At 41.3% G+C, this 144,179-nt stretch overlaps 5 protein-coding genes across 8 annotated transcripts; 1 reads left to right on the top strand and 4 right to left on the bottom strand.

The window, feature by feature from the left end:
- Positions 1-27,877: 27,877 nt before the first annotated feature.
- On the bottom strand, positions 27,878-57,811 carry LOC111140613 (protein phosphatase 1 regulatory subunit 36). The gene is given in 12 exon segments (XM_022492808.1): positions 27,878-28,444; positions 29,013-29,204; positions 29,296-29,474; positions 29,785-29,827; positions 37,514-37,648; positions 41,215-41,313; positions 43,757-43,823; positions 43,914-44,011; positions 44,573-44,659; positions 57,194-57,258; positions 57,670-57,720; positions 57,722-57,811. Coding segments are annotated over 12 exon segments (1,293 nt in total). The 3' UTR covers positions 27,878-28,257.
- Positions 57,812-63,536: 5,725 nt separating this feature from the next.
- On the bottom strand, positions 63,537-66,173 carry LOC111160407 (heat shock protein family A (Hsp70) member 2). The gene has a single exon (XM_022523511.1). The coding sequence runs from the start codon at positions 65,934-65,936 to the stop codon at positions 64,029-64,031; it is 1,908 nt and encodes a 635-aa protein (XP_022379219.1). The 5' UTR covers positions 65,937-66,173; the 3' UTR covers positions 63,537-64,028.
- Positions 66,174-72,642: 6,469 nt separating this feature from the next.
- LOC111158514 (zinc finger and BTB domain containing 1) lies at positions 72,643-99,886 on the bottom strand. 2 transcript variants are annotated; one of them, XM_022520598.1, is made up of 3 exons: positions 99,267-99,884; positions 81,093-83,008; positions 72,643-73,826 (listed from the first exon to the last, which is right to left on the bottom strand). In XM_022520598.1, exons 2-3 carry the CDS (start codon positions 82,988-82,990, stop codon positions 73,790-73,792), a joined length of 1,935 nt encoding a protein of 644 aa, XP_022376306.1. In that variant the 5' UTR covers positions 82,991-83,008; positions 99,267-99,884; the 3' UTR covers positions 72,643-73,789. The 2 variants fall into 2 exon arrangements, with proteins under 2 accessions (XP_022376306.1, XP_022376298.1); XM_022520590.1 differs by lacking the exon at positions 72,643-73,826 and having other exon boundaries at positions 79,493-83,008; positions 99,267-99,886.
- A 639-nt stretch (positions 99,887-100,525) lies between these two features.
- On the top strand, positions 100,526-119,061 carry LOC111140002 (zinc finger and BTB domain containing 25). 2 transcript variants are annotated; one of them, XM_022492394.1, is made up of 4 exons: positions 101,007-101,264; positions 101,349-101,497; positions 114,305-114,484; positions 117,335-119,061. In XM_022492394.1, exons 3-4 carry the CDS (start codon positions 114,312-114,314, stop codon positions 118,467-118,469), a joined length of 1,308 nt encoding a protein of 435 aa, XP_022348102.1. In that variant the 5' UTR covers positions 101,007-101,264; positions 101,349-101,497; positions 114,305-114,311; the 3' UTR covers positions 118,470-119,061. The 2 variants fall into 2 exon arrangements, with proteins under 2 accessions (XP_022348111.1, XP_022348102.1); XM_022492403.1 differs by lacking the exons at positions 101,007-101,264; positions 101,349-101,497 and adding an exon at positions 100,526-100,544.
- An 11,829-nt stretch (positions 119,062-130,890) lies between these two features.
- On the bottom strand, positions 130,891-140,877 carry LOC111140014 (A-kinase anchoring protein 5). Of its 2 annotated transcripts, none has more exons than XM_022492410.1 (2): positions 140,576-140,877; positions 130,891-136,747 (listed from the first exon to the last, which is right to left on the bottom strand). In XM_022492410.1, the coding sequence occupies exon 2, from the start codon at positions 136,485-136,487 to the stop codon at positions 135,198-135,200; it is 1,290 nt and encodes a 429-aa protein (XP_022348118.1). In that variant the 5' UTR covers positions 136,488-136,747; positions 140,576-140,877; the 3' UTR covers positions 130,891-135,197. The 2 variants fall into 2 exon arrangements, with proteins under 2 accessions (XP_022348118.1, XP_022348116.1); XM_022492408.1 differs by lacking the exon at positions 140,576-140,877 and adding an exon at positions 139,461-139,625.
- Positions 140,878-144,179: the final 3,302 nt, after the last annotated feature.

Here is a 144,179-nt window from a genome sequence, read left to right as displayed (position 1 = left end):
AAGAGGCTGAAATGTACAAAACTAGGAACCAAAACAACAGGCTCTTTCTTTCAGCCAGCCTCCTCCCTCTCTGCCAAATGTACGCACTCTACAAAGCATTCTCATAGAATCCTCCTGTTTTTGGGCTTTGGAAAGAATGTGTTGCTCGACACACCCTCTCTGGATCCAGGGAGGAACTTCCTAAAAGCTGGGTGGTGTGTGTTAAAAGCAAAGAGAGGCTCTGAGCTGGACTGTGAGGACAGGTCCTGACAAGCAAATGTCTCGAAGCCCCGGGCTGTTGAGCACCTGAGGAAGACATACAGGTAGAAAGCATCACTCTCAAGGTAAAGAAAGGAAGAGAAAAACAGGTTTTTGTTTGTTTTTTTTCATCCAGAGATCATAGTCAGAGACATGTACTCTCAAGCAATTCCTAAGCAGACTCAAGAAGCCACGCTTAGAAAACGTGTGCTTGCCACCGGATTGGGTGCTGGGTGTGCATAGACTTAACAGTGACTCCACGAGGTTATTAGTATCATCATCCCAATTTTGTGGGCAAGGAAATAGAGGCTTAGAGAGATGAAGTAATTTGCTCGAGGTCACACAGCTCATAATTGTGACCTGAGCCTCTCTGACTAGATCCATATTCTCTGGACCCACAGAGCCCAGCAATTCTCAGTCCTTTCCCTCTTCCGGACACCAAGGAGCTCTCAGAACAGTGCTCCATAATACTACGTCTGCTCTGTTCTTTATATTCACATCCACATCTACAACAGGTCACACAGGTGCTTTGGAAAGTATATACATCAGGATGTACGAAACATGAGTGATTCTCATGGGGGATCCTGGGAAACAGCCCTGTGGAGAACAAAGTGCGCGGGCCTGGGGATCAAGAAGGGCTGAGTCCTACCTCGAGATTTGCCATCAAGAGCCTAACAACCATGGATAACTTGTTTGACCTTTCTGGGTCCCTGTTGGTTCCTCTGTACAAGCCCTGACGTCCCCCCACCATCCTTCTCCCCATATTACTATGAGGCTCCCTCAGGGCTCCTCGTGATGGCTGAGACTGGGTACATCAGTATAAAGCCTCCAGAGCTACTCAGCTACTAGAGCAAACAGCCTGGATGGAATCTTAGCTCTACCACTTGCCAGCTGTGGGACCTTAAGAATTTATTAACTCACTATGCCTCAGTTTCTCCGCTGCAGCATGGACCTGCCCCATGGGGTTGCTGGAAGGCTTAAAGGAATAAGGCCTGGGACAGAGGAAGCAGTTCATACTTATTATGATCGGGATTAGTGACAGGCAATGTATACATCCTGGTAACTCAGGTGGTTTTCCGTGGTGTCTAAGCCCCATTCATCAGCTCCTCAGATGAAGGAATGAACTTCACATGGGCCTCCAGTTCTCTTCAGAAGGTTGCAGCAGGGCAAGACGCATGCTTGGTGCTGTTATTTAAAGGTGTTTAAACCCAGAGCCAGTCAGACAGTGGACTCCTGCTTACTGAAGAGAGAGCGTCCCGCCTCTTGGTTCACAGCTCAGTGATTGTATCCTGGCAAGACGCTCCCCTGGAGCATCTTGCATACACACACTGGTATGGTGTCCGGAGTCAAATTCCACTGGGGATGCGTTCACTTGTGACCCAAAACCAGGGCAGACGGAGCCAGGAGTACAGGAAGAGGGGAAGGCATTCTGTAGACATTACCTGTCTGCTTTCCATTTTAGAGACTGATGAGAGCCCCGTGTCCTTGCTCCTGTATTTTAATAAAATTGCCCCAGTGGCACATTGCCTTAAAACCTGCAGGCAAACCACGCTAATTCAGCCCAGGTGGATTTTGTAAAATGTCACCACCTTAGACTATTTCATGCAATTCAAAATATTTTCTAATTTCCTTTGTGATCTCTTCTTTGACCCGTGGGATATTTCAAAGCGTGTTGTTTCATTTCTAAATATTAAGGGATTTTCCAGATAGCTTTCTTTTATTGGTTTCTGGTTTAATTCCATTGTGGTCAGAAAACATACTTCGATTTTGATTCTTTTAAATTTGCTAAGGTTTGTTTTATGGTCCAGGTTATAGTGGGGCACAGTTTGTGTGTACTTGAAAAGACTGGATAGTTACTGTCAGGTGGAATGTCCTATAAATATCAATTAGGTCAAGTTGGTTAATAGTGCCATTCAAGTCTTCTCTATCCTTAGTGTTCTACCCTCTGCTTTATCCACTGGCTCCATCTTGTTACTGAGAGAAGAGTGTTGAAATCTCCAACTTTAATTATGAGTTTCTCCATTTCTTCTTCCATTTCTATCAGATTTTATCTTAGAAATTTTGTAGCTCTGTTATTGGGTACACATATGTTTAGAATTGTTATGTCTTCTTGGTGAAATTATTCTTTTATCATTATATAATGAACTTCCTTATTACTGGTAGTATTCCTTGTTATCAAAGGCCATTCCAGCATTCTTTTGATTACCATGATATATCCTTCTTCATCTTTCTACTTTTATTTATATCTTTATATTTTGAGTGTGTTTCTTACAGACAGCATATAGCTGGGTCTAGCCTTTTTGTTCAGTTCGATAATCTCTCCCTCTTATTAGGGGTGGTTCAGACTGTTTACATTAAATGTAGTTATACATATGTTGGATTTATTCTACCTCATTGCTAGCTGTTTTCCATTCATCACATCTCTTCTTTGCTTCTTTTTTCTCTTTTGCTGTCTTCTTTTAATTCATTTGGTATTTCTTAATTATTCTGTTTGACCTCCACTTAAACTTTTTATTTATTTATTTACTTTCTTTTTTTTTTAAGTAAACTCTACCCCCAATGTGGGGCTCACACTCACGACCCCAAGATCAAGAGTTGCACCAGCCAGGTGCACCCCCCCAATATAAACTCTTTAATCTGAAAGTGTTCCCATATAGAGGTACCTGGGCAGCTCAGTCGGTTAAGTGGCCAACTTTTGATTTCAGCTCAGATCATGATTTCACGGTCGTGGGAGGTTGTGGGATTGAGCCCCGAGAGAGGCTCCGCACTCAGTGGGAAGTCTGCTTGAGATTCTCTCTCTCCCTCTCCTTCTGCCCCTCCCCCCATGCTCTTTCTCAATCTTCCTCTAAAATAAATAAACAAAAGTCTTTAAAAAATGTGAAAGTGTTCCCAAACATACTGAAACCTTTCATTATTTGATTTATTTGATTCTTTTTTGATTGATTTATTTGATTCTTTTAATGTATTGTTAACTAGAGGTCCTTTTTATTTTAATTGAAAGAGTGCAGACTTTGGAGTCAACCAAACCTTCAGCTGTAACCTGGCTCTGCCACTAACTGGCTGTGTGATCTTTGTCAACTCAGTATCTTAAGATTCAACTTCCCCACTTGTTGTTGTTGTTGTTGTTGTTGTTTTAAGTTTTATTTATTTAAGTAATCTCTACTTGACCTCATGACCCTAAGATCAAGGTCACAATGCTCTTCCGACTGAGCCAGACAGACACCCCTTTCCTTCCCCACTGGTAAAATCATTACTACTTTCCAGAGTACAAGGAGAATGAAATGAAAAAAATTAATTATAGTATCTAGCATAGGTCTAGAACATAACATAGAATTAATGTTACTTGCTTACATTACAAACAAACATTTTGTTTGTTACAAACAAAATGAAAGCTCATTTTGTTTGTTTTCTTCAGACAGCTCTGTTTCTAAAAGAGGTTTGAACACTATCAAGGAAGCAAATACCTGGCCTATTTATTACCGCTTCTGATCATCCTTCATGAGCCCAGAGCAGATATGGCTAATCCACCACAGCACTGCTTTTTTCTTTTTTTCCTTAAGATTTAGGGTTTTTTTGTTTTTTTTTTTTTAATTTTGTAAAAGATTTTATTTATTTGTCAGAGAGAGAGAATGCACAAGCAGGGTGAGTGGCAGGCAGAGGGAGAAGCAGACTCCCCACTGAGCAAGGAACCTGATATGGACCTCAATTCCAGGACTCCGGGATCATGACCCAAGCCAAAGGGAGCCACTCAACAGACTGAGCCACCCAGGCCTCCCTTAAGATTTATTTTTATTTATTTGAGAGAGAGAGAGAGAGTGCACATTTGGGTGCAGTGGGGGAGGGGAAGGGCTGAGCAATAGGGAAAGAGAGAATCTTAAACAGATTCCCTGCTGAGCACTGAGCCCAACGTGGGGCTCTATCTCACAACCCTGAGATCACAACCTGAGCCAAAACCAAGAGTCAGATGTTTAACCAACTACGCCACCCAGGTGCTCCAACCACAGCACTGTTTTAAATAAACTCAGATACAACATCGCGCCAACCAAATGGAGATGAGCGAAGATATGAAACCCATCAACTACCAAGGGCTAACACAACCCTACTGAAAGTCTTCTTAATTCATTTATTATTGTAATTGGGTCAAATCCCCCTTTTCTCTAACAACTTTTTACCTCGTTCATTTAATCAAACCCTTCCCTAAGGGTGTTGCAAAGGAAAACTCCCATTTGTTCGGCTCCAGTGATCCTAAATGCTGAATCAATGAGGTTCTTATTTGGCATCTGTGAAACCAGACACCAGAGAAGAGAACAGGGTGAAAGGAGAGTCGTTGGCCGGAGGTCAGGGGCAGCCCCTCTGGGCCGGCTCATCGCCTCTCATTTTAGAGTCTGACACAAGCATGTGATGAGAGCCTGGCGTCTCATGATGGGCACCAACTATTCCTCCTGGGGCCTCGGGTGTCACTGCGCTATGGATGGACAAAGGATGATCTGTCATCTGCTTTCAAAAAAGCCTTGACCTTGTACCATAGCAAAGCACTGAACACTGCTTGTCCAGCTGCTCATTCCCTGCCAGCCCTGAAAATAAAGACTTCCTGTTAGTGGTGCTGGAGCCATTGGCCATGTCCAGAGATAAGTTGGGGCTCAGGAGCATATATACCGCTTTGTCTCCTCAGGATCCTGAGCCTGCTGGGTGGGGACTGGCTAGGGCAGTGACACCCATGCTGCCCTCTTTGTAACCCCAGGATGGACTGATTTATAACAGGACTGGCTTCTCATTATTTAGGGAAACATCAGTGAGAAATCAATCCTGCTGCCTGAAGGGACTTTAAAAATGGTCCCCTAGGCTATTCTCGGCCTGGATCTGCAGGGACCCCTGTGTTCTTTGCCACCACTCTCCTTGCTCTCCCTTTTTACTGTGCCTCCCTATTGTTCCTGTTGTGGAAAGTTCCATAATGACATGGTCGGGGGGGGGCCTCTTGAATATTCCCACATGACTGGTAGAGTATTCTAGACTTGAACCAGTTTGGAACATAGAAATAAACTGAATGAGGGCCTCCTTCTAACATACTTCTATGATTCGGGCGGATATTACCAGAATCCTTAGAAACAGGGTTGGAGGAAAGAGTTCCTTCTACCCTATTTATCACAGATACGGTTTCTTGTTCTGGCATTCACTTTTTATTTTATTTTATTTTATTTTATTTTTTTTAAAGATTTTATTTATTTATTTGACAGAGAGCGATCACAAGTAGGCACAGAGGCAGGCAGAGAGAGAGGAAGGGAAGCAGGCTTCCTGCTGAGCAGAGAGCCCAATGTGGGACTCGATCCCAGGACCCTGGGATCATGACCTGAGCCGAAGGCAGTGGCTTAACCCACTGAGCCACCCAGGCGCCCCATGGCATTCACTTTTTAGAGAGTGGTTTTGGTCCAAATGTGTTAAGAATGGTTAAAAAAGAGATATATAGATAGATAGATAGATAGATAGATATAAACACACAGGATTCCCCCCCCCCCAACAGGATTCCTACTCTGAATTTTCAGTGGTGCTTTTCAAATCTTTCTGAAAGGAGATGTAGCTTCTACCCATGGCCTCTGAGTTCTGTGGCCCCTAAGACTGTTTCATGTTCATGATCATTTGGGGATGTCATAGCTCTATGCCAATAACATCACTTAGGCAAAATAATAATGGTAACAAGAACAAAAATCACTCAAATATCTATGGAGCATCTGCTTTAAGTCGGCTGCTTTTGTATGCAACCCCCCATTTCATCCTTATATCAGGGTCTTCTGAGCTGAACATATGAAACCCTTGTCTAAAAACCTTGAGTGCTAATGAACAGCCTTTCTAGAGTAGTGCAGCTAGGTGGCAGAGCTGGAATTATTTTTTTAAGGTTTTATTAAAAAAAAAAAAGAAAAATAGTGGTGCCTGGGTGGCTCAGTGGGTTAAAGCCTCTGCCTTAGTCTTCATATTTTTCAGGGCACACTTGATTTCTTCTAGATAATTCTTCCCAAATTCGGAAGGCCCTAACTGGGTAAGAGTGTTGTCTAGCTAAGGCCCAATCAAGGCCATATGTGGGAAAGTATTCAGGAGCTTTGCTTATCTTTTCCTCATTAACATTCCAGCATCATGTTCTTTTGTTTTCCCAATAGTTTCCCTCTTTGCTGACTAATTTTGCAGTCATGACACACTTGTTAACTTTGAAAACTTTGTAATGTTTAATTTTTTGACTATAGGGCTGCGAGCCGTTTCTCATCTTGTATTTATGGTTATTTATGACAAAAATTTGTCAAGACCAATCTAAAAGCGTCATATTGAGTTTAGTTCTTGCTGTTGGGATGTTGGCAACTCCACCTAATTTGGTAACATCCACCAAAAGCAAGATACTTATTCTCAACTCTATCATGTGGGTCACTGAAGAAAAGTATTTATATAAACCTCTTTTCCCATAAATATACTTTTCTGGCTTCCAGATAGTCTGGGAGTGGTGAACTGAGTTCACATTTAATCTTTTCCAAGAACTGCAGTTGATAATCCAATCCTTATGCCGATTTATGAAGAAACAATCACAATTCATTTCCAAATCTGAAGAAATACTGATGTTTGGCCACTGCTCAGTTCCTGGAGGACAATCAAAGTTGAATTTATTCTAAATACAGGAGGGTCAGCAATGTTCTTTGGAAGCAAAATCTTGGCCTAGATATCTGGAACTTACTGAGAGGACTCTGCCCCTCCTCATCTTGCTTCTCGACTGCCATTCCTTTTGGTTATTGCTAAATGGAGCAAATTTACAATCTGGGAGCAAGCCAGGGCAATTATGAACTGAAGTCTTGGAAGTCTTTAAATACAGGTTTTTATATTGTTTATTTTATATCTTCTGTCCTAGAAAGGAGAAGACAAACTTTTTTTTTTTTTTTTAAGGAAGTTTCCTAGCCTCCTGTGTGCTTTCATATTTGTGAGGGGAACTGAGGCATTGCCTCTGCCAAAGAATCCCAGACCTCGCTGATAGTTGGAGGAAGGTCTGGAAGGTCTAGAAAATTCTCAGGGTCAACCCCTCCCTCGATTTCCTGAATCTTCATCTTGAAGTTAGTGTTAAGAAATGGGGGCAGGGCATCTCTATCTTTTGAAACCTCCCCCAATCGATTACATTACTTCTGGATAAATCCATGTGATGGAACACCAAACAGTCATTTGAAAGGGGAGGTAAAACCACATGTGCTGATATGGAAAGATCTCACCTTAGGCACACAGAACGTGTGGGAAGTTCCCATTGAGATGAACTTGTCATGAATACATACTTACATCCCTCCACTTACATGTGTGTACTATATACAGTCAGGCGCTTCACCAGAGCTTCCTCTGTCAATCAGATACCTATGACCCTGCAATTGCACTACTGGGTATTTACCCCAAAGATACAGATGTGGTGAAAAGAAAGGCCATCTGTACCCCAATGTTCATAGCAGCCATGGCCACAATCGCTAAACTGTGAAGAGAGCCAAGATGCCCTTCAGCAGATGAATGGATAAAGAAGATACGGTCTGTATAGACAAGGGAATATTACGCCTCCAGCAGAAAGGATGAATACCCAACTTTTGTATCAACATGGACGGGATTGGAAGAGATTATGCTGAGTGAAATAAGTCAAGCAGAGAAAGTCAATTATATGGTTTCACTTATTTGTGGAGCATAAGGAATAACATGGAGGACATTAGGAGAAGGAAAGGAAAAGTGAATTGGGGGAAATCGGAGGGGAAGACGAAACATGAGAGACTGTGGACTCTGAGAAACAAACTGAAGGTTTTGGAAAGGATGGGGTGGGGGGATGGGTGAGCCTGGTGGTGGGTGTTAAGGAGGGCATGTATTGCCTCTAGAGTGCTGGGTGTGGTGCATAAACAACGAATCTTGGAACACTGAAAAAATAAAATTAAAATAAAATTGAAGAAAGAAAGAAAGAAGGAAGGAAGGAAGGAAGGAAAGAGGGAGAGAGAGAGAAAGAAAGGGAAAAAGAAAGAATGCCACCAGAGCACCTGGGCCTGGTGTAACCCCTTGAGATGATTACAGGGGACAGGGTATGAGATGAGGGACCAGGGAGTCTGGGGTCCCATAGGGGTAGAGGCAGGGTCTATTTACCAACCGACATGGAAGTATTTCAACATGTTTACACCAGGTAAGGCTTAGTCCTGCGTTTACATACATAAAACAATTCCGGAAGTTTTCCTGAGACTAGTGGCCTGTCCATCAACGCTGGTTGATTTAAGCAGACAGATAATTTACTGGGTGCATATTGGGTAGAACAAAGCTTAGAAAACAGCCAAGAGTAAAGGGAGGGTAGACAACTAACCACAACAACAGGCAAGGCCACACTGCTGAACCAGACCAATGTGCCCCCCTGCTACTGCCGTCCCTCCTCCCTGGAGGCTGTTGCTGTCACCACTGCCACTTGCAAACTTTGGTACAGCACTTGGCACATCATCTTGTGATTATTTAGATTCAAAGGGGCACGTGGCTGTTGTTGCTAATGTTGCTATAAACATCAGGGTGCATGGACCCCTTCAAATCTGTATTTTTATATCCTTCGGGTAAATACCTAGCAATGCAATTGCTGGGTCATAGGGTAGCTCTATTTTTAACTTTTTAAGGAACCTCATACTGTTTCCAGAGTGGCTGCACCAGTTTGCATTCCCACCAACAGTGTAAGAGGGTTCCCCTTTCTCCACATTCTCACCAACATCTGTTATTTCCTGTGTTGTAATTTTAGCCGTTCTGAGAGGTGTGAGGTGATATCTCATCATACTTTTGATTTGCATTTCCCTGATGATGAGTGATGATGAGCATCTTTTCATATGTCTGTTAGCCATCTGGATGTCTTTTTTGGAAAAATATCTATTCATGTCTTCTGCCCATTTCTTGACGGGATTATTTGTTTTGGAGGGTATTGAGTTTGATAAGTTCTTTATGGATTTTGATTTTGCATACTAACCCTTTATCAGATATGTCATTTGCAAATATCTTCTCCCATTCCCTACGTTGCCTTTTAGTTGTGTTGATTGTTTCCTTTGCTGTGCAGAAGATTTTTATCTTGATGAAGTCCCAAGAGTTCATTTTTGCTTTTGTTTCCCTTGTCTCTGGCAACATGTTTAGTAAGAAGTTGCTATGGCCAAGGTGGAAGATGTTTCTGCTTGTGTCCCCCTCTAGGGTTCTGATGGATTCCTGTCTCACATTTAGGTCTCTCACCCATTTTGAAATTATTTTTGTGTATGGTGTAAAAATGTGGTCCAGTTTCATTCTTCAACATGTGGTTGTCCAGTTTTCCCAACACTATTTGTTGAAGAGACCATCTTTTTCCATTGGATAATCTTTTGTGTTTTGTCAAAGATTACTTGAGCATAGAGATGAGGGTCCACTTCTGGGTTCTCTATTTTTTTTTAAAGATTTTATTTATTTATTTGACAGAGAGAAAGCAAGCACAGGTAGGGAGAGCAGCAGGCAGAGGGAAAGGGAGATCATGACCTGAGCCAAAGGGAGACACTTAACTACTGAGTCACCCAGGCACCTCTGGGTTCTCTATTCTGTTCCATTGATCTTTGTGTCTGTTTTTGTGCCAGTACCATACTGTCTTGATGACTACAGCTTTGTAATACAGCTTGAAGTCCAGAATCATGATGCTTCCAGCTTTGCTTTTCTTTTTCAGTATTGCTTTGGCTAGTCAGGGTCTTTTGTGGTTCCAAACAAATTCTGGAATTTTTGTTCTAGCTCTGTGAAAAATGCTGGTGATATTTTGATAGGGATTGCATTACATGTGTAGATTGCTTTCAGTAGGATAGGCATTTTCCCAATGTTTGTTCTCCCAATCCACGAGCATAGAATGTTTTTCCATTTCTTTGTGTTCTCTGCTTTTTTTTTTTTTTTCCATAAGTGTTCTATAGTTTTCAGAGTACATATCTTTTACCATTTCAGTTAGGTTTATTCTTAGGTATCTTATGGTTTTTGATGTAATTATAAATGGGATCAATTCTTTGATTTTCTTTTCTGCTGCTTCATTATTGGTATGTAGAAATGCAACAGATTTCTGTACACTGACTTTATATCCTGCGACTTTGCAGAATTCATGTATTAGTTCTAGCAATTTTTGATGGGGTCTTTGGGTTTTCTACACAGAGTATCATATTGTCTGCCAATTGTGAAAGTTTGACTTCTTCCTTGCTGATTTTGCTGACTTTTATTTCTTTTGGTTGTTTCATTACTGAGGCTGAGACTTCCAATACTATGTTAAATAGTAATGGTGAGAGTGGACATCTCCGTCTTGTTCTTGACCATAAAGGAAAAGTTCTCAGTTTTTCCCCATTGAAGATGATATTAGCTGTGAATCTTTCGTATGACAATATGTATTTTGTCAAATGCTTTTTCTGCATCTATTAAGAGGATCATGAGGTTCTTATCCTTTCTTTTATTAATGTGATGTATCACACTGATTGATTTGCAAATATTGAACCACCTCTGCAGCCCAGGAATAAATCCCATTTGATTGTGGAGAATAATTCTTTTTAATGTACTGTTGGATTCAATTTGCTAGTATCTTGTTGAGAATTTTTGTATCCATATAATATCCACAATATCCACTAGGGATAGTGACCTGTAATTCTCCTTTTTAGTGGGGTCTTTGTTTGGTTTTGGAATCAAAGTAATGCTGGCCTTGTAAAATGAGTTTGGAAGTTTTCCTTCCATTTCAAATTTTTGGAACAGTTTGAGAAGAACGGCTATTAACTCTTCTTTAAATATCTGGTAGAATTCCACTGGGAAGCCATCTGGCCCTGGACTTTTGTTTGTTGGGAGATTTTAATTACTGATCCAATTTCTTGGTTGGTTACGGGTCTGTTCAAATTTTCTCTTTCTTCCTGTTTCAGTTTTGGTGGTTTGTATGTTTTGAGGAATTTGTCCATTTCTTCCAGATTGCCCATTTTGTTAGCATATAATTTTTCATATTTTCTTATAATTGTATTTTCATGGTGTTGGTTATGATTTTTCCTCTTTCATTCATGATTTTATTTATTTGGGTTCTTTTTTCTCTCTCTCTTTCTCTTTTATTTTAATAAATATGGCTACGGGTTTATCAATTTTATTAATTCTTTCAAAGAATCAGCTCTTAGTTTTATTGATCTGTTCTACTGGGGTTTTGTTTGTTTGTTTCTGCATCATTTATATCTGCTCTAATATTTATTATTTCTATTTTTCTGCTGGCTTTAGGCTTTATTTGCTATTCCTTTTCTTGCTCCTTTAGGTGTAAGTTTAGGTTATATATTTGAGACTTTTCTTGCTTCTTGAGGTAGGCCTGTATTGCTATATACTTTGCTCTTAGGACCACCTTTGCTGCATCACAAAGGTTTTGAACAGTTATGCTTTCATTTTCATTTGTTTCCATTTATTTTTTAAAATTTCTTCTTTAATTTCCTGGTTAACCCATTCATTCTTTGGTAGGATATCCTTTATTTTATTTTATTTTTAAAAATTTCATTTATTTATTCGAAAGAGAGAGACTGCACACAAGCAGAGGGAATGGCAGGCAGAGGGAGAAGCAGGCTCCCCACTGAGCAGGGAGCCTGAACAGGACTCTATTCCAGGACTCTGGGGTCATGACCTAAGCCGAAGGCAGATGCTTAACCAACTGAGCCACACAAGCACCCAAGAATTGCATGGTTGTCATATAAAAGCCAGGAGTTGAGAACACATACCAGAATTCAGGCTCCACTTGACCCACAAACAAACTATGTAACTCTTCCAAGTTTCATCTGCTTTTTTGCAGGCCACAAGAAGATTCAGAGACTGGGAGGCGGTGAAGATGAAGGGCAATAGCATGCTAACAACAATCCCGAAACAAAGAAAGTACATGGTCTCTTTTAATTGATTATATAATATTCAGTCACAGAAAAGACCTACTACAATTCACTATAAAAGATATAAGCCCAGAGAAATGAAAACATATGCTCACACAAAAATCTGTACATGAATGTTTGCACAACTTTATTAGTAATAGCCTGCAAACTAAAAATGACCCAGATATCCTTCAAAGAATGAGTTAAACAAACTGTGTGGAGCACCTGAGTGGCTCATTCAGTTAAGCGTCCAACTCTTGATTTCGGCTCAGGTCATAATCTCAGGATCATGGGATCGAGCCCCATGTTAGGATCTGTACTCAGCACAGAGTTTTCTTGTCCCCCTCCCTCTGTTCCTACCCCCAATTTCTCTATCTCTAGCTTTAGCTCTAAAATAAATGAATAAAATAAAAAATAAACAAACTGTGTTACATCCACATCACAGAATACTAGTTATTGATAAAAAGGAATAAATTATTAATTCATGCAACAACTTGGATGAATTTCCAGAAAATTGTGTTGAGTGAAAAAAGCCAATCCCAAAAAGTTACATAATGTATATAATATTCTTTTTTTAAAAGATTTTATTTATTTATTTGTCAAAGAGAATGAGAAAGGCAGGCAGAGGGAGATACAGGCTCCCCATTGATCAGGGAGCCCTGTGTGGAACTTGATCCCAGGACCCTGGGATCATGACCTGAGCCAAAGGCAGACGTTTAACCAACTAAGCCACCCAGGCATCCCTGTATATAACTTTCTTGAAATGACAAAATTACAGAAATATGGAACAGATTTGTGGTTACCAGAGGTTAAGAACAGAGTGGGGATAGGAGACAAGTGTGTGGCCATAAAAGGGCAACATGAGGCATTCTTGGATCAGCGGTATGCCCTGTATCTTGATTGGGTCAATATCAATAACTTGGTTGTGAAACTGTCCTATAATTTTGCAAGATGATACCTTTGGGAGAAACCAGATAAAGAGTTCACAGCATGCCTTTGTATAATTTCTTACAACTACATGTGACTCTGCCATTATTTCAAAGTAAAAAAAAAAAATTCTTTTAATTAAAAAGGAAACAAAAGAAAAGGTATAGAAAAGGTATAACCAACACAAAGATGTAAAAATAGAAAATATAAACCTGAGAAACCAGAACTCTGAGTTCTCATGTTTAAGCATTACATTTATTTCTGTGATTTCTTGCAGCAAAAGAAAAAGAAGAAACTGTGATAGGACAAATATTCTTGTTTTCTCGTGAAAGTAATCACAGTAAATTTTTAGGAGAGACAGTCTTTCCCCTGGGAGTCAGTTCTTTTTATTTATTTATTTGAGAGAGAGAGCGAGAGCCGAGTAGGGGGAGGAGAGAGCGAGAAGAAGAAGCAAGCTCTTTCAGAACTGCTGAGTACAGAACCTGCCCAATGCAGGGCTTGATCCTGGAACTCCAGGATCATAACCTGAGCCAAAGGCAGATGCTTAACCAACTGAGCCACCCAGGTGCCCCTGGCAGTAAATTCTAAAAGAGCGATGAACTTAAGTCTTTTTTTTAAAGATTTTTTAAAGATTTTTTTTTTAAGATTAACTTATTTGTTTGAGAGAGAGAGAAAGAGAGCACAAGGTGCGAGGTGCAGAGGGAGAGAGAACTTCAAGCAGACTGCACTGAGTGCAGAGCCCCACACGGGTCTCTATCTCATGACCCTGAGATCACAACTGAGCTGAAACACTGAGTTGGACGCTGAACAGATTGCACCAGCCAAGTGCCCCAAACTTTATATTCTTAAAATACAACCCAGGACACAAAATAAAATCTACAGGGGAGAGACTGGCTCAGGGCTCAGGTGTTATTTTTAATGCTCGAGGACCCATTGACTTGGTTAAGGGATCCTATGGGGAAAAGTGATACAACTTTCACAGCTGGTCTTGTACCTAAATGGAGTAGATGATCACCCAAAAAAGTGTGGCTTCAGGAGAACCAAAAAGACCCTCTTCACAGCCTTGCTATGTCTTGCCTATGTGGTATCTGAAAGTCCATCACTAGCTATGCACTCCTCTGGGCTGAGAATGTTTGCTCTCTGGTTCCTTCTATTGGCAATTCAGAGACTGGGCCTTGCTCAAGTGTTGCACACACAAGGAGTCTCTGGGCATCTAGTAGACTTGGAAGAACTTGGAGAAAAAATGTCATACCCTCTGCTTTCCCTCCTGCAATGACAAATGCCTCTTCCTTGTGCTTCCCATTCCTTAGTTCTCATCTCCTACAAGTATCCCCTCTCCCTCCTAAACTGTCAGTTTTCCTCCCTCTAGGAGATCAGCTGTGTCAGCATACAGAGTGGCTCTGTTATCTCTTATCGCTAAAGCCCAATACCCAAACAACCCAACACTAAAACTCCCCCACCTGCCTTGACCCTACGTCTTCCCCTAGCTCCTGGGCCATTTCTTTCTTTCCCTTCTCGGCAAACCATGCATTGTCCAGGGGCTTGGTCTCCACTTTCTCACCAGCCTTTCTCTGCTTGACTGACATCAAGAGGGCTCCACATTTGGAGCCCGCACAGTTGACCTTTATGTTCCCAAATCTGACAGTCACCTCTCAGTGGTCGTCTTACCATTTCTCTCTGCAGCATTTCCATCCAGCTGCCCACTCCCTACCTCATGACAGACTTTTTTCTCTTATCTGCCATGACTTCTCCCTCTCATGTTTTTTTTCTTCTTCTTCTTCTCCTCCTCCTCCTACTTCTTCTTCTTCTTCTCCTTCTTCTTCTTCTTCGAAAGAGGCTAGATGTCCACTGACAGATGAATGGATAAGGAAGATGTGATACACACACAATGGAGTACAATGCAGCCATCAAAAAATGAAATCTTGCCATTAGCAATGACGTGAATGGAATTAGAGGGTATTATGGTAAGGGAAATAAGTCAATTAGAGAAAGACAATTATCATATGATCTCTCTGATAGGAGGAATTTGAGAGGCAGGGTGGGGGGTCGGGGAGTGGGAAGGGAGGGAAAAATGAAACAAGATGGGACCAGAGAGGGAGATAAACCATAAGAGACTCTTAATCTCAGGAAACAAACTGACGGTTTCTGGAGGGGAGGGGGATGAGAGGGATGGGGTGACTGGCTGATGGACATTGGGGAGGGTATGTGCTATGGTGAGTACTATGAATTGAGTAAGAGTGATGATTCACAGACCTTTACCCATGAAACAAATAATATATGTTCATTAAAAAAGAAAAAAAATTATTCATTTGACAGAGAGAGCACAACAGGGGGGAAAGGTAGAGGGAGAGGGAGAAGCAGACTCCCTGCCAAGCTGGGAGCCCGACATGGGGCTCGATCCCAGCACCTGGAGATCATGATCTGAGCCAAAGGCAGACGCTTAACCATCTGAGCCATCTAGGCACACCTCATGTTTTTCTTCTTGCCTCACTGGCCCGTGGCACATTGTGAAGTTGAGTTGAGCTGTTGGGACACATAAGGGATTTGCCACATTGTGTTTGTTCTTCTTCTGTCCCCTCTTACATGTAGAGTGCCCTATAGCTGGTCCTTTCTCCTCTCTAGTTTCACTCTACTTAGGTCATCTTAACCAGTCCCAGAGCCATTTACTCCCAAATCTGTCCCCAGAACTCCAGATCTCTCTATCTGAAGGCCAACTCCAAAGGGATGACAGATTGATCTCAAACTCAACAGTCCAAAATAGCATTGAACATTTCTCCCTCAACCTGTTTGTCGTCCCTCTATGGAAAATACCAAACATCCAATCGCTCAGGACAAAAAGTTTGGAGGTTCCCTTGCTCTCTCTTTTCTCATCCCCAATAGCTTATCCATCAGCAAATGCCACCTTATCCAGAATACCCTCCCTAGTCCAACTCACCACCTTCCCTGTCCTGGGGCACCTCTGTACCTTCTAATTGACCTCCAGCCTCTGTTCTCCATCCTCCCACCCCCAGCCCCAGCCCATCTTCCACCAGTAGCCAGAACAATCTTTTCAAACATAAATTGGATCATGTCACTCCTTTGCTTAAAATCCTCCATCAGATTCCCAACCAATTAGACAAAATCCAAACTTCATGCTACAATCTACAAAGCACAAACCATCTGGTCCCTGTTAACTCCTTCTCATTCCACCCTCTGCCAGGAGGAACTCCAGCCACATGGAAGGGCACAGACCATGTCTGCCTTGTAATAGGAGTATTCGCAGATGCTAACACCGCAGGTACACAGTAAGGATTTGTGAACCAATAAACGAATGATTTCGTAAGATAAACTCACAGTCCTAGACTGGTAACAACAGCTCTGTGTCTCAGGGTCCTGGGTTGAAAAGCCAGCATCTATAACTACCATTCTTCCTGGTTTGCTGTGAGAGCTAGTGGGGGGAAAATGCTAGCTCTAAAAATCCTCCCAATTGTTCTTTAATGGGTACATGTCCCAGTGTGAGCCCTGTGATGACAGGCGGGGCTCCTCCTCGCTTTCCTCTTTGTATGCAATGACACAACTCTCTTGAGTCCTCAAGCAAATGTTCCGAGTGTGCCTTTTACATCTGCATCAGTGTGTGATTATCGTGGCAAGATAAGGGATGTGTGTGAAGGGAATAGGGTGTGTGTGGAGAAGGAGATAATTATTCCCCAGCTAAGCCACAGTGCTGGGGTAGAAACTGGCATATTTATCCAGTCAGTGGGCTCAGAGAAGCCACACAAAAGAACACAATCTCTGAAGCAGGAAGTGGGCCATGAGCCCACGGCGCGCCCACGTGAGGCCTGACTCACGCGGAGGTGAGCTCCTCCTACCCAGTTCCTCGCTACTTCTGCATGGATGATTATGAGCCGGCTGATGGCTGAGCCCTTACGGTTCCACTTCACAACTGAGCTTATCTGCATGCTTCCCTGTTCTGTGATTGAGCTTTGTCCAGACTCTAGCTCAGCTCTGAGAACAGCCATCTCACCTTGTTCTCCTATTCTCCCAGCAAGGCACTGAGCCAGGCGCGGAGCACTGAGGAGGCTATCGGTCAATGACTGATGTCTGCTTGTAAATTCAGGATGATGAATTAGTTATTCTGTCATGACTATAATCATCCTCACGCCACTTCTGAAGCCTCCATCTCATCAGAGCGTTGGATGAAATGATATAGCTCCCCTGCTCAGTAAGTCCTCAATCGATAACAGACAACACCATCACAGATTGATGGAAGGAGCCACATACTTGAATCAGCCCTAAATGAATTCACGCATACGTATGTTCAAAAAGTGATATGTTACTGCCGAATGGACTTCTAGAACTCACACCAGAGTATATATCCTTGTCAGCCTGTGAGAATGCCTACTTCTCCATCCACTTGCCAACATTAGACATGGTCATTTCTTGGAATCTTTGCCAATTCTATAGGTGAAAATGGAATTGTATGTTCTGATTTATACTTCCAATTAGTAGTGAGAATGAATACCTCCTCATATTGACCATTTGTGTTTCTCCTTTTGTGGCTAATTACCTACTCACGTCTTTTGCTTATAAACATTGAGGTTCCTGTGTGCTGCCAGATGGGCGGTGCAGTGCTAGATGTCTCCAGGATGCAAGAAATCGGGGACACTATTTTCTCAATCTATTGCAAAAAAAAAAAAAGAAAGAAAGAAAGAAAGAAAGGAAGAAAGAAAGAAAGAAAGAAAAAGAAAGAAAGAAAGAAAGAAAGAAAATATGTAAGCAAAAATGTTTAAAGAAAAAATCATTCAAGGAGGTTGGGTGGCTCAGCGGGTTAAGCCTCTGCCTTCGGCTCAGGTCATGATCTCAGGGTCCTGGGATCCTGGGATCGAGCCCCGCATTGGGCTCTCTGCTCAGCAGGGAGCCTGCTTCCCTCCTCCCCGCCTACTTGTGATCCCTCTCTCTGTCAAATAAATAAAATCTTTTTTAAAAAAGGGGGGGGCGCTTGAGTGGCTCAGTGGATTAAAGCCTCTACCTTCAGCTCAGGTCATGATCCCAGGGTCCTGGGATCGAGTCCCAAATCAGGCTCCCTGCTCTTTGGGAAGCCTGCTTCTCCTCCTCCCACTCCCTCTATCTGTGTTCCCTTTCTCTCTATGTCTCTCTCTCCATCAAATAAATGAAATCTTAAAAAAAAAAAAAAAAAAAAAAGGAACAAACGCCCAGAGGCTATTTGCCTATATCCAGAACTTTTGACAAGGGCTCTTACTTTTATTATCTGTGATGCCCTAATATAGTTCCTTGGGTTGGGTAATGCATTTAATCCAGGAAAGAATCATTCCATACATTATACTATTCCTGTGATAGAAAAGGAGAAGCACAAATGACCAATGTGAAGAGGCATTCACCCCTCCTGTTATTTGGAAGTATAAATTAGAATGAACATACAATTCTATTTTTCACTACCATAGAATTTGCAATGATTCAAAGAAAGGATAATGCCCAGATGAGAAAGTAAGGATTCTCATACACAGATGGGGGCAGTGTGCTTTGGAGCTAGCGTTTGGGAAAAAGATTTGGCCATAATAAGGTTTTGAGGATGCGTGTGCTCTTTGATACAGCAATACCATTTGCAGGGACTGATCCTAAGAAAGCAGCCATCAGTTTGAGTGACAATGTGCGTGTAAAGTATTAGCGGATTGGGCAAGGACACTGTGACATATTCATACCATAGAATACTACAGGGCAATTAAAATAATATTTCAGATGAGTACTGGCTATCATAGGAGAATGTTCATCATGCATTACATAGAAAGAAAGGAGGGTGCAGACTACATACAGCTCACTGTGTGACCCAGTTTTTGTTTGTACGTATTTGCACAGAAATGACTGAAAGGGGATTCACAAAACACTAACGATGGTCAATTATTTTTTTTCTTTTTGTGTTTTTCTAAGGTTTTTGTGTTTCTTTGTGTTTTCTAAGGTTTGTTTTTTACACCAAACAAGGTTTACCTATGTAAATGAGGGGGGAGGAGGGATGATGTAATTAAAAAGTATTTCTATCTCCAGGGGAGCCTGGGTAGCTCAGTGGGTTAGGCCTCTGCCTTCGGCTTGGGTCGTGGTCTCGGGGTCCTGGGATCGAGCCCCATGGGATTGAGCCCCATGTCGGGCTTTCTGCTCAGCGGGGAGCCTGTTTTCCCCCTCTCTCTATGCCTTCCTCTCTACCAATTTGCAATCTCTCTCTCTCTGTCAAATAAATAAATAAAATATTTTAAAAATTTAAAAAAAAAGAAGTATTTCTATCTTGATGAAGTCCCAATAGTTCATTTTTGCTTTTGTTTCCCTGGCCTTTGAAGACATGTCTAGCAAGAAGTTGCTGTGGCCAAGGTCACAGAGGTTGCTTCCTGTGTTCTCCTCCAGGATTTTGATGGATTCCTGTTAGGTCTTTTAACCATTTTCAGTTTACCTTTGTGTATGGTCTAAGAAAATGGTCCAGGTTCATTCTTCCCTATGTGGTTGTCAAATTTTTCCAACATCATTTGTTGAAGAGACTACCTTTTTTTCCATTGGACATTCTTTCCTGCCTTGTCAAAGATCAGTTGAGCATAGAGTTGTGGGTCCATTTCTGGGTTCTCTACTCTGTTCCATTGATCCCTGTGTCTGTTTTTGTGTCAGTACCATACTGTCTTGACAATCACAGTTTTATAACAGAGATTAAAGTCGGGTATTGTGATGTCACCAGCTTTGGTTTTCTTTTTCAGCATTCCTGTGGCTATTCAGGGTCTTTTCTGGTTCCTTTTTTTTTTTTTTTTTAAGATTTTATTTATTCATTTGACAGACAGAGATCACAAGTAGGCAGAGAGGCAGGCAGAGAGAGAAGAGGAAGCAGGCTCCCTGCGGAGCAGACAGCCCAATGTGGGGCTCAATCCCAGGACCCTGGGATCATAACCTGAGCCGAAGGCAGAGGCTTTAACCCACTGAGCCACCCAGGCACGCCTCTTTTCTGGTTCCATACAAATTTTAGGATTGTTTGTTCCAGCTCTGTGAAAAATGTCAATGGTATTTTGATAGAGATGGTACTGAATGTGTAGATTGCTGTAGGTAGCATAGACATTTTAACAATATTTATTCTTCCAATCCATGAGCATAGAATATTTTTCCATTTCTTTCTGTTTCCAATTTCTGCAGTTTTTAGAGTGTAAATCCTTTACCTCTTTGGTTAGGTTTATTCCTAGGTACCTTATGGTTTTGGGTGCAATTGTAAATGGGATCGATTCCTTAATTGCTCTTTTCTCCTTTCTCATTGTTAGTGTATAGAAATGCAACTGATTTCTGTGCATTGATTTTATATCCTGCCATGTTGCTGAATTCCTGTATGAGTTATAACAATTTTGGGGTGGAGTCTTTTTGGGTTTTCCACATAAAGTATCATGTCATCTGCAAAGAGTGAGACTTTGACCTCTTCTTTGCCAATCTGAATGCCTTTTACTTCTTTTTGTTGTCAGATTGTTGAGGCTAGGACTTCTAGTACTATGTTTGGATATCCCTGTTGTGTTCCTGACCTTAGGGGAAAAGCTCTCAGTTTTTCCCCACTGAGAAGGATATTCACTCTGGGCTTTTCATAGATGGCTTTTATGATATTGAGGTATGTTCCCTTTATTCCTTCACTGTGGAGAGTTTTAATCAAGAAAGGACACTGTATTTTGTCAAATACATTTTCTCTGCATCAATTGAGAAGATCATATGGTTCTTGTCCTTTCTTTGATTAATGAAGTAATGATTAGTGATGTGACACACTGATTGATTTGTGAATGTTGAACCACCCTCGCAGCCCAGGCTTTTGCACAGCAAAGAAAATAGTCAACAAAACTAAAAGGCAACCTATGGAATGGGAGAAGATATTTGCAAATGACATATCAGATAAAGGGCTAGTATCCACTATCTGTAAAGAACTTATCAAGCTCGACACCCCAGAAAACAAATACTCCAGTCAATAAATGGGTAGAAGGCACGAACAGACATTTTTCTAAAGAAGACATACCGATGGCCAACAGACACACGAAAAAATGTTCAACATCACTTGACATCAGGGAAATACAATTCAAAACCACAATGAGATACCATCTCACACAGGTCAGAATGGCTAAAATTAACAAGTCAGGAAATAACAAATGTTGGTGAGGATGCAGAGAAAGGGGAAGCCTCTTACACTGTTCGTAGGTATGCAAACTGGTACCACCACTCTGGAAGAATGGTATGGAGGTTCCTCAAGAAGTTAAAAACAGAGCTACCCTATGACCCAGCAATTGCACTACTAGGTATTTACCCCAAAGATACAAATGTAATGATCCAAAGGGGCATCTGCACCCCAGTGCTTATAGTAGCAATGTCCACAATAGCCAAACTATGGAAAGATCTAAGGTATCCACTGACAGATGAATGGATAGAGAAGGTGTCATATATATTCGTGTGTGTGTGTGTGTGTGTATACACACACACACACACAATGGGATGTTACTCAGCATCAGAAAGGATGAATACTTAACATTTACACCAGTGTGGATGGAACTGGAGGGTATTGTGCTGAGCGAAATAAGTCAATCAGAGAAAGGCAATAATCATATGGTTTCACTCATATGTGGAATATAAGAAACAGTGCAGAGGATCACAGGGGAAGGGAGGGAAAACAGAATGGAAGGAATCAGAGAGGGAGAAAAACCATGAAAGATTCAACTATAGGAAACAAACTGAGGGTTGCTGGAAGGGAGGTGCGTGAGAGGATGGGGTAACTGGGTGATGGGCATTGGGGAGGGCACATGATGTGATGAGCACTGGCTATTATATGCAACTGATGAATTACTGACCTCTACATCTGAAACTAATGATGTCCTACATGTTGGCTAATTGAATCTAAATTAAAAAAATATATATTTCTAAGAAGTATGGGTTGATATGGGGCATCCACAAATAGGCTTAAAACTTTGATTCTAAATAGCTCTGATGTTCTGACACTGGCCACCAAGGGCAGGAGAGGAGACCCTGACACTGGCCACCAAAGGCAGGAGAGGAGACCCCTGCAAAGGTCCTAGGCTTAGGTGGTCACTCTGGGTCAGGTTTCAGTGTGGCCTGACTTTGCAGGGTGAGGGCTGAGGCCCCTGGCCCCAGGGCATTCTCCTTTGGCTCTGCTGGAACAGAGTTAGAGGCAGGAGAAGTAAAGGAGATGAGAACAAATCATTCGGTACAAGGAGGAGGACAGAGGCCAAGGTGCAAAGGAAGTGATCTAGGACACCAAGTCCCTTGACATGGCTCCCTTAGACTGCCTCAGGCATCACCCCCAGAGGGACAGCCACCAGCCTGTGCCCAAACTCGGAGACAGAGAACAACTGTAGGAGCCTGCTTCCAGACACAGACTGCTCTGGGGACCATCTGCAAAGACTCCAGAGGCCAGTTCACACTGTACGCTCAGTTCCCACTTGCTTCCTGCAACCTGAAGCTGATTCATAGGCAGGAGGGGTGAATGAAAATGGGCCTGGAGTAGTCAAGTTTATTTTCTTTCTTGGAATGAAAATTAGCTGAGGGATCAGAATGCCATACATCAAGTCTGAAATAGGATGACAGGGTTGGGCAGGCTGAATCCTTCAACAGTGATGGTTCAAATGCTCTAGGACCCTGGAGCAGGGAGCCTTAAAGACCAAAGAGAAGAGAGTTCTGCAGTCACCTGCAGAAGGTTAAGGTTAAGCAATAAGACCCCTTGTTTCCTAGAGAAGTTCTCACTCTTGCCGAACCAGCCCCGTGGTTTAGCTCAACTGCATGAGGGCCCCTGGTTTCCAGATGTGCACCCTGTGAAAATCTCTAGAAGCATTCTCTGGTTTGTTCCACCCCATCTCGGCCTACCCAGACCCCTTCCATCTTCAAGAACCATCTCCATGCCCACCTCTCACCCCCTCGACCTGATAGGCTCCCTCCCTTTAGCCCCATTGCATTGTTTGCCCCCCCTTTTTAAGATTATTTATTTGAGAGAGACTGGGGGACCAGAGAGAGAGAGCACACAAGCAGGGGGATGGGCAGAGGGAGAAGCAGACTCCCTGCTGAACAGGGATCTCGAGGCAGGGCTTGATCCCAGGACCCTGGGATCATGACCTGAGCCAAGGACGCTTAACCAACTGAGCCACCCCGGTGTCCCTGCATTGTTTTTCTTGATTTCTGACATCTAGTGTCCTTTTAAAACCTGTATTTGTCTTATCCTTCCCTTATGCCCAGAGAGCAATCTGCATAAAGACTGCATGTTGTCCACATACCAGATTATTGCAGAAGTATCTGCTGAACATTTTTTTAATCAACTTTTTGTTTTAAGACAATTTTAAATGTAAAAAAAAGTTGCAAAGATAATATAGAGAATTCCTGTATACCTTACACCTAATTTCCCCTATTATCAACATCTTACATTAGTATGGTACATTTGCTACAATTAATGAGTCAATATTGATACATTACTATTAACTACAATCCACATCTTATTAAGATTTCCCTAATTTCTTCCTAATGTCTTTTTTTCTATTTCAGGATCCTTTCTAGGATACTATATTACATTTAGTGGTCATGTGGCAGTTTCTCAGAATTTCCCTTTTTTTTTTTAATTATAAAACTTATTCTTTTAAAGTGTACAATTCAGTGATAGTATAGTCACAATGTGTAACCATTAGCACTATCTAATGCACATTTTATCACCCCCCCAAAAGCAAATTCTGTACCTGTTAGCACTCACACCCCATTCCTTCTTCCTCTCCGCCTCTGGCAGCCATTAATCTACCTTGTCTTTATGGATTTCCCTACTTGGCCATCTCATACAATTGAAATCACAGAATATGTGGCCTTTTGTGCCTGGCTTCTTTCATTTAGCATAATGTTTTCAAGTTTGTTCACACTGTAGCATGAATTAGTACTTCATTCTTTTTTTATGGCTGGATAATATTCCATTGTGTGGCTATACCACATTTTGTTTATCCATTCATTAACTGTTGGATATTTGGGTTGTTCCATTTTTTTTTATCTATTATGAATAGTGTTTCTATGAATATTTCTGTACAACTGTTTGTGTAAACATATGCTTTCAGTTCTCTTAGGTATATGTATAAAAGTGGAATTGCTAGGTTATAGGGTAAATCTATACTTAACTTTTTGAGGAATTGACAAATTTTTTTTCCAAAATGGTTGCACCATTTACATTCCTACCAGCAATTTTGTGAACGTTCTGATTATTCTGCATCCTCATCAACACTTGTTCTTGTCTGTCTTTTGTTCATAACCATCCTAGTGGGTATGAAGTGGTATTTCATTGTGGTTTTGGTTTGCGTTTCTGTAATAACTAATGATATTGAGCATCTTTTCATGTGCTTATGGCCAATTTTATATCTTCCTTGGAATAATATCTATTCATATTCTTTGCCCATTTAAAAATTTGATCATGCTTGATTTGAACATGCTTGATAGAATGAACACCAGGCTGGAAGAAGCAGAGAAATGAATTAATGGCTAGAAGACAGAGTAATGGAAAGTAACCAAGTTGAAAAAAGAGAAAAAAGAATTATGCAAAACAAGAACAGACTTGGGGAGCCCAGAGACTCCATCAAATGTAGCAACATTCATATTTTAGGAGTCCCAGAAGAAGAGAAAAAAAAGAGGACAGATAATTTATTTGAAGAAATAATAGTTGCAAACTTCCCAAATCTGGGGAAGGAAACAGATATCTGGATCCAGGAATCACTGAGAACTCTGAAGAAAATCAACAAAAGCAGATCCACACAAGACATATTGTAATCAAAATGGCAAGATATACTGATAAAGAAAAAATGTTAATAGCAGCAAGACAAAAGAAGACAGTTATATACAAAGGAAACCCCATAAGGTTATGAGCAAATTTTTCAGCAAAAACTTTCCAAACCAGAAATGAGGTATGATATATTCAAAGTGCTGAATGCAAAAAACCAGCAGCCAAGAATATTCTATTCAGCAAGGCTATCATTCAGAATGGGAGGAGAGATAAACAGTTTCACAGACAAACAAAAACTAAAGGAGTTCAACCACTAAACTAGCCCTGCAAAAAATATTAAAGGGGACTGTGAGAGGAAAGGAAAGATAAAAAATGACAGTCCGAAAGTAGGAAACACAAAAGCAGTAAAAATGAATATATTTTTTTAAGATTTTATTTATTTATTTGACAGAGAGAGAGAGAGAGATCATGAGTAGGCAGAGAGGCAGGCAGAGAGAGGGGGGAAGCAGGCTTCCTCCTGAGCAAAGAGCCTGATGTGGGGCTTGATCCCAGGACCCTGAGATCATGAGCCAAGCTGAAGTCAGAGGCTTTAACCCACTGAGCACCCAGGTGCCCCTCTTCTAATCTTCTTAGTGGGTCATGATTCCTTATCTCAGCAACTTGAAAAGGCTTTTCTTCCAGCCTCAAGACTTCCATACTATGATGCTCACCTCTTGGTATTCATAACACTATATATAAGATCTCCTCCCATTGAGAGTAGGCTGAACCTTGTGACTTGCTTCTAAAGAACAGAACACAGCAAACTGATGGAATGGCAGTTCCAATATTAGGTAAATGACTTAAATGACTAACTTCTGTCTTGCACACTTTCTCTTCCTTCCTTAGTTGTTCACTCTGACAAATCCTACTGATACACTGTAAGCTACTGAGGCACAGGCTCATATAGCAGAGAACTGAAGGAGGCTTTGGGCCAATAGCTTATGAGGGGCTGGGCCTTACTCCAACAGTCTATGAGGAGCTTAATCCTGCCAACAACCACTGGAGTCATACTGAAAGCAGATGAAACCCCACTTGAGCCTTCAGATGACTTCACCCCGCATTGACACATTGGCTGAAATCTTTTTGAGAGACCAGGAGTTAGAACAGATTCTATCTAAGCTGCACACAGATGCCTGATGCACAGAAACTATAAGACAATAAATGTTACTCTTTTAAGTCACTGTTTTGGGGTAATTTGTTTCACAGCAATAGATTAACTAATACAGTTAGGAGTATTCCCCTCTTCACTTCCTACCACTATACTCCCATGTGTCTTCAAGTCTCAGATTTATTTACTAATTTATTATTTTTTAAGCATGGAGCAATGCGCAGCTTGAACTCACAACCCTGGTATCAGGACCTGAGCTGAGACTGAGTCAGATACTTAATCAACTGAGCCACCCTGGTGCCCCCTATTATTTTTTAAAATTTTTAAAAAAGATTTTTTTTTTTTTAAGTAATTGCTACAACCAGCATGGGGCTTGAACTCACAACCCTGAGATTAAGAGTCGAAGGCTCCACCAACTGAGCCAGCCAGGCGCCCCTCAAGTCTCAAATTTAAATGTCACTTCCTGCAGGGTAAGCTCTCTTCCCCCTGCCCATCCTGCACCAGCAAATCTCTGGTTGCACACTCTTGGTATTCTCTCCTCTTATGCAGACTTCATCACCCCTGCAATTAGTTCATTGTCACGGTATTTGTTTCCTGTCTGTCACTCTCTAAGACTTGTCAGTTCCCAGTCAGAGCTGGCTATAGTTTTTCTACACTGAATTCCTAACACCAAACATGGTGCCCACCGTAGCGTGGGGATATATTAAACTATAAAATGAAAAAAATGAATAAACAAATGAAGGAATTAGTAAATGAAGTATCCCAAGACCTCGCCATTCAGAAAGGAAGTAGGAAAAAGCCCAGTGTCCTAGTAAAGATGGTTACAAAAGTCTCATAATTCTCGGGCTTTATTTTTAAATATCAAAAAATGAAAACAAAAACAAAAAATAAAACCATGTCAACATATTCTAGATTTAAATTTGTTATGACAGAGTGCATTATAACCAAATTCTCTACATAAATTAAAAGATGAGAACTTTGAAATTTTATTTTTTTAAGATTTACTTATTTGAGAGAGAGACAGAGACAGAGCACAAGCAGGGGGAGCAGCAGGCAGAGGGAGAAGCAGACTCCCTGTGGAACAGGAAGCCCGATATGGGACTGAACCCCAGCACCTTGGGATCACGAACTGAGCTGCAGACAGCCATTTAACTGACAGAGCCACCAAGGCACCCCTCTTTAGTGACTCTTAGTCATCACCGCCTGCCAAATAACATCCAGCTCAGTCCCTAGTGGGACAGTCAGCTGTCTTTTCTAGCCTGCTCCTTAAACGCTCCCTCTGCGGGTACCACGATCTTGCCTTTCCTCAAGCACATTTTTTCATCTCTGGGCCTTTGCACGTGTTCTCCTCTGACTGGAATTCTCCCTTTAGTGCCAACCAATCCCCCCAAAGTCAAATTCAAGTTTGAACGCTCCCGGTCCCCCTAGAAGTGCTTGCTCTTCTGCTCTGTCCTCTTAGGGCACTTGGTTTTTACCTCTTTTATGGCCTCTAACATATTCAATATTGTCTTGTGAGCAGGTGCGTGTTTTGTTTATCTTCTCTACTACCCACATAGAAAGATATGGTCTCTGTCTTGGTGACCCCTTTTCCCTACATAACCCAGCACATGGCTTTCGATGGAGCAGAGGCTTAATACATGTTTGTCGTTAAATGAGTAAATGAAAGAATAAATAAAACATATATGCTAAGGGGCACCTGGGTGGCTCAGTGGGTTAAAGCCTCTGCCTTCAGCTCAGGTCACGATCCCAGGGTCCTGGGATTAAGCTCCGCATCAGGCTCTCTGCTCAGCGGGAAGCCTGCTTCTCCCTCTCCCATTCCCCCTACTTGTGCTCCCTCTCTCACTACGTCTCTCTCTGTCAAATTAAAAAAAAAAAATCTTTAAATGAATCAGATATACTTTATATCTCAATGTCAATAATAATAAAGCCACAGAAAAAGATTTCATTTTAAAAATATTTTAATTTCCTTTTTTATAAAATTTAGTTTTCGAATGTCCCAAACATCATCTCTCATATAGTAAAAATGAACGTAGGAACAAATAAACACAGAATGTTTCTTTACTAGTCCACTAGAATACTGGCTAAATGTCCTAATATGTTACTCTAAACAGTCACACAGAAGCCAAGGAAGTAAATAAATAACACAGCAAACTAGTAAATATAGGAAAATGAGCTTTTCAAGAGGTTTCTGAGATTGTCTACTACTGAAATTTTAACAAAATAATTTGAATTAAAATTGTTTGATAACAATAAATATTAGTCCTGTATAAAGTGATTAAGTCAAAGTAGTTTACTTCAAATACGGGGACTGAATTACAGAAATGGAAGGTACCCGATCATTTAGGGAATGCTGTTTGAGACGACTGTGTTCTCAGAACTATGTTCAGTGTATCCTGGATCTTCATGTTATTTCTTTCTATCAGGGAAGAATGTTTCCCATCCGCTTTCGTGTTTTCTTCTGGTTCAAGGGGGAGAAGGGTATGGGGGTTGAACAGACATCGAGGCTCCCCCAAGATGCCAACTCTGTGAAAAGAATTATTGGTATAACTGAAGCGGTGAGGCCAATAAGGTGTATGGTTATGGTTGTGCCTGCGTGTGTGTGTTTGTGTGTATACACCAAAGCTACACACACACACACACATACCCATATATATGCATATACATATACACATACATATACATATACATATACACATATATATTTTTTTTAAGTTTTCCCTATTTCCATGAACCCCCATTGTGGTTTAAGTATGAGTCCAAAATTTCAGCCCACAGTAAGATTTTGTAACTGGCCTTCCCACATTTCCCAGAGATGGTTCTTCTAATGAAGAAACCTCAGCCTTGTAAAGTCGGCTACCCCTTCCTCCGAATTAGAGCTATTTGAAGTCTAGCATAACTTTCTAGCAATGTTTTCTAGTCTGGCTGGGTGTACCAAGAGCTGCTTGGGAAAGGAAATAGGTGGAGAGGTGGAGGGATGGGTAAGAAGCCGGCTTTCATCTTTGTTCAACTTTCTGGACAGGCGTGGTGTCTGCCTTCTGGTCCGACCTAGGACATGCTGAGGCTCTCCTTTCCCTCTCCTTGAGCCACTTACGTTGGCATGGGCACAGACTCCAGATTTTCCGTGTGCTCTTGTATCTGGGCTGGGAGTTTGATGCCTCCTTGATGATTCTTTTTCTCAAAGACATTCTGAGCTTTTTCTCTGAGAGATGGCAGCAGAGTAGACAGGACTGGAGAGCGCATGTTAATGGCTTTTTTAATCGCTGGACGTTTTGCCATCATTCTCCTGGGGGTAGGGGGTGGGAGAGGAGACATTTAGGTTATGTCATCCTGTTTCTAGAAATGTCCCTGAGCTTTGGGAAGTCACAAGGTCGTACCTGAATTGTACAAAAGTCATGCGTTTCTTTTCCCCTCCTGATTCTTCATCCTCACGCTTCCTCCGAGGAATGTTGAACATATTGGTACGAAAGAGCCTCCCTATTTCTTCCTCAATCTCTGTGAAGTGTTGACGTCGGAAGACAATCCAAGCTACGTATGTACAGAAAGTATAAAAGGACTACAACAGAAAACAGACAAGAATCACAACCCACGGCGATGATAGTAAAACTCCCACCTGTCTATGTAACACTGCTAAGCAGACGCAAACCCAGATGACCCCATTTCTCTGCATTCCTGAAAAGCTGTGGAAAATACACAGGTACTCGCCTTTGCAGGAGGAAAACGAGACCAAAAATTTAAGATATAGCATACAGCTTGTTAGCAACCTTTTAAGAAAAGATATTCACTAAAAATAAGTGCCTGACAAATGGCTATTGGTTATTCATGGTTCATAGAAAGAGAAAAGTCCCAAAACATAAGTTACTCACCTCAAAGAATTTCCAGTCTTTTTGTGTATCTGATATTTTCTCCCTGCAATACAACAAATCACAACTATAGGTTGAGAAGGAAGCTCAGTCTTTCAGTGATCTAGGCAAGCCCCTATCTTCAAAGGCCTCTTGGCAAGACCATTACCGTGGCCCCAAGGCTATTTAGCTACATAAATGCTGTCCAAAGGCATTGTGAGTCCCAACATCTTTTTCTTCAATTTCTTAGGTTATCCAGATCAAAACCCTTACCATGTTTGGTCAAAAGTTAATCAATATAAATTCAGGGGGTGCCTGGGTGGCTCAGTGGGTTAAAGCCTCTGCCTTCGGCTCAGGTCATGATCCCAGGGTCCTAGGATTGAGCCCCACATCGGGCTCTCTGCTCTGCGGGGAGCCTGCTTCCCCCTCAATCTCTCTGCCTGCCTCTCTGCCTACTTGTGATCTCTGTCTGTCAAATAAATAAATAAAATCTTTAGAAAAAACATATATATATATATACATGTACATATATATATATATATATATATATATATAAATTCAGGATACACAAGCCAGCAGGAAATGTATTCTTATGAATGTTTTTGGTGATGTGAGAGCTGGGGAGAAAGGAGAGTGGGAAGGTGGTAAAGAGGTAACATGGGGTGTTAATCAGTAGGGAAACAGAGAACTAATGGGAAGTCTAAAGCAGAGAAAAAGACAAAGATCAAACATCTTAATCCTAAAAAGATTTAAAAGATCTTAAAATCTGCAGTTGACTGGAGAAAGTACTAGATGCAATATATACGCTGAGCCACGGCTCTTAAAGGCAGGCATCTGCTCAGGAATCCTTGCAACACAAATTCAGTGTTAAGGACACTGGACCGGCACAGGCACACTTACTGAACTTGGCCTCCCCTCCCCAACAGAGGCCATTCTAGTTCTGATCCCGGCCTGAGGAGAGCAGGCATGGCCTGCAGAGGACCTGAGAACTGATGGAAAAGGCTGTGCACCTGCAATCACTTGATCACTCAAGGGGCCAAGGCTAGACCCAGGCACTGCCAGGCTGATCCTGGACGTACTTGCTTCTGGTTTTGCTTAGGACAACTCCCAGGACTGGCCCTTGCTATCAGGCTTTCAAGAACCTCCTGAACTCCAGTGGTCTGGGGAAGATGACCTAAACCCTCAGGGACTTCATGATCTGTGTGGGCCCAAATTAGCCCTCTGTTCGGGGGACACATGGAAGCACTGGTTCAGTTTTTACTGGGGTGGATCCCTCTCCTCCTGCAGCCTCTGCATTCCTACACCGGTTTCCTCGTGCGCAAGTCTTCAACCAGGAAGTAAGGCCATCAGTACAGTGCGCATTTACTAAGTATGGACCATGTGCCAATACTGTGCTAAGCCCTTTACATGATCATATTTAGTCCTCCTAAGATTTCTATGACGTAGTCAGCATTATTATTCCCACTTTACAGCTGAAGAGACTGAAGCCCAAAGACATATGTAATTAGGGCCTGTCAGCTCTCCACATCTGTCACTGTAACCAGAACTCTAGGGAAACAAGCTTTTCCTCTAGATGAGTCTGTGGATTGAACACATTCAACTACGGAGCCAGCAGAAGCTTTCAGGACAGGCCTCTGCGTCCTTCTGTCCTTCTGCGCCACCTGCAGCCTCCACCCGACAGGAGTGCTTATGTGCCCTTTCTACCCTTCCACGGCCTCTGCCAGTGGACACCGGACACCATGCAGACCTGCCAAGCTGAAGCAAATACCAACCAAACTCGATTTTGGAAAGACTAAGCCAGCCTGCCTTCTGGGAGAAGACGGAGAGTAGCACTTAGGTTTGTGCAACTCAAACTGGCACTGTGTCAGCGAGGTTTTGAAATGACAGAGGGTGCAGGAAACACGCACTTTCTCCTCTTTTTCTTTCTCCTTTTTTTTTTCTTTTAAGATTTTATTTATTTATTTGAGAGAGAGAGAGAGAGAATGAGTGGTGGGGAGGGATAGAGGGAGAGGGAGAAGCAGGATCTCTGCAGAGCAGGGAGCCTGATATGGGGCTGGATTCCAGGATCCTGGGATCATGACCTGAGCTGAAATCAAGAGTCGGATACTAAATTGACTGAGCCACACAGGTGCCCCCCTCTTTTTTCTTTTTTTTTTTTAAGTTTTATTTACATAATCTCTATACCTAACGTAGGGCTTCAACTCATGACCCCGAGATCAAGAGTCACACGCTCTTCCAACTGAGCCAGCCAGGCGTCTCTCTTCTCATTTTTAAACGTTAGAAGAGAAGGTACTATGAACTTCTTCCCCTTCCCCTCAAGTTGCCATAAAACTGGGACTTCTTTCTCCCTTAAAGCCCAAAGCAAACTGATGGAGCCTACCGACAGAAATCAAGTACAGAAAACAGGTTTCTTCTTCCCATTCTGATTTAGCTCCACATATAAACCTGAAATGAGCCCAAGAAATGGAGGCAGAGAAAGCACATTTGGGAACATCCTAGCTTAAATCAGCAAATTCATCTCTGGGTGACTTTTGGGTCAATTTTTCTTCTTTTTAATTTTACTTTATAATTTTTATATTAAGTACCTAATAATTATAAACTGACTATAAATTTAAAAATTTACTGAGCAAAATAACAAATTTAAACACTTCAAATCTTCCGCAAATTGAGTGAGACTTTATACAATAGCAAAATCCAATAGAAATATAATGCAAGCAGGGGCACCTGGGTGGCTCAGTTGTTAAGCATCTGCCTTTGGCTCAGGTCATGATCCCAGGGTCCTGGGATCAAGGCCCACATTGGGGAATCCCTGCTTAGCAGGAGGCCTGCTACTGCCCCTGCCCCCGCTTGTGTTCCCTCTCTCGCTGTGTCTCTGTCAAATAAATGTTTTTTTTTTTTAAAGAGATATAATGCAAGCCACAAATGTAATTTTAAAATTTCTAGTGGCCACGGTAAAAAGAACAGGTGAAATTAATTTTAATAATATACTTATTGTATGCAAACCCTGAAATATTAATATGTAATCAGCATTTTAGAATGATCAATGAGATATTTTGTTCAATTGTAACTTGTTTGTAAAGTGTATATTTTACATTTATAGCACATTTAAATATGGACCAGCTACATTCCAAGTGCTCAACAGACACATGCGGCAAGTGGCTACCATGCTAATGCTAGTCAGCAAAAATGCTGTCCATTTTACCTGTGAGGACAAACTCTGAAGAAAAGGGGAGAAAGCCAGCCTGGCGGAAAACGCAGAGGTGTTCAGTGGCCTGTTATGATGCTTTCTTATTCCTTCTTGCTACCTTAGACTCTCAGCTCTAAACTACAATGAGGAAAGTAACATATTTTTAGTCATTCCTGGGGAGGTGCGGGGAAGCTAGGCCAATGGCATCTCGAGGCCCTAAAGAAAAAAAAGTTTGTTCCCACTTAACCCCTGCTGCTTTGGGTGGGAAATCCAGTTTATTTATTATTATTTTTTTTTATTCATTTGACAGACAGAGATTACAAGTAGACAGAGAGGCAGACAGAGAGAGAGAGGGAGGGGGAAGCAGGCTCTCTGCTCAGCAGAGCCCGATGCGGGGCTTGATCCCAGAACGCGGAGGTCATGACCTGAGCGGAAGGCAGAGGCTTTAACCCACTGAGCCACCCAGGTGCCCCGGGAAATCCAGTTTAAATGAAGGTCAAGGCCTACTCCGCACAAAGGAACAGAATATCAAAGGAATTTGTTTGGGGGAGGGGAAAGAGGCCTTATTGAACTGTGACTTGGAAGGTGGGGTGGGGAGTGGGGCTTAAGGATGATTTATAAACCCGAGCTTCAAAGTATGCTCATCTCTATGCCAGACTCTCTGGTCATCCACCAGGCGACAGCTTGCACTGAGAGCAAAGGAAGAGGTAGAAATCCTAAGACAGAGGTGGGGTTGGAGCCCGAATTGGCCATAAACAAAGAATAGATCTAATTCTACAGTGTATGCCATGAAGAGGTTTTCTTATCTATCCTGGCAAACACAGAGATCTTTTACTGAACACATTCATCAAAATTGTGCCAAAGCTTTTGCATTATCAGGATTTTACAGATGTATTTAGAATAGAAAAGCATGTCCTCCTACTTTTTGAGAAACATGAAAGCACTAAATTAACAGCCCCCAAATTGCTGGTTCTTCTGAAATATCTAATTTAACTCCGGAGACAAATAGCGTAAGGTGTCCTTGTCCAATATTAAGTATGTATATATCAAAAAGTCAGAAAATACACGAGAATGTTCTCAGGGGACTATTAGCTTATTCATACTGGAAGTGAAAGAACAATGTATTAAAATCAGGTAATCACTCCTAACTAGCAAAATAAACTGTCCTCACCTTCTAGATAAAAACAGCCAGAAGAACAATATAAACTCCATTCTAGGACATAATCAAGGCCCGTGGCCAATTAACAACTTTTATTGGCAAAAAACATGCTGTAATCTGTTTTCCTTGCTATCCTTTGTTGGGCTCAATGACCTGTATGGAATTTGTTCTGTGAGTAATGGGTGGTGAACTCTAAACTGATGCTTTTCTAAACTGCGATCCAATAGGCAGGAGAAAAGCAGGTGATGTTGCACACAACCACAAAAAAGACCAGCACCTCCTGGAGAGGAGCCAGTACTAAACCCTGGCAATTCATATCTTTCAAGCATAATGAGTTCTTTAAAAGTCTGTATAAAAATTACATTGTAACAAAAATGTACTGTTAAGAGTATAATAATTTAAGTGTAGGCTCTATATCCAGAGAACTAAAAGATACAATAAAATCTCTAATTATGATATAATTGTTCAGTTTGGGTTTTTTAGTCTCAAAATTAGTCTGTGCTGCACATGTGCTTTTATTTTTAATGTTTTTAAAGATTTATTTATTTGTTTGTTTGAAAGAAAGAGTGTGCACACATGAGTGGGAGGAAGGCACAGAGAGAGGGGGGAGAATTTTAAGCAGACTCCCCGCTGAGCCCAAGGCACTAAATCCCACAGACCCTAGATCATGACCCGAGCCAAAATCAAGAGTCTGACGACACTTGACCAGCAGAGCCACCCAGGTGTCCCTGCACACATGCGTTTAAAGATTAAACATTAAAGGGCACCTGGCTGGCTCAGTCGGTAGAGCACGCAACTCCTGGTCTCAGGGTTGTGAGTTTGAGCCCCACACTGGGTGTAAAGATTACTTAAAAATAAAAATCTTTAAAAATTAAACATTAAATATTGCCAATACAATTATTTTTTTATGTTTTTTTGTATTATTTTATTATGTTTTTTTAGAGTAGGTTTTTTTCATTTATAAATAAAGGTTTTACTTATTTATTTGAGAGAGAGTGTGTAAGAAAGCAAGAGAACAGGAGCAGTGGGGAGGGGTGGAGGGAGAGGGAGAAGGCGGCTCTCTCCTGAGCAGGGAGCCCAACACGGGACTCAGTCCCAGGACTCTGGGATCATGATCTGAGCTGTAGGCAGCTGCTTAACCAAGAGGGCCACCCAGGACCCCTACAGTGTGTTTTTTAACGTTGCTGTGGACTGAATGTTTGTGTCTCCCTAGCCCCACCCCAAGTTCATATGTTGAAGCCTTAAAAACCACTATCATGGTAACATTTGGAGGTAGGGCCTTTGGGGGGGCAATTAGGTTCAGATGAAGTCATGAAAGTGGAGCCCTGTGATGGGATTAGTATCCTTTTAAGAACAGAAAAAGAGATTGGGATTTTCTCTTTCATTCATGGAGAGACTCAGTGAGAAGGTAGCTGTCTACAAGCCCGGAAAAGGGCTCTCACCAGAACTGGACAATGCTGGCCTCCTGATCTCAGACTTCCGGGCTTCAAGACTATGAGAAAATAAAATTCTGCTGTTTAAGCCGTTCAAGCCATTCAGTCTGTGGTAATTTGTTACAGCAGCCCAAGCTGACTAATTCAAACCTCAAATTCTAGTTTTTTCAATCTAAAGTGATACTTAGAAGACAGAAGAAATTAGAGTAATGTGAGAAATTTTTTTTTAATAGGGGAAGGGCAAGGGCAGAGGGAGAAAGAGAATCCCAAGCAGGCTCCATACCCAGCATGGAGCCCAACCTGGGGCTGGATCTCACTACCCTGAGATCATGACCTGAGCCAAAATCAAGGTTAGGGCACTTAACTGACCAAGCCACCTAGGCACCCCTGAGAAAATGTAATTTTAAAGTGATTGAATAGGAAACTGTGAAGCTGATGATGAACCTGCATGTTATTGAACAGCATCAGAAACAAGGCAGAAATAGTCAAATTAACAAAGATTTTTAATATTTTCATAAAGTGTAAAAACATAAACATCAAAGGCAAGCAACAAACTAGAAAAACAAATGGCCAAGCTTTGTTATAGGACACATAAATTACACAAATACCCACTTTCCAGTTGATAGATGGTTAAGTTGATGAGGCAGTAATTAATTTAACAATTAATAATAATAGTAACAGGCAATAAATTATTTTATACAGAAAAACAGCACAGACCCCACAGTCATGAAAGATATTCAAAGTCAAATAAAGTATCTTTAAGCTTTTTCTTTTTCTTTTTTTTTTTAAACTTTAAGCTATCAAAAATGTTAAACTAATAGAGCTAGGTATGCTTATTGCTGATGGTGGTACAAAATGTTCTAGACTCTTTGGAGAACAATCTGGCAGTACGCAACAAGAGCTAGAAAACTACTGATGCCTTCTAGGTAAATACATTCTGGGTTATAAGCCATAAGTAAAGAGCCCAAATAGACAAAGTAATTTATATGAAGATATCTGACGCAGAAACACCATAAAGCAGAAAAACTGAAATCACGTAAGTCTGCACATAAGGAATGGTGAGGCAAACTGGTATGTCACACAGCAGAAGACCTATAGTTGCTATTCAAAGTTGTAGGTGAGGTTCTATAAGCAGAGTAACAGAATGAGGTACACATAAAATGTAGAACATAATCTGTATTTTGAAAATGTGGGAATGCGGAGAGAAACCATGAATTCTGTTCTTTCCTATAAAGTTAAAAGAGTTCTAGCCATGGCCATGGTGTGGCTCTTGAGCCTGTTTTAAAAACCACTCAGAGAAGGGAATTGGGGAGGGGGCATTAAGGATCAGAGCTTTTTCTTGATGCCTCCAAATTCTCCTGTGATATGACTTTTTTTTTTTTAAGATTTTATTTTTAAGTAATCTCTACACCCAATGTGGGGCTTGAACTCACAACTCCAAGATCAAGAGGTGCATGCTGTACTGACTGAGCCAGCCCAGTGCCCCACCAGATACTTAAATTTTAATTGCAGTAATACATAAACTGTCAGTCTAAGGAAAAAAATCATCTCCCCACAAACAAGGTCATCTTCTCTAATCCCCACCCTCCTAGCTTGTACCCATGACTATCTATCGTTGCTGTAAAATGAGCAGCGGGAGGGCAGGAGACACACCCAGTGCCACCTTCAAAACCGGCCTACACCAGGCCTTCTGCCCCTGGCAGCCATGGGGCCCTGGTCAGCAACAGGAAGTCTTCCAGGTTGAGAGCAAGATGCCACTGAGCAAGTATACACTGTAGACTCTGGGACTCTTCCCAAACTCGGTTTTCCCAAACAAGACGGCACCTGTATTTGGGGCTGTCACCCGAGCCCAATTATTTTGTACAATCAAAAAGGAAACTTTCTCAAAGGCACCAAGAGTCAAAGTAAAGGGTCTTCCAGAGAGGACCACACAAGCAAGGAAGGATCTCACAGAACTTGTAAGTGTGTACTTACTTTCCGCAGCACATGTGATGCTTATCAGGCATGGCCAAGCCCAGCACGAGCATGCAGTACTTCTGGGCCAAGTACTTCTGTGCTGCCTCTATTTTACTTCTAACCAGTTCCATCTCTTTTTTCTCCACAAGGCCCCTGAAAAAGAAAATGATCATGTGGGTTCATTTGGGCCAGAAGTATAAATTATTTTGAAAGAAATACACAAGTGAGTCAATGCATCTCACCTCCCCCTTTCATTTACTTGATTTTGAGCTAAGGGAGGGCCTCCAAGCCCTTTGACATTTATCATTATAATCAGTATCTCGAGTTTTTGGTGAATTTTCACTTTTTTATAGATTCTTTATAGTATGTATCCTTAATCTTACATATAGGCCAACCTAATTTATACAGAATAGCTCAACTAACAAATTACCTACACTGGTTTCTGAGGCAACGAGCAGCCCATTTCCCTGCTGTTTTGTTAAAAGAGCGATGGAAGTTCTCTCCCTCCAGCATCCCCTGGGTTCCTGATGTTGCTACTAAGTTTGAAGGCTCAATGTTCAACCTTCTCAATGCTTCCCTTCTCCCAGTTCTGTGTTTGCTGAGGAAGCATGTGTGGAACACTCCTCTGGGAACTTTGGCATCAATTATAATAACCTTACTTCCCTGTGAAAACACTTCCCCAGTTCCAACTGAATTGCAAATGAAAATTTCCAAAAGACAACCTGTTCTTACTTTACAGCATGTCTGAAGCTTAAATAGAGTTGTTGCGGTACAATATAGTAGGAAACTGTATTTCTTTTTTTTTTTTTTTTAAGATTTTATTTATTATTTGACAGAGACAGAGATCATAAGTAGGCAGAGAGGCAGGCAGAGAGAGAAGGGGAAGCAGGCTCCCCGCTGAGCAGAGAGCCGACGTGGGGCTCGATCCCAGGACCCCAGGATCATGACCCAAGCCGAAGGCAGAGGCTTTAACCCACTGAGCCACCCAGGAGCCCCGGAAACTATATTTCTAACAATACACTCCAATGATGGCTATTGAAAAGTGAAGTGTCGGGGCGCCTGGGGGAATCTAATGCATGAAGATACTCAATAATATTCAATTATTACCTATTTGTCTGAAAACCAGCAACTCCTAAAAATATATAAAATGGAGGGGAAAAAGGAGTAGTAATTCAGGCTGTAGTAATACAGCCAAATACTGTTCAAGGACTTGACATTTATTAACATATGAGTCCCTCTAGGATTTATTCCAGCACCAAAGTCCATACCCTTAACCACTATAGGTACTATACTACCTCTTAAAAGTAAGTCAGTCAGTCGATAACACACATTAGCTTGATGGGAAGTTATGCCACCATTAAAAAATTATAATTATGAAGATGTAATAACTTGAAAAATACCGGTTTTTAAAATTGCAGAATTTTGCCTTTGTACAGAAGCTACAAATCGTAATTACAAATGGATAAACTCTGTATAAGAGAGTTCTGCTGACTGGGACGGGTTGGTGGACACACTGCAGAGAGGCTGAGAGGCTGGGGAGTTAGGTAGAGCTGGGCTCCCATCTCAGCTCCATCACTAACTAGGCAAGTCTTCTCCAGCCAGCTCCTTATCCTCTCTGAGCCATAGCTTCTTCATCTGTAAAATGGGGATAAGGATCCTTCTTCTGGAATTGGGGCTTGAATCATCTAAAACCACCAATGTATACCTCGGTACCCCTTCCAACTCTCCTCTCACAGGTTGTAGGCTTTCCTCCCAAGTAGCAACCTCTAAGCTAAAACAATATGAATTATCTCATCTAATCTGGATGATAACTCTGTAAAGTAGATACTACCATTATCCCTGTTCTACCTCACTGGTTTGACTGAAATCAATTTTTTACTTAAAGTTATTTAAGTCCAGATATCTCAATACAGTCTATATTTATTTTATATTTATTTTATTTATATTTATTTATTTTATTATATTTACTCTATAAATAAACTGACTGACTACTGGAAGCCTGAAAGTGAAACGTTAGTCTATTTATTTTAGAATCCCACCATAGAGCCAATCATTTTAAGGCTTGGATTTTTCTGTCATTCTGTAACTGATTCCTTCTAAGAAAGTCTACCTTACACCACTGTGCTCTAATAGTTTTAGTGTATTTCAAAAACAACTAAGAAACATTTTTCTCTGTTGTCTATTCCTATAAATATAGAAATGAAACAAAGGTCTCTGCTAGATTAGCAGTAATCCTCAGAATTAGAAAACACCACATAAAATATAAGTTCATGTGCTGTCAAAGTTTCATCAGGTCTTTTTCATCAGGACTCCTCAAACCTTCTGAGCCTCCAGCTGGCTAAACCCTTTTGCTTGCCACCATTGAAACAGTTCATGAGGGGCTCCTGTGTGGCTTAGTCGTTAAGCATCTGCCTTTGGCACAGGTCATGATTCCACGGTCCTGGGATTGAGCCCTGGGATTAAGCCCCGCATCCAGCTTCCTACTCAAGCCAGAAGCCTGCTTTTCCCTCACCCACTCCCCCCGCTTGTGTTCCATTTCTCGCTGTGCCTCTGCCAAATAAATAAATAAAGTTTAAAAAAACAAAAAAAACCTCCTCATGATCTCTGGCTGCCCTGCTGTGAAGGCAGCCCTGAAATAATGCGGATGTGGTATATTATGATGGCTTCACTGCAGTAGCAGTGTCTGAATTATTTATCTGGTTCTTCACAAAACTGCTGTCCAGATACATTTATCTATCCATAAAATGTTTTTCGAACTGCTTGGTTGTACATACGGATTTTGCGTTTCAAAAACATTCCACAGCAAGGAACTGATGACTCTGACAGCATTTCTAACAGCTAAATCATTGGGTTGGTTCCACATGTACTGGGGAGGGCAGCCTGGGCACTTGGAAAGTTCCATGGATTACAAAAGGTCACCAAGCCTGAGAGGCCTTGTTCTGCTCTGAACTCTGAGTTTCCAGATTCTTGCCCTGTACAGCTCTGAGCCACCTCTGCCTAAAGCACTTAAATTCTTCCTATGTAGCCTAAGAAATCTTGTTTGCTTCTGTGATATGGAATATCATTTGGGTTGTATCTATAATTTTTTTTTAATTTTTAGTTTTTTTCACTAGATGCTTACAAAGGCCTAGCAAGAATCTCATAAGCATAAAAACCAGAGAACCAATATCTATATCTGCAGTGTCCAATATGACAGCCATGAGCCACATGTGGCTATTGTGCACTAACTGTGGTTAGTCTGAACTGAGGTACATTGCAAGTGTAATACAGATATCAGATTTCAAAGACATACTACAAAAAAAAAAGGTAAAGTATGTCATCAGTAACTTTCTAATATTGACTACGTTACAATCACATTTTTGAGTCACTGCATTAAATAAAATACATTATTAAAATTAAATAAAATGTATTTTATTAAAAATAAAATACATTTACTTTTATCTCTTACACTTTTTTTAAATATGGCTACTGAAAAATTTTAAGTTACATACATGGCTCTCATTATATTTCTACTGGGCAGTGCTGGTCTATAGTATCTGGAATATTCTGTTGCTAGAAAAACACTTGAATTATTCAGTTAGTTTTAAGAACGGATGACCTCCTCCCATATAAGATGTTTTTGTATACCCCAAAACTTTAAATATTTCCATCATTTCTTTACCTTGGTTTTAACACTGGCAATAAAACAACTTTAAAGTGCACTACAAAATCCCACTTACACCATATAGCTTTTGGGTTTCTTTTCCAGGGAGATTTTTTCCAAGTAATGAGATAAATAGTACAACAATGCCATGAGGAAATTGTCAAGATTTTTATTCCTATGGGGAGAGTAAAAAAAGAAGAAATGAATGCTAACATATTTATTTTTTTCTTCAAATTTTTATTTAAATTCTAGTTAGTTAACATGTAGTATAAACATATTTCAAACATAAAACTTATCCTAAGAATACATGGGCACACAACAGAAGAATACGCAGAAATACACATTATCACGCCTATCACACAACTAATTCACCATTTAAAATTCTATCCTCTATACTACTGAAGATGTAAGAAATCTGATTTTTATGACCAAACTTTTTAGGGGAGGCGGGTCACACACTAAATTACAATTTTGCTTATCAACTAGTTTTAATTTTTGAGAAGTTTTCATTAATAATATTTTCCATTGTTTAAAAAAATGTACACATGTGTAAAGTAAAAAGTCCTCTCACTCCTTTGCTACCATACTCCTATCCTACTTCCAAGTGACAGCCACTGCTAAGAGTGGAATGAATCCTTCTTGAACTTTTCAAAGCACAGACCATTACATAAGGCCCTCCCCCACCAACACACATACATATGCATGAATATGTGCCTTAAAATTTTCTTTGGTAACGAAGAAGATAATGCTATATATACACAAGTCTTTACAACTTGCTCTTGTCACTTAACTGCTTAGCATGAACCTCCTTCCACAATACCATGTTTCGATTTTCCTCATTCTTTTAAAAGCTGGATAAAGTATTCTAAATCTCATAATTTATTTAACTAGTCCTCAATATGGTGGATATGCAGGTCTTTTAAAAATATTACTGACAGGGGTGCCTGGGTGGCTCAGTGGGTTAAAGCCTCTGCCTTCGGCTCAGGTTATGATCCCAGGGTCCTGGGATTGAGCCCCGCATCGGGCTCTCTGCTCAGCGGGGAGCCTGCTTCCTCCTCTCTCTGCCTGCCTCTCTGCCTACTTGTGATCTCTGTCTGTCAAATAAAATAAATAAAATCTTTAAAAAAAAATATTACTGACATTGCTGCAACAATTATCCTTATGGCCACATCTCTCAGTAACTTCCTAGGAGTGAAATTACTAGGGCATGGTATATATATGGTATATATATGAAATATGCTAGGGCATATTAAAGCTTCACAGTTTTGCTCTAGGAAAAGGTTACACTGATTCATGATCCCATCTCATCTGTTTTAAACCTAGAAGCCTTCTGGGACGCCTGGGTGGCTCAGTGGGTTAAGCCTCTGCCTTCAGGTCAGGTCATGATCTCAGGGTCTTGGGATCGAGCCCCACATCAGGCTCTCTACTCAGCAGGGAGCCTGCTCCCCCCTACCACCTCTGTCTGCTGCTCTTCCTACTTGTGATCTCTCTCTCTCTATCGAATAAATAAACAAAATAAAATTTTAAAAAAACCTAGAAGCCTTTGTCTTCTTTCTAAACATTACAAGATTTTTGCTGCTTCCTTTCTAGCAATTGCAAATTTGTTAGAATTTGCTAGAATTTGGCACTCTTTCTTCAACTATACCTTGACAACCAGACGAAGATGAACACTGCAGATTTTTGTTCCACAACATTAGTAACTACCTGTCCTGGGTTGGGTTCTCCCAGAAACAGACTCTGAGACGAAGATGTGAGAGTTAAGTAGTTTACTTAGGAAGTGCCCACAGGAAACATCGGTATCAGGGTTGGGAAGCCGGACAAGAAAGGGAAGGAAGCCCACACAGCAAGCAGTGTTAACAAGTTCATTATCCCGGTAGACAGATGCAGTTCAGTCCTGTGGGGGGCTCTGGGAGACAGTGCAGAAAATTTCTCAGAGTTATCCTGACAGAAGGAAGCTGGGATATTTTGGTACCAACTCTCCATCTAGCACAACTCTGACTGAAGACTGCTTCTGGGACACTTACTCGCCAGTGCTCCCAGCTTGCCCTGTAGTCAGGCTGAGTGTGCTCCTGCTGCAGAATAAAGCTTCAGGCCCCACAAGCAGCCTTCGCTGAATGCTAAGGGAATGTGGGAGGGCTGCCAATCTTTGGGTACCCAGTTTTCATTGAGCATTGACAAGTATGGCGCCATGAGAAGCACTTTCCACGTACAGCCGGACAAAGACATAATTACTTCTGATTTTGTATCTGAGGAAACAGGCTTAGAAAGGTCAAGAAGCTCACCCAGAATCATGCACCTAGTACCTGCTCGGGCTCCAAACATGTGAGTGAGTTCACTTCAATGAGTGAGTATACCCTCTAACCATTACAGAAATATAACATAGTCTTTATGGGACTTCAACAACGTGCTCTCCATACTCGCCCTGGGGCTTTCTTTTGGGCTCCTGTGACTTCGGCTTTCTGTCTTTGGTCTCATCTCAGAGACTGACTCCTGAGGGCATGGCTGCATAAAGCCAGTCCCATGTCCTTTCTCCAGAATCATATTTGTCATCATTGATCAGTCAGAATTGCTCCAGATTAAAGATAAAAGGTCTAAAATGTCTCACAAGCATTACATACCTCATAAATGTTGTAAAAGAACAGATCCGCTGCATCTCAGTATCTTGCAGCAAAAACAAAGCAACAACTGAAAGGAGAGAAGATGAACAATTGAGAGAGGGACAAAGGGCTGTCACAGAGGTTCAGGATATGTGAAGATGCCGAGACAGTCACTCACATTTAGCATCATGTAGTGTCACGTTGCCCTGCTGACCTCGTTTCTCTAAGGCTTTAGGTGACTTATCCTCTCTTGAAACAAACTTTTTATCTGTCAACCTGTTTTGGAAGAGAACAGTCTCTAATGGTGGTCTGAAAGGTCTCAAGTTGTATTTAATTGATCCTGAGGTACACGAGGCTTTTACTATAAAGGAAGGAGAGCCTGAGTGTCAAAACCCCAAAATGGGTTTTGTTTAATGGAGGAGAATTCTGGAATGCATTTTATTAAACATTACATTTACCAGGAGAGGGGTAGAAGAAATGCACACTACCTGATATAAAATGTAAATACCAATTCCATCCAAAACAGATCATTTAAATCACCTATTACTCATCTCTTTAGACAATCTATTTATGGTGTAGCTACCATTTTCAGATTTAAAAAAAAAGTAAAAATGTTGAAAATTTGCTATGAGCCAAATTATCACAGGGATATATCTGCAGGGACTACTGTAACATCTCCCACAATGGAGAAACAGTGCATGTTCTTTCCTTAATGGGTATCTATACACCAACCGCCGATAACGGAAATGATATTTTCTTAGAATTTGTGACAACTTGAGCCATTCTGCTGAGAGGAGCTATGAGCAGCGCTTGTGACGGTTGGGAAGACGGTTATACCTGTCTGAAGCGGGACCGTCAGTTTCAGCAAAGTGTATTGCTTTGCCTTTCTTTCCTTTCTCCTTGAGTTCCACTGCAGGTGTAAAACTGTAACAGAAGGGAGAAAATTAGGAACGTAACCTTTCCCCAGGAGGAAGACTGATCCTAGCAGGAAAGTAGCTCATGGAATCTCAGGACTCACAGATGTTATGAGTGGCGTCTGAAGAGAATCTGAGCCACTGTAGATATTCGATTCACATATTTACATGTGGGACAACCATCTAGAAAAAGATGAACATTTTAGGCTTTATGTTCAGCCTCTACATATAAGCAGCCTCCAGAACACCACCATACACAAAACATTTCCATCCAAAAATGTTGTAGTAGCTTCACAAGAAAACAGAAAGCTCATGAGAAATCTGGAGAGATGGTTTTATTTATTGAACACTTGTTAACACACCAAGTGCTTTTAGGCACAATCTTACTCAATCACAGCGATTCTGTGAGGAAAATACTACTAGTGTGGCCACTTTTACACATGAAGAAACTGAATCTTAGAAAAAGATAAGTAATGTGACGAAGATCACTGAGGTCGTGTCAGAGCCAGGATCCGGGTCTGGGATCTCTCACCACAGAGCCATGCGTGTACCCACCAGGCAGTCCTGCCTCCTGAGCTGCCATCTCAGTCGTCACTGCTCTGGACTTTTTGACTATCTCACTGAAGGTTTCAGGACCCTTTATTTCACTCAGTCAAATAAACAACTCCGTTCTTAAACTCTAAGGTCACACAAACATTTACTAAGCAGTAACTGGGCTAAGAAGGGACCATGACTGAGCAACAAACACACAGATACTGAGGCCATACTCTGTCACACTTTGCTCTGACAGGAAAAGAAGATGGCGTCTGTTCAAGTCCACACACGGCCTCTTGGGAATATCAGCAAATGCTTAATAGAAAAACCAAGAAAAACATTTTGAAGACCAGCAAAATGTGGTTCCTGCCTTTACAGAGAGTACATTTTCTGGGAGAATTGGGGTGTCTACCAAATACATTGGTTTGGAAGCCCAAAATGGATTATGATTTTCATAATCTGTTTCTGTCTGAAACAATGCCAGAATGATAACACGACCCAGAAGTTTAATCTGCCCACAGTTTCATGTCTCTCAGCTAAGCTTAAGTGCAAGTGTAGTAACAGAAGCACATTCCCCCAGACTTTACTCATTCTCTAAAGATGGACATGAATCATGTCTACTCTCTTCTTCTCCTTGTCAACACAACAGTTTTGTGTATTTTAACAGTTGGTTGGTTTTGTTTTTTTTTGACACAACAGTTTTGAAACAACTTTCTTTGAAAATTTTCTGGGATTGATATTACCCACAAAGTAATCATTTTAGAGAAATACTTTCCTGTGGGCATAGTAAAGCTAATCAGTTTGCCTCTTTCTTCCCCCAGGAGTTTTTGCCAACCTCAGATTGCAGAATAGCTTAGCTCCCAAAAGCATGTACATCATGTCACCACAAGGGAATGACCTTTTGCATTTTTCTCCCCCCCCCTTTTTTTTTTAAAGATTTTATTTATTTATTTGAAAGAGAGGCAGTGAGAGAGAGCATGAGCGAGGAGAAGGTCAGAAGGAGAAGCAGACTCCCCATGGAGCTGGGATCCCGATGCGGGACTCGATCCCGGGACTCCGGGATCATGACCTAAGCCGAAAGCAGTCGTCCAACCAACTGAGCCACACAGGCGTCCCTCCTTCTTTTTTTTTTTTTTTAAAGATCATTGGCACCACGTTGATCAGTGGATGATTTCTAAGCTTTTCATTCTGATGCTCCCCTTATCGCTGGTGCCCAAGGACTGGGTATTTAGTGGGGGAGGGTATGCCGAAATATTGAGGGGGTGGGTGGGAAAAAAAAAGAAACGGATAAATACCAAATGTTGGTGGAGCCTACCACCAAAGAAAGACTGGGGATTAGATGGGGCAGAGAGGTGAAATGGTGATAAAGAGGTCTATCTTCCAAACTGTATATTTTCATTTTATTTGCATTTCTATTAATAACAAGAATATATGGATTTATTTCCTGCATCACTAAGAAAAAGTTGACAGAGTTGACAGAGACACACAGAAAGCATTATATGGTTGATACGTTATATTGACAGACCATTTGGATAGCCTTTAACAAAATAATCTCCCAAACATCTAGACTTTTTTTTTTTTTAAAGTAGGCTCCTACGCAGGGCTCAAACTCACAACCCTGAGACCAAGACCAGAGCTGAGATCAAGAGTCATATGCTTTGGGACGCCTGGGTGGCTCAGTTGGTTAAGCAGCTGCCTTCGGCTCAGGTCATGATCCCAGCGTCCTGGGATCGAGTCCCACATCGGGCTCCTTGCTCATCAGGGAGCCTGCTTCTCCCTCTGCCTCTGCCTGCCATTCTATCTGCCTGTGCTTGCTCTCTCTCCCTCTCTCTCTCTGACAAATAAATAAATAAAATCTTTAAAAAAAAAAAAAAAAAAAAGAGTCATATGCTTAAGTGACTGAGCCACCCATACGCCCCCCAGACATTTTCTAATGGCTCTCTGAAGATTCCTTTACATAGCCATTCTAAATAAGAACACAAAGTTGTTTTCACATTTCTCCTTGCATCATCAAACCCTTTTGGCCACTTACAAGCCACTGGCTATTAACTTTCCTACCCCAGGCTAAGGAAGTAACAGGACACCAGCTCTCCCAGGATTTCTCTTCTCTAGAAGACAAGATAGATACACACAATCTCAGTGACTGTCAACTGAAATTGCTCTCTCCTACCCTTTTCTCAGTCCTATCCCTATAATTCAAGGTGTCTTGCCCTATTTGCCTGAGATGATCTGAGATAAGAGAGCCTTAAAATAAGACACTAAGTGCCTGTCCTTTGCCAGTAGTCTGACATTTACTGCTAAGCTTCTAGTCCTTATTCTCTGAACTTCGGACATGACTTCTCTACTTCACACTTGTTTGAGTGGCTCTTCCCTTGAGTCAAGTTTGCCTGGTGTCAAGTTCGCCTTGGGTCTTTAGCTCGCCTGGTGAGGATTCCTCCCTGCGAGTGCTCTACTGTAGCTCTACAGGCAGACTCCACTCGCAGTGCATCTGAAATCACTAGAAAGTGTCACTAGTAATAACTGAAAGCTGTCCTTAAAATCATACCTCTGATTGGCTCCCAACTATAGTCTGAGCTAGTTCTGTGCCCTCATGGGGTCTCCGCTATCTCCCCCTCCATCTGGCAACCCATTTAGAATCTGGGCCTTTCTTGGACCACGTTTTGTTACATTCCCAGTATTACAATACAATCATGTCGTTTCCCTTTGCCCTGAAATAAATGAGGGAAAAGAATCATATTTTCCCCTAGAACCAACCCATCACTAAAATGCAGAAGGCTGGACCATTCTTGGCTTCCACACAAGTTAGAGCTCCTCAATGGTTATTAAGTCTTCTCTCAGACCATGAGGAAAGACAAGAAGAGCTCGGGACTTATGGCGGTAGTTTCCCAAACTGTATGTCCTCAGGGGAGTCAACGACCTTGGCAAAGACTCAGGAGGGCTGCTGGTTCTCTCCCAGCTGTGAGGAAGGGCTTTTCTTAAAACAAGAAAGGGGGGGCGCCTGGGTGGCTCAGTGGGTTAAGCCGCTGCCTTCGGCTCAGGTCATGATCTCAGGGTCCTGGGATCGAGTCCCGCATCGGGCTCTCTGCTCAGCGGGGAGCCTGCTTCCCTTCCTCTCTCTCTCTGCCTGCCTCTCTGCCTACTTGTGATCTCTGTCTATCAAATAAATAAATAAAATCTTTAAAAAAAACACAAAAAACAAGAAAGGGTAGGACAGCTGACACTGTGTCAGGGGGAAGCCTGCCTCATGAGCCAACCCAGAGGTGGCCTTTGAAGAAAGATATTCCCTCTTTAACAAATAAGAATTGGGCATGCGTGCTGATGGATTATCCAACACCCTCATTTACTCCTCACAAAGCATTATTATTCCATTTCATGGATAAGAAAACTGATCTTCAGCAAGGCTAAGCAACTTGACAACCTAGTCAGTGAGAGACCTGGGATTTGAACCCAGGTCTTCCTTCAAACTACCCTTCAAAGTCTCTTCCTTAATTGCCTATTAAGAAATAATGACGATCCTTTCCCACCCATTATTGTGTGTTCATTCCTGTGTGGAGGTTATGGGTATCTTGTATTCTGATACAGTTATCCCTCTCAGGCTATCATCTGCAAATGTAAGGCAAGATCCGCCTGTGACACAGGGAGCTAGGTCCTCTCTGAAGGGTAGGAGTTCCAAGGTCACTCATTCAGGAAAGATGCCAAGACCTGCAAGGTTAGGAAGAGGAAAGGGATCATCTCTGAGCTCGAGAACACCTACAAGACTGCGAACTCCCATTTGCTAGTGGGTGTAAATGACGGCCTACCCTGTGTGAAAAAGACTAAAATCCCAGACAGGTTTCCCAGGGTCTGAAATTGACAGGTTAAAAACCGAATGCCCTTGAGATCAAGCTTTTACTTTGTGAAAGCAAATTATTTGGATTCATAATACTTCAAATTTTCTCCCCCACTGCTGACTGTTCTTTCTTTCGTCTCCTTCTAAAGCTCCTTTTCCTGGACATGTTCCCTAAATGAGAGCCTTTCTCAGGGTTCCATCTGGTTCCTCTTCTCACTTTCTCTGAGTGATTTCATCTACTCCACTAACATCGGTAACTGACAACTTTATAGTGAAGGTTCAATTCTTTCTGCAGACTTATAAAATTATACATCTGCCTACTGGACACCTTCCCTTGGCCATCCTACAGACACCTCAAACTCAGTATGTCCAACACTGAATTCATTCCGCTTTAACCTGTACTCCCTACTACTTACTCCTCCCTCTCAGCAAATGGGCACCGCCACCTACCAGTGGCCAAGCTGCAAAATAGTGTCATCCCTGATTTCTCTATCACCTGTGGCCCTTGAAGCCCACTGACACTTAATCCTTAAATACATCTCGAGTTTATCTACTTCCCTCTCTTCCCGTTGCCACCTTCTCGATTTTATCTCCCATCACCCGTCAACACAATGTCTGCAACTGCTTCTTACCTGATTTCCTGCCTCTGGCCTTGTTTCCCTCCAAACTAACTTCCACCCTGCAGCCAGTCTTTTTTTCTAAGATGCAGTTCCAAACCCAGTTTAGCTCTCTGTTTAAAACCTTTCAGTGGTGGGGCACCTGGGTGGCTCAGTTAAGCATCTGACTCTTGACTGGGCCCAGGTCATGATCTAAGGGTCCTGGGATCGAGCCCCATGTCAGACTCCATACTCAGTGGGAAGTTTCTTTTTCTTTTCTTTTTTAAGATTTTATTTATTTATTTATTTGACAGAAAGAGAGATCACAAGTAGGCAGAGCAGTAGGCAGATGGGTTGGGGGGGGGAAGCAGGCTCCCTGCTGAGCAGAGAGCCTGACGTCGGACTTGATCCCAGAACCCTGAGATCATGACCTGAGCCAAAGGCAGAGGCCCAACCCACTTGGCCACCCAGGCACCCCTCAGTGGGGAGTTTCTTAAGATTCTCTCTCCCTCTCCTTCTGCCCCTCCCACACACACTCTCTCTCTAAAGTAAATCTTAAAAAAAAATTTTTTAATGTTTTTAAATTAAAAAAAAAAGCAAAACTTCAAGTGGCTCCCCTGTGCCTTCTGAATGAAGATCAGATTCCTCAGCATGGCAGGGAAGACCTTTCATGATCTTACCCTGGTTTAAATCTTCTACTCACACCTGCCTGGAACCCTGTATCCAGCCTCCTGAACTACCTGCAGTTTCAAATATGCCCTAGGTCCTCTGAGGACTGCGCCTTTACCCGTGTTAGGCCTTCTGCCTAGAATCCACTCTCTTCCTCCCCAACCAAATCTCTCTTTGCCTTTAAGTCTTGGCTTGGGAAGCCTTCCCCGTACCCCCCTCTCCTGGGTTTCAGAAGATAGCCCCATCTGGGGACTGGGTCTAGGTACTTGGCTGAATGCAGTCCTTGGCCCTAGCCCAGTGGCAGCAGTAGTTGATAGTAACTAATGAATGGGGCTTAGAGAGAGCAGCAATCTCAGGGGAAAGAGTTAGGGTCGTAGCACTACTACCAACAGACTCTTTCCAACAGGAGCCTGGAAGGGTCTGGTTTATTCTCAGTAAGAAGGGCAACACAGATACCCAGCCCACCCCAATCCCTTCCAACCACCCCAGTCCTGCTGTCCGTTTCACCTCCTTCCCACCACACTCAGGGGCAAGGTGCTCCTATCTTTTCAGTGCTCTTGACCCCACTCCCCACTCCTTCTCTTCTGTTCCATCTCTTCTTTTCTCCAAAACAAACTTGAGACTTTCCTACTTTGAAAACAAAACCAACAAAAATCCCCTTCCCTTAGAACTAGCCCCAAAAGGCTACTATCTCTTTTTTTTCCTTCTTCACAGATACTCTCTCCACTCTCACCACTGGTAAGAGTACTCTATTTTTGCTAGGTTCTTGAATTTATCTCAGATGTTCTCTTCAAACTACTGTTACCTGATTTCTACCTTACTGGCTTCCTGCAATGGCTTCTCACCCAGATCCCCTCCAGCAATCCTAACTTATTAAATGCAAAGCCCTGTTTTTTCTATTTGCCTTACCTTCAACTCTCTTTAGCGTGTGACGCTGCTGACACTCCCCATTCCATCCTCTCATTTTCAAAGGCCTATGTGTCTCAGGGTTTTTTCTCTGACTCTCCTAATTATTCTTCCTCTTCGCTAGCTCCTCTCTCTTTGCCTGTCCACTATTCCTGGGAGCCACGTGAAAATATCCAAGAAAACTTTAAGATCTGTACACTTGATTAAGAGACATATCAAACTTGGAGCGCCTGGGTGCCTCAGTGAGTTGGGCCGCTGCCTTCGGCTCGGGTCATGATCTCAGGGTCCTGGGATCGAGCCCCGCGTCGGGCTCTCTGCTCAGCGGGGAGCCTGCTTCCTCCTCTCTCTCTGCCTGCCTCTCTGCCTGCTTGTGATCTCTCTCTGTCAAATAAATAAATAAAATCTTAAAAAAAAAAAAAAAAAAAGAGACATATCAAACCAATTACAATGTATGGAAATTATCTGGATCCTGATTGGAAGAAACTTATAAAACACTGGACAACAGCAGATACCTGAGTACAAATTGAATATATGATGCTATAAAGAAATTACCATTTATATTTGTAATTACGTAAATAGTAAGTTTTTTTTAAGAGAGCACTTTTTTTTTTTTTAAGATACATATTGAGATATTTATAATGAAATGATATGATGTCTGGGATTTGCTTAAAAATAATCAAGGGGTAGAGCAGATGGGGTGTGGATGAAGTTGATCTTAATTTGGTGACTGTTGATGCTATGTCAAGAAAATGCTGGAATTCATTATATCATTCTCCTACTTTTGTGTATGCTTGAAATCTTCCAGTATAAAAAGTTTTAAATATTTACAATTATTTTAAAAACTTCAATAATGCTGTTAAGAAAAAAACTAGCAAAAAACCAGACCTGCAAGGATTTTAGATATTGGAATTATCAGTCACAGGATATAAAATAAATGTGACCAGTATGTTGAAGACAAATAAAAATAAGGTGGTAACCCTTAACACTGGTGCACTGGCGCTTTTGGGGGTAGAACAATGGCGGAATCACTTTCAACTTTGTACATTTATGTATGTCTTTTCAATACATATGTACAACTTTGCAGTAAGAAAAAAGATACGGAAATGCAGAATGCAGTAAGTTAAAAGCATGTGTGTGTTTGTGTACACATATATAGAAGATTTAGAAGGCTATAGAATAAAATATTATTATGTTAACAGTTACTTTGGGGGTGGAACGGCAAAGTTTTTTTTTGTTTTTGTTTTTTTGTTTTGTTTTGTTTTGTTTTGTTTTGTTTTGCTTACTGGTATTTTCTGATAAAGTAATATGACTTTTAAATGTTTTTTCAAAATTTTTAGAAGTACATATTTCCTAGGGTTCTGGCCTTTGTCATTTCATACCACACTCTAATTCTGCTCAGGCCTCTTTCAGGAGGGTCAAACTCCTTCCTACTGACCTGGGAGTCCTATGGGCAGGCACCTCAAATTCTGCACATCTACAAAAGTCAATTTGTTACCTTTCACCCCTTCAACAAACTTACTGACTCCTCCGTTGTCCTTATCTCACTGGGCAATATCATTATCCAGTGACTGCAACATTTGTGCTTCCTTGTCCCCTCCTCTCACAGCCAGTCTCACCAACTACTGCCTCCTTCAGCAAGGCCAGATTTACCTCCCAGTACCTGTTCTCCTGCCAGTCTTCATCAGGGCCCTAGTCCCATCCCCCTTGGATTGATGCCTGTCTATCTCTCTAGTTTTTTTGTTTGTTTTTTTTTTTTTTAAGATTTTCTTCTAATTTATTTGAGAGAGAGAGAGAGCACACACAGAGGGAGAGGAAGAGGGAGAAGCTGACTCCCTGCTAAGCAGGGAGCCTGATCCCCCTAGGACCCTGAGATCATGACCTGAGCCAAAGGCAGCCGCTTAACCCACTGAGCCACCCAGGTGCCCCTGTCCCCCTGGTTCTCATCTTGCCCCTCCTGGGCTACTGTGGGAGAGGCTTTCTAGAGCACAGATGCAATCCCATCCTGTATGCTCAGTCAAGGTTCATGGAGCGAACTAAACAGAACCCGGTATGAGTACAGTGACTGAACAGGCTTTCCCTCTGTGCCTCCACTGCTCCCGCCTCTACCACCGTCTCCTCTCAACCTCCGCTGCCTCTGCCCTATACCATCACCAGCAACTGGAGTGGCATAAGTCTCTGAAACAGAGTTTATGGAAAAAAAAAAAAAAAGAGCATGTTCTGCTCATGAGTCCTCTTACATCTTAATTTGTGATGGAATATGCTTAGACTCCAAAAGGGAATCAGTACCTGCATTTCCATCAAATCCAAACACTAATTCTGCTCTAAAACTACAAAGGTCTGCTTTCCTCTTCCTTAGTACTGTCCTTAGCAGCAGACTCCCAAGGGAATTCTGATACTCTGAGACCTGCCACGCTGAGCTGCTTAAACACAGAGCAGCTCCACCACAAACGGGCTGTCACCCATCCACTCTTTTCCCTCTCTTTCCTAATGGCTCCCATTTCGTGTACTCCACAGACTGGAGTTCGTGTGTTATTTGGTTTGGTTTTTTCTTTTTAAAATTGCGCTATAATTTAACATGTAGTGAAGTACATGAATCTTAAGGGGCCAGTTTGATGAAATTTTTACTATGTACATACCCGTGTAACCACCACCCAGATCAATAATATAGTCCATTTCCAGCACTAAACCCTCCCCCACCCCCTGCCAGTTGATAATGTCCCAAAGGAAACCACTATTCTGACCTCTATCATCATAGTTCTTTTCTGCCTGTTATTTTAAATTTTTATATAAATGGAATTATAAATTTACATTTTTGTGTCTGGCCTTTCAACATCATGTCATATAATCTACCTTTTAAATCATACCATCACACATATATTCTCCAAAATTAGTGGAAATCAATCAAGCCATTTTTAAAGAATAATTTGGTAATAAGCCAAAAGAAACTAATGAGTATTTTATGAGTAAGAAAGTCAGTATGAAATTGAAAATCTGTAAATTTATTGGTAGGGTTGTACAGGAAACAGTGACACTTGGGGTGGGTTATCATTAAATTAGCACTCAATATTAGCTTGAAAAATACTGCAAATTAATTTCATTTACAAAGGTCAGTAAATAAAAAGCATGGTCCAACTTTCACCATTAGAAGAGAGAATTGAGGGGCACCTGGGTGGCTCAGTCGATTAAGCATCTGACTCTTCATTTTGGCTCAGGTCATGATCTCAGGGTTGTGCGATCGAGCCCTGCATGGGCTGTGCTGGACATGGACCCTGCTTGAGATTCTCCCACTCCCTCTCCCTCTCCCCCTCCCCACACACGCCTGCTTTCTCTCTCTCTCTCTCAAAAACAAAAACAAAGGGGCGCCTGGGTGGCTCAGTGGGTTAAGCCTCTGCCTTCAGCTTGGGTCATGATCCCAGGGTCCTGGGATCGAGTCCCACGTCGAGCTCTCTGCTCTGCAGGGAGCCTGCTTCCGCCTCTCTCTCTGCCTGCCTCTCTGCCTACTTGTGATCTCTGTCTGTTAAATAAATAAATAAAAATATAAACAAAACAAAACAAAAAAGAGAGAGAGAGAGGGGATTGAGATAGTCTTTAAATATACATGAAGATTGAGAAATGAAAATGTTGGCACTTATAATTTATATCCATATTTTCTGGTATTTTAACATATATATATATATATTTTAAGATTTTATTTATTTATTTGACAGACAGAGATCACAAGTAGGCAGAGAAGCAGACAGATAGAGAGAGGTGGAAGCAGGCTCCCTGCAGAGCACAGAGCCCGATGTGGGGCTCGATCCCAGGACATTAGGACCATGACCTGAGTCGAAGGCAGAGGCTTTAACCCACTGAGCCACCCAGGTGCCCCAGTATTTTAACATATATTTAACTTATACTTTGACTCCTGTGATTATCTTGGCTGTCTAATCCCAAAGCTCTTCCTGTCTTTCTCACTGTTGATCTCACATTCACTGAATGTGACCTTTCAGGAGCTACACAACAGAATTCTGTGACACATCTGCAAACAAAAAACTGAAATGAATCACCACTTTGGAAATGACAAACTACTCAGAAATACTGAAACAAGTACTCTATGAAATATAAACTTTTGATTTTGACCCTAACATAATGCTTAGCCTTTAAACTGTTTGACAATTAATATTACTACATTTATAATATAACTATAAAGTACATCTGCTTAGCCTCTCCTGATCTCCAGCCCCATTTATCCAACAGCCTAAGAGACCATTTGGGAACACGTCACAGTTAACCTCAAACACATCACCAGTTCTGTTATTCTGTATACTAGTGAAGGGCAACCCCAGCCATGCAATCACCCGAGCCGGACACTGGGAATCAGCATGAGCACCTCTTTTCTCCCTCTCGCTTCACATCTTATCAATTCTATCCAAAATCATGTCAGTTCAACCTCTGACATATTTCTTAGTCCTGCACCCTTCTCTCTGTTCCTCCAAATACAAGACTTCATTTCGACTCATGGTTTTGTACCTGTATAGCTACCTGTAATTCTCCCACAACTAGCTTTTTAACTGGACCCCTGCCTCTGGCCTTCCTCTACTTGAATCTAGTTGGTTTATTGAAATATTCAGTAAACATCTAGCGAGGGTGTACTCTGCGAAGTTTTGTTTTGTAGACAGCTCCTGGTGACACAAAGATGAGTAAGACAGTTCCTGCCACTGAGGGGCTTACGGTCTATAGGAGGAAGACAGTGTATCTATGTGGGAAGGGCTTTGGCATCAGACAAACCTGGTTCAAAATGTCAGTTTTGGTACTTACTGGCTGACTTTGGGTGGATCACTTAATTTCCCTGAGCCTTGTTTATTCATCTATAATATGGAGGTATTAATTCTCACTTTCCACAGCTGTTTAAGAATCACAAAACATGCAAATGTCTGGCACATGCTAGGTACACAGCAAACAGTGGCTAGTATGGTTTAGTTATGCACTTTTTTTTATTTTTTAAAGATTTTATTTATTTGAGAGAGAGAGACAGAGATAGCAACAGAGAGCACAAGCCAGGAAGAGAGGGAGAAACAGGCTCTCTGACAAGCAGGGGGCCCCATGCAGGGCTCAGTGCAGGGGCTCGATATGGAACTCCATCCCAGGACCCCATCCCAGGACCCTGGGATCATAACCTGAGCCGAAGGCAGACTCTCAACTGACTAAGCCACCCACACATCCCAAGTTACTCACTTTTTCATAGAGTCAGTATTTTCTAAATGGAGATTAAAATCAGTTTTTTCTAATTTAATAATTTTCCCTTGGAGAATTGACTGTCTATTGCACAGCAAGTATAATACAGTCTCATTAATGTAAAACTGTATTTCTGTAACTCCAAGAGGCAATTTTATAAAGTAGTTAAGAATGTGGGCTCTTGGGACACCTGGGTGGCTCAGCCCATTAAGCATTTGCCTTCAGCTATGGTCGTAATCCCAGGGTACTGGGATGGAGCCCGTTGGGCTTCCTGTTCTGCACAGTGTCTACTTCTCTCTCTCCCTCTGCCCCTCCCCACTGCTCGTGCTCTCTCTCAAATATATAAAACCTTTAATATATATATATATATGTATCTATATATACATATATACACACACACACACATATATATATGGACTCTGAGTTAAACAGACCTAGATTTTAATCATCTTAGTCACCTGTGAGCTGTGTGATTTGACCAAGTCACTTAGTTTTCTTTAAATTGTTTAACCCTTTGAGTTCAGTTTCTTCATCTGTAAAAGTGGATGAAAACACAGCTTTTTCAAAGGGTAGGCAAACTGATTAGCACAGTGTGGGTACATAGGAAGCAGTTGATAAATGTTATTAGAAAGTGGTACCTGGAAGGCTGCTCCCCAAAATGGTTTTCTCTAGATGGTGGGATTTCAGCAGATTTTTATTTTGCTCATTATACTCCTGTGTATTGCTTGATGTTCTTTTTTACCCCAAGCACATGTAATTTTTATAAAAGCTATAATAAAGTTTTAATAAAATTTACCTTCTGAATTCAAGAGTTCTGGTTTCATCTTTCCAGTACCACATCCCCAGTCGCAATCCCAACTGCTATAAAATGAAATGTTGCAGCAAATATTAAAAATTCAGTTTACAGTACATACACGTCACAATGAACGTTTAACAATTCCCACTTGTTGCACTTTATTCAGTAAGGATGTAGAGTCTTCAAGTGTCGTGTTGCGGGGGTTTTTTGGTTTAACTGAAGCCAGGATTTTATCCTTTTTTGTGTTCAGGTGTAGTTCAGATGGAAGAGAAGGAGGAAGAGAGGACATTTCAATTAGGCCGCATTAGAAGCCCAAGGCTCATCAGAGCGATTTTCTGATGAACTGGGTCTCAGACCGCAATAAACCGACACCCAGGGAGCCTCCGCGGGGAAGAGGAAATAAGACTGGCCGGCAGAGGAGCGCGCTCTAACACCAACCCCGCCCTTCAGGGGATGTAGGCAAAGGACAAGCTTACCCTTTCAGCAATGGGAGCTACCAAGCCGCCAGCCTTCGCAGGCCGGGGATCGCACCCGGGGCGGGCCGGCTTTCCGCGCGAGAGGGCTATTGACTTTACAGCCAACCAATTCGAGGTGCTGAGGCGGAACTTTCATAAACATCCAAACACCTCGGTAGGGAGCCAGAACTCAGTTCTGACCTTTGGCTGACTACACCTCTCTACGTCTCGGTTTTGTAGGCAAATAAGGCCACGTCCTTCGGAGTGCCGCTCGCCTCGGGGGCTGAGGGCAGGGCGGCGGAGCTAAGGGCCGGGGACGGGACGGCGGGGCAGGAGTGCCCCGGCCTCGGGGGGTGGGAGCGACCAAGGCCGTAACTCACCTCCTGCAGGGAAGCGGTCGGCCGGTCCCACCGCCTTCTCCGGGAGTAAAACTCCGGCACCGGATGCCTGTCCGCTCGCAGCTCCGCAAACATGGTCTCCCAGGGAACCGGCCGGCGCCGGCAACCGCGGCTCCAGGGCTGCCCCGGGGGGCGGGGACCCGGCTTCCGCCGCAGGCGGCGCAGACAGCGCAGGCTGGCGGGTGGGCGCGCTGGTGAACCGCGGGGCTACGGACCCCGCGGCGGCAGACGGCTCCTCCCCGCTCCCAGACCCTCGGGGTTCCGTCCTCCTGGACTACCTCCGGGGGGGCTGTAGGCTTCTGCAGAGTGAAGCTGCCCGGGGGTTATTTCTGTAGAAGTCGATTTTTCATGGCCTTCCCACCGTGAAGTAAACCACTTAATAGGTTTTTGTTCTAAATTGTAATAACAAGTTTCAGTTCCATAGGGAAGATCCCTTTGTCCCAAAATATAATAGCGCTAAATTAATTTCAAATCCTAATTGGGATTAGGTCGGTGGTGGGGAGGGGGGCGGGTCGGTGAGATTTAGGGGAGGATGCGTGGGGAAAAAAAAGTTTTCTTAACTTGGTTCTGCTGCGTAACTTAGATGTGTTACCCAGGGCAAGACTACTTTGATGAAGATACCGAAATCAGGGGTTATGAGGTTTTTTATGGAGTAATGTGTGTAAAGCACCACCCTAAAGTACTCAAGATTAGTGTTGCTTAAAGCAAAGTAACTTGCTTTGTGTCAATGAGTATTCCATTATATTTTTACATTTATGCTTTTCACTTTTCAAATCCTTTGACTTTCTTGCAACTGACTTTCCTTGTCTTTTTCCAACACTGATGTCAGCAATGCTAGATAACACTGCATGATTGAGAAGTCCTGATATATTTTGCCTTTGTTATCCCCACAGCTTAGTTAGGTTAAGAGATGCTCAGTAAATATTAACTATATTCCCATCAATTTTAAAAAGATGGCAATGGCCATCTGGCTGCTTTCCCTTTCTGCACCCCCCCTCCACTACCTAGTAAGAACCAACCACTGGTTACAGTAGTATAAAACATCCGCTGGATTCATGTTCCACTCAGCCCACTGCTGTTCAGATGTATGGAAGCCCACCTATACACTGGCAGTGGGGCTTTGAGGCTGTGGCCTCAGAACGGACTGATTACATGAGATGACTCACTCGAAATAGGAGTTAAGAATATTTCAGTCACCAAGAGTTTTTCACCTCACAATGTATATAACTTGGGTTGAGGAGGACAGGGAAATTATGAGCTAATGCTCCATAAAGACCTGAGAAACACCAAGGACTTCAGAACGAATCCATTTACCTCACCACCAATGTCCCGAAGACCACACTTCAGTCAACTTCTTCAGTTTATCCCAGTGAGTGAAGAAATGCTAATAGAAAACCAAAGATCTTTTTTCACCATTGTTGTCTAATGTACAAAACTAAGAAAGTAAGAGATGAGAACTGAAAACAATGATCTACATAAAAGTTACAGGACAAGTTATTTCACCTGTGCTAGAGGGACATAATATTTATAGGAAAACTTCGGTAGCTCTGAAGGGGCCATCTTATACTTCTATTATTACCAGATCCTAACAAAAAAGGGAATAAAAAAGATTGTTTTTATGGCTCTAAGTCATTATTTATTTTAAAAGTGACCTATTCATTTCTTAGGTGAGATTTTTTACCAGTTAGATTTTTTTAGATGACATCAGAATCTCATCATCTAAAATGGAAATATAATTTTCCCTTTAAGAAAACAATTCATGATGTTATAAAGTAGGGATAAAGGTACTGTCTAAATATTTAATTTTAAGTGTCCTGTAAGAATTTTTTTTTTTTTTTTTTGCCTAAGAGTAACTTCTCAAGGTCATATAACTAAGAGCATATAACATAAAACTAAGTTGCTGGTCTCAGATTTTAGGCCCAAGACATTAACTGAATATAATGTATGTTTATACTATGAAAACAGATTTTCAAAGTATAATTCTACCTTTAAAAAATAACATATTAAGAAAACGGCAATGTCAGTATTTGAATTATCAACTCCATTTATCTAATCTCCACCTAATTATACTGAAAGAGGAAAGAGCCCAAGGCTTCTTGGTGTTTTTTTTTTTTGTTTTTTTTTTTTAAGATTTTATTTATTTGACAGACAGAGATCACAAGTAGGCAGAGAGGCAGGCAGAAAGAGAGGAGGAAGCAGGCTCCCTGCTGAGCAGAGAGGCCAATGTGGGGCTCCATCCCAGGACCCTGGGATCATGACTTGAGCTGGAGGCAGAGGCTTTAACCCACTGAGCCACCCAGGCGCCCCTGATTTGTTTGTTCTAAAGGAAGGACATTTCAACACTATCACCCTATTAAATTTCAGCACTGCATATACCCTAAATTCCAAGGGCTATCTCTAAAGATCCATAATTTTTAAGGAATGTATAATTAATTGTTCTGTATCTAATTGCAGTGCTTAAGGATAATCCTTCAAAACTCATTCCTATTTAGACATTATACAGAAGCAATTGAATATGCCTGTTGTTCCTTAACCGAAACATATATATTGCCTTAGCAATTGTCTTGTGATATATGGATTTGTGATTCTTTGAAACTTCAATTCCAGTGTTCAAAAGCAAAGGGAACATGCCTCACAGCACAACTTTTATAAACTACATTCAATTCATAGGTCAAGAAATTCTCATTAAGTCTCCTTGACATGTTGTGCAGGTGATACATTAAGTATCCAATTATTCATGCTAAATTTAAAGATGTGAACAGCATTAATATCTCCTCATGGACAAATGTTAATGAATTACCACTATATACATCAAACTAATAGCATAAAAAATTTAGAGTAAGCTTGTTTTGAAATTTCATGCATCTCAAATACTATGAACAACCTGTTAGGTCTTATTTTGGCAGGTGTTTGGATTTATTGCCTTAAAACAGAGACAACTATATTAGACATTTAGGTAAAATTTAAGTGCCCATTCTGAAAAATGTTCTTTTCTAATCCCTTAGCATTCTGTATGTATTGGGTTAGCTTTAGTCCAGACCACTAGGCCCTAGTGTAACGTTACTTTCAAGTTCAAGTGATGTTAATTATTCCTTAAGCGGTAATTTAGCCTCATCCTAGTATCAAGTACTTTTTCCATTGTCATTTGACTACGTCTGATCTAGCATCTGTTAAGGAGTTCCCAGGAGTTAATCCAATTACCAGTTTCAACTGACCCCTGGAAACACTGAATGGCTACTTTGGTGGCTTTATCTTCACAAAATTCAGATCTAAATTTGAGAAAACAAAATTAAATTAAAAACACTCAAGAAGGGGCGCCTGGGTGGCTCAGTGGGTTAAAGCCTCTGCCTTCGGCTCGGGTCGTGATCCCAGGGTCCTGGGATCGAGCCCCGCATCGGGCTCTGCTCAGCCGGGAGCCTGCTTCCTCCTCTCTCTCTGCCTGCCTCTCTGCCTACTTGTGATCTCTGTCTGTCAAATAAATAAATAAAATCTTAAAAAAAAAAATCTAAAAAACACTCAAGAAGGCTAGGAGTTTTACAAATTAGTTTTCAGAATAACGGAAAATGAAGTATCTACATAAATTGATATTCCTGTTATAGCAAGTTACCAGAGGCCAGGCCATAGGATAGTCAAAGAGACTACCAGTGGTCATTTTTCTGAGTTTAGAAACTAATCTCTTCTGAATAAAGGTCTAAAATGAATCATACTAATACCAAATTGCACTTGCAGAAAGATTCCATTACATTTTGAAGTTAGAGCAAGAAATAAACACTTTCAACAAATAAAGGACTAATAAAAGGTTACTAGAATGAGCATTGTCTTGGTAAAAATTCATGTTAAAGATCACTCTAAAGCTAGTATTCACTGGATTCTGTTAATACTAAGGTAGTTTGTCAAGTATTTATGTGACATTAATTTATGTTAATTAAACAACCTTAATGATTCCTTGCTGGAAACTCTCTACCAAAGTGGCACTAGCACCAAAAAAACGGAGTTACCATTAGCTTTTCAGAGTGTAAAGAGCAATTACCTTAAAATTTTAAGTTTTGGAACGATTCAAAATTGCCTTTTTATCTCACTCCCACCCACCCAAATGACTCTGCTTAAAAAATAAAATACTTATGTATATTAGAGTCAGCTCTTGTGTGAGAGGGTCATTATAAAGCTCAGTATTTTTAGGCTAATTTGTTCTCTAGTTTTTATATCATTTCAAAAATTAACCTGTCTGCATGATACAGAAAGGTCCACTACTAAAAACAGCATCTATAATGCACTGTTACCTTATGAACAATATGAAGCACATCTACATTGAATAGAGGAATCAAAATGTCCATATGTGGTGAAAACATTAGGCTAACTATGCATTTTCCAATCAGCTTTACTGAATTTCTCCCAAGTTCCCCTTAAAGAGAATAAATCAGACCAAAGTAGAAATGTCATTCCACTAAAAAATACAAATAGGAACCCCCTTCTCCTAAGGATGTGCATTTTAAAGCTTAAACCCAGGACGTTCAACCCAAAAGTTTCCAGTATTCTTATCTGTAACAATTTCAAATCAGATACACAGGAAAATGGACAAGTTGTATATTACAAAATATTGGACTACCTTGCAGTTTTGTCTTTTAGAAAAGAAAATCTGGGGCACCTGGATGGCACAGTTGGTTAAGTGGCTGACTCCCGGTTTCAGCTCCTGTCTGGTCTCAGAGTGATGAGACTGAATCCCACATCCCACATAGGGCTCTGTGCTCAGCACAGACTTCTTGGTTTGTCTCGCCCATTTGCCCCTCCTCCCCCCAAATAAATGTATCTTTAAAACAAATATTTAAAAAAGAAAAAGAAAAAAAAAACACAAAATCTATTCTAGTGATTTAAGGCAAGTATTGCAAAAGCATTGTGATTCTCAGATCAGGAAAAAAAAAATCATTATCTCCCTTTATCCCCAAGTAATTGTAACTGTTGAAAACCTATCCTTATGGAATTTGGATAAGCTCAGAAGTTAAGCTGTTTCACTAGAGAATTAAAACAAGTTTGACTAAATTGGACTCTTAATATAAAGTGACTTTAAAGTTTGCCCTGCTGGCTCTTGTCGCAAGCACTGGCATGCCACAAAAACCAACTTGTTTCATACTGCGTCAGTCTATTTATTATCAGAGGACAACTCCCGCCCCAGCCTTTGTTAGTTTAGAAAAAGAATCATTTCATACTTAACCCCAGAATACGGCTTGCATTTTGCTGGAATATTCAGGTGGATTTTCACTTGGAACACTTAAACCAAGGCTTAGGAGTTTGGGTACACTGGCAGACCTGTCTGGTTTCTTTATTAAAAGGAGGAAAGTTTACCCAGGTCTTCTCCTTTTAAAAGCTGTTGGTAATTCAAAGCAGGAAATCTCATCTGAGAATTAGACAAGACTGAGTTAGATACATTTTGCCTCATACTAATAACATGGGTAAAACTGTGAGAAGGGAAAATTGAAAACTCCAAGACTGTGATTTTGAGATCAATTTCCGCTTTACTTTAACTCTGTATTTATGCATTTGTTAGCAAAAAAAAAAAAAAAAAAAAAAAAGCCTGTCCTTAACATAACTGCAATGTTCATTTTAGTCTTAAAGTAGTACATAAAAATAAACAATTCAAGCTTCTATATATTTTATTGTTACCAAGCTTCCGCAGAACTTATGTGCAAACTTCAGGTTTCCCAGCTCAAACAAATCTCCATGCACAAACTAAGCTACTCAAAAATGCTCAAGTCAGCAAACCCCAAAATGCATTAAAGAGAAACCTCAAATAATGGTTTTAAAAATCAAACTTTAGAACTAACCTTTTATAATTAAACTAAGTTGTTGCAACTTTCCTTTCCCATGCATACACCTAGCAAAAGACTTCCAACAGATCTCATACTTGGCACAAAGGCATTTCAAAGAAACACAAACAAAAGAGAAAGAGAGAAAGGAAAAGAGGTTTACGCTGACTCGAGTGCAAGCTTAGTCCACTTCCTCGATGGTCGGTCCCCCGGAGGCTCCAGAACCGCCGCCGCCAGGGCCACCTTGGTAAAGTTTGCTGATGATGGGGTTGCACACTCTTTCGAGCTCTTTCTGCTTGTGTTCATACTCATCTTTCTCTGCCATCTGGTTTCGGTCGAGCCAGTTGATCACCTCCTGACACTTGTCGAGGATCTTGTTTTTGTCCTGCTCGCTAATCTTGCCCCTCAGCTTCTCGTCTTCCACCGTCTGCTTGATATTGTAGGTATAGGACTCCACCGCGTTTTTGGCAGCGACCCGGTCGCGATTGGCCTCATCTTCCGACTTGTACCGCTCTGCCTCCTGGACCATCCGGTCAATGTCGTCCTTGCTCAGACGACCCTTGTCGTTGGTAATGGTGATTTTGTTTTCTTTACCGGTGCTCTTGTCGGCGGCGGTGACGTTAAGGATGCCATTGGCGTCGATATCAAAGGTGACCTCGATCTGGGGGACCCCGCGGGGCGCCGGGGGAATCCCGGTCAGGTCGAACTTGCCCAGCAGGTTATTGTCCTTGGTCATGGCCCGTTCGCCCTCATACACCTGCACCAGCACGCTGCTCTGGTTGTCCGAGTAGGTGGTGAAGGTCTGCGTCTGCTTGGTAGGGATCGTGGTGTTCCTCTTGATGAGTGGGGTCATGACGCCGCCAGCCGTCTCAATGCCCAGCGACAACGGGGTCACGTCGAGCAGCAGCAGGTCCTGCACGTTCTCTGACTTGTCTCCGATGAGGATTGCCGCCTGCACCGCAGCTCCGTAGGCCACCGCCTCGTCGGGGTTGATGCTCTTGTTCAGCTCCTTGCCGTTGAAGAAATCCTGCAACAGCTTCTGGATCTTGGGGATTCGGGTGGAGCCGCCCACCAGCACGATCTCCTGGATCTGGCCCTTGTCCAGCTTGGCGTCACGCAGCGCCTTCTCCACCGGCTCCAGGGTTCCGCGGAACAGGTCAGCGTTCAGCTCCTCGAAGCGGGCACGGGTGATGGACGTGTAGAAGTCCACGCCCTCGTATAGCGAGTCGATCTCGATGCTCGCCTGCGTAGACGAGCTCAAGGTGCGCTTGGCTCGCTCGCAGGCGGTGCGCAGTCGGCGCACTGCGCGCTTGTTGGGCCCAATGTCCTTCTTGTGCTTGCGCTTGAACTCCTCCGCCAGGTGGCTCACCATGCGGTTGTCGAAATCCTCGCCGCCCAGGTGGGTGTCGCCGGCCGTGGATTTCACCTCGAAGATGCCGTCCTCGATGGTCAGGATGGACACGTCGAAGGTGCCGCCGCCCAGGTCAAAGATGAGCACGTTCTTCTCGCCGCCGGCGCAGCCCTTCTTGTCCAGGCCGTAGGCAATGGCCGCCGCGGTGGGCTCGTTGATGATGCGCAGCACGTTGAGGCCCGTGATGGTGCCCGCGTCCTTGGTGGCCTGGCGCTGCGAGTCATTGAAATAGGCCGGGACCGTGATGACCGCGCTCTGCACCTTGCCGCCCAGGTAGGCTTCGGCGATCTCCTTCATCTTAGTGAGGACCATGGAGGAGATCTCCTCTGGGAAGAAGGTCTTGATCTCTCCCTTGTATTCCACCTGCACCTTGGGCTTCCCTCCCTCGCTCACCACCCGGAACGGCCAGTGTTTCATGTCCGACTGCACCGTGGCGTCCTCGAACTTCCGTCCGATCAGCCTCTTGGCGTCGAAGATGGTATTGGTGGGGTTCATGGCCACCTGGTTCTTGGCGGCGTCGCCGATGAGGCGCTCGGTGTCGGTGAAAGCCACGTAACTGGGGGTGGTGCGGTTGCCCTGGTCGTTGGCGATGATCTCCACCTTGCCATGTTGGAAGACCCCCACGCACGAGTAGGTGGTGCCCAGGTCGATGCCGATAGCCGGGCCGCGGGCAGACATCCTGACTGAAAGATAGGCAGGCGACGTTAGGCGACAGCACCTAGGACCGAAAATCTGCGGCGTCAACTAACGGTCGCCTCGCACCAGACACCGCGAGCACAAACACTATCTCCCGCTCCCCTCGCTTGGCTCCCCGCTCTTATAGCCGCCTCCCTGCCGCCTTCTGGAAACTCCCGGAGCCAATCCGCTCCCAGGACAGCCCGCCACAGGCTTGCCTGGGTCGGAGTGACCCGCCCGTAGCCCAACAGATTTCTAGCTGGGTGAGGGGCGGGACCCCGGCCCGTGCTCAGAGGCGAAGGGCGGCCGTTATGCAAATGAGGGTCCCCTCAAGTCTCCCTGGCAGCCTCCGACCACCCAGCCTCGCGCTCCGCCTGCAGCTAAGGGGCGTTAGGCTCGCGCCCCTCCGCCAGGTGTAAGCGCTTTAGCCCGATCTTTGCCTTTCCTAAGGCGGGATTCGTCAATGTCCGCTGGATTGGCAGAGAAGGCAACCAATGAGCAGCGCGGACTCCCAAGTGGGTGGGGAAGGAAAGGCTGGGGCGTGGTACAGGGAGGAGACGCGGAACGGGAGCTCAGAGAGGGGAACTCAGTTCCTAAGGCCTTAAGTGCAGTTCAAAGCCAAGTGTCCCAACTAACCTAGCACGCAGGGGCGGGGCAGCTCTTTTGGAGTCGGCTGCTCGGAGGAAATAGGGCCAGAGCCAGCTTTTTTCCCTCCGCCCGAACCCTGCCAATGGAAGGAGCTGGATGGAGTTGGCTTTGCCTGGGCGTGAGGGCGGCTCCCCCGCAGGCGGGGACAAAAAGAAACGACTTTGAAGTTCCTGGTCGGCCTCCTGGAACTTTACTTAGCGTGCTTTGCTGCGTCTCTGTGGGTGTGAGCGCCTGATAAAAACTGCGTGGCGGGCGGGGATCACAGGAGCCCGGGGGCGTGCCCAGAGAGGCGGGAGGTGTTTCCGCGCGGTGCGGACGGTCTGCAAAATTGGAGACTGGGAAGCGACTGCGAGTCGTCCTCCCCGGGTTTAAACTTTCTCCACCTCGCTCTCCATTTTCCCTGCTCGTCCTGCCACTCTAAGCTTCCTGATTTCGTCTCCCTGTTGTCTCCACTGCTTTCCTTATTTTCCGTTTCAGGTGCTTTATTCGCCGTTTTGAGTTCTTCACTGGAAAATCTACAAATTAATCAAAACGTGCACGTTGAAGCGCCGTGAAATAACTCAGGCTCACGCCCCACACGGTTCTCTCATTCCCAGCCTGCGCTCACGCGCTCGTGTTTATGACCGAGTCATGTTTTATGACCAAGTTCAACTGGATGGGATTATGTTAACTATGCTGAACTTAGGGCAAAGACATAAACCCTCAGAGTAAAAATATGAAAAGGAGCGTAACGCATTCTATTACGTTTAAGAAGACCCTGAGAATAGGTCTGGAGGTACTATCTGGCACCAGCTGACAGGGCTCCTGCAGGATGACAACAACAAAATTGTTGTGACAAAAACAGCGATAACGCTTCACATTATGGGGGAAAGCTGGGGACATTCACTCAATGAGCTTTAACAGGTACCTATTATGTGAGCGTGAAAAGACAAACGGTCAGTTTTTACGAGGTTAAGACTCTGATAAAAAGATAAAGGTAATTTGAGAGGAGTGCTGTGGGAACACAAAGAAGGGGAACATCCAGACTGGGGAGAGTGTGTTGGTGAAGGCTTCCTGGAAACGAGGGCACATGTGAGCCAGGCGCTGAAGTTTCCAGCGAAGAGGGGAGGCAAGACATTCTTTTTATGGACTGTAGCTTGAGCAAGGATAAGAGCAGTGCGTGCTGAGGCAAATACAAGTTCTGTACAGAAGGTTAGTGTCACTCAGGGAGAAGGACACAAGCAAAAATTAGTCTCTTCAGGTGGACAGGATACACCTAAGAGCTTTAGGTGTCATGATTTTTTCCTGAGGCTAGGGGGGGGGGGGGGGGGGGGGGGGACCCTTTTTTGAAGAAGGCTAACAATAATGTATGGCCTGTATCAGACTTTGTGTGAGACAGTGCTGGAGAAAAGTGGTTGTCTAAGAAACATACAAAGCTGTGTCCAAGAAGTAATGTTGACAGAATCCTGTAAAATCAATCAATGAATAATTTAAGTTTCTTTTATCTAGTGTATGTCATTTCTAATTTTTAAAAACACATTTGCTATTAATTTGTTAATCTCATTGGCTAAATAGTGTTGGTTTCAACCAGGATTCCCATCTCTCTTTCTGTGAATGAAGCTAAAGATAGGGCACCTGGGTGGCTCAGTCCTCTAAGCGTCTGACTTCTGCTCAGGTCAAGATCCCAGGGTCCTGGCTCCCTGCTCATCTAGAAACCTGCTTCTCCCTCTCCCTCTCCCTCTAATCCTCCCTGCTGCACGCGTAGGGGTGCGTGCGTGGTAGCTTGCTCTCTCTCTCTCTCTCTCTCTCTCTAATAAGATCTTTTTAAAAAAAGGGGGAGAGCACAGAGGGAGCAGTAAAGGGAGAGGGAGGAGCAGGCTCAGAGCAAGAAGCCCAAACCTGGGGCTCCATTGTAGGAGCCTGGGATCATGACCTAAGCCCAAGGCAGACACAACCATCTGAGCCACGCAGGTGCCTCAAAAAAAAGACTTAAGAAAAAAAAAAGTTTTAAAAAATTGGACTAGGAAACCTTTTAAAGAAAATATTAGGGAAGCAAAGATAAAACCAAAAAGTTCCTATTAAAGTTGTCTTAAATATTGAGTACCAATCTCTTGATTTTATTCTTGGAAATTTTGCTTTTTATGTAAAAAGGGAAGCGGGATTAGCCCGCTGGAGAGAGCAATACGAATTCTTTGTAGAACTGATGATACAGTGTAATTTAGAGACAGGGTCTCAGCTACAACTGTGAAAGCAAACAGTGAGAAACAAACTCATCAGAACTCCTGTATTCAGACAGCCCTCACACACTTCAAGCAAAGCAAGATTCCATAAAAGCAAATATGCTAGTTCTTACAAATACTAAAACTACAGCTTCAGAACAGAGAGGTTTGTAGAGTAACTGTGTACTAAAAGCATAGTTACTACAGATCTTACAGTCTAACCACCACATTCATCTTTAACACTGCTTTCTGAACTCACCATAGCAATTTTATCTGCATTTTCATTACTTTCATATATATATATATATATATATATATATAAAATCTTTTTACCTAGTAAATTGATACTTCATACTTTTTGAAAAAAGTAAATTCTACCCCAAACATGTGGCTTGAACTCAGGACCAGGATCAAGTGTCACATGCACTACCAACTGAACCAGTCAGGGGCCCCTGTATGTTTTATACTTCATATGGTATCTGAGTTTTTCCCAAAAAGACAGTGTTTGCATTTTTATTTTATACGAAATAAACATTTGCAGCCCTAGAACACTGCCATATACTGACCATTCTTGGCATTTTTTTAAAAAAAGATTTTATTTATTTTGTCAGAGAGAGAGAGAGCACAGGCAGGCAGAGGAAGAGTGACAAGAAGGCTCCCTACAGAGCAAGGAGTCAGATGTGGTACTCAGTCCCAGGACACTGGGATCATGACCTGAGTCTAAGGCAGCTGCTTAAGTGACTGAGCCACCCAGGCGTCCCCATTCTTGGAACTTTTATATTGTTCCTTGTTTATATTAATTTTTTTAAAAAATTTGTTCTTTTCTTTTTGATGATTGTGACTCATAATTCATTTAAAACACAGCCCATTAAAAATGATCAAATTAGCAAATTTATGATCAAATAATATTCATCAACACCAGCAATGGTGCAGCAAAAGAGGGAAATGCTACTGGTGGGAATATAAATTAGTACAGTCTTTCTGAAGGTCAATGGGACAACATTTTTTTCTTTACCTTAAATATGATCATACCCTTCATTTAGCATCAATCTTTGTGGGATTTATTCTAAGGAAATAATAGAACATATGGGTATATTATTTATAATAACAATAACAAAAGGAAAGTGGCTTAAATATCTAGCAATAAGACAATGATTACATAAAGCATAATACATAATACATTCTTATGATGAATTATTGTGTGGCCATAACATTGTGAACAAGAACTTTTAATGACATAGGAAACGTTCCTGGTATAATTAAGTGGGAAAATAAGATATAAGACTTCTGTATCGTATTTTATATGTAGGACAATCTTTCATATATTGAGTGGATCCAAAACCTGGATTAAAATTGATTATCTCTAGATGGTAGGATTATCAGTATTTTTTCTAAATTTTCTTGTACTTTTATAATGATTTTTAAAGCTTGACTATTAACATACAATTGAAACAAAGTTTGCTAATCTACTATTTACATAGAAATTACCACTGACTTTCAACAAGGGAAATCTCTTTGGCAGATTATAAATAGTAGGGTGTTTCAAAATACTTTTAAAATCCAAAGACTGAAGTTCCACACAGTCTGGAAGAAAAAAGAGCTTTAACATATGTCAAACCCTCTAATTAATCCCCAGTACCCAGAAAAGTACGTGGAACACAGTAGTGATTAACTAGCTCAGTGTTTATTAAAAGTGGCCTAGGCACATAATTTAACCAAAAAATTGGAAATAATAATTTCATTTTTTTCCTGTATAAGGGGAAAATTCTCTGCCTACCTCTTCTATTTCTGTATTAAATAATACTTAAGAGACCAAAAATTGAAACAAACTCAAATCTGAAAATATTTTTACTAGAGATACAAAGATGAGTAAAATGAGGTCTAAAACTACATGCCTGGGTAGTCAGGCCTACCGTAAGGGGACTGAGTAAGAATGAATTTTTCCAGAATTACCACGGAAAAAAATGTATGGATTTTCTGGAATTCTCTCAATTCCTACCCAGACACAACTTTTACAAAGGTTGTGGATTAAAAACAAGACAACAATAACAACGAAGGGTTGTGGATTGTTTTGAGGAAGCAGTGTTGGCCTGAGGAGAAGTTAAGTGGCAGCTGTAATTTGAGGACCTTTGAGCAAACTGGAGTTGAAGATCTCTATAAATACTGCCAAGTTCTATTCTTTAGATGTACCCTGTTACGAAATATTTCTCCAGTCACCTGTCACTATGGGAAAAATTTCACCACTGTTTCTTTTCATCTTGAAAAACTCAAGTCTTTAAAAATTACAGTGAAACTGTAGACACACAATGGCCTGCAGGAGGACACTTCCTGGTATGGAAGGCTAAGACCTGAACCTAGAAAAGGCTTTTCCAGAAGCGAACTTGTGAAAATAACACTAATTGTGCCTACTTCAGTTTTGCACAGCACCAACTTCGAGGATAGTCTTGTGGACTAGTCCAACCCAATATTGTTGTAATTGTTAATATTTACTAAATTCTGTGCAATTATCTCAATCATCTTTGGGAACTGGACTGAAATGAAGAAAATACTCTTTGCTGATCACTTTGGAGGGGGGCAACTTATTAAACTCTTAACCTGAAAATAAACAAAATGAATTGTATTGAGAAGGAAGTTATTTCTCTGAATTGTTGTTATTTTGAAAAATAAACCCTCTGAAAGAAATAAATACTATGTCAGTGGATTTTTTTAATATATCTTTTTATATTGTGAGGAAACCTAATTAATTTGTTGCCATCTGTGTTTGTCATGAGATAGTACTTTTCTAATCATTCTATACAGAAGAAACCAGGATTTGGTAATAGGAATTTTAGTTAATTTGTTTTGTGCACTTAAAACAATTTTTTTTTCTTATTTTTAAGTAGGCTCCATACTGTAGTGTGGAGCCCAACATGGCGCTTGAACTCAAAACCCTGAGATCAAAACCCAAGCTGAGATCAAGAGTGGAACACTTAACCAACTGAGCCATCCAGGTACCCCTGTTTTGTGTACTTCTTAAGTTGCTCAGGAACACCAAAATTTGCTGTATCAGATACTTTATTATTTTTGTATCAGAGAATGGAAGGAGTTGATAATAACTTTTCACACAATTTTGTAAAAGAGCCAGGTTGAAAAAAATACAGTATAAATAAAAGTAATATACAGACAGTTTAACTTCTGAACATAGAGGAGGAAATTTTATTAGGTAAAAGCAATGGATTGAAAAAATGTTAACAGAAATTTCCCATGTAACTCAGTAACTCCGTTTTATACTGATATACAGAAAATAATCACATTATAGAATGCACTTATATCACTTATAATTATTGTAATTCATTACATTTTAGTGTAGTCACAATTCAAGTCATGTTCCTTTTCTGAATCTGCTTCTACCAGTCAGTCAAAAATTATTAGTTGAATCTCAACTTATATTGATCTGGCACCTTTAATTAAAAGTAATCTTTAATCTTGTCTGCTTCCTACTTTTTAGAAGTCTGCAGTTTTATATGGTTCCCAGAGATTAGCGATAGTTTTAAATTTTGTTTTATGTTTTTTAGAATGTAACACTTTTCTAAACTTATTTCTCTTGAAGCAGTTGAATTCATATGAATTTCAAGTCTTTAGTGGATTTCTCTGCTCCCTTCAGGCCCCTATACCCACTAATCACATTCTAACTAACTTTATCTAATTTTTTGCTAGTCTAATTAGTAGAATGAATATTCAAGTTATTATCCCACTTTATACCTAGAGATTTTAAATGACTTTACTTCTGCATATACTATTATGTATACTGTTAGGTATCTTTGTGTAACTCTTTATTAAAACATTTGAAGAAACAGGCATAAAAATAAAATAAGCATTTCTGAAAATATATAACATGATATTGCATAAGAAACAAAATAATAATAATGATGAATTAGATAGACAGTTAACCAAAAGTAAAACTACAAGTGTATTCACAATAAGGAAATAATACGGCTATAAGACTCGTAAGGTTCGAGCATGTACATATAAAACAAAATATTTGAAGCCAGGTTAAAATCTCATCAAACATTTCATTTCTAGTGAAAGGTTTTTTTAAAACATAGCAATTATTGTTTCACTCAATACTTAGTTGAAATTTATCTTGAAATTTGAAAGCTGAGAAATATAATGGTATTATACATTAATACCAAGAATATATATTTAACAGAAAGTCATTCTACGTTATTAGATTATATTGATAAATTCAGAGGAAAATAATGTGTCTTAAGATCCATTCTTTTGGCTGTCTGTGTTTTATGAAAATCTACCACTATTGAAGTAATAACCATTTCTGTTTTTCCTTCAACTTAACAGGCTTAAAAGGGAACTTCATTAATCTTAATAATCAAGTTTGTGACTGGTATATACAGTGAAAAAGAGGAAAGGCAAATGTTACATTACAGTGAGTAATAATAACTAGATTATCTTTCCTTTTTAAAATATTGGTCTCACTTTTTTTCCTCTGTACCCACATCTTTTTATTTATACTCTAAACTACAGATTTTGGGGTATAATTTTTTTAACTGTCTAACTATATTTCATAATATATAAACTGTGATTCAAATTATTTTGTTAGGATTATATGTGTTTACACAGATATGTTATTATCTCTTTATAATATATTTATAGTAGCCTAGCAAGCCCTTTGATTTCAGAAGGGACCATGGAAGATAATTAGCATATAAATTTTCATTTTAGTGTAGCTTTAACCATTGATGTCATATGAATATTCTAGTTACTTTTCTTTTAGCAGATTTTCCACAAATACTAGGAGAGTCACCATGAATCAATTTTGTCACAGCAAAGTGATTCCAAAGTGATCTTTACTGAGTTTTCTTGGATCCTTGAAACTGGAACTTTTGGGATTGATGAGGTTTGTCAGGAAGACAGAAAAGATGGTGTCACTTCAGATCTGATATTCCTGGGTCTGGACTTAAAGATTATCTGTTGAAGATTGATTCTTCCCCATGTCCTCTCCAAATTCAGATCTCACTTCTCCAGAGGTTTAGAAGGCCCTATTTCACCACTGCCACACAGAAAAAGACAAAACTCAAGAAAAATAGTATTACAAGTTGACTGCTCTACAAGATACAACATAATTCTTAGGTCAGAATTCTATGGCTTTTGGCACCAGGCCAGCACAACATCACTACAACAAAGAATGGGAATAAAAGCTTAGACTGAGACTTAAGTTTATTTACTTTCTTCCTTAACATAACTCATTGTACCTTTCAAATATAAGGTGTTCTTATTACTAATATAATTCTTCACCTTTAGGGGCATTTTCTTTTTTCTTGCATGAGTCAAGCTAGAATGGGTAGGACACACGCCACATGAAAAGACAGGGGGCCAGCCTGGTAGAGGACAGTAGGGAGGAAGAAAGCAATTAAGAGTCTTCCCTCAAATCAAATAATTTTACAATGTACTTTTTTTTTTTTAAGTTTATCTATTTAAATTATCTCTACGCCCAAGGTAGGGCTCGAACTCATGAGGCTGAGATCAAACACCATATGCTCTACCAACTGAATCAGCCAGGTGCCCCACAATGTACTTCAACTTGTTAATGGAAAACCTCTGGTTGAAAGATCCAAGAAATTTAAAATTTCATGTTCTTTGTACTGAGTGCCTTCACCCATTAAGCTAACATTGTTTTCTTTAAATAGTAAATGTTGTACACTCTGCAAATGAAAATAAAGTACGCATTACACACACACCAAGGAGTTTTCCTTCCAGTTCCTAAGTTCATAACTCTCCTAAACTGCCCCTGTGATTCAGGGTAGAATTTTATTTTTTGCAACAACACTTTACCCTAATTTTTTTTTTAAGAAGTGATTGTCGGGGCGCCTGGGTGGCTCAGTGGGTTAAAGCCTCTGCCTTCAGCTCAGGTCATGATCCCAGGGTCCTGGGATTGAGCCCAGCATCGGCATTGGCATCGGGCTCTCCACTCAGCAGGGAGCCTGCTTCCCCCTCTCTCTCTGCCTGCCTCTCAGCCTATTAGTGATCTCTCTCTGTCAAATAAATAAAATCTTTAAAAAATATATTTTGTCCCACATTAGGGAATGCATAAGCATTTGAAAGAAAAGATGATTTTCATAATCTGGGCAATTATATTTCTGTCATCTAAAAATGAGCTCTACTGATTCTGATTAGTATAAGCAATTGGTTTAAGTACAATAAAAACAAAATAATAACTTCTAAAATAATAGGCTGTCTACCTGACTGTATTCCTTTCTCAAATAGTAAGTACAGAGGGTTATGCAAATTTTCTCACATAAAACTGTTAATATTCCTAATTCTGAAATGAAATGTCTTTTACATATTTGTCATCCCCCTGGCTCTAGAGTTTCCTCTGCCTTCTTATTGAAATGGTGATTAGTATATTGGTACATTCAATTCAAACCAAGTACTGGATTGCAGTCTTTACACCATCTTTTTTGTCAGCAAATGAGTAAGATAATGAGAAATTATAAAGGCTTCCTGCCCCCTAGTGATCTGTGGTAGATTTTGATAGGAAGTATGAACAATTCTGTCACTACCAAAGAACCTCAATGATTTGGTTCTCCTAAATAAAAGGAGACAAATAGGATTTAAGTTTCTAAATGCTAAACTCAACTAAGCATCTGAATATAAACATGTAAGTGGTATTAAATTCATTCAAAATTAGCATGAGTTCACACGCTGCTATTGTCATTTAGTTAATATTCATATTTACCAATATTCACAGACACAAAAAGCCTTGCATTTTAAATCATTGCACCTTTGCCTTTTGCCAGCAGATAAATTTGTAGGTGGCTAAATTTCATCTGGTTTTAGTAGGAGACTCTACCCATGTTACCAAGTAATATGTCCTTGAGTTTGATAGAAGGCAATGAAAGTGGGCCACCTAAGTGATTCTATAGACATCATCTATGGAGTCTTCATTAACTTGTATTTCTCTTTTCACTTTAGAAATAACATTTGGAGATGGTAGAAAGACGACCATTAAAGTAGTAGATTTTAATACAGTGGTAGTAAAACCTGTTGTATAGATTTTAGAAATCAGGCAGTAGATGCATAAAGTTAAAATCAGATTGGGAGGGGGATTGTTTCACTTAAAGCATTAAATATTCACTTTTTTAAAGTTTGCTGCTAGGTTAGGATGCATAAATGGCTGTCATTTCCTGACATTATCTTTCATTTCTTTTATGAGTAAGACTGTATAAGTTAACACAAAATATTTTTGGTAAATTGAATTATAAATAGCTAGAATAATTAACTTTTGTTTTTAGACAAACATATTACTCTATAAAATTTAATCAATCACAATATGGCAATTAGGGATTTTATTTTGTTTTTTACCCAAAGAAATGAAAATCTTCTTATCCAAATCATCTGTTAAGACAAAAAAAGGAAACTGGTTCTTCTGGGGCCCTGATTATTTGGGGGGAGTATTTTCAAATGATTTGAATTATTGAACTCATCAGTCTCATAACCAATAAAATGGTTATTGGTTGGAGATTAAAACTTAAAGATCAGGAATAGGGAAAACAGAAAGGAAAAAAGTCACAGAGGTAGAAATAGAGAAGTTGAATTCAAATTAATTTTTAATTGAGCACTTAACAATGGGCCCTCCAAAATGGCTGATAATACCACTAAAGGTTTAAGTTTAAATAAAGAAAATTAAACCATGTCAATATTATTTATTTCTAAAACATCATTCTAAGTGACCCATTCAAATAGTTTTGTTTCCAGCTCATCTATTTTCACATTATCCAACATGTTTACTAGGTACCCACTACCTTACCAGGCACAGCAGATCACAGATGATGAACATGGAGCACAGAGTTTCATAGGAGCTTGATCACATGTGTTCCTAGGCTGAAAAGGCCTTTCTTTGTACCTCTTGGGAGGTGAGGTATGTGGCTTAGTGATTTAAGTACAGGCACGCAGAAATCAAATAGGTTTAGGTTCAAATTCCAGCTCTAGTGTTTAATTTCTGTGTGATCTTAGGAAAAACACTCCAGTCTCTCTGAACCTCAGTGCCCCATCTGGAAAATCAGAGTAATACTTACCTCATACAGCTGTGAGGTTAATTAACATTGTGTATTGTAAAGCACTTAGTGGAACCTAAGGAGCACTACGTAAATGGATGTCGGGATTACTCAGTGTGGGCTCTAGTAGGATGGACAGACCATGGGCTTCCAAATCTGGGCAGCAGCGTCAGACTCTTAACACCCATAAGAACCCTATGTGATTCAGTTCACTGGCATGCATCCTGTCTCCCCCGTTCACTACACCTCAAGTATCAAGGAGATGGGGGGGCCTTTCCCAAGGAGATGGCTCCACAGAGCTTTTAGGCATCCTGGAATCCTAGGCATTGTTTAGGTTGGGGGTCTGTACAACACTGGCATTTATCACCAAGAAGCACTTGTTACAAAGGAGATGGGGTGAGGAAAGATGAGGAACTGATCAAGTAGATTAATGGAAAAAATTTAACTCATAAAACCCATTAGAAATTAAGAAATACACATTTCTTTATTTTCAACAATGTGTACACATACACATTCAGGTTTTTCTTTTGATTGATACTAATTTACCTCTTTGTTAACGATGTCAAAGTTTTGTTTAACTGCTAAACTGGTTCTTTTGGGGGGGATTTTCCAGAGATATATGAAATATGTGAAGTTCCTTAACTAGGAGTGTAGAGGAACAAGTATTGTTTAACCCCAGGAAGAAAGTTGCCAATCACCACCTGTCTCCCTTCCCCCTTTTTTTAGAATACAGAAGTTGGTATATCATCTCAAGTATTTAGGCTCGTCCTTGCCATGTTCACAGCAATTGTTTTATTAGGCATTTTATAGCTGTAATTTTTTTAACGTGTATTATTTTAACCTATCAAATTGATCTCTAATCTCACCTAGACAATTCCAAATGTTAATTTTTTTTATTCAACTTTAAATTTTGTTCACATTTTTGTTCTCAACTATAATACTTAGATATGATTTTTCATGTCAGTCTCTTTTTCCTTTTAATGGATGCTCTGACTGCCCTAGCAAAGTCTGTCCTTATTTTAATTCCTTTCATTTTATAACTAGCCCCTGGAATACTTATGTACTTTCTTCTAAGTGTTGTCCATATTCAAATTTCATACATTAAACATTAGCTCTGTGTCATTTTATGCATGAGAGTCATTTCTCTGAATTATTTTTACTTTAAAAATATGGGAGAGATTAAGACAAATTTCTGAGTCCTACTCCATTGCCGCCTTATTGTGCTTTATTAATCTGAGATTTCAAGTCCTGTCACTAAAGAATTCTAAACCTCTGAGTTGCACTGTAACTGGTGACAAGCTTGTTAGGCTCTGACTCCCTTTCTCCAGGATTTCTTGGTGGAGAACAACAGGCCCTTTAAGCAAGACTCTGTAAGACATAAGATCCCACATCTATCTGTCTAGATTCTCTTTTCATTTTTGGATTTGGAGCCTAATTACATAAATTATGAAAGCAGGAGGAGAAGGCAGCTTCCACAGCTTTGGTTCATTGCCTTCACAGCATGGAAGGCAAAAAGCAAGCGCAAGGAGTTACAGCCCTGTAACCCTAGCAGAGAAAGGAAGTCGGAAGAAACTGGGCTGGAGAGGGGTGTCAGCCATTTTTCATTCCCCTTGAGAGGCAGGCGGCCTTTAAATGTACTCTCTACTTTCAGGAGGAAAATTTGTACAATACACTTACAGAAGCCTGTGCTGCCCTGTGGTTAGTTCCAAAACATCTCACAAGGTGTCCTGTGTAATATGAAACTGGGAGGAGACAACATGGTGAGGTGGGGCTTTGTGAAACCGTAAACATCTTAGTTATGTAAAGTTAGATCACATTCAATGTTTATGTACTTGCTTGCTAATTGTTGGTTGTTATCATGTCAAAACATAAATTAACCCCCCCTTTTCCTAATGGAACATATAATCCTTTTTACAGGGTGGTAGTATTTAGAAAGAACCCTACTCTTTAACAGGGGGAGACCATTGCAATAGATTTTCATGAGGATTATGTAAAAAAGTGATCTCCCTAAAAATTATGTCTACCTAAGATACTATATAAACAGTTTGGAGATTTGGAGTGAGTTTATCTTCTCTCTTTACACAAGTCTCTGATGGTCTTTGGGTTTGTTAAAAACTTTTAGCAGGTTCCTATCAGTAGTAATGTATACACCATATTTCATTTAAAGTTGCATTTCAGATTGAATTCCTTGATAAACTACTGTCTGCAAGGCTAAGATGAATCACTTTTCCTGCTTTTTGTGCTGTGTGGCTTTAAAAAAAATGCCTTACTTCTCATTTAACTTTTAGTGTATTTCCCCCATCTCCATTTCCCATTATTTTGTTCTCATACCACACGCCTCCTATACTGTTCCTGTTCTTACTTAACACCACAGTGTATCCCCACAAATCTCTGAGCTCCCACTGTGCTCTATTACTTACTTCCCTTTCAACTAGATCTGTGTTAGTCAATATCTCTCAATTCTCTTGGCAATTTATTCTTTTATGCAAACTATAGAAAAATATGACTTGCATATCTTAAAAATTTGATGTAAACAAAAAGCAATGTTATGAAGTTACTGTTCATAATTACAAAATTATACTTCAAATACAGATGTTATTTAAAATCCCTTTCATTATGAGAAGGGTATTATAATGCAAGTAATTCACATTAAAAGGCATTCTATTCAATAGATGTGTTTATTGGTGGGGTCAGTTTTGCCAGTGTTTTAATTCACATGTAATTCATGTAGACCCTGTGGCAGCAACAGCTAATACTACTACTTTAAAAGTGATAAACTATTTCCACTTATATGCTCTGTGATTATTTTATAGTCCTCAAATTTTGTAGTCCTTTACAGAAAAAAAAAAGAGCATAGAGATAAACTGCAATTTGCCACAACACATTTCCTCCAAATCTTAGATAGTATAAAACACAAGACATTTTTTCCACACTCTATACTTTTATAGAACAACCAGATTTGTAATTGATTTCTTTATTTTATTTGATTTATCAATATACATGGCAGCTTTCTCAAATCTCAAAGTTCCAAAAGTATGTAATTTTAAAGGTGAAAAAAAAATCATTTTTCTTTAGATGTCATATTCCTAGAGAGCTATTAAAGTCTATTTATAAACAAAAATAATTGATAAACTAACACACTTTAGAAATCAAAATATCTTAAATTATTTTAAGTGAATACAAGATATGTCTTTTTAATTAACTATCATAGTTAAATTTAATATCACAAAACAAAATGACTTGTCCTCACTAGTTTCTCAAGTGGGGTAAAGTCATTGGGTTTTACACTTAATATAAGTTTTAAATGTGATTATTAAATGATAATATCTTATCAATTATAGGAAATATTCATTTATAGGAATTTCCTTAGGTCCATCAATGTTTTTAGGCCAAGTGTGAGCCCATGTCAACCTTCAAGTTTAGAGTCAATGCACCTAACCTGCCTAATAAAGCATGTCAATTTAAGAATATGAATTTCACTGATAAAGGGGAATAAACAGTGGCTAAATCACTGTTCAACTTACAAAAAAAAATGGGGATAAAAGTAGATGAGAGTTTCAAAAAACTAATTACTTAAAAAAAGTTTTTAAAATGAACATGAATGGCCAATGATACTGGATTTAAAACTTCACAGGATAACCTTAAAAAAAAAAAAATCCCACATAGAAATAGTAAAGTCATCACCTTATGATTCAAAAAAAAAAAAACAAAAAAACAACTAAAGTTCAATAGTCATTGGAGGGGTAACAACCACTGGTAGTCTACATTGAGAAGTAATTTTAATCATAGCTAAAACAAACTAAAATCAAAGAATTCTATTAAGAAATAACAAAAATGATAAACATTTAATAACACCTAAGATGTAGATACTTAAGATCCTAAACAAAAATATTAAAGGTAAAAGGGCCTTGAAATTTTTTCCCAACAATCCATCTTATAAATTTCTAAATAGCTCATATCCTTTGCTTTGGTGTTTTCTGTCTGCTATCAACTAAACATTAGTACAGTAGAAAATCACTTATGTTCTTTTCAAATGCTTGGCATTATAATGTGATCTCATATCCTTCCTCAAATTAAACTTTGCTCCACATATTCCACATGTATACAGATGAACATCCATGTGCTGTTCCAACTGTTCATTATTTGGGAATATCTGAAAGCAGACCTGGCATATCGTCTCACCAGCAGATAAATGAGAAATCATATGCCGTACATGGTCATGTTTTCTGAAGTTTCCTTGATCACAAATGGAACAGACATACCTGGCCATGCCTTTGTGCATATCATTGTGCAGTCGCAACTGACGCTCTCTTAAAAACTGCTTTCCACATGTCTGACACACAAACTGTTTTTCCTTAGTATGAACAGTATAGTGTTCTCTTAAGTGACACCGCTGATAAAATCCTTTTCCACACAGATTACAAAAATGCTTTCGCCTGTGATCTCTTTCGTTCTCTTCCATGATGGCACTCTTAAACACATCCTGGTCTAGGCAGCTAGACATATGTTCCATCACTAGATTTTCGGTCTCAAAACGCTGGCCACAATTAGGACATCGAAAAGGACAGGCGGAATGTTTGAACAACTGCTTTTTTTGGATACTGTTTATCTGGAAATGGTTGTCCCTAAAATCATCCAACATTTCCACAAACATATCTCTTATTTCTGACTGCTCGTCGGGATTCTCTTCCATGTCCATCTTCTCCTCCGCGTTGCCCAGCCCGTTCATTGTCAGATCCTGCGGTTCCCCACATCTCTGAGCATGTTCCTGAAGCTGCCTCCCCTTAACGAGGATCTGTCCGCACTTGCCACACGCACAGATGTTTTCAATGTGTTTGGCTAAGTAATGAGACGACAGGTCCTCCTCGGTTATTGTGAGTCCGCAGAGCTCACAGGACGCGTTTTCGGGATCCTCTTGTACTGGACTGCTGTTGTTAGGGGGCCTCAGACTTTCTAAACCACCTCTTTCATCAGCAGTTATCGACATCCGCGGTTTGAGAGATTTCCTACCACTTTTCTTAATACCGATATCCTCTTCGACGTAGTATCTATAAAAGGGCTCTTCGGGCTCATCTTCTAATTCGTCGTTGTCAGTGGACTCATTACAGTCTTTATCAGTCACTTTAATAATGTTAAAGTCTTTCAGTTCATCTGTGGGAATATCTTCGGGCTCCATCTTGATGATGATTCTTTTCCTCTCAGCAGCTCTGCTTTTTTCCTCGCCGGCTAGTTCAGACTCCACTGTGCTACTTTTTCGGCTTCCCGTGGTTGAAGTCGAATCATCAGCAGCCTGGCTGGTGTCTCCTCTGTACTTGTCCGTCTGTGTGGAAAATGCTTTGGAAGACTCCTTTTCGCCAAATTCGGCTTTGATAGTGCCATCTTTTCCATCCCTAATGTCGACTATTCTGTGATAGGACCTTGTGTTCTGGTATGAATGTCTATTAGTACAGGTCAGCACATGCTCATCTAACAATTTTTCACAGCTAAAGCCAAACCCGCAACTATCACAGGTGAAACTCCGTCCAAAGCGCCGCGACACACGTTCCTTTGGAGTTGATAATTTGGACACAGAACTTTTTTTACATACATCAAATAGTGGTTCGGGAAAACTGCCTAGCTGTAAAGACTCGTCATCGGGCTCTCTGTTGTGTGGAGTATTTACTGTTGAACTTGGCTCCGCACACCACCGGTTGGCCTCACTGCCATTTCTAGCCACTGTGTCTTCGTACATCCTCACCCCAAATATCATTTTGCTGTTCTGTTTGCTGGAAGCAGAGGATGAGCACTTTGAGCTCGAACAGTCTGCATCCTGTATGTCTTCTAAGCAGTCGGGAACGTTGTACAGCTGCAGGTAGTTCATTGCCACCTTAAACTGCTCAAAACTGGAGGGAGCCGTCATAATTTTTCCCAAGTACATAAACTGCAAAATGAGATCAAAACACTCGGCACTAATTTTCATGTTGCTGAGATTCAGTTGTGCGGTACTGTGCTGATGGTTCATGAAAAACATTCTAAAATAGGAGCTACAGGCAGCCAGAACGGCTTTGTGCGCTTGGAAGTAAATGTCGTCGATGGCAATGCAGCAGTCACAGAGAAAACCCCACTCCCTCTGGTTGTTTAGCTGCTGGAGGACGTAGCTGCTGTGGCTGGGCTTTGCCATCTTCTATTACTGAGAGACCTATGTGACACAAGAATAGTAGAGTCAGACAAGATAGCTTTAGAAGAGGACCTGAAAAGGAGGGTCGTTTTGATCGCACATTGGGACTTGGGCGATTTGGCTATCACAATAAAGGGATATATACATAGCTCTTCATTCGAATGTAGCAGAACTCAGTAACAGACACCCAAATCATCTTTCAGACGTGAAGATGACGATAGCCCAGCCATTTAGTCAAGCTTCTCATTTTGGTTTTAATAGAAGCTAAAGCATCCAAAGCAAAAACCATCATTTTGGTTTCATCACAACTCTACGGGGGAAAATGTATGCTAAATGTGAAAGGAAAAAGTTTAAAAGTATCTGAAAGATCCAAACAGTGAAAGTAAATAAAATAGCAACTTAAAAGTACATAACTGCAGAGTATTAAAAAGTCTCACAAAATTGCTACTAAGGAACTATTGTTCATTTTTTTTTAATTTTTTAAGATTTTTTTTTTTTTATTTATTTGACAGACAGATCACGAGTAGGCAGAGAGGCAGGCAGAGAGAGAGGAGGAGGCAGGCTCCCCGCCGAGCAGAGAGCCCGACGCGGGACTCGATCCCAGGACCCTGAGACCATGACCCGAGCCGAAAAGATTATTTATTTATTTATTTGACAGACAGAGATCACAAGTAGGCAGAGAGGCAGGCAGAGAGAAAGGGGGAAGCAGGCTCCCCGCTGAGCAGGGAGTCAGATCGGGCAGATCCCAGGACCCTGAGATCGATCGTGACCTGAGCCGAAGGCAGAGGCTTTAACCCACTGAGCCACCCAGGCGCCCCAGTATCGCTCATTTTTTAAGGGTGATTGAGTGTATTTTGGTTAAGAGTCCCTATCTTTTAGATATACATACTGACATATTGATATATGAAATGATATAATCTAAAATACACTAGAAAATAACCTAGTGAGGTGGGTGTGGGGGCTACAGATGATACAAGATTGGCCATGTGCTGATAACTACTGAGTCTGGGAGACAGGTATAATTCTATTTTTGTATGTTTGAAAATTTCCATAGAAAAAATTCTATTTAAGATGCTTATTATATTGGGGTGCCTGGGTGGCTCAGTGGGTTAAGCCTCTGCCTTCAGCTCAGGTCATGATCCCGGGGTCCTGGGATTGAGCCCTGCATCGCGCTCTCTGCCTGCCTCTCTGCCTACTTGTGCGCTCTCTCTGTCAAATAAATTTTAAAAATCTTAAATAAAAAATAAATAAAATAAAATGCTTATATTATATGGAAATGGCAACAAGTAAATAGGTTTGATCAATGCTCTTCCCTTGATTACTGGAGAAGCAATCAGTCTGTAAAGTCAAAATATGTCTTATATTGCAGGGCAGATACTTCAGGGAATAACAAAGCAGTGGATCCGTTAGGGAAAGAGGTGTCTATCCTCAAAAGGTAAATTTTTCCTCATTTTTTTAATTATTAAAAAAGAGTATACAAAGTAACATGTGCAAAAAATTCAAATATATAAAGTAAATAGAATAAAAACACACTTAGGTCACGTACCTCTTCCCAGAGGTAACCTCTCCAAACACTCTGGATTGTGTATCTTCAGTTCTGTTTATATGTATCCATACAGAGTCAATAGATGATACTGAGTACCTACTCAATATCAAAATCATACAGCAAGAGCAAATGGAAGCCCAGGCACATAGTCTTTTCTCTTGCTGTATGATTTTTTTTTTTTTAAAGATTTTATTCATTTTTTTGAGAGAGAGAGAGAGCATAAGCAAGGGGAGCTACAGGCAGAGGGAAAGGGAGAAAGAGGCTCCCCGCAGAGCAGGGAGCCCAATGTTGGGCTAGATCCCAGGACCCTGGGATCGTGACCGGAGCAGAAAGCAGATGCTTAACCAACTGAGACACCCAGGCTTCCCCTAAATGGTATCATTTTATATATACCTTTCTGCAACTAGTTTTCTTCACTGAACATATGGTAGACACTATAAATATTATTAATGTAGTGAGTTGACTTTGGGAAAAGAGGGAGAGAAAAACATTAAAAGCATTAGAAGCCCTATCCATTATATTATAAAACTAAAATAAGATCCAATTTTAGCCTCAATTTTTAATCTGTATATATAAAACTTCAGAATCTATCTTCTAGTTAAAAGTAAGTTCCTACACAATCTGAGCATAAAAAGAACATTTAACAAGCTGTTCAGAGAAATAAAATGTTCACTCTTCAGTCCCCAAACCCTTGAATCCCTACAGTGGTAATTAAGAGGTATCTACGCTTATTTCCACATGCTTTTTATTTGTTCGCCACAGACCGTATGTGGATCACATACCCCTTCTCCCCACTACCTAAGGACCTATCCTACCTCCTTCTTCCTGTTCTTCCTGTCTAATGACAGAAAGTCACATAGCCAGGGATGTGCCTCTAGTGAAAGGAAGGTAGCCTATAATGAGACCTACTGTCTTCTTAAAATTGCAACCATTATTACCACTTTTGTAAGGCAGGTCAAACATGTCACATAGGTACAATCTTTCAACCTTTTCAAGCTTCTATAAATCAGTTATCTGTACTCAATGCTCAGTATGTACCTAGATACAAAAGGCAATAATATGCACAAAGATATTCATCAATAATCTGAAATGCCTGGTAATAAGGGAGCTGTTAGTGAACCAAAGTAAATCAACCTTTACCAAGGTAAATCCACTACCTAAAATTCACGGTCACGTGGTCTTTAAAAATTATGTAAAACGAATCCAAACAACAACAAAATGAAAACACACACACACACACACACACAAATGCTGACCCCAAGCCCATTTTTTAAAAAAAGATTTATTTATTTATTTATTTGACAGAGATCACAAGTAGGCAGAGAAGCAGGCAGAGAGAGAGGAGGGGAAGCAGGCTCCCCGTTGAGCAGAGAGCCTGACACAGAGCTCGATCCCAGGACCCTGAGATCACGACCTGAGAAGAAGGCGGAGGCTTTAACCCACTGAGCCAAGCCACCCAGGCACACCCAAGCCCATTTTATTTAAGAGGAGATTTCTAGGTCTATAGTCATTTTGTGGGACTCAGAGAGAACTTTAACGAGTAATAAAGGGAAAGAGGCAGAAGGATAGACATCTCAAAAAAATTTTTAGTAGTAAGAGTTGCTAAAAAATGAAACAAACTCTTTTGGAGAACAATGGATGCCCTGCATGGAAGATGGATGAAAAGTCGTTGAGGACAGTATGATAGAAGGAGGAGGACACAGGCTTTGGGGGCACCTGGGTGGCTCAGTCGATAAATGTCTGCCTTTGGCTCAGGTCATGATTCCAGGGTCCTGGGATCGATCCCTGCATTGGGCTCCCTGCCCAGCAGGCTTTTCCCTCTCCCACTCCCTTTGCTTATGCTCCCTCTCTCACTGTCTCTCTCTGTCAAACAAATAAATAAAAATTAAAAGCTAAAAAAAAAAAAAAGAAAAAAAAAAAGAAAAAAGAACACAGGCTTTGGATCTGAGAGACCTAAGTTCCAATCTGCCTTTGCCACCTTATTTATCTTTACAGACCCCAAGTTTCCTGAATTGTCACAGTGGGAATAATAAAATGTCAAATACCTTATCAAACATGAGGAGTCATAGAAGCAATGTGTAAAACTATACTTCCTGACATGTGATAACTAATGAAGTTAGACTGGAAGTTGCTTATTCAAGCATCAGGAGCTATGTTTGATTAGATAACCTTAAAATTTCCTTCCAAATGGAGGAGTCTTGCAGAAGAAAGCCAGCAGCTAATCCATAAAGACTTTCAGGTTTTAAATCTCCTGTGCTTAAAATAATGATATAAAGAGCTTAAAAGTTCCAAGAACTCTTCTATTCTAAGCTAAATGGAAAGCAGTTTTATGGCCAGCCACCAAACTTGGCGCAAAGACATACACCACCACCATGACAGGCACCGCTACCACTGGAGCCATAGTTCAGTTCCGTTGATAAAAAGACAATCTGTGTTAACATAAAACACGAACACAAGAGCACCAAGGGCATTTTCCTTGCAACAAACACACACTGAGCACTTCAGGCGCCAGACACTGCATGAAGTACCAAGAATCCGCAACAGCCACGAGCATTCTGCAACCTCGAGGACACACCCCTGAGGGGAGTCTTGACTTCTTCTGCATTAGTGACTTCATTCAACATGTACGTATTCGGTAAGGTGCCTCCTTTGTGGAAGAAGGCATCACGCTCGGTGACGAGAACCAAGGGCTCCGGGTCAGAAAGGCATGGGTGTGAATCCCACTGTCTTCAGCCGTCTCTCTCCATCCCTGCCTTCGAAGCTCTCAGGGCTTGGGGTGGAACAAAATTCTGCTAACACTACTTCTACAGCTTCTAGGCTGCCCTGGAACTGTAGTGTCCTCAGTGGCATTGTGCAAACATCCACGTTCCCGTAAACCGGACTTTAAAAGGTGAAGTAACTTTTTTTTTTAGATTTTTATTTATTTATTTATTTGACAGAGAGATCACAAGTAGGTGGAGAGGCAGGCAGAGAGAGAGAAAGAGGAGGAAGCAGGCTCCCCGCTGAGCTGAGAGCCCGATGCGGGGCTCAATCCCAGGACCCTGGGATCATGACCTGAGCTGAAGGCAGAGGCTTTAACCCACTGAGCCACCCAGGAGCCTCAAGGTGGAATAACTTTTAATAGCAGTCCTACACCCAGTAGTCCCAACAACTTTGTTCTTGTTATACCTCACTCAGAAAAGCTTGGAGAGGGCCTAATAACACAAAACAAACCCCCAAAACACAGAAAAGAAAAAAAGGAAGCAGGGCACAGAACCAGGGGTGAGGGATCTGAATTCCTGTGAGACTTTTAGCTTGTTATCTCTTGAGAATAATTTTTGCATTAAAATTTTAAATATTCATTCACTTATTAAAAACAATTTCACTCCAGGTGCCTGGGTGGCTCAGTGGGTTAAGCCTCTGCCTTCGGCTCAGGTCATGATCCCAGAGTCCTGGAATCAAGACCCGCATCTGGCTCTCAGCTCAGCGGGGAGCCTGCTTCCTTCCCCTCTCTGCCTGCCTCTCTGCCTGCTTGTGATCTCTCTCTCCCTGTCAAATAAACTCTTGAAGAAAGAAAGAACAAACAAAAAAAACAATTTCACTTAAATTCCAAAAGTTTTCTCCTTTCAATTTTTTTATATTCTTAAATAGTTCTACCAAAAAACCTTAACTTTATCTTACAGTAAAGCTTGCAAATGTTTTAAGTAAAAGTACTGCTTATTATTTTATTTTATTTTTTTAAGATTTTTTATTTATTTATTTGACAGAGATCACAAGTAGGCAGAGAGGCAGGCAGAGAGAGGAGGAGGAAGCAGGCTCCCTGCTGAGAGAGAGCCCGATGTGGGGCTCGATCCCAGGACCCTGGGATCATGACCTGAGCCGAAGGCAGAGGCTTAACCCACTGAGCCACCCAGGCGCCCCCTGCTTATTATTTTAGCTCTTGTTTTTAATTCCAGTAATATCCAGTGTTATACTAGTATATACAAGTTAATATCCAGTGTTATACTAATTTCAGGTGTGCAATTTAGTGATTCAACACCTGCACACAATACCCAGTGCTCATCACAGGTTCCCTCCTTAATCCCCATTCCCTATTTAACCCATTCCCCCACAATGACCCCTTGGGTAACCATCAGTTTTTTCCCTAGCGTTGAGAGTCTTGTTTCTTGGTTTGCCTCTCTTTTTCTCCCTTTGCTCGCTTGTTTTGTGACCTTAAATTCCACATATGAATAAAATCTTCTAGCATTTGCTTTTCTGATTTATTTCGCTTAGAATATGCTCTCTAGCTCCATCCATGTCATTCCACGTGGCCAGATTCCATTCTTTTTCATAGTTGAATAATATACCATTGTGTATATATACCACATCCTGCATCCTTTTTTTTTTTTTTTAAAGAAGATTTTATTTATTTATTTGACAGACAAAGATCACAAGTAGGCAGAGAGGCAGGCAGAGAGAGGAGGAAGCAGGCTCCCTGCGGAGCAGAGAGCCTGATGCGGGGCTCGATCCCAGGACCCTGGGATTATGACCTGAGCCGAAAGCAGAGGCTTTAACCCACTAAGCCACCCAGGCGCCCTGATCCTTCATCCTCTTTATCCCTTTATCAGTCGATGGACACTTGGGCTGCTTCCACATCTTGGCTATCGTAAGTAATGCTGCTATAATCACAGGGTTGCATATTTCTCTTTGAATTAGTGTTTCTGTATTCATTGATTAAAAACCAAAAAGTAGAACTGCTGGTACACGGTAGCTCTATTTTTCACTTTTTGAGGAACCTCCATACTGTTTCCCACAGTGGCTGCATCAGCTTGCATTCCCACCAACAGTACACAAGGGTGTAGTTGTTCTTGTCTTTATAACTGAAATATGTGGCTGCTTTTGTGTTACTGGTGAAACAAGTTTATTACAGCTAGAAGTGAAGTACTTCAGGAGAGCAGGACTTCAAATGTGATCCAAAGCCAGGGTTCTAAGGCCAGAAGGGTATCTGTATGCATGCAGTTCTCCCAGAAGAGAAAGGAGTTAGGTGATGCAAAACATTTTACACTGAATTTTTAAATTTTTAGTTTGAAAGTTTCATCTCATTCAAAGGCAGCTGCCAAGCACATTCAGCATATTAATTTAGATACCCACAGATGTTTAGAGAGATCTGATCTGGTCCAACATTCTTATTTCATAGAGGGGGCAAAGATCTAAGACTGTTAAATTGTGTATCAAGGAGGTAGTTAAGTGCGGTAAAGTAGGTACTAGGATTACAGGATGGAATTCTGACCACCCAGGTGGGTACCAACCACTTGGGACTCTGTAATGTGCCCTCCTGCAAAGAACACTCAGCAGGGACGGGGCAGTCGTCCTCACAACTGGGTTTACTGGCGAGATGCTCTTGCACAAGCCACTACCCACATTTGAACTCTTATCTCTAATGCTATTTTATCTGTATGGGTGCCTCCAGTCTTATTCAGTAGACGTGGTCCCTAAATTACAGCATGTAAGCTATTTCAGTAAACTTCTCACCGACACAGTAAGGTATCAGAAATACTTTTCCTTCATCACTATAAATCTCTTAAATTGGCAAAATCAGCTTTGCTGAAACTTTCTTTCTTTTGCCTCTGCCTTAGTCAAATGATAATTGAAGGGCCTATAAACGAGCATATAAACTGAATGAAGAAGTTACTTACAGTTACAATTTTGGACTGACTCCTTCTGTAAAGCAAATAATCTCTTTTCAATGTGTGCCATAGACCAAGGAAGCTCCCCTGGGGACAATTTGCATAGCCTCGGTGAGAATCTCCAGCAGAGCCTAGCATTAGACTCTCAATTCAGTGCCCCAATCTCTGAACTACTAACAATTACCTCTGGATCTCCAAGGTCATTTAGGTATATATACAGTGATTTTCTCATACCTATTTGTGTCTTATATGATTGGATATATGTATATGGATTTAATTTGAAGGTTACAGACTATCCTTTTAAAGAGCCTGCCTGAAGTGAAATGAAAGGATTTTCTTATGTTAATAAATCAGAGTATCAGAATGTGTCAAACCCCTACAACATTCCTAACACTGCATAAAGCACTGTGGTAGAGGGTGGAGAAGGATGGTAAACGTAGAGCTAATACCACATGAGAGATTAAATTTTGAACCAAGAAACAATTTGAGAATAATTAAGTACACCGAATAAAGTTCAGCAAGAGAGGGAAAAGAAAAAATCATGACTGTACTAGAACAGTAGGCTTTGGGAAGGATGTAGGATTTGAGTGAAGCCTTAATGAATGAATAGGATAGAGAAAAACAGAAGGCAAGGGGAAAGACATTTCAGGTATCTGCATAAGTGTGTAGGTATAAAGAATTGGGAGAGGGGTACACAGCAGCATAAACAAAAGTATGAAAATGTAATGGGAGGGAAAGCAGATATGCTCTACTGGACTGGTAAATGGAGGTTATAAAGGTAGAGTAAATGAAAACCATCGTACAACAATAATGGGAATAGCCAGCATTTGTTAAGCCTTAATATCAATGGTCAGGCTCCAGTCTAAGCAAGTGTGTGTGTGTGTGTGTGTGTGTGTGTGTGTGTGTGTGTAATGTGTATTGTATGCAATGTTATATAACTTCTGGAAGGCCACAGAGGACTTGGTGGGATTAGAACACAAGCAATATGACTCTTGAGCCTGACAATATGGCCTCAGTGATTTTTGTCACCTATAAAAATAAGGTCACGCTGGCGAAATTCTTTCCTAGAATACCATTTTCTAAAGTAAATGGTCCAATGTCTAAGCTTAATTAAGTTCCTTAGATTTTCTCCTTGAGATTTTCAGGAAGAACCAGTTTTGTAGGTGCTCCTAAAAAGCTTCCCTTCAAGGCACTTAAATGACAGACACAAGGTTAAAAATTTTTTCACTTTTTAGAACAGGCATTCTGGCTGGTTATTAGACTGCAAATTCAGTACTTAGCACAGGAAGTTCTGAAATTATAATTGGGTTATGTTCCAAAACTTTATTTTTAAGTTAGTTATTTGGAACTTGAAACACATATTCCCATAGAAACAATGCTATAAATGGTGAGTCAGTTCTATGCTCACACCCTAAAATCTTTTAAAACCCTAATGTAGCTTTACATCAGTCCTACCAGAGCTACAGGGTGACTTTTATCATTTGTACTAACAGAGGTACCATACAGCAATGCCTACCTCACTGACCTCCAGGTATAAGGATGCGACGTAATGGCCTCTGTGCCCTGTGCCTAGCACACACTGCCCACACAGCTAGCCCCTGATGCACGCTTGTTCAAATGAAGTCTTAAAAAGAGCCCAGAAAGGGGCGCCTGGGTGGCTCAGTGGGTTAAGCCTCTGCCTTCAGCTCAGGTCATGATCTCAGAGTCCTGGGATCGAGTCCCACATTGGGCTCTCTGCTCGGCAGGGAGCCTGCTTCCTCCTCTCTCTCTGCCTACTTGTGATCTCTCTCTGTCAAATAAATAAAATCTTTAAAAAAAAAAAAAAGAGCTCAGGAAGCAGGCACCAATAGATCTGGATACAAACTCTACCACTTATTTAGCTATGAGGAAACATCTTTACCTCTCTAAACCTGCTTTTCTCATCAATAACGATAATCATACTCCTCCCAGGGTTCTCATATAAATTAGAGAGGACAATTTCTTCTTGTCTTTTTAGTCAAGCATAATACAATTTTCCTTAAGTATTAATGTCATCATTGTGAACACAGTTCATAGAATTTGTAATGATCAATGTCAACCTGATTCTTTATAGATGAGAAAACAAACTGAGGCCCTAAGAGGTTCAGAGACATGATCAAGGTCACTTCCAGTTTTAGTGGCTGACGGCAAAGGCCCTTGGCTCCTCAATCCTGGTCCCTGAGTACAGAACCAACTGGCTGTCTGCTTTCTCCTCTGCATTGTGTTTTGCTGAAATACACGAGCTATTCAAATTGGCAAGGGCTGTTTGCACCTACACAAAATGGCCTGAGACTGCTGTACTTTGGGAGATTGTGGTTTGCTGGCTGGTTACTATTTTTATGCCTCCTTGCTCGTCAAGCCAACAGCGATCACTTCTGAAAGGGATGTTGATCTCCCGCTGCCCACTATTTCAATCTGTTATGGGTTATGAAATTAGACAAAAACTCACTGAAGCTGAATTAATATAATTTTCAGAGAGGACCTAGGGAAGTAATCTATAAGATAAGACTTTAATTCCTGCACTTGGTTTCATCTATTTTAATTGTTAATAGGCAATGATCTGCTTTAGCCTTGCTTCTGGCCAGGGGACTGGATAAGCTGAGGTTGCCAACCGAGTAAATTCTGAGTAAGTGAGGTGTTACTACAGGTAAGCTGCTAGGTCTAGGAAATAAATTTACGCATACAGAAAGCAAAGTGAACACAGTGGCTTCTGGAATATTTCTCTCTCCCTCCAGGAGAAGAGAGGAGCATGTGGGTGGCTCAACTGGTTAAGCACTGGACTCTTGGTTTCACTTGGGTCATGATCTCAGGGTCCTGGGACTGGGCCCTGCATCAGGCTCTTTGCTCAGGATTCCACTGCAGGATTCTCTCCCTCTGCCCCTTTCTCCACTCATGCTCACACACAAGCGCTCTCTTAAATAAATACATACATACATACACAAACATATAAAGAAATAAATTTTAAAGAAAAAAAATAGAAAAGTACTTAATCCAGGCAGTCTCTACATTTTGAGCTGTTCATCTTAAAGAGGCAACATGGCATCTTCTGACCACTAGAGGGCACCATGTGAACAGTAGGCTTCTCTGCAAAAAGCAGCTTTACCAGGAAGTCACTTTTTGCACGTGGCATTGGTATTCTTGGTATTCTCAGGGTTCATTTTGTGGAACTTAGATCTATTCCAAAGTGCCTCTGTGACTTTGGGACCCACCTAAATCTGCTCCTCCCCCTGAATTCTCTGTCTCAGCTGGCACTGCCATGAACCAATCACCCAGGGTACTTGGGAGTCACCTGGGACTTCTCCCTCCCTTAATTGTCACCAATTTTCCAGTATTTCTCAAATCTGCCCCACTATTCCATGCCTATCTTCCCTGCCCTCCTGAGGCCTCTAACATCACTCCCAAGTTATTACAACAGGCTCCTTAACTGGCTCCTTAAATCCATCCTTCACCCTCAAACAATAAAGAATAAAAATAACAAAAATCAGACCATATCATTCTCCTTAAACCCTTCTATGGTTCCCTTCATGTATCCTCAGGGTAAAGGACAAACTTCTAAGCAAAGCATAGAAAGCCAACAGTGCCCACCCATCTAGTCTTATGTTTGGCTGCTTCTTGCTTCAAACTTCATGTTCAAGCAGCATAAAACTGCTTTTGCTCTTTCTACTCCAAACCCCCCACCCCAAGCCCACCTTACTTAATGTACTTATCTCCGTTTTTATTCATGCCGACTGGTGCTTCTGCCTGAACCTCCCATATACCTAAGAATCAGTATATCACCTCCTCCAGAAAAACCGTAGTACCTCCCTCTCCCACTATTTTAGGTTTTGATATTACTCTATCATCTCCTTATTTTGCACGTATTTACACTATATTTTCATCATCAGAACAGTAACATAAAGTAGGTGTTAAAGCGCAGACTAACGAGATTGCCTGCGTTCAAATTCTGGCTTTGCCACTTACTAGGTGTGTGACCTTGAGCAGGCTGCGTATGTAATTTGTGCCTCAATTCTCTCATCTGAGAATGGGGATTATGATCCTTCCTAGGGTGTAGAGTTATCACAAGGCAATGGCTGTCAGGGAGAAAATGCTAAATAAGAGCTGGCTACTACCCTTATCTGTGTGTCTGTCTGTAGGTCTCACCACTAGATTATGAGCAACCTGAGGGCAAGGCTGTTAGCCTGTTTCTGTGCTATACAGTAAGCATTTAGTAAATGCCCCTAAAGAAGCAGCTGGTGAAGCAGCTCTAGGACAAGGGGAAATGCTACCCGGACTCCTTCCCTCAGCAGATACACACAGCTTTTTGTGTGTTTTTTCCCAGTTATAGCTACCTTTTTCTTGTTTAAGTCCAACCAAAACCCTGAAAATTTCACTCTCTCATCTAATTAAAAGTCAACAAAATGAAACCAATAAAAAGAGTATCATAAAAAAGTGTGTTCATTCTAAGAAGCTTAACTCCATTTTTAAGCCTTAAATCTATTTAAGATTTAAGATCCCCTTCATCCCCAGGACCTACCACAGCAAAGCCTTCATGCTTTCATATATGCTATGCCATTCGCTTTGCTTAGAACCTTTTTGATGTCCAGCTCACTCTCTTTGGAGAGCCCCCCCCCCCCGCCGCCCATCCCAGGATAATGCAGATGTCCCTCTTCTGTGCTTCCAAACAGCCCCTACCTACAACTATATGGTGACCAAAAAATGTATCATCCAAACTGAATGTTACGTCTATTACCACACTCTTGGCACGGATTATAATTATGTGGCTCCCCTGCTTTGCTGTAAGCTCCCTGAGATCAAGGCATTGTTTTAGTCATCACGGTGTCCCTGAGCCTTTAACAATGGCCCGGCATTTAGTTGGTATTTGATCATTTTTGAATGAATAAATGTTGAAATAGGCATTTTATCTTACTTATCAATTTCTTCCTTCCTTGTAATCTCTACATCCACCAAGGGGCTCAAAGTCACAACCCTGAGATCAAGAGTCACATGCTCCGCTGGCTTGAGCCTGCCAGGCACTCAATTTTTTGCATTATTTGCATTTTTGCACTTAAATTTTTGCATTATTTCAATCATGGCAACTTTTACGTAGTCGTCAAAAATTTACAAAGCAAGTTCCCATACATTAAAAAACTGGTTCTCACGACACTGAGATAGGTATTTTCATTATCCTCATTTTGTGAATAAGGCAATAAGTTTAGTGGTTGGTACTGAAGTGCTCATCTTGTAAGCAGAAGATGGGACTCAAACTCTGGAGTCTTGATTCAGAACCCTGAGTTTCAGCTTTTGTAAGCCAGACAACACTCTTCCTGGCAATGACTATTAACTGAAGTGCCGCTTTGGAACGTCCTGAGCCTCACAGTCACCCACTCTCACACAGCCCCACACGGCAGGCAGCACGCCATGCCCCTGCCCCATCTCCTCTTCCATCTGCTGACTCCCACAGCCCATTAGAGCAAGCCCTTCCCTAACACTAAAAGATGTCAAGTGGGGACGGAGCTCTTTAGTTACCTTGAAAAAAGGATTATGTGTAGCTCACGTAGATAAGAAATGAAAAATCCGACTGGTGATTTAATTCATTTTCCAACATTACTGGGAAAACGATTTTAAACTCAGAGCAGAGCAGTGTAAAAAAACCCATGTCCCCAACACTCAAATAATGTTGTGATTAAACTTCTATGTACTATTTTGGGGCTTCGTTTTCAGAACATCATCAACCACTTCACACTCATTCTGTAATTTGACTAAGATCTCTTGTAGTTCCCATACAAGCCACGATTTAAGTATAGTTAGAAATCTATCTTAAACATGTGCCGTGTCCTCCCATGCCACATCTACAAACTGCAGTCATTAATCCCCCTTCTTCGTTCTAATTCTCTTTCCTTGATGTTTGGCATGCTACCTCTAGATACTGATCAAGGAGAACCCTTCACACCATATCAATACAGGGATGTCTGGGCAGTGGTTTTCATGGCAAGTATAGCCACTCCTTCCCTCCCAACTATGAAATTATTAAACTCTCTACAAATATGAAGCTTTGGGGGGTTTGATGTTTTTGTTTTTTAAAATGAGTTTGGCCAATATAAATCAACACATCAGAGGCTGGATGGACATCATCATTAGCATGAAAAAGTTTGAGAACCAGACCACGGAGGTAAAGACTTCATAAGGACAAACTTAAAATAGCAACCCTGTTATATTTAAACACTCACGTCTGTTACTTGATCATAGAATTTTAAACCAGTCCAAGGCAAAACATTCCTTTTCTCCACCTAGTCAATTCTCACCAACCTGAATAGGGAATAGAGAACATAAGGCCATGAATCATCACAGGCCATCCTTAGGCAGGGTGAGGCATATACAACAGCACAGTTATGATCGAATGCTGCCTCTCCTTGTTTTAAACAAGGAATTATATTATTAACATCTCTGGAATGATGTTCATTTTTGTATTTTATGTACTCTAGTATAGGTTGAATTTTTACAAAAAAACATGGATTTTGTATTTCCATTTTGAGAAAAAAAAATATACATGAATCACTTTTAATTTGGTTCACATAAAAGCATGTAAGACCAACAATGTCAATATTTCAGGGTAAAATATACTAGCACAAGGAAAAAAATATCAGGAGAAAACATCCCGTAGAGAACAAAGTGACCTCTCAAGCAAGTGTTTTTCAAATACAATTTAATTTTTTGGGAAGACAACAGATTACAGCTTAACAATAAAAATCTATGGAAACTTTTCTGCCTTTGTATCCCAAATGGTTGTCTCCCCTTTGGGCCAGAAGGTTAATAGCTAAGGCTTATTAGCACTTTCCTGACTGGAAGAAGAGGCCTGAAAGCAGATACTTCTTTTTTCCTGCACATTAGGATAGGAATTGGTGCTAAAAAGAACACAGAGACACTTTTTTTTTTTTTTTTAAAGATTTTATTTATTTATTTGACAGACAGAGATCACAAGCAGGCAGAGAGACAGGCAGAGAGAGAGGAGGAAGCAGGCTCACCACCGAGCAGAGAGCCCGATACGGGGCTCGATCCCAGAACCCTGGGATCATGACCTGAGCTAAAGGCAGAGGCTTAACCCACTGAGCCACCCAGGCGCCCCAAGAACACAGAGACACTCTTAATAAAAGCTCCATGAACTTATCTTCTCCAGAGCCTGGCGAAAGAGAATAAGGAAAGGAAACAGTACAAAAATTTAGCACTGTTCGGGTGCCTGGGTGGCCCAGTGGGTTAAAGCCTCTGCCCTCCGCTCAGGTCATGATCCCAGGGATCTGGGATCGAGCCCCGCATCAGGCTCTCTGCTCAGTGGGGAGCCTGCTTCCTCCTCTCTCTCTGCCTGTCTCTCTGCCTACTTGTGATCTGTCAAATAAATAAAATCTTTAAAAAAAAATTTAGCACTGTTAACATGAAATCAAAACACAAGGTCAAGAGCAAGTGGCTGAGACTGCACTCATGCCCCGCTAAGGTCCTGGTTAAATATGGTCTCTTTTTTCTCTGACAATGAGGCACCAGGACTCCCCCACAAACCACCCCCAAAGTAGGCCATCCCACTGGAATGGGAAGAATAGAAAGGCTTCTGGAAAGGCGACTCAACCTGAGTTATTCTACACAGTGAAAATTTGGTCATGATGAAGAAATCTCTTAAAACGAATGTTAAGATGTTAAAGAAAAGTTCTACTGCAGACGGTCTTTATTGATCTTTGAAAATAGTTTCCCATCCACCAGGTTTCAATTTTCTCTAAGATGAGGAAGCCCCCATCCAGCGCCCAAACCCATTCAGTTATTATTGATACTTCATCAGATAGCCAGCAAGTGAATCAAAAATAAAGTTTTGAGGTTGTGATGGCCAGCCATCATTCAGGCTTCATCTTTTAGTATCCCAATTCTCTCCATCATGTCCATTTGCACTGACAAAATTTCATAGACTCAAATTTCTTCGTTTCAAAGAAGGTAGTGATTGCTTTGAAGTTAACATGAGAACTGCATCCTTCTCCATTTCTGCTCCAAAGTGCCTTGAACTTCGAACCATGAAACTGATTCTAAGTCTCCTCAAAAAGCCTGGAACCACTCCTCGGGTTCGAGAAAATCGTTCCTGTCGTGAGACAGTGAGACATACGGTATGGAACTACACTCAGGCCAACAGAGAATCTGCGCGTTACCTACCACGTTTAAGCTCGACTGGAGTTATTATTAACACACATACAAAATGCCCTGCTGTCCCCCAGAAAACATCGACTTTCATCGACATCTCCCCGACGCTCCCAATTTGGAGAAGGTCGTGTTAACCTTTCAGATCCTACAGACGCGTTCGTTGATTAATTTACCTAAGACTGGGACGGTGGCTGAGCTCAGACCCAAGCCTCCAAGTTTTAGCGGTTATGATTTCCGATCTACACCCAACGCATTTGCCGAACATTAACAGAACTTCTAGCAAGCGCCCACCACTGGAATCGAAAGCACTTTTTTCCCAGCAAACACATCTTTTCCACCGAAAATTCCCAAACCTGAGACCCACTACTTTTTACTGAACAAAAAGCGTGTGTGCCGGCAAGAGGGGGTGAAAAGAGCGTGGCAAGAATTTGCACGGCTCTTACGCCTCCTCCCTCGGAGCGCGCCCAAGTCTGCGGCCTCGGGCTCCGGGACACTTCCCCTCCCACCCGCCGAGGAGCCGCAGCTGTAAGTTGAGAGAAGCGGGCTCTGGGCACGTCAATCAACCGGGTCCTCCCGCCTCCCGTCTACACCTCCCCTCCCCTCCCCCCCCACCCCAAAAAATAAAGACAGAGAAAGAAAGGGAAAAGAAGGTAACTAATTTGAGAACTAGTCTCCGCCGGGGCTTCACCTCCGACCCAGGGAGGCCGCACGTCCCGGACGAGGTGCGCCGGCGAACGCCGGGATCGAGCAGGCGGCCCGGCAGCCGCCCGTCGCCGGGTCCTCGCGGCGCGTCCTCCGCGCCCTGGATCCCCGCACGGGTCGGCACCGCTCCGGCCCCGCACTCCGCCAGGCCCGCGGCCCGCGTCCTCCCGCCCAGGCCAAAGTTGCGCAAATAGCCCCACAACTGGCAGATACTCACCGACCGCAGCAGGAACCGGGGCTGCGGAGGTTTTAGGGAGTTTAAGGCAAATCAGCCGCGGGAAAGGCGCGCGGAGGCGAAGGGGCAGCGAGCTGCAGTGGCGGCGGCGCGCGGCGTTCGGGTTGGGCTGCGCGGAGAGGCTCTGGCTCTGCCAGGGACTGTGCTGCAACAAAGGACTTCCGCTGCCGCACAGCCGCGCCTGCCGCACCGCACTGAGCCGGCCCCGCTTACGCGGCGACTCCGGGTCTGCCCACCAGTTCGCTGCGGCGTCCGCCAGCCTTCCCCTCCCTCTCGCCCGCCCACCCACTCCGCCGCTGGCTGCTAGGGGCACCCGCGGTCGCCTGTTTGTTTGCAACAAGTTTCTGCGTCGGGCTCCGGGGAGGCTGGCGCAACCCGCATCGCGGGGGCCGGCGCGGCGGCGGCTTTACCACCCCTCTCGCCCCTCTCCCAAGGGTAGGCTTGGGACCTCCTCCTCCTCCTGTTTGCACAGCTGGATGGGACTGGGCTCCTCCCGACTCCCCAAGGGCAGGATGCTGTTTTCCCACTCCGTCCAGATGTCAGACCCCTGCCCCGGAGGGCTCGGCAGCCGAGCCTTCCCTCTCAGTTCGTCCCTGACGTTGTGGGGGCGCCAGCACCCTTGCCCCGTCCCGTGCGCCGCCAGGCGGTCCGGGGTCGCCCATTCCCCGCGCTCCCCCCACTCTGCCTGCCATAGGCCTGTCCGCCTCTGGCCTTGAGTCACTTCCCCCGCCATGCCCCACCCCACCCAGCTCGCCTCCCCTCCCAGGCTCCAGCGGCTCAGCCTCCTTGGCCCCGCGCCCCCACCCCTCTCCCCGCGAACACGCGGGCGCATCCTTCCCCACCCCCACCCTCGAAGTGAGGCACTGCTGTGCTTTTGCACGCCCTGGGGAAAGTCCCCGGGTCACGCGGTTGTGTGTGGGGAGCCTGTGACGCTCAAGCTAGTCTCCACGCTTCCGCCTACAGAGTCACGACTGAGGACCGTAGCGGAGGTACCCCGAGCGCGGGCCGACCCCCGCCTGGCCACTAGAGTAGGCGGGAGGGCGCGCACGTACGCACGCACGCACACTTCAACCCCCGCGCCCCTCGTTCCCCCGCTACCAGGCGCGCGGTCACGTGGGCCCATCGCGGGGCGGCCGGCGCGGGAAGCCGCGCGAGAGCGGGCCGCAGGGTGCGTGAGCCGGCGCCGCCGCGTGACGTGCGCGGCGCGGGAGCCGCCCCTCCCGGACGGAGGAGCTGGCTGGCCGCCGCGGCGGCGTCTGGGTAAGCGACGCGGCCCGGCCCCTGTGGGCTGCTCCGGGCTCAGTCCCTCCCGCCGCGAGCCGCCCAGGGCGGCGGCCTGCAGCTGCGCCGGTCGCGGGACAGATGCAAGTAGCTGGGGAGAGGGGTGTTTTGGTCCGTTTGACATGTCAATCAGGGCGCAGGAGGAAAATGGCAACCGCGAGGGAGCACTGGGCGGAGAATGCCCAGAGCCGCCTCTCGCTGCCCGCAGAAGGCGGCTAAGGGGGCCTGACCCCGCGCGGGAACCCCCGACGGGCCCGCGGCGTTTCCCGGGCCGCCGCGCGAACCCTTCTTGCAAGTGGGCGGGTCTCCTGGTGCAAGCTGAGAGACTCTGCGGCCACTGTCCTCTCCCTTCCCCACCCCCGTTTGTGATTACCCCGTTTCTAGGGCAGGAAGTTCCTCCTCCTCCATAATTCATTTCTTTCCTTTTTTTTTTTTTTCAGATTATGTTAATCTCATTCTGAGTAAATCCAGTTTTTGTTTTTAAAGTTTGCCGGATCGTTCACTGCTTCCCTAGCACTCGTTATTTGGAGAAACCAAGCTACTTAGACAGCACTTAGCGCTGTACTTGGAATTTGACAGCAGCTACCGTGTTTCATTCAGTAACGCCCATTTCCCCCCCGGAAATTACATTTCGCATTTAATCTCTTGAGACTCAAGTTTTTTTTGACGAAACTGTTGATTCGCGCAGGATTTTGTCAAGTGTGTAAAGTACACTTTGGGATGATAGATTTTAAAGCTGAAAGGGGCCTTACAGGAAATCCAGTTCATCCCTCTGTTTTACAGATGAAGACACCGGGCCTAACGAACGTGTAGCTTGACTGAAGCCCTATACACCTTTTGAGTAACTGGACTCCAGGGCTCGAGGCCTTGGTTACCACACCAGGAGCGCAGTGCCAGTTTAACCCACTCACTGTAGAGACAGTCTGCCAGAGGTGATTATACTTGGCTTGATTCAGATTATTGAGAAACAAGGCTTGGCCGTTGTGTGTTGGCTCTGGTATTTTAAGTAATGGGGTTGGCATTATCTTTAGGTGGAATAGATTGCCTATGATGTATTTGGGGGCTCAAAGCCCATCTTCTCCAAAATTCAGCCCTATTCTCTGTAAGAATAACCAATATTTGCAGCACTGGTTACTTCCTTAGGTTAAGGCATCAAAGTTCCTTGAGCAATCTAGGTATGTTTCGATTAAGCGTAAACTATCCAGTATCAGGAATCAGTTCCTTAAGAGGGAGCAGTATATGGGGATAGCACTTGGAATAGATTAGTTCTGATGGCTGGGAGGTTATCAGGAAAGAGGGGAACCTGGGAGGGATCAGTAACAAAGCAGGGAGGGGCCTCAAATGACTTGCTCTACCTTTTTGCCCAGCCCTTCCCTGAATGTCTTATTTGGAGGTAGTGGAGATGGATTCTGCTCCAGTTGTTGGCTGTTTATTGAGCACCTGCAGTGGCTAGCCACTTTCATAGATGAATTCTGAGTACTTGACAAAAAGGGAGGTGGTATTGTCTCTATGTTACAAACAAGGAAACAGAGATTTACCTGGCTTCTGCGATGCTGTCATTTGCAGTAGAATTCAAGGCTAGATCACTTATCTCCCGAGTCCAGTCAGTGCTCTTTTGCATTTTATCTTGCTACCACTTCAAGCCGGGAAAGGGATGAGAGAATCGCCTGTGGCTGATTTATTGGCGCCTGTGGTTGCCCAGAGAGGCTGAGCAGGACTTTCAGCTGCCCTCTTTGCCTTAGAAAATGGAGCTGTGTGCTTCCACCCTATCTCCTGAGGGGAATGCGCAGGAGCCAGGCTGTCTAGCTGGGGAGGAGGGGCCCAAGAGTCTTGGCTGTAAAATATCCTGGCAAGGGCAGTGCTGGGAAGTGTTGCATAATGCCCTCCCCACCACTGAACCAAAGTGATTTATTTACTATGGCCCGTAGGTGGTGCTTGACCATCTTGTTAAAGAAAAACTTGTCCTTTTTTGTAATAAAAGCCCAAAACAGAGTTGGGGGGGGATTTATATTATTGCAGGTTTTTTTCCTTGTCTTAAAAAAAACAGTGCAGGTGCTCTTATCTTGATCAATTATAAAGTACTTCTACACCACTTCCTGTGCCCCCTTTCTGCTTATTTATTCCAAATTGCATGGGAACTTCCATCTTTTGAGCGAAGAATGCTAAGAAAAATACTATAATTTATAGTTACAGCACAGGTTATGGAGTTAGACCTTTTGATCGCCACTTTATACGGTCTCCTAGTTGTGTGTTCTAAGCCCATGTCATCTGTAAAGTAGATATAAAAATAACACATAGCTAAGGTGAGGACTAAAAGAATGTACATAGAGCACTTAGCACAAGGCCTTGCATGTAGTATTTACTCATTATAATCGTAACTATTTGAACTAGAACAGTATTACTCCTTCTAGGATAGGAAAGGTATTACTACTTGAAGGTGCTTAGGGAGAGTAGAGGAAGAGGAAAGTATTTGAAACAAACATCAGTTTCAGGATTAGTAATTGAATTTATTCACACATCTGCTTTCCCTTTGTTCACAGGAATTTTTTTCTTTCTTTCTTTTTTTAATCTTAACCGAAGAAAAAGTGTTTATATTATTGTAAGTTGTTTCTGAAAATTCTCTAAATTATTCCTTCCCTGTACATATCAATCATACGATGACTTTTTGTTCCTTGTGAAAAACTCGAAGCACTTTAAGCAAAGGGCTTCATTAAGCCATCTGGGTAACGTGTTTGTGGAGCATTCTGTGGCAAAGGAAGTATTGGTTCACCTATATTCAGAAGTTAAAATTAGTCTTGTTTGTACTGTATTCTAGGTCTGTACTCTCATTGTCGTTACCCAGCTTCCCACTGTCCTTTGAGTACCTTATTTTTTTCTTTCAGAAATGCAGTCATTACTTTTTTTTTTTTTTTTAGTGAACTAAGAAGAATCATTTATTTTCCTTCACAGGGTTCTGATTTTTTTAAGGTTCACTAGCAATTTGCACTAACCGGTGTTAGCACCCTTGTTTGCCTGGTGCTGTGGCTTTATCAGGCATCCCACATGTTGGTTAGATGGTTAGAGATGTAGTAGGCTGGCTGTGTCTGGCAACGGGCAGGCCCCAAACTATCGTTTCCCTGTTCCGTTAAAGGTTTCTAGAGCATAACTGCTCTTCCTGTGTCATCTACCACGTCTGCTTCTTACCCTCTTCTCTAATATTTTCAGTGATTTTCGTAAGCAGATGCTTAGAATTGCACATTTTTTCTCAATATTCTCAGATTTGAGATTTCCATATCATCTTCAGATGTTATGAAAATAGGCATATTGGTGTATGAGAGTAAATACCTTTTTTTCCTTAATACTTTTTTAGAAGAAGTCTGAAAATGGTATGTTTCTCTTCTGCCCCCAGTGTCCAATTAACTAGTTTGAGAGCACTTTTGTTTCTCAGAATCTGGCTAATTTTTTGTTTAAATTTACAATTAGAATTACAATTGTTGATTTTTGTTCATTTAATGTAATTGGTACAATTCCCACATTTTGAGCATAGCTTGTAAAATTGCTTCTTTTTCTCTGTAATTCTACAGTGTAAAATATTCTCTTTATTTTCCTTGGTTTCCTTCTAACACAGTGGTTTCTAACTGAGGCGTCATATTAGAACCACCATCCTTTTTAAAAAAGGATGTGAGGGGCACCTGGGTGGCTCAGTGGGTTAAGCCTCTGCCTTCAGCTCGGGTCGTGATCTCGGGGTCCAGGGATTGAGCCCCGCGTTCGGCTCTCTGCTTAGTGGGGAGCCTGCTTCTCCCTCTCTCTCTCTCTCTGCCTGCCTCTCTGTCTACTTGTGATCTCTGTCTGTCAAATAAACAAATAAAATCTTTGAAAAAAATTAAAAAATAAAAATAAAAAAGGATGTGAGACTCACTCTCAGCAATTCTGTTTAGCTTGGTCTAGGGTAGGACACAGGCATCAGTCTGCATTGAAAGTTTTACAATACAGTCAGTGATAAGAGCTACTATTCCATGATAAAATTATCTCTGCAAACATTCTTTCTCTAGGTTATAAAATGTTATACCTCCATAATCCTGTGAAAGTATGATTAAAAAGTTAAAATCATTGTATAAAGTCTGTTATCATGTGGCACTTTGAATATTTCTGCTTTTACCTTTGTATTTATAGCCATGAGTAAGTATCTCAAAAAAGGTGCACATATTCCTCTGCCAACTTTTCTGTCTCCTTCTCTTAATAATAATTTAATAATAAAGTCACAGTGGTAGGAACCACAGAGAAGATATCTAAGACTATTTATTTTCTACGGGAACAGTTGTCTTAGTCCTCTTGTCCCATTTTTATTAAAGATTCTACAGCCTGAGAGAATGAAAAGCTATGTATTCCAGGGCATGGTCTGGCTACCATAGGTCTGAGAGTCCAGTCTAACTAATACAAAAGATTTTTTTTAATAAGTAAAAATCCAAAGATGTTAAATTTCAAGTTAACTTTGAATTAAACAAAAATGGATACTGGTATAAAGCTGTTGTAGTTTACTTAGTTTGAGCTAATCCAGAGTTACTGCAATTTAGTTAGTAAACGAGGTTTTATAGTCTCTCTTAAATATTAATATGAATTCTATTATTATAGTATAAATACCACTTTGATAATAGATACGACATTTTAAGATGAAGCACTCTTTCATTTTGGCTTTCGTATCTATAATAAAATGATAAATTATTTTTTGCATCTCCTCTCACATCTTAAAATTTCCACCCAAAATTCTTTTCTTTTAAGATTTTATTTATTTATTTGAGAGAGTGAGAGCATGAGCAGTGGGGAGAGGGAGAATCAGGCTCCCCGGTGAGCAGGGAGCCCTGACAGTGGAGTTCCATCCCAAGACCCCAGGATCATGACCTGAGCCTAAGGCAGATGTTTAACCAGTGCAGGTACCCACATGCCCCTCCACCCAAAATTCTTAAATAAAACTTCTGAGATCTTTCTGTATCCATAGGAAGCTTTAGCTGTTCCACATACCAGAGAAAATAATACTTATGGTCAAAGAAATGATGAGCAAAGGCTACATGAAAAACCTAGCTAATAAATTTGCCAAGTAGGTTGTATTAGAAAATGTTTTTAATAACTTTGTGATGGATTGGCTCTATTGACAGATAAAATCTGATTGTGTTGCCTTAAAACGTCAAAGGTCTGTTATTATACAAAGAAGTTTGAGTGAACCTGTTATGTATCTAAGTTGTGGGTTTTTTTTTTTTTTCCTTTTAAGCATATCTGAATTTGTTTCACTTTATAAACTTGGAAAAAAATTCCCTTTATTTGCTTCAATATATTTGCAAAATCTGCCATCGGTATGTATGTTAAAAGTTACAGATGGAGATTTTGAAGAAAGGGGATGAGTTAAAAGTCAGACTCGAAATACTACCAGCACCGTTTTGGCTAGTTGTCTGACTTTGCAAACCTCTTCCACCTTCTCTGAGCCTTTGGTTCTTCAACCATAAAATGGAACTAATATCATATCTGCTCTATTACCTCATAGGATTTTTAAAAAGATAGCATAGGGCAGAGATTCTCAAAGTGTGGATCAAGGACCCCCCAGAGGTTCCTGAAACCTTTTCAGGATCTACAAGGATCTTGCTTTTGAAAGGCCAAAAATCTCTAAATATACTTGAATTAAAACAATTTGTGGCAACAGATTGAACACAGAAACAAAGAACCCAGCTGTATTTTTTAAAGCGTGGTATGAAAGAGTACTGTAAAATATAAAACAGTGCTGCTCTTCCCACTTACAAAATATATGTGGTTATTTTTTAGGAAAAAAATGTTAAAATATAATGGGTTTATTATTATTTAAAATGAATTAAACATTTTTAAATGTCTCACTTTTTATATGGTAAATATTGATAAATACAACCCACATAAGCAACAGCTCTTTGCAGTCCCTAATGCTGCCCTTAAGAGTGTAAGTGGATCTTGAGGCCAGAACTTCTTAGAAGTGGTGAAGGGTAATAATAATGGCTGAGTAGTTCCTATCAGGACAGTTCTGAACTAGAAACTACATTTGACCCTTGAACAGCATGGGGATTAGGGCCACTAACCTCCCTGCACAAATATCTGCGTTTAACTTGACGCCCACCCCCAGCCTCCCAAGCTTAACTACTAACCGCCTACTATTGACTGGAAGCCTTACTGATAGCATAAACAGTCGATTAATGTAATTCATATGTTACATGCATTATATACTGTATTCTTATAAAATAAGCTAGAAAAAAGAAAATGTTATTAAGAAAATCATAAGGGGCACCTGCCTGGCTCTGTAGAGCATATGGCTCTTGATCTCCGGGTGGTGAGTTCAAGCCCCATGTTGCGCCTAGAGCTTACTTAAAAAAAAAAAAAAAGAAAGGGAAAGGAAATCATAAGGAAGAGAAAATACATGTATAGTACTGTACTGTGTTTATCCAAAAAAAAATCTGCTTATAAGCGGGCCCATGCAGTTCAAACTGATGTGGTTCAAGGGTCAACTCTATAAACTTGGAAAAAAGCTTTAGAAACCACCGGATGGCAGTTGAAAGTGTCAGAAATCAGGCAGAAACTGGAATGAAGTCTATGCTTGGAAGAAGGGAAGAGCAGTGGATGATTTTTATGGCTTTTTCCTGAGAGAAGTCTCCAGTTGGTGATAGGAGGAGCTGGCCAAACTTAGGTTAATAATCCATAATCTTACTTGCTTGAAGAAAAGAGGACAGAGTTCAGAGTGACCACACAGCTGGAAAGAAAAGGAAAATCCTATGCTGGGGGAACCCCACATATTGAATCTCTTGCCAACCCCTAAACTTATACATATGTTGAGCTTTCATACAGCGCACCAACAAGTAAAAAACTAAACCAAAAGAGAGGCAGGGTTTGAAGTTTAAGTCCAGCCAAGTTAATTGTAACAACAAAGCAAAACCATCAGTACTTTTTGGGAAAATATCACAGAATCTAGAGTCTTTACCACAGTAATCACAATGTCTAGGATATTGTCCAAAATGAAACAGAAAACTATCACCCTAATTAATGGAGATTAACTCCAAAATGACCCAGAGGTTGGGTTTGGCAGAGATTTAAAGCAGCTATTACAACTCTGCTTAAGAATGTAAAGCAAAATAAAGTGGTAATGTGTCAACAAATAGGAAATCTCAGCAGAGAAATAGAAACTAAAAAGGAATGAGATAAAAATTTTAGACTAGAAATATAACTGAAATTAAAAATTCACTGAATGAGTTTAACAAAAATGACAGTGAACTTACAGCTTAATAGAAAGTATCTCACCTGAAAAAAATATTTTAGGGGCGCCTGGGTGGCTCAGTGGGTTAAGCCGCTGCCTTCGGCTCAGGTCATGATCTCAGGGTCCTGGGATCGAGTCCAGCGTCGGGTTCTCTGCTCAGCGGGGAGCCTGCTTCCCTCTCTCTCTCTCTCTCTCTCTCTCTGCCTGCCTCTCCATCTACATGTGATCTCTCTCTGTCAAATAAATAAATAAAATCTTAAAAAAAATTTAAAAATTAAAAAAAAAATTTTAATCCCTTTATGCCTTAATTTTTTTTTAAAGATTTCATCTATCTGTTTTAGAGAGAGAATCCCAAGCAGACTCTGCAAGGAGTGTGGAGCCCGACATGGGGCTTGATCCTGTGACCCTGAGATCACAATCTGAACAGAAACAAAGAGCCAGACACTGAACTGACTGAGCTGCTCAGTTACCCCTGAAACAGAAAAATTATTTGATGTGAAAGTTCTATATAAACTTCATCACTGTAGGGATGCCTAGAGGGAGCCACCTGGGTGGCTCAGTCAGTTAAGCTTCTGCCTTCGGCTCAGGTCATGATCCCGGAGTCCTGGGATCGAGTCCTGTATCAGGCTCCCTGCTCTGTGGGGAGTCTGCTTCTCCCTCTGTCTATTGCTCCCCTGCTTGTGCTCTCTCTCTCTCTCAAATAAATCTCTCAAATAAATAAAATCTTTTAACTTCATCACTATACATTAGCAGCAGGGATTTTTACTCTAGGTTTCTTTCAAGGTCTAAACTCAGCTCTTCCCTCAGCATGTGGACCGCCTTCATAATGTATGAATCAAAGCCATGGACAGAGTACTCTCACATTCTCTCCTCACCTCAGCTGTCTCCTTGCCACTGTCAGAAATAAATCTCTCTCTTCTCTATGGCTGACTGCTACACTGTGCTTGTGTTCCTTCTGGCTTCTGGAGATGCCAGCCCTCCTCAGCCTAAAAGTCGTCTCTGAGCGGAAGCTCCCTATCATCAGCATCCTATCCTCTCTGTACCTGCCCTTTATGGCCTCTGCCATCTAACATTCCCTTGCAGTGAGATACTTTGCTCTTGATGTTTTCCCAGACTATTGTCAGAGGTCACCAGAAATCTCTTAGTCACCACACTTGGGGTGTTTATAATAGGCCTCATCCCCATGTTTCTCTGCAGTACTTTCCACCAGAGGTGGACCACTCCCCACCCAGGTTCTTGCCTTTCCTTTACCTCCCCCCATTCTATCCCCCACTCAATGTTGATAAGTTTCTTTATTACTCTTGTGTCTTTTCTGTGTTGTTTAATGATTCATTTGTAGCTTTTTTCCCCCCTCTTATTTCACTCAATAGTCCCATCCACTCCTGGTGGCTTCAACTATGTAATTACAGAGGACCTCCTCTCCCTGTCTAGCCCTTTCCTGCATAGTGTCTCCATTGATCACTAAACATTTCTACTCAGATGTACTGGCGTGAACACCTTGAACTCACTGTGTCCAAAATGAATTTTTTCTTTTATGAAGCCAGTTTCTATGCCTCTTTGCTGGCATTCTGGAACATTGCCGTTACATTGATACCTACCACATGACAGTTACTCTGCAAATAGGACCTGAAGGGATGAATGAATTCTTCCAGTAACCCAAGCTGGAATTCTGAGACTTGACTTTATCTTCTCTGTGGCTGACCACATCCAGTCTGGCTGCCAAACCATGTCAGTTCTATGTCTGGTGTATCTCTTGTATTCCTTCATTTCCACTACTGTCCCTTGGATATTGCAGTGGACTTCTTGCTGGTCTTTATTTCTCCATACCTTTCCCTTCCTTGCTAATCTTTTTCTATGTGTTGCTACTAGAGCAACCCTGAGTCACAGGCCTGATGATGATGATGATGACGATGGTGATGGTGATAATTGGTATTTACTGAACCCTTACTGTGGGCCTGCCTCACTATTTCTATGTGCTTATATGCATTTTCTTATTAAATCCATGTAACAGCCTGTGAGGTAGATACTGTAATTATCCATATTTTGTAAGTAAAACCAAGGACCAAAGAATTAAGCATCTTCTCGAGATCATACAGCTAAATGACAGAATTGGAATTTTATTCCAAGCTGTTTAATTCCAGAGTCCAAGCTGTAACTACTATGCTGTTCTCCCTCCTGCAAAAACGTCTTCACACCATTCGTTACAAACACAACTGGAGTACCTTTCAGTTTTACATTCGGTACCTTGTGTGAGCTGATCACATTTCTTGTTACTCACTCACTTTTGTTTTTTCTGTGCCAAACTGAATTCTTCAGTGACCTATATATTCACACTCCTCCCTGTAATTTTATTCATTCTCTTTTTTCCTGCCTAGAATGCTATGTTCACCTTCTGCCTCTTCATCTAAATCCAGTTCAAATGGCTTATTTTTCACTGGGTTGCCTGATACTGATCTCCCCCTGACAGCATGTTCTCTGAACTGCTCTTATGACATTTATCACTTTTACTTTTTGTCATAATTACCGTATTTTATGTTTTGTCTCCCCTATTAGCCTGCAATCTTCTTTTAAAAAATTTTTAATTTAAATTCAATTTAATTAACATGTACTGTATTATTAGTTGCAGCGGTAGAATTCAGTGTGTCATCAGTTGCATATACCGCCCAGTGCTCATTACTTCAAACACCCTCCTTAATGCCCATCACCCTGTTACCCCACCCACCCGCAGCAACCCTGTTTTTCCCCCATAGTTAAGAACCTCTTTTGGTTTGCCTCTGTCTCTATTTCCCTCTTATTTTATTTTTCCTTCCCTTCCCCTGTGTCCATCGTTTTGTTTCTTAAATTCCACATATGAGTGAGATCATATGGTATTTGTCTTTCTCTGATTGACTTATTACGCTTAGCATAATACTCTCTAGCTCCAACCACATCATTGCAAATAGCAAGATTTTATTCTCTTCCTGTGTTTTGGTAATTGCGGACATTGCTGCTATAAACATTGGGATGCATATTAGCCTTCAGTCTTCTTAGTTGCAGCATGTAAGTATTTTTCTTCTGTCCCTATGCTTTGTATAATGCATGCTTTCAAATAATTTTTCTTTATTAAATTTCTCTTCAAAAAATGTGTTCAGTAAGTGAAGAATTTAACTGTTACTCATAGACCATTAACCACAAGATTTTTGTATATGTGGCTTTTTAGTGTGCCCTGTCTCATTTCTATGTGGTTCAATAGTTCATTATACTAATGCATATATATATATATATATATATATATATATATAAAGTGTGTGTGTGTGTGTATAGATAGATCTGGTGAAAATGTTTATGATCTGAGGGTTTTTTTTTTCTTAAACAGTTCGTAAGGCTGGTTTAAACTACTTCAGTTTGAACCATTTCATTGAATCTAAGACACATGTTTTTCACATGGTGAAATCTCTAGCATACAGTTTTATTTTGGTTTTTAAATCTCTCTGTAATAAGTTGGTGGTGTTTTAGAATCCAGCAAATAGAAATAAACAGTGACTTTTAGTTAAATGGCCTTTTGGAACAATACTTAAAATTTGGAGTTTCGTTTATGTTCAGGTCTCTGTAGATTCTGATATTTTGTTCCCTCTTATTTCATCATTGCTTAAAGGCTTTTAAAATGAGATGGTAAGGAGTAAGGGTTTTTTGGGTTTTTTTTAAAGATTTTATTTATTTATTCGACAGACAGAGATCACAAGTAGGCAGAGAGGCAGGCAGAGAGAGAGGAGGAAGCAGGCTCCCCGCTGAGCAGAGAGCCTGAGGTGGGGCTAGATCCCAGGACTCTGGGATCATGACCTGAGCCGAAGGCAGAGGCTTTAACCCACTGAGCCACCCAGGCACCCCAACGGTTTTGTTTTTATTTATTTTTTAATTGGGGAGGTTTGGGAGAAGATTAATGTTTGAGTAAGCAGAATTTTAAAAAGTAATGTATGAATAGAATTAAAAGCAAGTTTCAGGATTTCTAAAGTATTATTTATATAAAATTTTAAAACATGCAAAATAATACCATACCTCCTTAAGAGATACATACAGATGCAGTAAGAACATGATGATGTTACAAGACAGTCATAAACCCCAAAGTCTGGATGGTGATTACCTTTGGAGGCAAGGTAATGGGTAATTAAAATGAGGGGAGAGATGGCTGGCTGGCTGTGTGTTTGTCTCCTTGGCTCTGTACCTATTTGTCTATCTGAAATAACTCATAATTTTTAAAAATGAGGGGAAAAGGAATACATGTTGGAATGTACTTGTGATGTTAAACTTCAATAAAAATATTTAAGTTTGGGGTGCCTGGGTGGCTCAGTTGGTTAAGTGTCCGACTCCTGATTTCAGCTCAGGTCATGATCTCAGGGTTGTGAGATGGAGCCCTACATCAGGTTCCACGCTCAGCATGGAGTCTGCTTAAGATCCACTCCCTTTCCTGCTCCCCACCCCCAGCTTGCTTGTGCTCTTTCTCTCTCTCAAAAAGAAAAAAAAAAAGGATTTAAATTTTAACAGTACAATTCCCCCACCCTGCTCCCTTGTTTCCCTCCCAGAAGTAAACATTTTACTCGTTTCTTTGAACCTTTCCAAAGATGTGTACATAAACAAGACTACATTTCTGTATAAATTTCTCTGCCACCTTTAAAATAACCACTCCAGGGGCACCTGGGTGTCTTAGTTGTTGGGCATCTGCCTTCAGCTCAGGTTGTGATCCCAGGGTCCTGGGATCCAGCCCCACATCAGGCTCCCTGCTTGATGGGAAGCCTGCTTCTCCCTCTCCCACTCCCCCTGCTTGTGTTCCCTCTTCTGCTGTCTCTCTTTCTGTCAAATAAATAAATAAATAAAATCTTTTAAAAATAAAATAACCACTCTACCCTCTTTTGCATAAATAGTAGTCTTCTCTGTATGATTTTATGCTTTGCATTTTTTACTTAATATATCTTGCTATCTTGATATTTCATATCAGTACATTAATTATATAGTTTTAATAAAAATAGATTTAGCCTTATATCAATAATAATTACTCTTTTTTTACCAGTTATAGCCTAGACTTTATTCATTAATAAGTATGTGTTTCTGTATTAGATTTGTGTAAACAAATTAAGCAGCAGGAAATCTGGGTTTCTCCCTAATTCCTCTTTCCAGACATTCTTGCGGCTTCCTGAGGTATCTTGATGTAGAACCTGACCATTCCCTAGGCATCTCCAGTTTGTGGATCATGTTCTCTCTGGGAGGTGGAAAGGGAGGACATTTGGGTTCTGGAGCCCAGTGTCCAGTTTGAATCCCCTGCTCTGCCACTTACTGGCAGTGTGACTTGAGTAAATCAGTTCTTTGTACTGATTCAGTTTCTTCATATGTAGATGCATTGACTATCCCTTTCTTGTATAGTCATATTGAGAACTGAATGAGTGAAAAGTGCCTGATACACAGGAGGCACTATAAGTGTTAGCTGGTTTTATTATATTATTGATCACTCAGCTGTCTGTTGTCCAAGCTGTGGCCAATCTCCAGACAGGCAACCCCACAGTCTCATCACTGACCTCTTTAGACTTTGGTCTCTGGCTAGTGAGAAAACTTCATTCTCTTTTTTCAGAAGCTGCTCTTTTAGAGAAGGATCTCCCAGCTGGCCAGTGATGCCCTTTATACCACAGCTGCCTTCTCCTTAAGGCACCGGGGCTGTCCGCACAGTTAGGGTTGAAGTAGAGCCTCCCATCTGCCTGGAACTCTTGGCACTCTTGAATGCCCTTGCTGCTCACACTAGACTTCTCTGCCAGAATTCTTCTGCATGTTTTTCCTCATACGTGATTTTTCCCAAGACTAGTGGTCCCACTCTCTATTGTTCCTTCAGGAGCCTCCATGCTTGTATGTGTCTGAATCCATTGGGTCCCCGGGCCTCATATGTAAATCAGGGGATGTGGCTTGATAATCTGTTTTAAGGGCTCCTGGACATATTGTGACTGATATGTTTCCCAAACATATTTTAAGATAGTTAGGAGGCCAATGTCCCCGAGCACACAGAGGATCCCTACGGAGCAATGACTGCTCTAGGCCAGCCAGGGCAGTGGTCTGATATGAACAGTTATAGCTAACATTTGAGTAGCGGTTTCCATTACAAGGTGCTTTTCACGTAACTTCACTCATATAGCTCTGAGGAAGGGGTCCATATCTCATTCCCATTTTCTCGTGAGGAAACAGGGCTAGAAACATGGTCACATTGATTTAAAAAAAAAAAAAATGGACAGGCCTTCCTTTTGCTTCTGTGTCACTCATACCAAGCTATCTTCTTACCAGATGAAAAAGACCATTTGTTACAGTTTTAGCAGAATTGATATTTTTATAATGGGGGGTTTAATGTTAGCTAGGTTTGGGGTTAAATTAACAGTATTAAAAACTATTGAATAATCTCATTTAAATTTAGGTCTCTTTGTACTCTGTAGGTTTGTGTGAACTGTAGCTAATTTTGTTTAAAAAAAAAAATTGTCCTTTTTCTCAGAGCCACGATGGACACAGCTAGCCATAGCCTTGTCCTTCTGCAGCAGCTGAACATGCAGCGAGAATTTGGTTTTCTGTGTGATTGCACAGTTGCCATTGGAGATGTTTACTTCAAAGCCCACAGAGCAGTTCTTGCTGCTTTTTCTAACTATTTCAAGATGATATTTATTCACCAAACAAGGTAAGGATATGGTTTTGTAAATCTGAAGAGTTTTTAATGTGATATAGCTAAGCCTTATTATAACATCATTTGGGGGACTCTTTATTATGGGGTCACCTTAAGAAAAAAATAAGTATTTTTTTGCACATCCAGTAATTCATCTCAGTATGTAGGATCCATGGTGGAAGGTAAAAATGAAAACAATAGTATAGCTAAAATTTATTGAAGGCTTATCCTGTACCCAAGCACTAAGTATTTACCTAATGTACATTCTACTATTTATTATCCATACTATTTTAGAGAAAAGGAAACTGAACCTGGGTCAAGGAATTGACCCATCCAGGATTATACAGCTAGTAAGTGATCCTCAAATGCAGATCTGTGCTTGGATCTATGTTCTGACTCATTACATTGTTGATATCTTTTCTATAATACTTTCATAGCAAGGGTGTAATGTCATAATTCTACACACCTTATATTCCATATCACAGTTCAAAAGACATTTGTTTCAAATACTTTTTTCAGAAAGTGTTTTGGTTTTTTGAATGTGGGTTATCCCAGCATGACAGGTATGCAGGGAGTGGGCAGGGACCTCATACTCAGATTCTGAGCTCTTAAAGAATAGCTTTAATCCTTCCTAGGTTGAAGGTGATAGAATTCTCTGTTGTTGTTTTTTTTTAAAGACCTTTCATGAAAAACTTAGAGGAGTCTAGCCTCAATTACACATTTTCATTTCCCTTCATCCTTTTAAATATTTGTTGGGTACTTACATGTCAGCACTATGTTAGACCCCAGTAACAGGCTAGGATGCTCACTGTCCTCAAGGAGTTCATAGTTCAATAGAGAATACATGTAAAGAAGACAATCGCGATGTAATTGATCTGCCTGTGCCTCAGTTTCCTTCTCTGTCAAACACTGGCATAGTATGTAAACTTACCCAATGGTGTTGAGATTAAATGGATTAATATTAAAATGCTTAGAACAGAGCTTTGCACTGTCAGCTACTGTTATCAATAATTAATGTGATACGTCTATAATAGAAGTGTTGTATGAGGTAGAGTGGAGTGTCAGTAGCCCTATTTTGAGGAGGTTGGAATAGGCTTTACAGAAGCCCTGGATCTTGAAGGATCAGGAGGAATTTTTTTCAGATATTGTAAAGGAATGCAAGAAGGTGCATTGCAGGCAGACGGGAAAAGTGTATGAAAACATAGGCAGACATGAACTGGGCTAGTATATTCAGGAAACAGAGTAGACCAGAATGGTTGGAATGCATGGCACAAAGCGGGGAGGAGGTTGGAGTGGGAGATATGTTATGGGTAGTGTCAATGTAGAAACTGGATTAGAAACAGTGCCTTCACCTCAGTCTTGTCTAAGAGCTAGGAGTTGGTTCAGCTCCCAAAAACCTGTTTGTGTGCCAGGCACCATGCTAAACTAAATCCAAGAGATATAAAGGTGTCAGGCCTGGCTATGTGGTATCTCTGTTGAACAACTAAAAGTCCTCAGTTAACAGCTCTGTGCTGATATGTAAAACCCCTCCCATAGACCCTGGAAGTGGGTGGGTGAGAGCTAAGAGTGAAACCCGAGAGGGAATCCTGAGATATGGGGACTAAAGCAATGGCTTGCCAGCATGTGACACCCGGTGCATTCTGAAGCAGACAGAACATTTGCTTCAGGGAAAGTAAGTCCATTGACTGGGGCCGTTGTTTCTCCAACACTCCCCTCAGGTTCTCTTTATCCTAATTTTGCAGGGTATTTCCTGATTTCTTGTTATGCTGTTATTTCTATTATCTGAATTGTAGATTCATGTTTAAAAATTGAGCTTGGGTTATTTTGAAGTTTTTCAGTTGTACCTATATTCAGTTGTGATTTAAAGAGTAGATACATTACTATAGTTTGGAAGCCAAAATAAGGTTAGTGTAACTTAAGTTCCAAATATTACCAATTTTAATGGATTCTTTTAACATTTTAAATATTTTTTATTTTGGTAAAATATAGACAACATAAAATTTGCCATTTTAACCATTTTAATCATACAGTTCACTGGCATTAGGTACATTCACAGTGTTGTGCAACCATCACCACTTAGCATTTCCAAAACTTTGCATCACCCTAAACATCAACTCTGTACCCATTAAGCAATAACTCCCCATCTCCCCACCTCACCCAAGCTCCTAGTAAACTCTAATCTACTTTCTGTCTCTCTGAATTTGCCTATCCTAGATATTTTTTATAAGTGGCATCATACAAAATTTGTCCTTTTGTGTCTGGCTTATTTCACTTACCAAACGTTTTCCAGGTTCACCCATGCTGTAACATCATTCAGAACGTCATTCCTTTCTTTGGCTGAATAATTTGCCACTGTCTGTATATGCCACAATTCGCTTATCCATCCGCCTATTGATGGATGCTTGGGGTTGTTTCCACCGTTTGGCTAATGTGAATAATGCTGTGATGAACATTGGTGTCCAGGTGTCTGTTGGGTCCGTGTTTTCAGTTCTTTCGGTTGTGTATGCAAAAGACTGTTAGGTTCCTTAAGAGGAAGGTTTCTGTTTTCTTCATCAGGTTTCTCCTCCCTGGCACCTTCTATAGTGCATACCACTTAGGAGTCACTAAATGTTAAACTAATCAGAATATCTGTGTGTGTTTCTTAACTTTAGCCAGTAGGTTGAATACATGAAGACTTGTTGCTGGGCCATAAAGCTGGTGTGCTGTGAATGTTTAATTATCTGTTGCTATATTTCATCCAGGCAGATTGCTAAGTCTGAGCTTCTTAGGAAGAAATTGCATTAGCCTACAACTGTATGCTGCTAACTAAAAGGCCAACTGGTCATTTTATCTGTGTGGGTCTGTTTTTTGTTTTGTTTTTAACAGTGAATGCATAAAAATACAACCAACTGACATCCAGCCCGACATATTCAGCTATTTGTTGCACATTATGTACACGGGGAAAGGGCCAAAACAGATTGTGGATCACGGTCGTTTGGAGGAAGGGATTCGATTTCTTCACGCCGACTACCTTTCTCACATTGCAACAGAAATGAATCAAGTGTTCTCACCAGAGACTGTGCAGTCCTCAAATTTGTATGGCATTCAGATCTCAACGACCCAAAAAACAGCTGTCAAACCAGGGCTGGAGGTCAAAGAAGCTCCTTCCAACAACAGTGGCAACAGAGCTGCTGTCCAGGGTGACCACCCCCAGTTGCAGCTCTCTCTTGCTATTGGGCTGGATGATGGCACTGCAGAGCAGCAGAGGGCCCATCCTGCCGCCCAGGCCTTGGAGGAGCACCAGAAGCCCCCAGTGTCCATCAAGCAGGAGAGATGTGACCCAGAATCTGTGATCTCCCAGAGCCACGCCTCACCCTCATCAGAGGGGACAGGTCCCACTTTCACCGAAAGCAGTATCAAAGTACACTTATGCCATTACTGTGGGGAACGTTTTGATTCCCGAAGTAACCTAAGGCAACATCTCCATACCCATGTGTCTGGATCCCTCCCATTTGGTGTCCCTGCTTCCATTCTGGAAAGCAATGACCTTGGTGAAGTGCATCCACTTAATGAAAATAGTGAGGCTCTTGAATGCCGCAGGCTCAGCTCCTTCATTGTCAAGGAGAATGAGCAGGAGCCTGACCACTCAAACCAGGGGGCCACAGAGCCCCTGCAGATCAGTCAAGTGTCTTTGATTTCCAAAGACACAGAGCCAGTAGAATTAAACTGTAATTTTTCTTTTTCAAGGAAAAGAAAAATCAGCTGTTCCATTTGTGGTCATAAATTTCTCCGAAAAAGCCAATTGCTAGAACACATGTATACGCACAAAGGTAAATCGTACAGATACAACCGATGCCAAAGGTTTGGCAATGCGTTGGCCCAGAGGTTTCAGCCATATTGTGACAGCTGGTCTGATGTCCCCCTGAAAAGTTCTCGCTTGTCACAAGAACAGTTAGATTCATCTTGTGCCTTAGAGTCAGAGCTCCCACAAGAAAATGTGGACACTATCCTTGTGGAGTAGCAGTTTCTCCTTCACGATTTTTATATCCATTCTGAAAAAGAAAATTCACATACATTTTTATTCATAAATTATTTTCCTCCTCAACTTCTTTTAACTTTTTTCCTTACCATTGATCCAGTTTTAAGGTTGTATATATTAGGTCTTCTTATTGTAAGATACATATGGCTATTAAAAGGTAACCTTCAAGTAGAGTTATGAACAATCATAAATCACAGTTCAGAAATCAGAAGTCAATGTAGGAACTGTGGAACTTTAGAGTTAATATTTATAGAATTTTTAAGTTGTAGAATCAGTAAAACCGAACTGAAAATGAAGTAAATGAAATATTTTTTAAAGAATATTCTAGACTATCAGTTTTGGCTAATTTTTCACATGAATATGCCACTATGAAGACTATTTAAAAATATTTTTGGCCATATAGGAAGTTAACGTTATTTTAATGCATAACTATATGTTATAATGTATACAGATTTTGTTTTAAGGCATAGTTATAATAAAAGTAGCTTTAAAATCACTTTTTACTTATTAGCTCTACAGCATCTTACATGGCTTTTTAAATTTTTTTTACATTGAACATACCTCATTTTTAATAAAAAATATTCTAGTGAAAAGAGAGGAAGGCAGAGGATTCAGACATTAAAACAAAGTCCTACAGAGAGAAATAGGAAGATACATAGATAGATAAATGTAGAGACAGATTCAGATAGAACTACACTGACTAACACCCAGTGTTGTTACCTTAATCTAGAGCATTCTTATAGACCGTAAGAATAATTTGAGATTTTTTTTTATGACCAGAGATTTACATCAGTGTTAAAGAGGAAAATGATAAAATATAAATTACCTTTCTACTCTCAATGTCCGAGGATTTTCTAGGCTGTCCGAGTTGATATTAATTTTCTAGGTATCACTTGAAAAAGTTGTTTTTTCAATGACACAGTTTTCATTTTTTCCTAATCCATAAAACTAGCAGTGGATAGAGTCAGTGTCCTAGAACTATGTCTGAAATCCATGATAGCTTTTCCTTTGTGAATAAACTTAGGTCCCTTTTATAGCAGTGAAACTTAAAAAGCTATAACCTCAGAAAAATTAAAACTGATGGACTAAATGATAGATTCTCCTGCTTTCTGTGGCTGGGAGTAGCTGGTCAAACTTCCACAAAGGATAGATCTAAACTGTTTCTGAAACATTTAAATTTAAAAGATTAGATAATCCAGAATAACAAAAGAGAGAAGCTTTGAAACAGCCTCATCTTTTGGGTATGCTGCCCCGTTCAAAGCCCCATAGATATGTTAATAGATCTGGTTTGTGAGGCTTAGAAATTAAGTATATGCAGAAACTCTGAGCTCCTTTATGATGGCATCCTTCTGAGGACATCTCCTGACAGTGTCAGGGTTTAGTCAGAAGGGAGCTCGAAGACTAAGCTAGCTCATTCAAAGGGCACAAAGGTTTTCTGTGGGTAAACAGTAAGGTTCTTAGGTCAATTATGAAATGATAAGTTTTTCTTGAAAGCTGAATGAAGAAACCAGTGGGCATTATTTAAGGTAGTTGAGTTTCTGCCTCAGACAAACGACTAAGGCTTCCTGGGGTCAAGACTGAGATGTGTTGCTGCTGATACAGGATCAGTTATACTGGGAGTGGTTAAAAACAAATGTGTTGCTCCTTGGGGTCAGAACTTCATCTTATCTTTAGTCGTTCAAGCAATTTATTCAAATTTACACTTCCCTCAACGATTCCATCTCATAAGATGAACACAAATATTAACATTGATTTCATGTATTTTAGACTATATATTCCCTAGCCTTCTTCAAGTAAAATTTTACTTTTCTCAGGAAAACAATTTTTCTGATTTCTTTCTACTCTGCTCTTTCCTTCTTGCCCAGTCGTTGGTCGTTAACAGAAGAAATGTGTAGCTAAAGGGTGGATTTAGGGTATGTATGAGTTGAAGAGTAGAGCAGCAGTGTAGGGCAGGGTCTGGAGAAATTCTAAGAGTTTTGCTACGGCTGATTAGCCATGGCAGACAACATTCATTCAAAGCTGAAATATATCTCCATTTGTTGGGTGTTAAGAACATAATGGTTAACTGTATTTTTATTCTCATTCATATAGTTCCTTTTGATATTAGAAATTCAAAGCAAATGTTTTCTTTAGCCTTTTCTTTCTTTTTTTTTTTTTTTTTAAGATTTTATTTTTTAGAGAGAGGGAGCATGAGTGGAGGGAGGGTCAGAGGAAGAGGGACTATCAAACTCCATGCTGAGTAGAGAGCCCGATGTGGGGCTCCATCCCAGGACCCTGGGATCATGACCTGAGCAGAAAGCAGATGCTTAACCGACTGAGCCACCCAGGTGCCCCTTTCCTTAGTCTTCATAATAGTCTCTCTGTTTTAGGAAGTGGAAAAATGTTAACTCCATTTTATAGAAAAATAGTCCCAAGAGGTGGGTTCCAGAGAACCAGTGAATAGTGCTGTGGGGACTGACCCCAGTTTAATTTTTTTCATCATTTGACAGACCTATTTTTAAAATAACTATGATTAATGAATGCTGTGCCCTGAGTGTATTTTTTTAAGACATGATTCCTTACTAAGAAAATCTTACTTTGTATAAAAAAGGTTCTTGCAGCTAAAACCTTTAGTTTTGACCATGTCGTCTGCAAAATGGAGCTATAGTTTTAACCATATAGTACAGTTTGCATAATGATTACCAAGCTCTTCAAACAGGAAATGCTATATGCACCTTAATCAGTATATTAGGCAAATACTAAACAGACATTTTCTTCTTGGATCATCTTAGAATTTTCCCTTCTTTCCAGATCCTCCATATAGTTGTCTTCTGAAGAAAAACAGACTTGTTTCAGTATTTGTTGCTATTAGTATATTGTCACAATTCTAGAACTCCTAAGTGCAGTCTGCCTTATACAAAAAGACAAAATTTCTTGATTTATGTCTCTTGAGATCATTATTTCATGCTGTTTTTCTGATTTCCCATTTGTAAAGTGGTTATAAATAATACCTACCTCACAGGCGTGTTGTGAGGATTTGTATTAAAATTTCGTTAAGTTTGGGGGGCACCTGGGTGGCTCAGTGGGTTAAAGCCTCTGCCTTCGGCTCAGGTCATGATCTCAGGGTCCTGGGATCGAGCCCCGCATCGGGGCCTGCTTGGAGTGGAGAGCCTGCTTCCTCCTCTCTCTCTCTCTCTCTCTCTCTCTCTCTGCCTGCCTCTCTGCCTACATGTGATCTCTGTCTGTCAGATAAATAAATAAAATCTTTTAAAAAAAAAATTTCGTTAAGTTTGGGGCTCAGTCAGTTAAGTGTCCCACTCTTGATTTTAGCTCAGGTTATGATCTCTGGGTCCTGAGATAAAGTCACATGTTGGGCTCTGTGCTGGGCATGGAACCTGCTTAAGATTCTCTCCCTACCCCTCTGCCCCTCTATACCCTTCTCTAACAACAACAACAAAAAAGTGTTAAGTTCTCTTGGTTATTCTTAACAAAAAGCAACCATATAAAGAAAACTACATTTGTTCTATAGCTAAACTTAATAACTTCAGGATTCCAACCTGTAAACTCTAGAATGTTTTAGAAGCAGTCATATATTATTTAATACTTAATAATTAATTGACACAATTCTTATTTTTTAGAAATATTTTGGAAACAGTCATGTTGCTGGAATTCCTTTTCTACTGTAGTTTAACTGCCAGTACTTCTCTTTAGCCTTTAGGAAGAAGGATATTAGTTCTTTGGCATTATAGGGAATAAACCCTGCCAATTTCAGCCTCATGGAAAGTTCCCCCAAACATATTCTTTACATATAGGAAAAGGAACAAAAGCAATGGAGAAAATATCATTTTCATTACTTTGATGTAGACCATCTAAAAAGTAAATGGGGACAAGAAATAAGAGTGGGGATAATAACATAGTAATTCATAATTGGAAGTGATTCCTAACGGAAAGGCCTCACTTTAAACAGAAGGAAATACATATTAATCATGGAAAAAGAGAGTCTGGAAAATGGTACAATTTCATTAATGTTTATCTGCACAGGCCAATTCTTACTGTTGTAACCCAGATCCTTGATAAGTGTGTCATTTTTTAGTAGTAATTGAGGTAAATAAGCCACATGAAGAATTTTTATAATGTAATTTGTGTCTTTGTACGTTTTAAACTAAATGTAGCTCTGTGGTATTTTATTATAATTAATTTTTGAATTCCTAAGAGTGAAATCTAGAACTGATCATTCTCTGCTGTACTTCCATGTTTGTATGGTTGGACTTTTTGAAAACTGGTAAGATTATACAGTCCCAAGTCTGGATGTCTTAAATGCAAGGAATCAGAGACTGATGTTTGTCTTCGAGACCTGGAAGAATCCGTTGTTTCCGTGTGCACCTGTGCCACACTCGGTTACTTAGGAGACACTGCTCCAACACACTGGACATGAGCTGCCACCAACTCTTCTGTCTGGTGCCAAATAAAGTCATTTAGTCAGACTAGATCAGATAGCAACTTAAACTCGTTTCTAAGAAACTGGATTTCAATAAAAAAGACCCAGTGAAGAAATCTTCCAAGAACAAGTAACACGTGGCGAATCTGGGAGACTCTGGTGAACAGTGCGTGTTGTATGGCTGAGCTCTTCCACCTTACGGACTTTGAGTTTGCTTCAGAAACATTATTTTAGAAAGTTTAGTATCCTCTATTTGGAATGAAAGCAGTGAATTTCATGTATTTTGTCATGACAAATAAATTAATGTGACTTGATCATAAAACCTTTTTTTAGTCCCACTTACAGACTGTGTTCTCATTTTGCAGCGGGGTCTGCCCAATGTTGTCGTCCTAGCACTGGGGTCAGTATGTCTCTGTGCCAGGTAACATCTTGGACGAATGAGGCAAAAATGCATCACTGAGCCCCATTCTTATCAACCGTAGTGTGAATAGAAAATTGGCGTCCTACTCAAGTGCCTTCCAATTGCCATCTCTGGAAAGAAAGGTAACTTCTAGCCACTGCCCAGTAGTTCCCTGCTTTGCTTTCTTCCTTCTTCCCTATTTACTGTATTTTGTCTAGTAATGTAATCAACAACAGTGGTTCTCAGCTGGCGTGTGTTAGTGTTCTACAGAGAAACAGAACCAGCGGTTATTACGTACAGAGAGAGAGAGGTTGATTGATGAGAGAATTGGCCCACATAAATCTGAGGCTGAGATGTCCCAAGATCTACAGCTGGCAAACTGGAGACTTAGGAGAGCCAATGGTGTAATTACAGTCTAAAAGCCAATAGGCTCAAGTCCCACAAGGCCAGGAGAAGACTGATGTTCCAGCTTAACGGGCAGGAGAAATTCCCTTTATCTCAGAGGGTCAGCCTTTTGTTCTATCTAGGCCTGCTGCTGACTGGATGAGAGGCACTCACTTTAGGGAGGGCAATCTGCTTTACTCAGTCTACTGATTCAAATGTTTATCTCATCCAAAAACACCTTCCCATTCATGTCCAGAATGTTTATCCAAATATCTGAGCACCTGTGGCCAGGTGACACTTAACTAGACACACGGTGATCCCTCTCACTGTGGGGACATTTTGTAACAGAGCTGTTTTCAGTTGTCACAACTGGGTGGGGTGTGGGGAACGTTGCTCTTGGCATCCAGTGGGTAGAGCCTGGGGTTGCTGCTAAGAATCTCCCAGTGCAGGAGACAACCGCCCCCGTCCCCACCCACAATAAAGGATTATCCAGCTCAAAACATAAGTAGTGCTAAAGTTCACGAGTCCTGGTCCAAAAGCTTAAAATAAGTTTTGTGATGGTTGTCAAGGACTAAGGAGTACTTACAGAGTATGAGATGTGTTAGTTCAGAGTTAAACTCTATTGGTATTATCTTCTATCCTAGCTCTTAAAAAATCTTTAAAAAAGGATTAAAAATCAGCCATATTAAACAGCAAGGCAGTTTTAAATCTATTCACATAATGTTTGAATTTAACAACTGTGTCTCTCACAAGGTCTCTTTGAAATTAAAATGTGATCGTAGGTTGTAATTTTTTTTTTTTTAAGATTTTATTTACTTGACAGAGATCACAAGTAGGCAGAGAGGCAGGCAGAGAGAGAGGAAGGGAAGCAGGCTCCCTGCTGAGCAGAGAGCCCGATGCGGGGCTCGATCCCAGGACCCTGAGATCATGACCTGAGCCAAAGGCAGCGGCTTAACCCACTGAGCCACCCAGGCGCCCCAGATTGTAGGTTGTAATTTGTGTGTATTTTTAATTTGGCCAAAAGGTGGCACCAGTGTATCTTTTAAAAATCTATTTTACGTTATGCTCAAATTTCGCATCGCTGTTTAATTCACTATTTATTTAGTACTTAGCTACTCCTGGATCTTGTTTTATTTAGTCATGACTAACAAGACTTTTTTTCTAGAATTCCATAATGTGTCGGGCACCTCTTTGTTTTGACATCCCTCTTTTTCTTTTTAAGATATTTATTTATTTGTTTGTTTGTTTGTTTGTTTGAAGGAGAGAGAAAGTGTACCCATGAGCGGGGGGGCAGGGGGGGGGCAGGCGGGGCGGGGTGCAGAGGGAGAAGTAGACTCCCCGATGAGCAGGGAGCCCAGTGTGGGACTCCATCTCAGGGCTGTGGGATCATGACCTGAGCGGAAGGCGGACACTTAACTGACTGGGTCACCCACCCAAAGGGGGATGCCTGTTGACATCCCTCTTTGATCAAGAAGCTTCCAATTTACATGTAAATATTATTTTTAAAATATAACATTTGTTGTGGTTGTTACATGAAGCATTTCTAAGCATTCTTTGCAAGTGTTTAACAGTAAGACCCTGGAATTTTAGTCCCCATCTCCTCATTTGCTCTTTTAATGAGACATCAAACTGTTTTTGGTGTCCTCCCTGATCAAGAGATAAATCCAGGGACATTTGAATAAATATTCCCTTGTTTCTTGCCTCCTGTTTCCTTTCTTCATGTTCACAACCTGTGAGGTCGGCCTATATATTATTTTCTGGAATTTCTTTTTCAACTGTAGGTCAATAACTGACTGTCTAAGCTGGTGGGTTTTTTTGTTTTAAGTAATCTCTGTACCCAAGGTGGGGCTCAAACTCATGACCCTAAGATCAAGAGTCACATGCTCTTCTGAGTCAGCCAGGTGCGCCTAAATTGGTATCTTTTATACTTTTTTTCCTTCACCTCCTGCCAACAAGTTCCATTTTCTGAGAAAGTTGAGACCTACTTTGATAGCGTTCTTTTGCCTTCAACTCTTCTTGCCTTCCAGTACTGAGTGAATGTGGTGTGCCTCTTTTTCACCATTATTTCTGGTTGCAATATTATTACCCTAGAACTTCGTACCTAATCACCAAATGCTTTTCTTAAATTCATTTTATAGCTGAGTAGCCAATTTGGAGAATGAGCCCGTCTCCTCTCACATAAGTTATCATCCATTGCTTATACAATGTTGAAACTTTTTTCATTGAAACAACTTAGTGATGTTGTCTCAAAACAATAGAAATAAAATATCTTCCCTTAAACTATTGGAAAACTATGGTGTCCTTCCCTGCCAGAAATCTGAAGGAATAGTAGTACTCTGGGAAATGTCTGCACAACCGAATTGGTCCTTGCTCTCCTGGGGACTGGGAGAGAGGCTTGTGTGGGAAAGAAGCCTGAGAAGGAGACCCTCATCAGCTCTAGTTGTTACTCCTTGTCTGGTCTGAATTTCTGGACCATCCATGTTAGATTTGTGTGGACCAAATAGGCCCTGGCAGAATGAGGTCTTGTGAATTTAGTTTTGCCACATTTTTCTGTAGTGAGAGCCTTATGGTACTTAGTTCAAACCATATGTAGGAAAATATCTAATTAAAAAGGTGTTTTTTGGTAACTGGCATTTGTTCGAAGTGCCTTGTAGGGAGGAACATCTAAAGAACCTACAGTGGTTCTTTAGAAGAAGGATATAACATTTGCAAAGGTAAGAGAAAAGGTTTTAAAATGCAGGCCAGTGGGGTACCTGAGTGACTCTATTGGTTAAATGTCCAACTCTTGATTTCAGCTCAAGTCACGATCTCAGGGTCTTGAGATTAAGCTCGAGCTCCACGTTGGGGTCCCCACTTAGTGGGGAGTCTGCTTGAGATTCTGTCTCCCGCTCCCTTTGCCCCCCCACCCCTACACTGTGTGCATGTGCTCTCTCCTCTCTCTCTCTAATAAATACATCTTTTTAAAAAAACATTAAAAAAATGCAGACTAGAGATTTCAGCAGAGTCTCCAAGTTTCTTTTTCTTTCTTTCTTTCTTTCTTTCTTTTTTTTTTTACCAGACCAGTTCTCATTTTGCAACACTGCCCTTCTTTCACATATGTGCAAAGTCTGGTGCTATAAGCTCAGTGGTTCCTGTCTTCTCTTTCCATCACAATCTTTTAAAGTGTGGGAGGAAAGGCATATAAATGGAAGCCTCCTTTTTTTATTTTAAACATCTCCTGTTTCACTGTTAACACCACCACAGTTTTGCATCTCAAACTGGCGGCTATATTCAGAGCCACCACGGATGGCCACGCAGATTACGCAAAATAAACACTAGGGGGCGCTACTCCCCACATGAAGACTTCTGTAGTATGGCTGTCCAGTTTGCACAGCGCTGCATGGCGGCCTTGCTTTTTCTTCCTGGTTCCCTTATTTTAAATTTCTGCAGCAAGTAGCAGTTTTCACTGATGCCATCAGCAAATTAAAATACACATATGGTATAGAGAAAATTAAATAAGAAAAAATACTCCCTAGGTGACACAACTATATTGTGCAGAATTCTGCACAAAAAGAGGTGGGTTTTACTGTATATAAATTATACCTTAGTGGAAACAAAAAAAGGTTAGGATGACCTAGATATAAAAAAAACCTTAGAGTTTAATGAACCGTAATGACTATCATTCACTACTAAACCTCCACAGGTCAGAAAAAACACATCAGCCAGACATCAAGGGTATAGAAGAAACCCATAAAACTCAAAAGATAATTCTAAGTAAATTCACTCTGAAATCAGTGAAATTGCTGATAAAGTTGTTTGTGACACACCTGGATAAAAGATCAGAAAGTTAGTTTGACTTTTTTCACTTGAACTGAGTGGTGACCAATTGTTTTGGCTTTCTGTACATCTCAGCCTTACCCAGAGTACAAGGACAGTTCTATTTTTTTCAGTATTTTATTTACTTGAGAGAGGGAGAGACCATGAATAGGGGCAGAGGAAGAGGGAGAAGCAGACTTTCTGCTGAGCAGAGAGCCCCACGCAGTGCTCCATCCCAGGACCCTGGGATCATGACCTGAGCAGAAGGCAGACTCTTAACCCACTGCCCCTCTAACTAGTTTGCAATCGGGAGGATGGAAATACTCTGGTTTTGGATGATATATATATATATATATATATATTTTTTTTTTAAGATTTTATTTATTTATTTGACAGACAGAGATCACAAGTAGGCAGAAAGGCAGGCAGAGAGAGAGAGGGGGATGCAGGCTCCCTGCTCAGCAGAGAGCCTGATGTGGGGCTCGATCCCAAGACCCTGGGGTCATGACCTGAGCTGAAGGCAGAGGCTTTAACCCACTGAGCCACCCAGGCGCCCCTGGTTTTGGATGATATCTTTAAAGAGAGGCAATATATTGTAAGTCTTTATGCCACAAACGGCTGCTCTACATGGAACCTCTGCATGGTAATTTCTGTATGAGGATATGCGATTGATCTGAGCGTGCATGCCTGTAGCTACATTAGTTGTGACTGACTAATCACAGACATGGTCTGGAGACCCCACTTGTCGCCATACTGACTAGACCTTCCTGTGTCCTGAAGGTACAGATGTCACAGTAAGGATTTGGGAATAAAAGCTTCAAGAACGGGACACCTGAGTGGCTCAGGTGGTGAAGCTTCTGCCTTTGGCTCAGACCAAACCCACGTCAGGTTCCCTGCTCCGCAGGAAGCCTGCTTCTCCCTCTCCCACTCCCCCTGCTTGTGTTTCCTCTCTTGCTGTGTTCCTCTCTGTCAAATAAATAAAACCTTTTTTTTTTTTAAGATTTTTTTTTTTTAAATTGACAGAGAAAGAGAGATCACAAGAGGCAGAGAGGCAGGCAGAGTGAGGGGGGCGGAAGCAGGCTCCCTGCTGATCAGAGAGCCCGAGGGGCTCGATCCCAGGACCCTGAGATCATGACCTGAGCCGAAGGCAGAGGCTTAACCCATTGAGCCACCCAGGTGCCCCTAAATGAAATCTTAAAAAAAAAGCTTCACGGACAAATTACATAAATGATGGCACCTGCTTTGGGGTCACCCTGTGCTCCCCATCTCCAGGAGAGCAGAAGCAGAAGTTCTGGGTTTTACGGCCACAGGATAGCTGTGAAAGGCTGACTCTCTACTCCATAACTGCACTGTAACAAACCATCAAGGCTGAGAGTCCTATTGGAGTTTAGCCACAAAACAAGTCATAGAAGAGTGCATCATGTTTTACTAATGTGCAGAAACTGCTGGGCCCTGCTACCACTGCTGTTATGATGAGTTGGAATTGCCAGAGACAATTTTTAGTTTGGGATTTTTCTAGGCTGGGGGCCACCACACCACCCTCCACTTACTTAGGTTTTCCTTAACTGTTCATGGCACCTGTGCCCAGCTTCGCTGAGGATTTTCTGCAGATGTGTAGTGTCACCTGCCATGTACAAACACACATAATCTTCCTCCATTTATGACGGGGTTATGTCCTAATAAAGCCATTGCATATTGAAAATATCATAAGTTAGGGCGCCTGGGTGGCTCAGTGGGTTAAGCCGCTGCCTTCGGCTCAGGTCATGATCCCAGGTCCTGGGTTCGAGCCCCACGTCGGGCTTTCTGCTCAGCAGGGAGCCTGCTTCCTCCTCTCTCTCTGCCTGCCTCTCTGCTTACTTGTGATTTCTCTCTGTCAAATAAATAAATAAAATCTTTAAAAAAAAAAAAAAAAAAAAAAAGAAAATATCATAAGTTGAAAATGCATTTAAGACACTTAATTCACCGAGTATCATAGCTTAGCCTGTCTACTTTAAATATAGCTCAGAACACTTACATTAGCCTATTCTGGGAATAGTCATCTAACACGAAGCCTATTTCGTAATAAGGCATTGACTATTTCATGTAATTTATTGAATACTGTCCTGAAAGTGAAGAACAGAAGGGTTGTATGGGTACAGAACGTGTATCGTTTTAAGTGTATCGTTTTCTGACCCTCGTGCTCCGTGGTTGGGTGAGAGCGGTCACGGAAGAGCATCATGCCACAAGGTGTTAGTCTGCGGAAGCACAAAACCCCAAATTCCAAGTATAGTTTCTACTGAAAGCATATGCTTTCACACGATCATAAAATCAAAAAGTTATTAGCTGGACATTGCTAAGTTGGGGACTGTCTGCAGTCACTCTTTCCTAAGCTCAGAAAATTCAACACCCCCCACCCCGATGTTCTCAAGCTTTTGGGGAAAAAAAAAGTAGGTGCTCACAAAGCGGTCAGGGACTCCAGACTTCAGCAGTTATGGTGGGTCTAAAGGATTAGCATAATTGCCTATGAGGACAAATTTTGCAAAAGGTAGTGTTATCTATTAGAAAGATGTGATTTAATAAGAATTTTAAAACTCTGCAAGATGTGTGCTCGCTTCGGCAGCACATATACTAAAAAAACTCTGCAAGATGTGAAATATTAAATAAGCTTATGTACAGAGTTTGTGCATTAGTAAGACAGTTTGCTTTGGAACAAATTTTAGTTTTAGGACCCTATCCAGTTTTTCTTTTTTAAGTCACCTCCACACCCAGCATGGGGCACAAACTCACAACCCTGAGATCAAAAGCCGCATGCTCGACTGACTGAGCACCCCAGACACGATCAACTTGCCATTGGTCCCAAAATTTGGAAAATACATTCTTTTGTAGGGTCCAATTATTACCATTGCACTGTGCCACAGGAAAAACGGGGTTGTCAATGTTAGGGGCATAAAATCAGTGTCTTCATAAACAGAGAACTTTTGAAACACCCAGCTTTAGCAGATAAGATCTGAATAATTTAAGCACTTTCATATGAAGATTGCTTATTTGGAAAGCCATCAAGTAATATTGCTAACAATTCATAGGTTACTATAATGTAGAAAAGACAACTACCGGCATAGCAAGAGATGATGAAAACAAGGACATGTCTGTCAAATTTATAGATGGCATCACAGTCAGATACGCCCTTTAGATGGATAGTTAGTTCACTGAAATTGAATTCAAGTTCGAGGTGTTTGTGTTTCTCTCTGCTGGAGGTGGGCTCTCTTAGGCTTGCTTGTCTTTGTAAAGTCTGTCTAGCACCCAAACAGCAGAGCAGAACTCTTGGTAGTGCTAACTCAACAGTTCCATCAGTGTGACCTTTATACTCTGAGGAAATAAACATAATATATCACCTTTCTCTTAGACGATGTAAAATAAAATAAACATGAGCCACTATAACATTTATTCTATATTAAGAGTCATACATATATTAATTCAGGTTGAAATCTTTTTCTACAGAGTATTTCTTAAATATTAGCATCTGATCCACAGTCATAGAGTACTGATTTTAACAAGAAATTACAAAATGGAATTTTTTACTTTCATAATAGCTCATCCACTTAACATTTTTATAGACAAAGAACTACTATAAATATGTAACATAATGCAGGCTTTTTTCTGCACCTGTTCACAAATCATAGTGAATATAACCGTTTAACTATTTAGAAATGGAATGCTTTCAAACTGTCCCTGTATTTAGATGACCAAACTTCCCCTCACTAGACGAATTAATCACATCCTCTTTATTCTCTCCTCTATGGCACTCATGATGCTGCCTTGCTTGTGGCTCCTAACCTTAATCCCTGTCCTAGTTCCTCTGGTTGCCGTTCCCTAGCTTGAGCTCTTGGAGGGCTGGGAGCCTGTCTCCTTTACAGTGTTGGGCATATGTTATACCCAACACGTGTTGAACCAAACTGAATTTAATCAGGACATCTAAATTTTATGTAGCTTCCTTCTGTTTAATTTTTTGTAACTAAATAAGGATTACAAGAACTTTTTTCAAAAATGTACCACAAAATGTACTATTGACTGAAATTCTGAATTCTGTATAATAAGAAACTTTATGTTACATGATAAAACCTCATAGGAATTTGAACCTAAAGAACCTGAAACCATAAACAAGGACTCTTAAGAAAATGTACAAATGGCAGGCAGAAAAGTCAACCCCTGACGTATTGAGTATCAGTTGAAATTAGAAGACTTTACATATCTGAATAAAGTTAACATTAAAAGGATCTTTCCAAACAATGGACTCTAAAGCCTAACAATTATTTTAAAAATTCTGCTGTAGGACCCCCCCCTCCGCCTGCAAATTAACTCTTTAACTATAAAAAGTAAGGCAACTTGAAGTGAAACGTTGATAGAGTGAACTCTGGATTGCATGCAGAAGCCAGATTTGACTGGTGCCCTCCCATGACCCCCGTCTTTAACGACCTTTAGCAGTATGGCTTTTCACAGGCGCTGGTAAAATAAGTTAATCTCTCAGAAATAAATCCGACGGTTTCTCAGATTCCACTAAATAGTAGACCAATTAAGATCATCACAAACTTCATGCTGTCAAATGCATTACCTTGAAAGAAAATTATGCAGACAGCTTTTCTGAAGAATCCCATTTGTGCCACATACTTATTATTCTTTGAGGTGGAGGTGGTGGCAGGGAACATAATTTCTGTTTGAAAGTTCTTTTGTTTTCTGCTACCTTTACTTAAATGTTACCCAGTACTATTTTTATATCCTATAAAGTACTTTGAGAAAATGTTAAGTGACTAGTGCTACATAAAATAGAAGAGGGTTTTCATATTCACTGGGTTGTAAAGCAAAGTGAATAACACTTGGCTCTTAAAAGGGCGAAGATAATACGCTAAAAAAAATTAACAAGTATCCAATAAACCAACCCACCTTGTAAAATGCTGAGTTCAAAGGGAAACTGAATCCCAGCGAATTAATAAAATGTTCATTATAAGCAACATTTATCACAGCAAATTTAAATGAAAATTAATGCGGTATTATTAAACTGCCTTTTAAATGATCATTTTAATCATGTCAAATGGGGATGAACCGAATAGGGACCTATTTATGTTCACTTAATGTCTGGCATATAAGGTCCAATTGCTTAAAATAAATACTATTGAAATGAAACATATTTTATAAGAGACTTCCAAGTTATTGGATCCCTGCTTGCTTCTATAACAAAACAATCTGGATCACCTTAGAATTCATGTGAATAGGATTTGGCTGTGTGGCAGGTATATTCAGACTGAGACCAATTAATTTCTGGATTCTTTTTTCAGACTGAAATCCTATTTATTTAATTCACCAGATACTTTCAATAGAAAAGATTAAGGAGGAACCACTTAAAAATGAATACAGGTAGGGTACACGCGTTATCACAAAAAACAATCGGTTATACTATACGTTCTAACCAAAAATATGTATCAAACCACAGTGGGGGAAAAAAAAAAAGTAGAAACCCAGGACCAGAGAAAGTGTTCTTATCTTAACAAAAATAACTAATTACACATATTTATCTCATAACTTTTTAAAATTCCCAAATATGCATAAGCTTTCCAAAATATTTGCAATCACTGCTAAGTGCTATACTTGTTCATTCATGAGAGATTACTGAAAAACTTACAATGCACATATATTGGCTTGAGCCATTCTTGCAATAAATGAAGACAGGATTCCTTAAAACACTGTAAAATGCACGAACTTTGGTCAGATTTTTTAAAAATTTTCACTTTTAAATATATTTGCTGGTAGCCATCCAAGTCCATTAGCACCACATACAGTGAATGAAAAAGAGTATTTTTAGGGAGAATGACTTAGCAGTCTTCTTTTTATGTTTGAAAATTATACTACTAAAAGAAATTCATTTCTTGGGTCATATGTTTTGAAAACGTTTGTGTTGCTAAATTGAAGGATTTTTGTGGGTTTCTCCTCCCAAGGTTATAGGCATGAAGGTAGAAAAGTCTGGGGGAATAATTTTGCACTTCAGCAAAGAATCTTGCTAATAATATCCATTATTTGGTTCAGTTCCAAAGTCAGATTAGGTTTTTCTGCCAGAGGTCTCAAGATGTACTCACAGCAAGAAACAAAGAAGGTTCTACAGGACAAATCAGCACATACTTTCTATATGTAATCCATAAATAATGCAAGAAGTCACCGGGTCATTTACAATCATCTATTGTACACTCTTTTCTCCAAGAATGGACAAATCCTCTTTAACAAATGCCTTGCAACTCGAGTGGAAAGCTCTTTATACTTTATCTACTGTCAGAGTCATGCTATCCCTCAGTTTAGACAATGGGGACTATACAATTTGGATCTTTACCTGTGAGGTAGGGAAGTGTGTTATAGTATTATGGCCATTTCACACAAAGAAAGATTGAAATGGAATTACTTTTTTCAAAAAATATGGCAATCATTGATGAGATCGATGATTTAAATAACCAGATAAAATGCAAATAAGCCCTTCTCGTCGTTACATTAAGTTCTTTTTTTTTTTTTTGGTAAGGGATTAACTGGATTGAACATACTGATGAAAAAGTTATTTATCAAAACCATGTAAAATGTAGGTTACTGGTGTCTGTTGACACATAGGCACAACGAGAGAATACTGACATTTAAAATACAATGTGCTTTAACAATAATTTTTCACTTTCTGTTCAACCATGAATTTGGCTCATTCTTGGTCAAAAGTGAATAGTATTTTCACTAAGTTGTTATGATTTCCTGGGACTTTTACTGCCAGGCTGGCTATGAATTCCCTCTTTGGGGAGAGGTGGATGAAAGTGGTCTCTAGAGAAGCAGTCCTGCAAGGTGAATCCTATGTTATCTGTGATCATATTTTACTTGGGCAATTTGCCTTCTCCTGGATGGAAAACAGCATTTCACTCTTCCTGTTTTTGCTGTTGCTGTTGTTTAGTTTTTTGGGTTTTGTCTCTAACTTTTCAGCAGATGACCCCATGCAGAAATGGATGTGAGGCAGAAAGACGGAGAGGGAAAATGCACGGCCCATTTCCACACATTTACACTTGGTAATTATTTGCCTATTTGAAATAAATTATGAATGGCTTTGTACGGTATCTAAGCAAAACAAGAAAAACACTCATGTTTGATTCAAATATGCACATTCTGCTGAAATTAGGAAAAGGCAATATTTTTTTTTTGAGGTAAGACTACTGCCTATGAGTATAACAACTGTAAATCACACATTCACAAAAATAGCTCACCTTATTCACCATTTTAAACATAAAAGTGCACTGTAAAAAAATTTTTTTTGAAAATCCAATGTGATGTTAACCTATACACAGGATTAAACTATCAAAAGGAAACCAGGCTTTGTGACATCAGAGAATATTAAAGAGTTTCTGGCATACCATAAGTGCTCAATAAATACAGCTTCCTCCTCCTAAGCACCCCAACTTCCACATGTCATTTTAGCTACTCCCCGTATGTCACTTCCATTGTGATCTGTACTAACTTCCTCCAAAATCCAGAAGTGACTGCACTTCCATGGTAGGAGAGTTTTACATACTTAATTCTTTAGCACTTCTGGGCTGGAACTGTACCTGTAAATTCCACAGATGATAACCTCTCATTTGTAACTGAATACGAAATGCCACAAATATGCAAAATAATTTAGCAGGAAGCTTTTTTTTTTTTTTCCCCCTCCCATGATCTGGAAATTAAGTCACTGTAGAAGATTGTTCATTTTATTATCATCAGAGGCCATTTCATTAACCAGCTGTTCTATAGACAATTGGATAGCATTCTTGACAAGAGAAGAAGCTGTTTCTATTAAGAGTGTTTCGTATTGTTCTGAAGTTCTACCCTCAAAACCACTATCATTAGCAAAAACCCCCACTTGCTCATTTTCAATTGAAATTAAGAATTGCTTAGGGACATTTTTAGATTTCTTAACATCAAATTCACTGATTTCAGTGTCTGTAATAATAATAGCAATTGGCTCCATTCTTTTGCTTTCTTCTGGTTTGGGTTCTTCTGCAGTGACCTCATTTTCTCTCAGCTCTGATTCCTGGCTCGATTCAGTATCTTTTGGCTCACTCTCTTTGGCTACAATCTCTCTACTTTCGTCCTCTTCCCAATTTGGTCCACTTTCTAGGATCATGCTTCCGGCATCTTCCACAATTTGCTGATCTGGGATTGTGGGTGAGGGAGGAACCTCAGAAACCACTGGAGGCTGATGTTCTGTTTCAGAAGTTTCAAGTGGGCTTGCTTGCTGGGGTTGAATACTTTGTTTTTCGTCAATCATTTCTGTATCTCTTTCAAGGATTAGTGTTCCTGGGTGAATGGCAGAGTGCCCCGTATCTAACCCAAGTTCTACTGAGATCACTTTTTCTCCAGCTGTAGTTGTGCTGTTGCTCACATTTGGTTCGCAGACCTCATCACCCCCCTTCCTGGAGCTGTCTTTACTTACATCCCGGGGCAACTCCGTTTTTGTTGCCTGCTCATCTGATTGGGCCGAAGCTTTTGTATCCACATGTTCAGCCTCTGCCTGGACTCTGATGCTGCAGTCTGAGTCTTCTATAATCTTGGAATGATTACTTCTTTTCTCTCCTTTTGAGAATTTTATGCAGGGAATCTTAAGTCCAGATTTGGCCTTTTTCTTAGAAAGATCAGCATCCTCAGCACTGATTTCAGGTTGCACTTTAGCCTCAAAGGGCTTTTGCTGCTTTGAAGATTCTGACCTTTTCCTGCGTGTTACAAGACGTTTGATTGAGGCCCAGGCCCCCCCTGGGGGCTGTGGCTGATCGGAAGCTCCTGCTTCAGGGGGACGCGTTCCTGCCGTACCAGCAGCTTCAGAGCTAGCTCTGGGCTTCATTGTTTTGGTTGCTTTCTTTCTTCTCTTGAAGCAAAGCATTGATGATCTTCCCTCCTGCCTCTCATCTTGAGGACTAACTTCTGTGGGTCTCTTCTCATCCCTGCTTTCAACTTGAATTTCAGAAACTGTGGTTTCCATTTTTACATCACATTTGTTCTTTCTCTAGAAAACTATATTCTCTCTTCCTTAGCAGCCTTTATGACAAAAAGGTGGGCAAAAATATACTAAGTAAAATTTCTTCCAGATGTATTCACTCTTTTTGTTTTACTCCATACAGTTGTTTTAGGTGGTTTCTTCAATGTACAATTCCTAGTTTCTCTCTTACTTGTAATTTCTCTCGTTAATTTCTTCATGAAAGCCCTTTACTGGATAGATTATTGTTTTATTTAAGGACCAACCTGATGAGAGAAAAAAGAGTGTATTTTATTTCACCATCAGCCTACTGTTTCCTACAGAAAGATTTCAGTTGAATGTATATTGTTCTACCAAGAACGTTTCCCATCTAATAATCTACTGAAATGACTGCAGAATAAAAAATATAAAAAAGATTACAATGTGAGTCTACTTTGCTCTGATCTCTTTGTTAAAACTTCAACTTGGGGCGCCTGGGTGGCTCACTGGGTTAAGCCTCTGTCTTCGGCTCAGGTCATGATCTCAGGGTCCTGGGATCAAGTCCCACATCGTGCTCTCTGCTTGGCAGGGAGCCTGCTTCCTCCCCTCTCTCTCTCTCTCTGCCTGCCTCTCTGCCTACTTGTGATCTCTCTCTCTGTCAAATAAATAAATAAATTCTTAAAAAAAAAAAACAAAAAAAACCCTTCAACTTGGATTACTTGCAAATCCAATATCAATCCTTTTGTTGTGCTGTCTTTATGGATGTTTATGGTTCAAATCCAAGTTAACAAACAGAGGACAATAACAAAACAATGAAAGGCAAAGTGGTAAGAGAGCTAGGGCGATTTTTATTACATGCAAATTCTGCAGCTGCAAAGGATCTTAAAGATCATTCAAGTCCAGCAAGATGAAGAAAATGAACTCCAGAGTGGGTAGTTGGGGTGCCGAAAGCCATTACAGTTAGATAAGGTCACAGCCAGAGTTAGAACAGAAGACTCTGACTTTCCAATGTTCTCTCCATTATACCATAAGGTTTCTGTTCTAAAAATGTATGTTCCATCAGAGAGGTGCTACTTTTCATACACACTCTTGGGAAATTTAACATCACTGTCATTCTCCCCTCTTAAATTTAGTTGTATAATTTTGACATTTTTTTCAGCTATTTTGACAGCGAAGTATCTACTGTTCAAATGTTTTCCATGAGCACATAGTCGAAGGCCAGTAAGAGTGAATGATAATAATAGCTGACATTTACTGAGCAACTCCTGTGCATTAGGATATGCTAGACACTTTTACATACATCTCTAGTCTTCCCCACATTATAAAATGAGTAGGTGGTGATATCACTCTCTACAGAGGAAGAAACTGAGGCACAGAGAGTTAAACAACCTGCCTGAATTATACAACTAGTAGGTAACAGATCAGATTGAACTAGATTGCCTGTTTCTGAAGCCCAGACTCGGAAAGTAGGCATTAGAGTTTTATCAGAAAAATGAATTGTTTGGAGATACTAATCTGCACTAGATTCACTAGTCAAAAAAATTTTTAATTGTTTTCTTTAACCCACAAGGCAGCCCGTCAACTCATAATTGAACCAAGACTAGACTGAATTCTTGCTATTTTAAAATAAAGCTTTTGAAATGCTCTATATTTTGTTTTCTCGGTTCTGGAACTAATCTGAAAGCCAAATATAATTGATAAGCTATGCAAGTGGCAAACTGATTAGTTATATATAAACATAAAATTGATCCACAGAATAGTATGACAGCACCAAAGAACACAGATGTGAGGTGATGATCTAACAAAAGCCATATTAATTTTTGTTGATGTATATCCTAAAATAAGCGAGGGGACTCTCCCTGTACTGTTTTTGTGTAAATCCTTCAGCGCTGAAGGTGTATTTGGTTAGCTCTTGATTCTATGAACCACAAAAGGGACTGGAACTCAGGAAATCAGTTTATGATCTAAGTAAATATTCCCTTAGGTTGGCAGTTACATACGCTATGCCTCGACAGAAAGACAAAGTTATCCTAGAACAGCGATGGACCTAAAATGTGAACACTGTACAGTGTCCGTCCTCACACAATGCTTCCATAAGCCAAGTCTTCTCACGTCTTGGAGTTCTCAGCACCTGACAGTTTTTACCAACCGGAGGATGTACAACAGAAATAGTGAAATTAGATCATGTTTAAGATGGTACTATTTGAGGTTAACCTGGGTCGCCCAGAGACAACTGCCTGAGAAGCTCACTTGAACGTCTGTTACGGTAGAAATCAAACAAACACGCAAACAAAAACCTAAGTGAAATGGGGAAAATACAGTCTGTAAACATCAAAACTTTGCAGAACGTTAGCGTGCAAACGATGCTCTTAACCTGCAGGGTACTTTCATTGTCGCGATAATCTCAAAGTCCCTGTTGTCATTTCCTGACAGAGTCGCATGTCTAACGCCACTTTTCCCCTTGAGCAGAGAAGCCCGGAGGCCAAGAGCAAACCCTTCGGGAGGATCGGGAGGAAAGCTGTGACTCTCTCCCAGGGCCAGGCGCGGGCCACCAAGCTGCCACCCGGAGGAAGGCGCCTCCTTCCGACTGGATGCGCCTAGCGGCAGGAACCGGAGCGCAAGACCAAGTACTCGAAAAGGAAAGTGCCGGGGGCGTGGAGCAGAGCGCGGCTTCAGGCTATCTGCACAGTTATTAAGGCCAGGAACCCCAAATCACAGTTCCCGCAAATGAGGTAAGGAAGGAGAAGCGGTCCCCGCCACCCCTGCTGCCAGCATGAGCTGTAAAGCGAAGAGGGTGAGTGGGCACCGCTGACGAGGGTCGCGGGGCTGGAGGTTCTGGCAGACGAACGACCCCTGCCGGTTCCTATTCAGGCCTCCTTGGCGGCAAGGACTGCGGGTGTCCAGGGGGACCTTCATCCCACCCCGCCGCGCAGGCGGCCAGCGGACCGGACCCCAGCCCCGGCCCCACTCCTCGCCACTCCCTCGCCCTCCTTCACTTACCGACTGCGCCGGGGTTCCTGGCGACCCTGCTGCCGACGTCGGGGGGTGGGGGATGTCCGCTGTTGGCGCCAGGCGCCCAGGCAGCCCGGGAAGCCCGGGTCGCACCAGCAGCGAGCAGCCCTCTGCTGCAGGAGCGCAGCCGGCGGCGCCCCCTCCCCAGAGCGCGGGGAGCGACAGCCTGCGGCTCCAATGCGCGCGGGGCGGGCGGGCGCGGGGCGGGGCCAGGGCGCGGGGCGGGGGCGCGGGCGTGCACGCGGGGGCTCAGTCTGCAAAAGCGGCTCGCCCCGCGGCGTGGGAGCACACCTGGCACTCCTGGCCCCCGCGCGGGCCCCCGCGGCGCACCACGTGCAGCACGGGCAGCGGACCACCCAGAGCGGGAGGGGGCAGATGGGATGCGGACCAGGGCAGGGAACCCCGCATTTTCTGAGATGCAAAGTAGCAAAATTTGGTTTTAATTTAGGGGCACTTCCATTTAAGTCCCCCGCCCTTCCAACACGCCGAGTCTTCAAAGACACGGCAGATATTACATTTGAAAGGTAGGGTTAAAAACTGTGCAGGGTAAAAACTCATTTGGGGAAAAAAATTACATATATGAATTGAAACAGGAAAAAAAAAACTTTCCTCGGAGTGGCTTTGGGTGTAATGGTTATTATGGTTCACTGCCAAATACTCTCAGAGACCCAAGACCCCAGACCCTTGTCTCCCTAGTCTAGGCGGCAGTTAGAGGTGATCCGATGTGTGGGGGATGAGGTCAGACGGGCACAGGAACCCAGCCACATCCATCTTTTATATTTTATGTATTTCCAATGTCTGCTTAATCTTGTCTCTCTCAGTTAAGGGGGCGGGGGGGGGCAGGAGATGGCTTCCTTCACAATTCCAGTTCCAGTCAGAGCAAAGGGCACAGGGAGCATTTACCCTCTAGCCTGACTGGATGACTAGGCTGAGTATTTTCATACATTTCCTGGGTCTTTATCTTGTTGTTAAACAACTTGCTAGCTGTACTGAAAAGCACTGCAAGCATTTATTTCATTTGTACACATAAGGCGTAGGTTTCATTAACCAATGAAAGGCATTGCTGTGAGGGCTTAGGTGACATGCTTCAGGTTTAATATTACCTACGGAGGCATTCCTGGGAATTCCAGCTGTGAGGTCCTCCCCAGGATTGGGTTGTTCCGTGTTGGGTTGCAACGGTTGGCTCCTCCCGGTATACCATCCAGATGAAGAACCTATTAAGGTGGAGGAAGGAATTACTGGAAAGCAGTTGTACTTACTGCCTTTCTTTGATAGGATCATGATCTTCAGGGAAGTAGATCTGTTATCTGCTTTTGGATGTTTTCCAGGAATATATTGTATCTCTGTTAAGATTCTGAAGCTGTTGCTTAGACTTAAGAAAGAACCTTTAGGGGACGCCTGGGTGGCTCAGTTGGTTGGACGACTGCCTTCGGCTCAGGTCGTGATCCCAGGGTCCCGGGATCGAGTTCCACATTGGGCTCCCAGCTCCATGGGGAGTCTGCTTCTCCCTCTGACCTCCTCCCTCATGCTCTCTCTCACTGTCTCGCTCTCAAATAAATAAATAAAATCTTTAAAAAAAAAAAAAAAAAAGAACCTTTAGGACACAATAGCAATACTGAATCTAAGTTGTCAGGGTCTTAAATTTACAGGTAAAATGAGAGACAAGAGCTGTAAAACAGGAAAACCCCCAACCATCTTCCTTAGTTGTAATTAGAATTCAGTCTATCTTTGTGCAGTCAGCAAATACCAGTCTGTGAAAATGTCATTTATATCCCCAGATGGATGGCTAACCTTGCTTACTGACACTTTGGGACTTCAAACAAGCCAAAAGAAATCCATGCCACTCATAACTAACTGAGATGCTATTACTTACTGAGATCCAAGCTTTCCCAAATCTATCAGATCTAGGTGTTTTCAACAATTTCAAGCAAAAATAAGATGAGCTTATCCAAATGAGAACAGGGTAAAACAGGTGTCTTATTAGGAAGGAATTGGAAGTGAGACAAGGGATAGGTCAAAACAATAAAGGCCCTTTAAATGACTTGTAGATCTTAATTCCAGTATTCTTTAAAAAAAAGTGATGGGGGGTACTAATGAAAGGGAACTGAAGGGCAGTAAGAGGTAAAAGGTAAATTGATTTTGTATTTGAAGGTAATTCTTTTCAGTTATTTTTCAAATAACTCATCCCCAACCTACACACACACACACACACACACACACACAGAATAGAGTACTATAAATGAAATACTGCACTGATTTTTCTTTAGGATATGACTAGAATCTGATGCCATATCTGAGTTTTAAGAAATGTATCCACTATTTCATGCATGAAAGAAACCTGTCATCCCTGAACTCACTTAAGTGACAGTAAGCTATTACCCATATCACTGTCTGCTACTCCATTAGTAGCTTCTGATTATATAATGAGCAGACTATAAATATATTTCTCCAATCTGATGAGAAATTATTCTACCTACAGCATATCTTGTTAATATCACCAGACACACAACGCCGATAGAATAGCTTGCATATTTATCCGAACTCCTATTTATCTGATCTCAACTGATCATAGCCTTTCTCCCACCCTGGTCCCCATCTATGCATGGCCTGGGACTGTAGCTACCAAAAATGATTTATAACTCCTTAGGAATAATTCTTATACCTCAGAAACTGGGAATAAGACCTCTATCCCCTTCCCTGGTATACCATTAGATGAACCTGTGGCTCATTCTCTGGTATTTTGATCTGTTTCTAGGCACCATCAAGGTTGTACCAGTGAACACAAACAGTAGTTCTGTTGTAATCCATTTTGCTTGACAGCGCACAAATGCTGCCTCTTCTGAATTAAGAGTATACGTACAGGGACGCCTGGGTGGCTCAGTTGGTTAAGCAGCTGCCTTTGGCTCAGGTCATGATCCCAGCGTCCTGGGATCGAGTCCCACATCGGGCTCCTTGCTTGGCGGGGAGCCTGCTTCTCCCTCTGCCTCTGCCTGCCATTCTGTCTGCCTGTGCTCGCTCTCTCCCCCTCTCTCTCTGACCAAAAAAAAAAAAAAAAAAGAGTATACGTACATCTTCAGTGCATGGCAACAGCCTCCGGAGCACAGAAGAGAGGGTCCAATCTGTTCATCCGTAACATCGCAAATATGGGGTGGGAAAGCATCAGCGGCCCAGAGCAGGCTTAGGAACAGTGATCTGGAAGGGCTCCTAGGCCCAAGGCAAAGGTACTGGACCTTGTCAGGCAACACACTCTAATATGTACCCCAAGCACTAATGCTTTTTGTAGGTCTTGAATTCACGTCTTCAATTAGCCTGCAGTTATTTTTTTAATCCTACATGCCATCTCTTCCTTTTATTTTTTTAGGTCATCTCTACCCTCAACGTGGGGCTCGAACTCCTGGCCCTGAGACCAAGAGTCACAAGCTCCACCAACCGAGCCAGTCAAGTGCCCCTCTTTACCACTTTTTAAAAAAAAATTTTTTTTAAAGAGTTTATTTATTTATTTGACAGATCACAAGTAGGCAGAGAGGCAGGCAGAGAGAGAGAGAGGGGGGAAGCAAGCTCCCTGCTGAGCAGAGAGCCCGATGGCAGAGCTTGATCCCAGGACCCTGAGATCATGACCTAAGTAGAAAGAACGCAAAGGCTTTATCACACACCGAAGAATCAGTCCCATAAAACCCATGCTATCACTAATTGCTCAGCAGCATTCCTCCTCAGGCCTTCCCTCTGCTTCTCCTACCTTCTATTATCCCTTCCTTCTGGAGGGAAGTGAAATGGGCATAGCTCTCCACCTGTCACGAACGGGAAGTTCATTTCTGTGCCGCCTGGCCAGGGCAGCTCTCATAGGCTGAATGATGGTAAAGAGCACAGGCTTTAAAATCAGAGGTCTTTACCAAGTTCATCTGGTACGCAACAACAGTGCAATTTTGAAGTTTGCCTTTCTGTAAAATGGAGATACAAACCTAGTTTGCAACTTTGTCTTTCTGTAATTTATCTCTACTTCTAGCCAAAGGGCAGCTCTCATTCTGAAGCTAAAGGTCACTTTTGAGCAATTCCACTGCTAACAATTTATCCAACAGATGGTTCTACACAAATCGCACGGATACATAAGAGAATATGCCTCACTCTCTCACTTGTAATAGCAAAACCCATGGAACAGTGGTTAAGTGTCCATCGACAGAGGACTATTTAGATACTACACAGCCGTAACAAACAAGGTGAATCTCAAATGACTGATGTAGTAAGATCTCCCAGATATACTGGCAGGTGGAAAAAGCAACTTGTACCATTTGAATTTTTACTAAAGACATACTTTACTGTTACTTAGGAAAATTCTTACATTAGTGATAGTGCATTCATTCCAAGCAATATCTGGTAAAAACAATTTGCATTCCTTATTAGGGCTTTATCATCTTTGGCTTATAAAACTCCACTCATCCTCTTGAACCAATTGTGTTCACTTTTCTTATTGGTCTTAAGGATGTAAACCCGCATGGCTTTTGGGGATACGAAGAAGCCTCAATCCTTTAAGATGATCTTTAAGTCACTGTGTCTGAAAATAGACTGCTTTCTTCCCTTCCTTACAAAATGAATTCCCAGCAAGTCCCATTCTAAATGAGGTCTTATAGGATATTTAAAAAAAAAACAAAACATCAAAAACAGTGCAGACTGGGCCCGCATGATGCTTTGGAACAGAAATGATGACACCTC

The sequence above is a fragment of the Enhydra lutris genome, unplaced genomic scaffold (genome assembly GCF_002288905.1).
Source record: "Enhydra lutris kenyoni isolate GAN:26980312 unplaced genomic scaffold, ASM228890v2 scaffoldscaffold4, whole genome shotgun sequence".
Classification (NCBI taxonomy): domain Eukaryota; kingdom Metazoa; phylum Chordata; class Mammalia; order Carnivora; family Mustelidae; genus Enhydra; species Enhydra lutris.
Note: the sequence above shows the minus strand (reverse complement) of the source record. Positions and strands in the feature narration are given on the sequence as shown.

What these genes read in the sequence shown, in the direction of transcription:
- LOC111160407 (XM_022523511.1), bottom strand. Translation starts at nt 65,936, where the DNA reads ATGTCTGCCCGCGGCCCGGCTATCGGCATCGACCTGGGCACCACCTAC.
- LOC111158514 (XM_022520590.1), bottom strand. Translation starts at nt 82,990, where the DNA reads ATGGCAAAGCCCAGCCACAGCAGCTACGTCCTCCAGCAGCTAAACAAC.
- LOC111140002 (XM_022492403.1), top strand. Translation starts at nt 114,312, where the DNA reads ATGGACACAGCTAGCCATAGCCTTGTCCTTCTGCAGCAGCTGAACATG. An exon ending in ATATTTATTCACCAAACAAG is followed by an intron (nt 114,485 to 117,334) that starts GTAAGGATATGG and finishes TGTTTTTAACAG; the next exon opens with TGAATGCATAAAAATACAAC.
- LOC111140014 (XM_022492410.1), bottom strand. Translation starts at nt 136,487, where the DNA reads ATGGAAACCACAGTTTCTGAAATTCAAGTTGAAAGCAGGGATGAGAAG.